Raw genomic sequence first — 136,769 nt, forward strand, 5'->3', positions numbered from 1 at the left:
AGAACACAGCTCTAAGCGGAGTTGTGGGGGCCCATGAAGGCGACACAGATCATATTCAAGGTAAATGTGTTCAACTCAGAAATGTCATTATACTGGTCGTACAATAGGCTGCTCACATTACACATGCTCGTGCGTTAAGTTGCCAGGATATAAACACATTGACTCATGTTTGATTACTTCATTTTTTTATTATTATTTCTCAATAGACGATGAGACAGGAGAGGGCTCCTCCCTCTGCACCGTGCGCCCTGACGTCTCCACTGGCTCATCCAGCACCACGCGCCCCGGCGACTCCACGCCAGCTGCTGACGTCCGCCCGACTGACCGTGTCCTTTCACAAGCTGTGCTAGAATCACAGGAGGAAATAGTGAGAGCAATCCGTGGCGTCAGTGATCATCTAGATCAATGGTCAATGCACTGGGAGATATTTGTCACGCAATAAATGCACTTACAAAGTAAATTGTGTCCTTGCCTCTTTACATCGTTGAAATCAGACGCTGCCTGGCCCGTACCGCTTCGCGGGGTGGGTTGAGGTTGACGGGTCTGGCACCCGGTTTCTCTGGTGGGGGGGTGCTCTGGCAGTGGTATGCCATGGCGGTGTGCCAAGTTGTGCAGGACACCATAGGCCAGCACGATGGGGCACACCTTCTCATGTGTGTACAGCAGCACCCCGCCCCTTCAATTTCTAAAGATATATATTATCACACTACTGTTCGTGGGAAAACAAACAGGACAAAACAACTTCATTACAAGGATTGACAAGACTGATCACACTTAATTAATTAATGACTGCAGAGGTGTTGCCCATAGGTGTGAATGGTTGTCTGTCTCTGTACGTCTCTATGTGCCCTGTGATAGACTGGCGTCCTGTCCAGGGTGTACCCCGCCTCACGCCCGATGTCAGCTGGGATCGGCTCCAGCACCCCCGCGACCCCGACCCCGGGATAAGCGGTTGAAGATGAATGAATGAATGAATGAATGAATGAATGAGGTGCGCCGTGGCTACTGAATTGTGACATTTCCAACTTTACGCAAGCGTTTATTGAGACAAATACTGAACACAAGGAGACTAGATAACTCTGCCATTCTTTTTTCACCAAGGAAAAAAACAAATACACATATTTGAATGCGCGTGTCCAAACGGGCATTGTGCTGGTTTAAATTCGGGGCGCATTAAACGGATACATTATTTACTCACCGAGAAGCCACCCATCGCGCACCGTGCCAGCCTCCAATCTGTTACCAACCATGCTATTGTTTAGATTGAACGAGTCATGCGTTGCCAGAAACCCCAGAGTGGTCAGCACCTGTGTGGGAACGGACGCCCCCTGGCTCCTGGCTATGTGTCGTTCTAGGGCTGGCCGCAGCTCCGCGCACAGCTCCAGTAACACTGGTCTCGGCAACCCGAAACGACTCATGAGCCAGTTGTCGTCATTTGCAAACAGATCTTCCCGCTCTCTAAACACCCTCTCACGTCTGATATAACCATTTGCGATGTCTTCTAACAAGGCCAAGGCTGCCATTGTTAATGCCATTTTTCATTAAATTGCGCATGCTTTTATATCCTTATCCTTATGATTGCAAACACGTGTGTGTTAATTGTCCATTAATGTGCACATTACACTGAGGATGAATTGTTTTCACATAATTAACAGTTTCCCAGCATCACCTCTAAGTGTCGCCAACGAAACAATAGCTGTAGAAACGTGCGTACGACAGCCATGAAGTTTGCGTGGCGCACCGCACATTTCCACGGTCATTTCACTTTTGATACATCTGAACGTTGGCGTGGAAAATGGCGTACAAAAACGTAAGCAACATTGATACATGAGGCCCCTGGTCATTGATTTTGGGAGGTCCAGACCAAGACCGTGACCAGTCCTGCTAGAGGGAGCTGAGGTGGAGGCTGTGGACTCATACACATACCTCGGGCTGTGGTTGGACAATAAACTGGACTGGACAACACACACCAGCCGCCTGTACAGGAAGTCAAAAAGCAGGTTGTGCTTCTCTAATTTTGATCCCCACTGTATAGCATGTCAAATTGTACGTGATTACACTTGATCAGCTCGCCAGTGTACCTACCGTGTTGTGCTTTGTCCGATGATAAATACTGGTTGTGTGCAAAAATTGACGGTACTTGGGAAGAATACTTGGGAGACTGGGCTGGGCTCAAGATTCAATAGCTGATTTAGGCCTCCATACTGAGTTATTCTGTGTTTAGACACACTATCAGGGGTGCTGTTCTACTTTTCTGTTTGGTTGTAAAGTTGGTCTGATTCGATCGTGAGATTCTGTTTCTGATTTTTGTTTAACTAGTTTATTGAAATTAGCTCTTATTTTAAAGAATCCTGTTTTGGTTATATGTGTTTCCTTGTTTTAAGCAGCACCCACAGGCAGGTCCTTTTTTCCTTTGTAGTTTCTGTACCTAATTTTGTTAAATCCCTTTAAACTCTTTGTTAATAAATAACTTTACTTTAACCAGAAACACCTGGTTTTATGTTGCTTCCCTTTACCCCCACGGACTGGGTCTTAACAGGGCTTAGTTCCTCTTTGAGAACGCAACTACATCAGTGAAGTGGCCTAACTGAAATTACCTCAAGGCAGTAGTTAAAATTTCGGAAATATGGTTATTTGTTTGCTTGCTTGCTTGCTTGCTTACTTGCTGAGAGTTTGATGTAAAGATCCATATTATTCTTTTATCTGTCCACTAAATAAGAGGCTTCAAACAGAGAGAGAGAGAAATTGCTGCTGATACATTGATGATCCAACTGGATACACTATGCAGTGCACCATGGCAGTATGTGAATGTACAGTAAGTTATTACACTTAAGTCCCCAACAGATTGTATAGCTTTAATCTGTCCAAAAGTACAAATTCCAACCCACAGAGGGAAACCACCACTAATTGTCAGAAGTTGCTTTCAGTTATAGTTTAGGATTTTATTATTTTTTTCTGAGTGTAATGTTATAATTATACTTACAAGATTGAATCCAACATTCAAATGGGCCCTAATGAACTAAAAGCCTAAAGTACACAAAACCCAAATGATAAAATCAGCAGGTCAGGTTTTTGACTCATCACTGTAAGGAAAGAATGTTTTGTGGTGCCAGATATAAGACAAAATGCCAGAATCCTGTATGTCTGATACTAAAGGAGTTTAATTACTTGACCAAGGAGAACAGAAGAGTCGTCAACACAAAGTAGTGTGTGAAACCACCTCAATTCTAAGGCTCAACAGCAAAGATCAGATTCTTAAAGCAAGAGAAGATGTGCTAACATCTCATTGGCTATAATGCATAAACATGAAATTAAGGATTCTCCCCAGCTAAGAAATTCAGAATGTTATAGAGTGACAGTGAATGCTATCTTCTAAGACTGCAGCTTTGTCTGGGACCTGCAAAGAATAAGATAGAAGACGCCAAGAAAAATATGACCTAGGCAGGCTCTAGAAAGTTTTCAGGCCAGAGTACATGACCCAAGAAGTAATCTAAGTCCTGTGATTAGGAGCTGTCCACTATACTACAGAAGGATTGAACATTAACACAAACTGTCTAGGGAAATGAATTAAATTCAATCACAGCACTAATGCAAAGTGATTGGAAATCTGTTAATGCTTGCCAAAAGTTGATTCTATCCGCCTATCACAGTTATTAATACATACATGTTATGGCCAAATGTAGGTGGACACTTGAATATCACATTTTAATGCCATGGGCAATAATGTGCCGTTATAACAGCCTCCACTCTTTTGGTTTCCAGCTATCCACCAGATGTTGAAATACTAGCATTAGTGAGGTCCAACACTGATGTTGGATGATAAGGCTTGGCTCACAGTCAGTGTTCATGTTCATCCCAAGCTAGAATGTCTTAGCTGTGGCTCAAGAGGTAGAGCGGTCGGTATGTGACAGCTCTGTCCATATGCTTTTGGCCACAGTGCATGTTAAGTCTTGTATTTTGCAAAACAATTAGCCGTAAATTAGGTTTTCAAAACATGAATAGCACACAACAAGAATTGTTCTCACGTGCAAAGAAGCTGTGTTAAGTTTAGAGACCTTGCTTTCATTACATGATTTATTCTGCTTTTTTATGCTCCTCATTACAAACCGACTGTGTTCTGTGGTGGGAACAGGTGGTGGGCCGCGCTGTGAAATGAAGTGATGAAATACTTAAATGAAGTGGTGAGTATGAGAGGAAATCAGGGGAGTTTATCCAAACAATGAGCTATTTGACGTGTGGACATTTTGCTGGGGTTAAAGAGAGAACGCTTCCCCAGGCCTTTTATATTCACTGACCAAATATTTAATCTTCACCTCTCCAGACAGCGACCCTTCTTCACTTTGTTTGCTTATAAGTGATTGATGTCTGATCTCTCAGGGGATATTTACATCCTTGTTGAGTCAGTCCCAGTATTCAGTGACACATGGTCATTTTTATAGTGCCTAAACACGGTGTATTGTTCTCAGCCAATAACTGGTGAAGGAGTTTAGTTTTTTTTTAAAGAGTTTTTCAGCTTGTCAAAGTCACAAAGTAAGAAAGTTATTTATGAAGCCTCATTAAGCCCCATTTGCCCATTTTCATATCAACCATAGTTCTCCCACATGTTTGGCACACAGCAGAAGGATCCAAATCTGAAAGATGATTAGATGTCTACATTACACATATTTCACATATTAACATAGTTATTAATAGCTCTGACACAGAATCAGGGTTATTAAAGGAATGTATTTTAAAGATGAAAAACTAGACGTCAGATAGACTCTCACTTTAACCAAATGAACCCAGGTCTGGATGTCGTTGACCTCTAAATTACCAAATGAAGGCTTACTGACAATTATTCTTTATGGATATGTTGCATGATTATTGTCTGGGACTGAGTTTCTTATTGTACAGCCCACCTCTAAACTACATTTAAGGTTCTTTACAGCCAAGTCAAATCCAACAAGACTTTAGATTATTCCAGGAATCACAATCACACAGAAGACAGAAAAAGGAGAGTCACTGTGAAACAAACACATCTTAGCCCATAGAATGGACTTTTTGTTTCATTCCTAGTTCATTTATATGGACTATTCCATACTGAAGTTGACTTGATACTGCCCAGGTATAATAATAAACAAAAACAATGTCCCTGATGTAATATACACAAAGAGGAAGTTGAATCTCAGTAAAGATGTTTAAATTGAACTACTTAAAGGTAGGTTATTATATTCAAGATTTCAACATTAAAATGTCTAAAAATGAATAGAGAGTAGAATTGATCAGATCCTGACTGAATTTGATGCACATTAATGCATCAATAATTATAAACATGTAATATGATATTATTTATTCTGAAATGGGCCATTCTGCACATATCAAGTTTAGACACTTAAGTTTATTTAGGTTCTAATACTTCTGTACTTTTACTGAAGTAAAGTTTTGAATACAGGGCGTTTACCTTTAAAAGAGTATTTCTACTTGTGGTACAACATCTTCCATCACTTATCAACTATCAAGTTCAGAATTGACTGGAACAACTTTGAAAACTATCCTTCCAGTTAGTCACTTAGACCTTGGATCCTTTATTTAGTAGAAGAAGAAACTACAGTTTGCTGGTGCTGATAAACTAGTCTTTTTGGACAAAAATGATAAAAGGTACCTTAAATTATTCATCAAATTCTATTGTTGGCGAACAGCAGCTACACTTACTGTGTGAATTAGGCAGGGATTCAGCTTTCAGATTTACAAGTTAGTAATCTTGTAAATCAACTCTTGAACACCTCTGTGGACTTTTAACTGTTTTAAACAGTTTTATTGACTTTTTTTACTGTTGTCATTAGGCTTTTCATCGTGTTGCTATCAACCTATATTGTGCTCAACAACCACAGTATACTGTACATGCTGTACCCTCTATTCATGTGTAGACACACATTTGCACCCATGCATGTGAAAGAATGGCCTGCTTTATAAACTGAACAAAATCAGAAATGCAACGCTTTTGTTTTTGCCCCAATTTTTCCTGAGCTGAAATTAAAGATCTAAGTACAAGTGAAAACCACCATTCCTCCGTGAAGAGGACACTTTTTCCAAAGGGCCAGACACCATCGATGGTGAGCATTTGCCCACTCAAGTCAATTAAGAGGACGAACTGCAGTTAAGTCAAGACCCCAGGGGAGGACAATGAGTATGCAAATGAGTTTTCACGAGACGGTTTCTGACAGTTCATGCAGCAATTCTTTGGTTATGCAAACCAATTGTTGCATCAGCTGTCCAGGTGGTCCGGGCTGGTCCCAGAGGATCTTGCAGGTGAAGATGCTGGGTGTGAATGTCCTGTCATTGTGTGATTTCAACGTGGTGTGCGGTTGTGAGGCCTTTAGACATTCTGCCAAATTCTTGAAAACGACTTTGTTGCCGGCTTACGGTAGATAAATTACCATTCAATTCACGGGCAACATCTCAGGTGGACATTCCTGCAGTCAGCATGCCAACTGCACACTCCCTTAACACTCACTGTAATGAAACTGCACATTTTAGAGTGGCCTTTTATTTTCTCCACATCTGTGCAAGTCAGCAAATGCCACACCTGTCAGGTGGATGGATTATCTCAGCAAAGGAGAAGTGCTCATTAACAAAGATTTAAACGTATGTGAGAACAGAATTTGAGAGAAAAAGGCTTTTTGTGTACATATGAAAAGTCTAAGATCTTTGATTCAGCTCAGGGAAAATTGGAGCAAAAACAGGTGCTGCATTTATTCTATACATCTATATTCCAATGATTGGCCCAGGTTTGGGCAAGGTAACCTGATTTGCTTATTACATTCTGTTCTGGTGAAATGTTTGTGAAGGTTATTACATTTTACTGTGTAAAAACTTAGTGGAATACATTATACTGTTGAAGAATTTGACTGTTAAGGTAATCCATTTCTTTACAGGTAACTAGTGATTTCCAAATGAAGCTTCATGAAGCATTAGTTGTTGAGTCCACTAGATGGAGCTCTTGGTTTAAAGAAAAGGGCTCAATGAATGGTGATTCAGTGTGTTTTCAACCCTTTGTACATATTTGGACACTAATATGTCAGCTGCTTCTCTTTTCACTCCAATATGAGCTAATTTTAAATGAACTGGAAAAGAAAAATCAGTAAAATAATACTAAATTTAATTTAATTAGCTTCTGGTTTTATGTTGTTGTCAACTCCACTTTGAGCTCGACCTTTGAAAAGATGTCAAATATTGTTTGTACTTGTAGGTCTGACTTAATTCAAAACAAGAAAGAAAAGAATGAGTTGCTCATGTTTATTAGAAAGTCTAATCTGTGTTTATTTCCCCTATACCCAGATGAAACACACATTTCAGTAAAACCAAATGAAACATAACTAAAAACAGCTTGACAAGTACATTCCATTTCTCAACAGCTGACACTTGTGTGTTTGAGGCAGTGGATCCAGAAGTGCACTTAACATTACATTAATGTTTGGTCACTGTCATTTAAATACACACCATAAGACTTGTGTAAACATTGCTGTGGATTGTGTGACTGTAAAATAGTGAAGTAAGGATTCCACAGGGATCAAGTGAGTTTTAAAATAATATAAATCAATAAAAGCCAACGTTGCTGTGTGAATGTGGAATGTAAAAAACACAAATAAAAAAAAAGATTACTGAATTGGATAATGCCAGTCCTGCATGTACTGATTTATTGCTAATCTCTGTCCAAGATATTCATATATGTTTCTTGCTTAATTATAAAACTGCATTTTAAAAAATATGAAAACTCAGATGATGCCATTGTTCCAGAAAACGTGACTTTACAAAACTGAATGCACTTAACAACTCCATTGATACAACAAACATACTATGTAGCACCAGTAGGTTGAATCATGCAGCAAATTGTGTTGCTTTCTTTCTTGTTGTAAAAATAACTACTTCAAGAATGTTGGGGATGAAGTCCATTATTGTGAAATCCAGTGCAGCCACCATTGCTTTGGTATTGCATCCCTTACAGTATGGCCATTTTGGATGGTTCTCCTCACAATCCCCTAAACATAGGGGAAGCTGGCCATGTTTTGTCCTATGTTCTTATTGCAGCGACGACTCCTTGGTTGAGGGGAGCTGGTGATGAATGAAACAGGAAAACATGTTTAGCCATTTAAAATAAAAAGAGACTTCTCTACATACTAATATCATGTCTCCAAAACTTTTGAATGACCTCAACAATGTTTTTGGTAGATAGTGTAATCTACTTGTGTATGCACCAAATTATAACTGTAAATTAAAGTGGTATATTTACACCACATGATTGGCAGGCAAATCCAGAAGTGCATTGTTTTCCCAGAAAGAAATATTGACCTTACCTCGTCATTATAACTGCTTTGTTTTAACATTACAACATCTTTATATTGTAATTATGAGATCTTTATTATTTATTGTCTTTTATTGCAAAGCATTTTGTGACATCTGATCTGGAAAGGTGCTGTATAAATACATTTGACCTACTAACTACATTTATCTTTATCATTCTGTATCTTCTGTAACATATTCTCATTGATGGGCTCATATGATATCTTACAAAATTTTATGCACAACAATTTGTATGATATCTTACAAAATATAACATTGTATTTAAATCAACTGGTACATGAATGTGATGGTAAATTTTAGGCAACAAAACAATGTGGTAAAGATTAGAAAAAAGGTTGGGGTTTGGGCGCACTCACACAGTCCATCCGTACCGTGCCCCGGGCTTTAGGGTACTTGACCCCCACTCCCTCTCCCCCCACGGGCCAGGCCCGTTTGTACTCACACTGCCTGGGCCTCGCGCGAATGCTTCTTGCTGCCTATACGTCATCACACCGTAACACGTCACATGCATTGATCAACGTCATCGCGATGCGTCGCTTTGTTTACAAATCTTTCCATAGACCTCTGAGTTTTTGTGCGTCTTGTCCGACTGTTTTTGAATATTTTCATCCGACCAAATCTGGAGTAAACACTCCACCCCCGCATCACACCAACGTGAACCTTTCACCGCCATTTTTTTAAATGTCCGCGCATGGTCCTTCCTTCTTTTTTCTATGTCCAAACAGGCGCACATAAAATGACGTCAGAACCGCCGTAGGCCTCGTGCTCGTGCTCGTAAACGTGCTTTACAAAAGCCCACCTCTCCCAAGTGGTCCGTGGCCGGCAAGCGGGCCGCAGCTAGGCGCGGTGCGGTTGCACTCACACTGGTCAAACGAACTAGGCTTTACCCGTAAAACCTGTTTGGGCACGGTACGGATGGACAGTGTGAGTGCGACCTAAGTCAGCGTTTGTATGTATCTAATTTGTATGTATTAGAGCAAAAAGTACTTTAAAATTGTACCCAAGTACAGTATTTGAGTAACTGTACTGAAACCACAAACAGACTAATAAGAGACCATGATGATGTTCCATGTTTGTAACGATGGATTATGTAGAAAAATAATCAGCAAATGTCTGAGATAGGTCAAAATTATGAGACATTGGACTTATCAGGAGAGGTTATTAGGAATACTAAAATTATAACATGGAAATGTGAAAAACAAAACAAAAAGAGTTGAGGAATGCAATGTGCTTCAGGTGTAACCCTTCATTCGTCAGTTACGTGAGCATTGACACTAACTGATCAGTGATAATGGAAGATTATTGATTCGAACAAGTCATGTACCTGGTTTTCCACAAGCCTTCACACACTGCTGATGTGTATCAAAGCGATTCTGGTTTCCATCGCAGCCTCCATACCAGAAGCGTGTGCAGCTCTTGCTGGGGGCATCAAAGTGCCACTTAAGAACAAATTTGGCACAAGTACCCTCCTCTTTGGGAAGCTGGCAAATGTCCACAGCTGTAGAGGCTGCTGTGAGGGGAAGTGAGGAAGAATAACAATCAGGGAAAGTCTGAGAACACATGGAACTAGAAGAGCACATACCTCTGGCAAGACTACATGCCTTAATGAACTGTTCACTTAAGTTGACTTTTAATAGGAACAACAATGAGTGGTGCAGCAGTAAATGTATTATTATCATTATACATAATGACAAGTAGGGAGGATTTGTGTTGTGAAATGGAAAGATATCATGCTTAAAATGGAATCAAGGAAAGAACAAAAGTACTTCCACCAGCAGACTTTTATTCTTCCATAATCATGAGATATAGCACATTTGGTTTGGAGTTCACTTTGTATTACTGTTAGTATCTTGTGCCAATTTCCTCCAACACTGACGCAGTACTGACAAATTGAACTTGCTTTGTATAAGGGCTGCTGCCAAAAACACAATGAACCACTGAACAAGGCTTTCCATTCATTTTCTCTGTGGTTATAATTTGGCTTGCTCCTGTGACAAAAGCATAACCTTCTCAGATTTCCATGCTTGGCTTTTAAATTGTTCCGTCAGTCATTTAGACCATCTGAGGGGCAGTGGCGGAGGTGGGAGGTTTTTCAAAAGTGAGCACAGTTTGTGAAAATGTAATCATATAGCAGTGATATAAGATGCATAACTGTCGACTTGATCTCCAGATATATGCCCAACATTAGGGGTGGTCTGAAAAGGTTCCATTCAGATCATGTTTTAAGAATGTGGATATGTTTGTTTAAAACCAGACCAGGAAGGAAGTGCTTTTTCTTTCCTATTGTGTGGCCAGTATGGCAGTTTTGGCCAGTATTTACACAGCATACACGTGCATCCACATCAAAGACAATTACGTCTTCAAAAACAAGTTAGAAGGGAAGGAATATCACCATGATGGCCTAGTATAGGACTACATGTGGAGGCAACTATTCATGTTATTTAGTGAGTGTTTATCAGATCTCACCAGGAGCTGGGAGGATCTCCACCTGTTCACTCTGCTGCGCTTTTGGCTGAGGCTCAGGCACTGTGGAAACATAACAAGTATACATATATAATTTCAGCTTAAAGAAATAGACTTTCACCAGCTGCTAGAAAACTTTCAGGATGATTTTTAACATAGTGCAATGTGGATATAAATGACCACAGATACAATCATTATAACCTCTCTGCACACTTGTATTGTATCATACCTCTATATGAAGATATTTATATGGGTAGTGGCAGTACATCCCTAACCCTAAAGCCATGTTGGCCTATCAGGGAAAAATAGGTATTACTGGAAGGCTACCTGACTCCAATGGTGCATTGATTGCTCTGAAGCGCATTCTGATGCCTCTGTTCCTCAACATAGTGGAAGAGTAACTGTACATTTATGCGTAAACATTTAAAAAGCATTGTTAGTCACATCTACCATTGTATGAAATGTTGTCCCATTTGGGACACCAGTTTCCCCTGTTGACATGACAACACTGAAAGTCTCATATCTTTCCAAAAGATCTGTTTTCATTGACCTAAAACACAGTTATTTGTGTTGACAAAAGGCCAAAACGCATAGAAAGATCTGTTTACAAAAACACAGATGTACGTACAACTGGAGCAGGCCTATACAAGGCTAACATATGAAGGATCTCAAAAATGCACATGACGGCTACATACAGTGCATGATATTGGGCTAAAAGTCTGAAGCTAAAGCAACATGTTCCAGCTCGTGATCAACATAGATGATATGAGAATAAACAATTTGTTTACAATGTCCAGCTAGTATAAGTGTTCTAACTAAAGACATTATTGAAATGGTATTTTTTCCTAACATACGTGGACAGTCTCAAAGCTTATACAGTGGATAGATTTATGCTTTAAAGTTTGTATTAATAAACACCATGATTCCCTTCTACAACAGATGGCGCTTTGAGGGTGAGAAAAAATGATTTGTTTGAAAAATGTAACACGTTTGTCTGGAGTGACTGGACTGTAAACATCGTCAAGAGCAAAACAGAGCTGCTAACATTACAAGCAACTTGATATACTAGCAGCTTGGCTCGCACACAGTGTATGGTCCAGCCCCAAACAGATATTTTTTCCAAATAAACCTGTACATTCAAGAGTTTGCAGCTTACGTTGGAGCAGATAAACAAACTATTTCATTCATTGTTTATGTGTTTTTATGAATCTAACTTTGCAAAACACACCCTGTGTAGCATCCAGGTGCTAGGATCAGCTAGGCATCCATGCTAGCATGTTCCTATCCACTGAACAATGAGGACCTAACCACTCAAGGTCAATGCCTAACCTCAACTATCTGCCTAACCATACAGCTGCTACGTAGTGCAGGTTTTGCTATAAAAAGTAGTGGGATTCATAATTCATGCTTTCTTTACACTTATCCTCTTTTTGCCATTTTCTTCCTATAAAGACTTCTACTATTTTTTTCCTCCAACTACTATTGCTCTTATTAGAGACTAATGCATACCATTTCAGCATATAGACAAATCCATCTTGACAGGCCTAGTTAAATTTGCTGTGCTATGATATGATAATCGCTGTTCTGAAGCGAGGTTTAGCTGTTTTATATCTTAACGCTCATAAAATGCTGCATTGTGTTATGCCATGTCACTAGGGGGTGGCACATTCCTTCAGAGGGCCTAACACTGACAACCACTTACCTGACCTCATGCAGTTTTTCAAGCAGAGGGCCTCTGTGTTGAACCTATTGTCATTGCCTCCACAACCTCCATACCAGAACTGTGTACAGATCCCGTTCTTTCTGTCAAAGAACCACTTAGCCTGATAGTCTTTGCACGGCATTCCAGGGTCATAGTCAAGTGAGCATGGATCTGCAAACTCATTAACTAGAACATGCAAAAAAAGAACAACAGCAGTAACAGACGACAGAAAGAGAAGATGAGTCTGTGATTAAATTTACAACCATATGAGGCATACAGCAGTCACTGTGTGATGTTAAAAAGATGCTTGTTATGTACATTCATAGAAGCTTAGGGGTGTGTAAAAGGGTCTAATGGGGTCAAATGAATCTTAGTGCGGATATGGTTCATTCTCATGGGGCAAGAACATGGCATTCAATATGGCATAACATTCTTGAGAGAGTCAGTAGAAAGAAAGAAGTTTCAGTGTAGGTTTTCATTGTTGGATTGGAAAGTTAGTTTTCACTACAGCTACTGTTTTGTTAGTTGATTTTAGTCATCTAGGATCTGCATGGTTGTGTAGTCCAGGTGACCAATCCCAGAAAACTTCACAGGTTATTATGACAAAACTCCACCAGAATCTTGGCTCCATTGTCTGTTAAGTCCTCTCTGGGACACCATTGTGTGAACTGCAGGGTGCTAGCAAAAACATGTTGCTCACACTGAGTTATCAAAGCACTCACTGAATTTTTTAAATGAAGACAGCATTACTATTCTATAATTATAGGTGAATGATAGGATGGCCTGCAGATACTACCTCATAGTAAGACCCTCCTGACTTTACAGCCAGTAAAAATGTTCTCATGTCTCAGTTATGCATTAGGTTCAGTGTCTTCAAAGAGCAGCAGCTGTAAGGCTTCACTCCTAAAACAAATATGCACTCTGTAAATCTAATTCATTGCCTCTATTCTCCCACTAACAAGAGACATTTTTCTCCAAAGTGACACAGACCTCAACTATTTAGTTTTTGGCATGCACTAGTGAGGTGATTAATAGCACATGTTTGTATTATTTAGATGAAAAAACTGCTACATTACAGCATAGAACTTTATGTCCACTGAGTGATACATCAGGTTTTATTTATATGAATAACATTCTTCCTAGGACACACAGCCAAATACAAAGCAGAAAAAAATTAAAACTTGCACACACAAACATAGTCACTCACCAGTTTCTGGTTTGTCCAGTGGTGTGGTATTTACAGTACTGGTGCCTTGGCTGGCCGGCTTATGCTCAGGCTTAGGCTCTGCTGCTTCTGTAAAAGTGAAACCATCAGTCAAAAAACTATAATAATAATAATAATAATAACAATAATAATGATAATAATAATAATAATATTAATAAAAAATAAAAATAATAATGATGATAATAATGACAATAAGGACCCCGGTATCTTGCTAAAAAGTGGATTAAAAACAGAGGCTGCAAAGCAAATTTAAAAAAATATATATATTATTATCTGGTATAATTGGTTGTGGGATAAAACGGAAAAATATTTATGTAGATGTGTTTACGGACTTACTGGTAGTCATGATGCCCTTGCGGGTGGAGACGGTTTGACCCTCTGCAGTGTGAGCGGTGACCACAGCATGATATGTTTGAGCGCTCTCTAAGTTAGCCACGGAAAGCTCTGTGCCTGTCACGTTGGTCTTCAGCACCAGGGCATGGTCGTGCAGCCGTGTCACCACTACCTCAAAGTAGACAAAGAGCTTGGAGTCTGGGCTGGTCCAACGCAATTTCAAGCTGCTGGAGGTGACGTTAGAGATGTGGAGCTCATCTGCATCTGAAGGAGTAAGATGAAGTGGTGTCAAGGCAGGACAGTTTACAAGGACATGTTTAATCACATGTTGACACTTGACACTGTGACTGAGATCATGTTACTTCCCCTATCCCTTCATAATTTCATAGGTCTTTTTTAACTCACTTTGAAGAAAACAGTAAACAGTCCAAATTAATTGTCAATGTCAGCTGAATTACTTTAAGTTCATTTTAGTACATCTACACTTACCTTTGTGCTTTCTTTGATGAACTGCTTGGTGGTTTTCATGATGTTTCTGATTTGTCCTATAAATGTACCAATACATAGTGAATAAAGCCATTAACATTTCCAACACATGAACATAAGCAGTGATAGGACATAAAGATCTCACAATACTTACTCCTGTTGGTATGATGATGTAAAGGGGTTTTTAAGTGGCTGGTCACTCTGGAACCACTTGCAGTGTTTGGAGACTTCAGGCGACATATAGAATGCATTTTCAACTAAAACGAAAAATGACATTGTATGTTACTCACAGGGACTTGCTTTAACCGATTCATTACTGTCACCAAGCCTAAAATAGTCAATTAAGAAAAAGGCTGCAAAAAGGCAATGTAATAGATTGATTGACAGATATCTATCTTGAACTTACTGCTGATATACTTTGGCAGCAGCTGGCCAAAGGTCTGGATGTGTTTGTCGTAAAAGTGTGAGATGCTGTCCAGACGCTTAAAGAAGACATCGGATGGTTCACTGGCCATGCGCGACAAGACACGAGCATCTCCTGCACTCAGCTTCTCACCCACACCCAGGATGACCAGGAAGTAGCCTCTGCACTTAACCTCAATTGCAATGCGCAGCAGCTGCTCCTCTTCTTCTTCCACACTTCCTGTAACAAAGAGCATCAGTACTTTCCTTTGACGGTGGAGCGGTGCCATCTCAAACACCTGCTCCACTGTCGACTCGATAGCTGCTGCCAGTGCCCGGCCTCCCTCTAACTGCGGTGTCTTCTCCAGCAGAAATTTAACAATTTCCTGAGCTGAGTTGTGCTCAGTCAAACCGATATCCACATGGATGGGAGTGCCAGTTTTGTTGTTGATGAACCCGTAAGGTGCTTGCTGGATCACAGATACTCTGGCATGGTGAACAGAGGATGCAGGATTTGAAGAAACTTGTAGCTGCTCCACTATGTGCGCTATGTAACGCTTAATCTCTGTAAAGACGACTGGGTAGGTTGACTCAGAGCTGTCCATGACGAAAGCCATGTCGATGTCCACGTCCGTGGCAGAAGACCTCCTATCTCGGCTGGCCGATGGGGGCTCATAGTCACAGACTTGGTCTGGAGAACAGATGTCTGCAAAAGGAAAACACAATGTAATGTTACTTTCATTGCTACATGTCTGTCTAATCATCATTCTGCTTAAGCCAGTGTACTGTCTGTTGTAAAATGGTTAAAGTATACTGTGATTATGGCTAATCTTTCTTATTTTTCCAGAAAGACAAATCTGGCATTGTATATGTGCTTCTTCCTAAAATACAGTGCTTTGTATTATTTGAAAATTATATACAAATAAAAATCAGAAAAGTGTTGAGTGCATATGCATTCATCCGCTGTTAACAGAGATCTGGTGCAACCAATTGCCTTTAGAATTGCCCTCTGTCTGCAATTTAATCTCAGTATAAATACACCTGTTCTGTGAAGGCCTCAGAGTTTGTTAGAGAATATTACTGAACATACAGCATCAGTGTGTAACTCTACAAAATGAGAAAAAGTCTAAGGGGGTAAATGAATACTACAAAAAGTTTAACTATTGGACTTGTGAGGCAGCACAGTTTTAAGGGTATTCTGAAAATGTGGAGAAAAAAACATGACTATCTGAAAATTTTCACCAGTTTACTGATAGCAGTAGCTGATGTTTATGTTGTTGTTTTGTGGTCTGACCCAGACAACAGTCTGCTAACATATGCTGCTACTACAGCTGCAGAGAAGAGGCCAGGGACAACTGAAGCTAAAGGGAATTCTAACAAGGTGATGGAGTTCATCACATTAGATGAGCAGCCTTTCACCACATCCTGGAGTTTGGATTATGATTATATATTAATTTACAATTTTCACAAAATGTTTTTGCTGGGCTGTGTGAGTACTGAAAAATGATGTCATTGAGGAGGTAATGTTAGTTGTATCGGCGCATACAGGGGTTTTGTAGCAGTTATTTTTTTTAACGTAAAAGAAGGATATATTATTTTTTTATATAAATTTGTATGATTGAATCAGTGCTTAATCTAAGTGTGTGTGTGTGTGTGTGTGTGTGTGTGTGTGTGTGTGTGTGTGTGTGTGTGTGTGTGTGTGTGTGTGTGTGTGTGTGTGTGTGTGTGTGTGTGTGTGTGTGTGTGTGTGTGTGTGTGTGTATAAAATGACAATTTGGCCTGTGATCATCATTATCAATGCAATGCAGTGTAACACAGAGCTCTTACCTAGGCAGACATGGCAGTTCATCACCTTTTGGATCACTGAATTGTACTGTGCACTTCCAGGGCTTGGAATGACTATTACCTGGCCCAGGGCTGTGTTATTAACCTGGTATACAAGAAGAGGCAAACATAATGAAAACACAATGTACACTGTAATTAAATATACCTAACATAATTACTGCAGAGTTCTTGTTTGAGGTTTCTGTTTTGTTTTTGCTTTATTGTACCTGCAGTGCTCTGCTGAGGTCTCTGTCTTCACGGTTAACCAAGAACAGAGAGGCAATTCCAGCATCATGGAGGCGAAGAGCTGCATTAGTAACTGCTTGTATCTTGCTGGCGGTCCCACCGACAAAGAAGACAGCCACCTTCCTCATGAGGAAGCCACTGCGCACTCTCTTGAACGTATTCTGGGCCACAAAGTTCATGGCCGTCTCCAAGCTTCTGTCCTTGCGGGTTTGAAGGGTCTGCAATCCCTCTATGCGCTGCACCAGGGCACGTTTTTTCATTGCATCAGCAAACCGGACCTCAGTGGTCACTTCGTCGTTGTACAGGGCTATAGCAACACGAGCTCCTCTTGGACAGTTACTCTCAGAGATGGTGATGTCTCTGACTAGACGGAGAACTGTGTCACGCATATTATTGAAGGCTGCGCGCCCAACGGTTTTAGAGGCATCCAGGGCAAAGGCCAGCTCAGTGGGGTAGAGCGGGCATTCCTGCTGACCTAATGGTGTACACAAAGGATTTTATCTCATAGTTGTGCGTACAGTACATCATCACACTGTTATAATCAAGTCTAATTAATACTGTTTTTTGTACTTACCATAACAGCAAGCTGGTAGGAAAAAGGGAAGAAAAAACATGGTGAGACATTTTTGAAGTACACCACGCATGTACATCATTGCTTATAACTGTTATCATTGAATGGCATTATTGGTTAGTTATGTATACTTACGACAGTTTTCTCTGATCTTCTTAACCAGGTCACATTGCTGAGGACAAAGAAACATTTGGAGAAATATTTGTGTCACAGGCACTAGTAAATGAATATTGTTTTGTTCAATCAATACAATTTTAAAATGTTTTAAATGTTAGAGCACATACCACAACACCTGGTCCTCTCGGTCCTTTCTCCCCCTATGAGAACAAAACCACGTGTGTAAACAATACGATAAAACGATAAAAAGCACTTTAAGTTTTTTAATGTTGATATAACGCGATTATATTCAATAAAAGGGACCGTTCATGTTAATTTTCAGTACTAGTATTTTTTGTTTCTAATACAACCTGTTTACATGCTTTAATGTAAAAAAAAACAAAAAACTCTCTGTTGTAGCGCCTGTTTCTTTAAGCCCAGTCTGCTCTGATTGGTCAGCATTTCCGAGTCTTAAGGAAAAGCATAATGGGTCCCCTTTAAATCATGTTAATAACTTCACAATATTACATTATGCAGTAATACTATGTGTCATAAGTTTGAGTGATGTGAATCCACAATAACACACAATCAAAAACACCACTCAAAATGGCGTATATTGTAAATCATAACTTCACATATTTTTCTATGGTGGTATTGTGTGATTCATACAGAGTTTACACAGCTTAAAAGCAAAGTGTATAATTGTATGTTGCTTACATATGGCCCAGGATATCCAACTTCTCCCTTCTGTCCAGGTGTACCAATATTCCCAGAGACTCCCTGAAAGAATAAAGAGAAATATATTCACTTTTAAAGGCTATTCAACTATCGATAGTTCAAAAAAAGAGCTGCTCTCCAAAACATTAATAATGCACACTTCATATCATAAACTTCAAAACCAGTTCCCTACCAGACTACACCTGTGTCCAGTGAGGCTGAGTGTTTGAGGAATTTGCTAAGTGATACCATACATAATGTAACATTTAGAATACATGACCATTTCCACCTAATCTAAGTGGGGGTCTGACATACCCTCTGTCCACGATTTCCTCTGGGTCCAGGTCCACCCTTGGTGCCAGGGTCACCAGCAGCTCCCTAAGATGATGGAAATGAAGAAAATAAAAATGACAAACATCAAAAGGAAGGCCCACTGGCCAGAGTGTACAGCGTAACACTATAATCTGAAACCTCTGGTGAACGTTTCCCATTACCTTTGGTCCAGGGAATCCTGGGAATCCCTCATCACCCTGTAGAGGAAAATGAATATACACTTTAAATATTATTTGTATCATTATTGTCCCATTGAGTTAATGTATAATGGTCTCAAGAATGACAATAGTGGTTCACTAATATCTTTAAATGGGCTAGAGCCATGGAATTCTGTATAATGCCTTTCAGCATCACAGGATGGATGTACTGTACAGTATGTGTTTAGAAAAGGACTCCAGATATCTTAAATGGCAATAGTAGTGACAGTTACAGTTAAAGACAGTTCTATAACACCCTATCATCCTTCTTTTCATTTCTGTTTTAACATTATCTTTATTCAATATCTAAAATATCACTGGATATTTAAGACATACCATGTGATTAACATACATACAGTGTCTGAAGCAGTTTTTTGTCACTGAGAAGTTTCATATGCCACTACTATGGAAAACAAATGTGTAATTTAATGGTTGAAATATTTCCACAAAAAATAAACATTACATGCATGGTAATTAGGGCTTTACAACAACAGTTTGAGTTTCTCAGAGTTTATGAGGCGCCCCTGAAAGCACCATGAAGTCTTGTTGGTTACATAACACACAAGTAAAGCGTAAGGTAACATGTTGCCTGGTGTCTTCAGGAAAGCCGGAGAATTTGACAGTTCTGTTGTTTCTCTGTCATCTGGCGGTAGCTATGGTATCTGGAAAATTGCAGCTGTAGGCTACCGGTAAGCTAACGTTACGTTCAGGGTTTAGCTGCACGCTGCCGCCTGTATGTGTGTTGTTTTTTTCTTCAGACATGCGTGTGTAGGTGAGGGTGTTGCAAGCAACTTTTAAATGAGTAGCTTTATCAAATCATATGCAAACAAGTGTTTTACCTCTCTGCCAAAGTGGATTTTACACACCACTGCCAATAATTTACCCACATTTGGTTGTTGGTGGGTGCTTATATCTGACTCTGCATACATACCTATATTTTACAAGATAAAACAAACAAACATTTCACTTGCCTTTCTTCCTTTAGGCCCTGCGACACCAAACCCATCTCTGCCATCTTCACCCTGTAAAACAAACAAGAAAGTGCTGTATTGCTTATGCTTGGCAGTTAAAGCCTGTTTGTCAACATAACAACGTTTGTTACATTATACTACATTAAGCAATGGTATGGTACTCATTCAAAACAGAACACATGGAATAAGATTCTTAAAAGTGAAAACACCCGTTCCTTAATTAAAAACACAAGACACATACATTCTCAGATATAAAGGACAGCAACATAAATCTAGCTTTAAACCACACATGGCAGTGATGCTTCAACTTGCAGCCTTGGGGCAGAACTTTTCCTGCCAAGGCATTCTCTTTCACAATTACAATTATTGAGACTATTATCTAATAACCATCAACTCTATTATAAAGTATAGACATTTGGTTTCATAAACAATATGACAAACCATGTAAGTCTGATATTTAAGTGGAAAGTTCTTATTTTGCTCATTTTTCACCAGTTTTACATTATGGTACGTGCAAAGATGTGGTTTCATTCTTACAGGCTCTCCAAGAGGTCCAACAGGTCCAATAACACCCTTAGGTCCTGGCTCGCCTGGCTCTCCCTACAAACACACAGAGATAGCCAGACACAGAGAATAAGACAGAGACAGAAATACTTAAAGATTAAAAGAGAACATCCAGGCTTCATATTCAGAGAGAAATATTTATTGAAGTTGTCAGGTCAGGTTCTATAGATTTAATTGAGTTATTTTGATTTTTTATGCAGTAGATTGCATGCAGATTGATGTTTTTATTATAGTGCTTTCGTATTTGTTCAAATAGACTACACATGTGTGTCTAGTAATGTGAGAGAGCTACGCTTAGGCCAGTGTGTTTATAAATTAAACAAGGCTGTTATAGATGTATATAAGATACACCAAATTATGTTCCACTCAATACCTTGCGACCAAGAGCTCCTCTTCTACCCTTATCTCCAGCGGGACCTGGGCTACCTCCGGGACCCTAGAAATCAAAACATTACGACATAAGGAGATAAACCTATTCTCAAAATGAAGAATATAGTGTACATGATTTTCAGTCTATTAAACTAGTGAGCCATTGCACTTACAATGTGTGGTAGACAAGTTATTGCTTGTTTGTAAAATGAGATTTGTCTGCATGTTACCATTTAAACATGACAATTGTTATGACATCCATAAATATATATGACTTTATTTTAATTGATATTTGACATTAAACACATATCATTAAATGGCCCAAACATGTTCACTCACTCTAGGTCCAGGGTTTCCATCTTCTCCTTTGGATCCAACTAGACCAATAGGTCCAGGTTTACCCTTAAAAAAAGACAAACCAGACATCAATGATGCTCCACATTCTTTAATATAAGAGCTGTACCTCCAACTCACAAGTAAAGAATTAACTCATATTTCTAGACATATAAATACCGGTCACAGTCCAGTCAAAACAATCTGTCACATTGCTAGTGCAGCCAAGAAAAGTATAAAAAAGTAATGACAACATCCACTGTAGTTGTTGGCAAGTGCATTTGTACAGTTTATAATCTGCAAAATAGGGTGAATAAAGTCAAACTTACTCTAGATCCTCCAATACCAGGCTCTCCCTGAACACCATCAGCTCCTGGCTTTCCGGGAATTCCCTTGAATGAGATGTCAGTAGCAAAATGGTAAAATTACTGCCATCACAAGACTATCTGCAATAAGTATTAAACAATGTGCAGGTATGTTATCACCAAAAATAAACTTACAGCCTGTCCAGGTGGGCCTCTTCTGCCATTAGCTCCCTAATGAAGTGGGAGTAGAAAGAAGTCTTGATTAACACAAAACAGTGGTATGTCAGTACTGAGCAAAGATAATGAAGGCAAGATTGTTTACCCCTCTGCCAACTTCACCGGGGCCTCCCTTCCTTCCATCTTCACCAGGCTCTCCCTGTCATTTCATAGATATCAGAAATCCCAATAAAACAAATGCATGCAAATACAAGCAACCATGCAATTTTGAAAATGCATTGGCAGGATTTTTTCTATAACAATCAATGAGTGAAGGGGCACATTACCGCTGGTCCAGCATCACCAGGGTCTCCTTTAGGTCCTGCGATGTTGTTATCTTGTCCACTTGTACCCTATGAGATAAATATCACTTTTTAAATTTCAGCTACATTCGAACACCCTAAACACTGAATAAGAACACATGTTATTTACATTTTCCTAAACTGCCAGGGAGAGCAATGGCAAAGTATATAATTGCATACTAAATGATCAGACAACGCAATGTTTCACCACCGGACACTGTTAGAAAAGTGGCCATCCAAGGAATGGATGACTCAATGTCCCAAGCTGGTCTGGGAATTCATAATAAGTAATCAGGAACTTTCACCCTCTTATCGACTGTCAAACACTCGACAAGGAATGTACATAACATTCCTCTATGATTAGACTAAATCATTTCAGGTGTCCATGTCCACAATACAGATCCATGACAAGTTTCCATCATACTCACAGGGTCTCCTCTGATTCCCACTTCTCCTATGTCTCCTGCCTGTCCTTTGGCACCTTTGGGACCCTGAAAGCATTACATGTTGTTAGTGAGCATTTATCAACACTAACCACTTGAGATTTTTTTTAGGAAAGGGGTAGAAAACATGTGAATCATGTGAAATTGCATCCAGTCACTCACTCTTCTTCCAGAGTTTCCGCTATCTCCTGGGGGTCCAGCCACTCCACTTTTGCCCTGAAAACATAAAGCAGATAACAATTAAATCCCACAATCATGCATAAACCAAAGCACATTCACATGTTTTTGCCTCATGAACAAATTGGTGTGACTCACCAGGCAGCTTAACATGAGAAACGACTGTGTATGATTGTGTATGATGTATTACATAGAAAACAAATGGACTAAATGGTACAATCCAATATAACACACACTAACCTCTTCTCCATTGATACCATCAAGCCCAATTTCTCCAAATTCACCCTGCAACACAGTAGCAGTTTGGTAGATTATCAGTGCATTAGCCTTTTTCTCGCAGATTTATCTAATAAATAATAATATCTAATCTCACCTTTTCTCCTGAGTACCCACGTGAACCCTGAACAAAAGTGAAAAAAAGTGTTATACCATTAATATATTCATCTGTACAAACGACAACTTAAAGTAACAAATATGTTTAAGTTGAATGTTAAAATGAATATGAAAACCTTTACCTTGACACCTCTTTGTCCAGGACATCCCTGGAAACCCTGAGTTCCATTGACACCAGGAGGACCTCTCTCTCCCTGCCGTTACAGAAAAAAGACAATAAAATACAATGACAAATATAGGAGGGATGCTATATGAAGGAACATGAATTGGTGGAAAGCAAAAGGAACACTGGAAGTTGTCACAGAAATTCTTGAAAACAAAAAACTTGGTTAAACCTGGGTATAGCTCAGGTATGGATCAGGACAGTTTACAGCAGTCTTTCATGGAAATGCCAAACTGTGGCTATATACTTAAACAAAGGCACTCAAACGTACCGGTCCACCCTCATCTCCAGGATGTCCTTGGCTTCCTGCTACTCCCGGACCACCCTGAAAGAAAAATAACAAAGTAATTAGCCTGTGATAAACAATTTCTTTCTTGTGTAATTAAAGGCAAGGTTTAAAAAAAAATCTCAAAAATATATATGTATATTTTTTTGACATTGGATACCTTAGATCCTGAAAGTCCAACTGCTCCACGGTCTCCTCTGGTTCCAGTACATTTGCATGGCACTGCACAACACTCCCTCTCTGCAATATTGTCCTATACAGACAAACAAATTACATATTAAGTAATTCAAAGGGGGGGGGGGGGATAAAAGGGGAATAAAGCTCATGAAAGTCATTTGTCTGACTGATTCGTACTCACTAGTTCTTCCATTAGCTCATAGTCCAAGTCCATGATATTGAGTCGCAAGGGTCTGGTGTACCTAAATCCGCGACCAAATTCCAGCAGCAAAGCCTCCTCAAATTTGGGCACCCGCTCCAGCCCAATAAGGATGAAACTGTTCACTCCTGTTTTGAACATACAAAAGTTTCAGAAACATTAATTACTTCTGAAGATTCTATAACTTAACAGATGTTTAAGGACAGGTAGCACGAAAGGCATCATCTTTTTACCTGAGAGCTGAAGTTCTTCTACTCGCTTTTTCATTTCAGCATATGGGGCATCAATACCATCAGTCAGATGAACAACAACCTTCAGGGGGGAAAAGACAATACCGTTTCACACACTACATTTTCCATGAGTCTTTTCATTAGTAGGTTAACACAAGGGGTGTCCACTTTTTTGGCCCTGATCCTGATCCAGGTACTTTAATATTTTGGATGTGACAATACAGAGTTCTATCCTATACTTTTATTTATCTAAATTTTGATCAAATGTTTATCTGACACATTAAAAGAATGGCTGTAGGCTGAAGTTATTCAGATTTGTCGTATTTGTCATGAGCTACTTCATTCATGCCCTTACGCCTGAAATGTGTTTTGAGAGACTAGTCTCACAGCACATCATAACCTGTCTACCTCCCACTCTTGACCCCATCAGGACAAATCGCTACACTGAAGACGCTATCAGTATAGCATTTCTTGTTTTTTATATTTTCTTATTTCTTATTTTTTTTCCATGTCTCCCTTAACATAAGAAAATGGGAAATGGACAAAAAAATGGGCATTTTGCCAAAATCCAAAGAAGCCTGGTGGCCCTGTGGTCTGGACCAGTCATTAGGTGGTCGGGATCAACCATTTGGTGGTTGAGACCTGCCGTCCAGTGATCAGGACCAGGGGTATAGTGGAATTACACTTTGCTTATAGTTTAAGGTCGGAGATTAGAGAGGCCATGTGTATATTTCCCATTTTTATTTTGGTACAGGACATCTCTAGTTTAAACTGTTTCAGTAACCAACCTTGATGAAGTCATCCTGTCTGGTTTTGAATCTATTGGTGTAAGCTGAGATGGTCTTGCCATTGAGGACAAAAGGGCCACGACTCCGTAGGGCTTTGAATTTTTCAAATAGCTCATCAGCATTGTCTGTGAAGTCTAGCTGGACAGGCTCAGAAGCAGAATCCATGGTCAGCATGCCGACTTGCACAGAGGGAATCTGCCCAGATGAGCAACTGATAGCTGCCATTTTAGAAATCCTCTTCAGAATGGCACCCATCTTGCTCTGGAGGTTGGTCTGAGCACTGAAGATGTTCTGGGCAGAAACATCAAAGCCCACCAACACCTCTATGTTGCAGGCTGTAAAACATGTTAAGCCATTAAGACTTTCCGTGAACCAATGGAAACATCTGGAAACTGAAACTTTTAATGATAAATTAAAACTTATACTTTTAACAGCTCAGCAATAAAATCCATTAGCAAGAAAAAAATAATAATACTACTAATATAGTTATTAAACAGAGGGAATTAGAAATATAGATTTGACTGTGATAGAAAAAATAAAGGCCTGGTACCCTCTGCAGTTGAGCTAAATAAAGACACCAGTCTCTATTTGAGAAAATACGATATGTCTCTTACTTTTAGGAGAATCTTGCACACCAACACACAGCTTTCCTTTTACTTCGTCATCCAAAGTTGCAAGGATTTGCTCACTGAGCTCTGAAAGTTCCTGAAAGGTATGTCCTCTTGCCACAGTGGAGGACTCGCTGGCCAGGTCTTCCAACTCATTCTCAATGTCGCCCACTCCTACAGCAAAGATTCTCACACCTTTCTTCTTCAGACCAAGGGCTGCTGTTTTGCCATCATCAGCTGAGCGCCCTCCAGTGAGAACCATAAGGATCTGAGGAGTACCCTCATCCATCCTGCTCCCTTTTTCTTTGGTAAAGTGAACATCTTGAACGTGGCGAATGGCTGCACCAGTGAAGATTCGACGTCCACCTTTGTACTCTGCTCGGTGGAGGGCATTTATAATGTCTTGCTTGTTCTTGTGTGTATTGAGGTAGAAGGTGTCAGTCACATCTGTGGCATAATGTGCCAGACCGATCTGCAGGTTGTCTCTCTCAGTGAAGAACAGATCAGTAAGGTTGCTGATGAACATCATCATTTTATGGAAGTTGTCCCGGCCCAAGTTAATGGAGCCATCCACCAAAAACACTATATCAGCCTTTTTGGGGGGAGGCAGGCCTGATGTTATGAGAAGGGAGATGAGATATTGATGAGGACAAGGTTAAGAAAAGTGGAAACAGTACAAGAAATGGAGATTTTGACTTATTTGACTTAGCATTGTTAGACCATATTTAGATAAAACATATGTTATCTAAGTATCTAAGATATTTGTAATTGTTTTCAGAACTTACTAGGACCGTCATAGTCTGTGGGTGGTTCCTCTGGGATGGTCCCACTCAACCTGTCAATAACCCCCTGCCGGACTGCTGGCAGGCCAGGGAAGTCAGGAACCTGGAGGACATCAGCTGGGGTGGTGGCAATTTGGGTAAGTTGGTTTTTGTCAGCACCAGAAGTTCCAACACCAATGCAGTTGACCCGGGCGCCCTTAAGCAGAGGCCCAAAACTGGAAACATCTTGAGGGGAACGTCCACCTGTGAGAACCACAAGGTGCTGGGAGGCCTCAGCTTGACGAACACCAGCAGCAGGTGTTAACTCATTCTTTGTAACATACTTAATGGCATCAGCCAGAGCTGATGAACGGCCACCCATCTGACGAAGTCTTTTGATAGCAGAGACAACAGCTGGCTTATTGTTGTGAGAGTTAAGTGAGAACTCTGTTTTAGCTCTGTCTGCATACTGGACAACACCCACACGCACTTGATCAGGCTGCACGTCGAGTTGTTGGACAATGTTTAAGATGAAGTCACGGATATGAGCAATGCCAGCTGCACCTGTTTTATCTGAGCCATCAATAAGGAAGATAATGTCCTTTCTCCCAAGATTTACGTTACCTGCAAAATAAGCACAACAATGAGAAATATTTTTGAAATAATTTGGAAAAAGACTGATTCATGCTCCATAGCTTCATAATATAATCCAGCTCTACATGAAAGCGCCAATATGAGGAGTATAACATAACGCTAAAAAGTAAATCATGAATCAGTCAGTTATTCCTTTGAGCACTTGGAACTTAAAGTATGAGATAGTACTTCTTACCTAAATCCACTAAGGTAGGAACATAATTATTAACAATATCAGTGGTGGATATTGTTTTGACTGAGTCAATGAGCTGTGACTCCACTCTTGGGAGCTGCTGGAAACTGTCAACTGTATATACAAGTTCAGGCTTCAGGGAAATTTGTCTCAGTTCATCAGGGTCTGCATTTCTAGAACCAATGGCAAGAGGTGCAACCCGGTTTCTCTTAAGCTGGTCAGCTGCAGTTGATACATCATCTGAAGACTTGCCACCTGTAACTAGAATGAGGAACTGAGGCACACCATCCTCAATGCGGCTTCCAGCTGACCTCTGGTAGATGTTTCTGTAGACCCACTCAAGAGCTTGACCTGTGTTAAGACGGTTCCCTCCTTTACTCCGAAGCTTAGTCACAGCCTGGCGTACCTCATCTTTGGTGGAGAATTCATTGAGAAGGAATTCAACCTTCGCTTGTTCACTGTACTGGACCACTGAAATTCGGACCTTATCCAATCCTACATCCAACTTCTCCACAACTCTTCTTATCATTTCACGGATGGCAGGGAACTCACTACGCACCGCTGTTGTGCCATCAATTAGAAACACAACATCCCTCTTTTCTCCTCCCGTGGGGGTGATTACTGTTCAAAAAGAATGCAAGCACAGGAACAATAGTAATTACTAACTACATAGTTTCTAATACAGTAGATATAGAGGGCGGAGAGTCTAAGAAAATCAACTGTCATGTAAAGTAGAACAACATACACTGTAGTAAAGTAAGTGAGGTTAACTGTTTAGTGAATGTGCTTAAATTGTAAAAATTACCATCAATGGTTGGGAATACTGGACGCATCCTGGCAATGTCATCATCTGAAAGCTCAGTGAGAGTGGTGATGAGGTTTTCTTGGACAGTATATAGGCCAGGGAGGTCATCTATAGTGAAGGCAAAATTAGGCACATATGACACCACCTGGAGCTCTGTAGGAGTAACATCCCTGGTCCCAATGCTGAAGGGAAGAACTCTAGATTGTTTGAGGGAAGATGCTGCACTTCTAACGTCATCTGTTGAAGACCCACTGGAGACAACAATTACAAACTGTGGTACACCCTCTTGCTTCCTGCCACCACGTGCTCCTGTCAGAACATCCTGATTGACAAACTGCAAGGCCTGACCCAAGTTACGTTGTCTTCCTCCTCGCTGCCTTATTCCTTTGACGGCATTCAAAACACCTTCTTTGGTTGTATGTGTGTTCAGAAACATGTCAGCCTGAGCAAAGTCACCATACTGGACCACACTAATCCGGATCTTATTCTCGCCCACATTGAGACTCTCCACGACTCTGCGGATAAACTCCTGAATGATAGGAAATTCCCGACCAACACCATCAGATCCATCAACAAGGAAAACGACATCCTTCCGGGGGCCCTGCGTCTCAGCTGAAAGAGAGAAAAGGTATTATTATAATGTGCTACAAAAATTCTGAAGAAAAATCGATGAAAAGGTCAAGTGGATATTAGAGCAACAATTATACACCAATGTATAATAGCCTTCTAACAGATGTATGGACTACTTCTGGACTTAATAACATGAATAATAGTTTAGCCCATAAAGTGTTCCAAAACCATAGTATATGGACAGTATATTATGTTGCCAAATGTGTGGTAATCTAGTGCATATTCAAAAGGCCATTGACACTTTTTCCCAACTTTTCCTCGTCTTCTTCCAGCATAACATTTTGGTGAAAATGAGTGCTACAGTCCTGGCCACATAAGTGTTGTTCATCACTGTTATACCTATAATGAATATAGTAAATATTATTTTTATTATTATTATTTAAATATAAATATTATAAAATATAAATAATGTTATACTTATTGTACCTACAATGATGGTAAAGCTTACTCTCTCATGGTATATTGTGCTGTTATAGAGAACCGAGAAAGTTGGTGATGGTTTTAATTTTTTAAGTTGTCCTCCATAAGAATTGGATTATGTTGTTTCTAGCGGCCTCTTTGGCAGGAAGATGTTATTGCAGGTAAGCCTGTTCTTAGAAAAGACACTGCCTACATCAACTTTAAACAAAAAGAAAGCACACTACTACCTATATTTACATGCTAACATGAGGATAACTTACTTTCAGTGCAGATAAAACAAGTAAGGTAGCCTCTAAGGCAAGGAAAAAGCCATGTTTTTTTTAACATACCATTCTAGCGGCCTCTTTGGCAGTAAGGTGTTTTGGCAGACGAGCCTTTTCTTTCAGAGCCCTTCATGGTCACTATGTTTTTTTTGCTCTATTGTGAACTTTATAGGAACACATTCATCTTTCAATGATGAATGTGTTTCCCTCTTAAATCCATACACACACACGTACCTATTATACTTCTGCCCAAGAGTGCCCGAAGACTCTTTGGCCTGATTCAGAAGTTGGAAGTAACCAGTTTCAGATTACAAGTGAACGCAGCACAACCGTGACACAACAGTGAAGATCTGGGCCGGCAGTCCAACAACAGTGTCACTAACATGGCGGCCTATTTACATCTAGCCTGGAAATGTCGCCACAGACACAGATATTGGAATACTCAGCAAAAAGGCAACACATGCTTTTATTACTGGGTCATATGATCAATAACCATTGATTTTAACTCACTCTTTGATAGGTAGTAATTTATAATACAATTCAATAGATGGAAAGCTTTTAGAGTACAACTTTAAGCTGTATAAAAACCTGTCCACCCATTAGCAATAAAAGGCCGTTAATACATGTGAAACATTACACCTTTAAGTATAAAAACCGTATTCATATCATTTCTTGTGTTGTGCTGCCGTGTTATGGATATAATATTCCTCAGATTTGCTACCAGACATGGAAAGAATAGTAAAATTGCTCTTATCTATTTAAACTCAGTAGAAAAATATTTTGCTGTGACATACTGACATAGATTATATTCATTGGATATAAATACAACTAAAAGAGAGAATGTGAATAGGATTAAAAAGAACATTAAGAATATGAATGAGATGGAAAAAAGAAAACGTGGTTGCTGGTAATGGGTACAAGGCAGTTCAAAAAGATCCTGGTATATGTCTTTGAGATGAATGCGTGCAGATTTTATAATAAAATTTACTCCACTTTTTCTTGATCATGAGATTATACTTTTTTCTGTGTCAAAACATTTCGATAAATAATGAGTTCTCACTTTTGAAAATCACACACAAGTAGAATACAGATTGCTATAATATCAAACAATCAAGAAGCCTGTGCCTTGCTCAAGATGGGAGGACTGCCACTACATAACTGAGGCACATAATTTAATTCATTAACAGTACGTGAAAAAAATATGTTTATAACAGAGGTGCCGAACAAGTCAAGGAGTCGTTCTTGTCATGATACCAGGTGATTCTCCGGCTGATGACATTGAGAGCACTGAGGAATGAACTTATTGTTGGATACTGGAAAGGTCAATAACTTAAGACACATGAAGTTCAAAACTGTAATTGTAGAATCATTGCCTAATGTAATTTTAAAAAGATTGAAAGCAAATCACTGGATATATTTTAAAGCAAATATGGAGATAACCGAAGATTGCACTTCATTTATTACTTTTAGTGCAGGAAACACAAGTTAGGTAGTCATTCAAGCAAGAAAGAAGCCATATATTTTTTAACATACCAAGTACAGTTGGTGATTCTAGGGTGACGTCAATAACCACAGCCTCCACGGAGGACTGAAGTTGCTCTTGGATACTGGGAAGTTCAGTGAAGTCAGACACAGAGAGAGCATGACTGGCATCTTGGGATATTATCTGCAGTTCTCTGCTATCAGAGCTTCTGGTTCCAATTGCAAATATCAAGACACCCAGCTGTTTGAGAGCAGAAGCTGGCGCATCAACACTGTCAGAAGACCTTCCACCACTTAGCAATATCAGGACCTGTGGAACTCCTTCCAGGCGCCTGCTTCCAGCAGAGGCTTTGAAGACATTATCCCTCAAGTACTGGAGAGCTGCTCCAGTGTTGAGGGGTCTCCCGCCTTTGTGCCTCAAATTTCTGACAGTTTCAAGGATCTCGCCTTTTGTTGTGTATGTGTTCAGATAGAACTGGACTGCTGGATCTCTGCTGTACTGAACCACTGAGACACGGTCTTTGTTGTCATCCACACTGAGTTTCTCTACTACTCTTTGGACAAAGTCTTGCATAGCTGGGAATCCAGTTCTAGTACCATCAGATCCATCCAATAAGATTACAACATCCCTTCCTTGTGGCTGTCTCTCCACTAGGAAACATGGAATTGAAACATATTTAGGTCATTTTGTAAAACATTTCCAGTAGAAAGGTCATATGATGCAAGCTACCCTCAAAATGTATTTCATACACTCTTGAAATGCTGCCACAAATATTTTGGCAAGAAAGAAGCCATGTATTTTTTAACATACCAGGTACAGTTGGTGATTCTGTGGTGACGTTAATAACCACAGCCTCCACGGAGGACTGAAGTTGCTCTTGGATACTGGGAAGTTCAGTGAAGTCAGACACAGAGAGAGCATGGCTGGCATCTTGGGATATTGTCTGCAGTTCTCTGCTATCAGAGCTTCTGGTTCCAATAGCAAATATCAAGACACCCAGCTGTTTGAGAGCAGAAGCTGGCGCATCAACACTGTCAGAAGACCTTCCACCACTTAGCAATATCAGGACCTGTGGAACTCCTTCCAGGCGCCTGCTTCCAGCAGAGGCTGTGAAGACATTATCCCTCAAGTACTGGAGAGCTGCTCCAGTGTTGAGGGGTCTCCCGCCTTTGTGCCTCAAACTTCTGACAGTTTCAAGGATCTCGCCTTTTGTTGTGTATGTGTTCAGATAGAACTGGACTGCTGGATCTCTGCTGTACTGAACCACTGAGACACGGTCTTTGTTGTCATCCACACTGAGTTTCTCTACTACTCTTTGGACAAAGTCTTGCATAGCTGGGAATCCAGTTCTAGTACCATCAGATCCATCCAATAAGATTACAACATCCCTTCCTTGTGGCTGTCTCTCCACTACGGAACATAGAATTTGAAACATATTTAGGGACTTGAAATGTGGGCACAACTATTTTTTTCGTAATGACAGCGGCTGATCTGAACTTTCTGAAATTTAATTGAATACAGTTCAATTTGCATCATACCATAGTCTTGAAATGTCAAATAAGTCACTTTCTTACCAGTTACTGTTGGTGTCATGGCCGTGGCCCTCACTACCACTGTACTCATTACAGAAGCGAGTTGTTCTTGGACACTGGGGAGGTCAGTAAACTCAGACACTGATAGAGTGTAATTACGGTCAAATGATATCCTCTGTAGCTCTCCACTGTCAGAGCTTCTTGTTCCAATGCCAATCACAATGACGCCCTGCTGTTTCAGATTCGAGGCTGGGATATCTACATTGTCAAAAGACCTTCCACCATTAAGAAGGATCAACATCTGTGGTACTCCTTCCAGGCGCCTGCTTCCAGCAGAAACCGTAAAGACATTATCCTTCAAGTACTGGAGAGCTGCTCCAGTGTTGAGGGGTCTCCCACCTTTGTGCCTCAAACTTCTGACAGTGTCAAGAATCTCGCCTTTTGTTCTGTACGTGTTCAGGTAGAACTGGACAGCTGGATCTCTGCTGTACTGAACCAGTGAGACACGGTCTTTGTTCTCTCCCACAGTGAGTTTCTCCACCACTCTCTCAACAAAATCACGCATGGCAGGGAAGCCGTTCCGTGTACTATCAGAACCATCCAGAAGGAAAACGATATCCTTTTTGGCAGTGTCAACTTAGAAAAGACAGGAATACAAACATTAAAACCTATACAAAAATAACGTTTACGGACACATCATCAAATGCTTGACTACTTTTTGAAAGCACCTAGCACTGCCTACTTCAACTTTAAACAGAAAGAAAGCACACCACTACCAATTTTTACATGCAAACATGAGGTTAACCCAGTATTGCACTAAATGAATTACTTTCAGTGCAGGTAAAACAAGTTAAGTAGCCTCTCAGGCAAGAAAGAAGCCATGTATTTTTTTAACATACCAGGTAAAGTTGGTGATTTTGGAGTGACGTCAATAACCACAGCCTCCACGGAGGACTGAAGTTGCTCTTGGATACTGGGAAGTTCAGTGAAGTCAGACACAGAGAGAGCATAACTGGCATCTTGGGATATTGTGTGCAGTTCTCTGCTATCAGAGCTTCTGGTTCCAATTGCAAATATCAAGACACCCAGCTGTTTGAGAGCAGAAGCTGGCGCATCAACACTGTCAGAAGACCTTCCACCACTTAGCAATATCAGGACCTGTGGAACTCCTTCCAGGCGCCTGCTTCCAGCAGAGGCTGTGAAGACATTATCCCTCAAGTACTGGAGAGCTGCTCCAGTGTTGAGGGGTCTCCCGCCTTTGTGCCTCAAACTTCTGACAGTTTCAAGGATCTCGCCTTTTGTTGTGTATGTGTTCAGATAGAACTGAACTGCTGGATCTCTGCTGTACTGAACCACTGAGACACGGTCTTTGTTGTCATCCACACTGAGTTTCTCTACTACTCTTTGGACAAAGTCTTGCATAGCTGGGAATCCAGTTCTAGTACCATCAGATCCATCCAATAAGATCACAACATCCCTTCCTTGTGGCTGTCTCTCCACTAGGAAACATGGAATTGAAACATATTTAGGTCATTTTGTAAAACATTTCCAGTAGAAAGGTCATATGATGCAAGCTACCCTCAAAATGTATTTCATACACTCTTGAAATGCTGCCACAAATATTTTGGCAAGAAAGAAGCCATGTAATTTTAAACATACCAGGTACAGTTGGGGGTTCTGTGGTGACGTCAATAACCACAGCCTCCACGGAGGACTGAAGTTGCTCTTGGATACTGGGAAGTTCAGTGAAGTCAGACACAGAGAGAGCATGGCTGGCATCTTGGGATATTGTCTGCAGTTCTCTGCTATCAGAGCTTCTGGTTCCAATTGCAAATATCAAGACACCCAGCTGTTTGAGAGCAGAAGCTGGGGCATCAACACTGTCAGAAGACTTTCCACCACTTAGCAGTATAAGGACCTGTGAAACTCCTTCCAGGCGCCTGCTTCCAGCAGAGGCTGTGAAGACATTATCCCTCAAGTACTGGAGAGCTGCTCCAGTGTTGAGGGGTCTTCCGCCTTTGTGCCTCAAACTTCTGACAGTGTCAAGGATCTCGCCTTTTGTTGTGTATGTGTTCAGATAGAACTGGACAGCTGGATCTCTGCTGTACTGAACCACTGAGACACGGTCTTTGTTGTCATCCACACTGAGTTTCTCTACTACTCTTTGGACAAAGTCTCGCATAGCTGGGAATCCAGTTCTAGTACCATCAGATCCATCCAATAAGATTACAAGATCCCTTCCTTGTGGCTTTCTCTCCACTAGGGAACATAGAATTTGAAACATATTTAGGTACTTGAAATGTGGGCACAACTATTTTGTCGTAATGACAGCGGCTGATCTGAACTTTCTGAAATTTAATTGAATACAGTTCAATTTGCATCATACCATAGTCTTGAAATGTAAAATAAGTCACTTTCTTACCAGTTACTGTTGGTGTCATGGCCGTGGCCCTCACTACCACTGTACTAATTAAAGAAGCGAGCTGTTCTTGGACAGTGGGGAGGTCAGTAAACTCAGACACTGATAGAGTGTAATTACGGTCAAATGATATCCTCTGTAGCTCTCCACTGTCAGAGCTTCTTGTTCCAATGCCAATCACAATGACGCCCTGCTGTTTCAGATTCGAGGCTGGGATATCTACATTGTCAAAAGACCTTCCACCATTAAGAAGGATCAACATCTGTGGTACTCCTTCCAGGCGCCTGCTTCCAGCAGAAACCGTAAAGACATTATCCTTCAAGTACTGGAGAGCTGCTCCAGTGTTGAGGGGTCTCCCACCTTTGTGCCTCAAACTTCTGACAGTGTCAAGAATCTCGCCTTTTGTTCTGTACGTGTTCAGGTAGAACTGGACAGCTGGATCTCTGCTGTACTGAACCAGTGAGACACGGTCTTTGTTTTCTCCCACATTGAGTTTCTCCACCACTCTCTCAACAAAATCACGCATGGCAGGGAAGCCATTCCGTGTACTATCAGAACCATCCAGAAGGAAAACAATATCCTTTTTGGCAGTGTCAACTTAGAAAAGACAGAAAGACAAACATTAAAACCTATACAAAAATAACGCGAGGGGACTAATCATCAAATGCTCAACTACTTTTTGAAAGCACCTAGCACTGCGTACTTTAACTTTAAATAAAAAGAAAGCACACCACTACCAATTTTTACATGCAAACATGAGGTTAACCCAGTATTGCACTTAATGAATTACTTTCAGTGCAGGTACAACAAGTTAAGTAGCCTCTCAGGCAAGAAAGAAGCCATGTATTTTTTAACATACCAGGTAAAGATGGTGATTTTGGAGTGACGTCAATAACCACAGCCTCCACAGAGGACTGAAGTTGCTCTTGGATACTGGGAAGTTCAGTGAAGTCAGACACAGAGAGAGCATGACTGGCATCTTGGGATATTGTCTGCAGTTCTCTGCTATCAGAGCTTCTGGTTCCAATTGCAAATATCAAGACACCCAGCTGTTTGAGAGCAGAAGCTGGCGCATCAACACTGTCAGAAGACCTTCCACCACATAGCAATATCAGGACCTGTGGAACTCCTTCCAGGCGCCTGCTTCCAGCAGAGGCTGTGAAGACATTATCCCTCAAGTACTGGAGAGCTGCTCCAGTGTTGAGGGGTCTCCCGCCTTTGTGCCTCAAACTTCTGACAGTTTCAAGGATCTCGTCTTTTGTTGTGTATGTGTTCAGATAGAACTGGACTGCTGGATCTCTGCTGTACTGAACCACTGAGACACGGTCTTTGCTGTCATCCACACTGAGTTTCTCTACTACTCTTTGGACAAGGTCTTGCATAGCTGGGAATCCAGTTCTAGTACCATCAGATCCATCCAATAGGATTACAACATCCCTTCCTTGTGGCTGTCTCTCCACTAGGAAACATGGAATTGAAACATATTTAGGTCATTTTGTAAAACATTTCCAGTAGAAAGGTCATATGATGCAAGCTACCCTCAAAATGTATTTCATACACTCTTGAAATGCTGCCACAAATATTTTGGCAAGAAAGAAGCCGTGTATTTTTTAACATACCAGGTACAGTTGGTGATTCTGTGGTGACATCAATAACAACAGCCTCCACAGAGGACTGAAGTTGCTCTTGGATACTGGGAAGTTCAGTGAAGTCAGACACAGAGAGAGCATGGCTGGCATCTTGGGATATTGTCTGCAGTTCTCTGCTATCAGAGCTTCTGGTTCCAATTGCAAATATCAAGACACCCAGCTGTTTGAGAGCAGAAGCTGGTGCATCAACACTGTCAGAAGACTTTCCACCACTTAGCAGTATAAGGACCTGTGAAACTCCTTCCAGGCGCCTGCTTCCAGCAGAGGCTGTGAAGACATTTTCCCTCAAGTACTGGAGAGCTGCTCCAGTGTTGAGGGGTCTCCCGCCTTTGTGCCTCAAACTTCTGACAGTTTCAAGGATCTCGCCTTTTGTTGTGTATGTGTTCAGATAGAACTGGACAGCTGGATCTCTGCTGTACTGAACCACTGAGACACGGTCTTTGTTGTCATCCACACTGAGTTTCTCTACTACTCTTTGGACAAAGTCTCGCATAGCTGGGAATCCAGTTCTAGTACCATCAGATCCATCCAATAAGATTACAAGATCCCTTCCTTGTGGCTTTCTCTCCACTAGGGAACATAGAATTTGAAACATATTTAGGTACTTGAAATGTGGGCACAACTATTTTGTCGTAATGACACCAGCTGATCTGAACTTTCTGAAATTTAATTGAATACAGTTTAACTTGCATCATACCAAAGTCTTGAAATGTAAAATAAGTCACTTTCTTACCAGTTACTGTTGGTGTCATGGCCGTGGCCCTCACTACCACTGTACTCATTAAAGAAGCGAGCTGTTCTTGGACAGTGGGGAGGTCAGTAAACTCAGACACTGATAGAGTGTAATTACGGTCAAATGATATCCTCTGTAGCTCTCCACTGTCAGAGCTTCTTGTTCCAATGCCAATCACAATGACGCCCTGCTGTTTCAGATTCGAGGCTGGGATATCTACATTGTCAAAAGACCTTCCACCATTAAGAAGGATCAACATCTGTGGTACTCCTTCCAGGCGCCTGCTTCCAGCAGAAACCGTAAAGACATTATCCTTCAAGTACTGGAGAGCTGCTCCAGTGTTGAGGGGTCTCCCACCTTTGTGCCTCAAACTTCTGACAGTGTCAAGAATCTCGCCTCTTGTTCTGTACGTGTTCAGGTAGAACTGGACAGCTGGATCTCTGCTGTACTGAACCAGTGAGACACGGTCTTTGTTTTCTCCCACATTGAGTTTCTCCACCACTCTCTCAACAAAATCACGCATGGCAGGGAAGCCATTCCGTGTACTATCAGAACCATCCAGAAGGAAAACGATATCCTTTTTGGCAGTGTCAACTTAGAAAAGACAGGAAGACAAACATTAAAACCTATACAAAAATAACGCTCACGGACTCATCATCAAATGCTCGACTACTTTTTGAAAGCACCTAGCACTGCCTACTTCAACTTTAAACAAAAAGAAAGCACACCACTACCAATATTTACATGCAAACATGACGTTAACCCAGTATTGCACTTAATTAATTACTTTCAGCGCAGGTAAAACAAGTTAAGTAGCCTCTCAGGCAAGAAAGAAGCCATGTATTTTTTTAACATACCAGGTAAAGTTGGTGATTTTGGATTGACGTCAAAAACCACAGCCTCCACGGAGGACTGAAGTTGCTCTTGGATACTGGGAAGTTCAGTGAAGTCAGACACAGAGAGAGCATGACTGGCATCTTGGGATATTGTCTGCAGTTCTCTGCTATCAGAGCTTCTGGTTCCAATTGCAAATATCAAGACACCCAGCTGTTTGAGAGCAGAAGCTGGTGCATCAACACTGTCAGAAGACCTTCCACCACTTAGCAATATCAGGACCTGTGGAACTCCTTCCAGGCGCCTGCTTCCAGCAGAGGCTGTGAAGACATTATCCCTCAAGTACTGGAGAGCTGCTCCAGTGTTGAGGGGTCTCCCGCCTTTGTGCCTCAATCTTCTGACAGTTTCAAGGATCTCGCCTTTTGTTGTGTATGTGTTCAGATAGAATTGGACTGCTGGATCTCTGCTGTACTGAACCACTGAGACACGGTCTTTGTTGTCATCCACACTGAGTTTCTCTACTACTCTTTGGACAAAGTCTTGCATAGCTGGGAATCCAGTTCTAGTACCATCAGATCCATCCAATAAGATTACAACATCCCTTCCTTGTGGCTGTCTCTCCACTAGGAAACATGGAATTGAAACATATATAGGTCATTTTGTAAAACATTTCCAGTAGAAAGGTCATATGATGCAAGCTACCCTCAAAATGTATTTCATACACTCTTGAAATGCTGCCACAAATATTTTGGCAAGAAAGAAGCCATGTATTTTTTAACATACCAGGTACAGTTGGTGATTCTGTGGTGACGTCAATAACAACAGCCTCCACGGAGGACTGAAGTTGCTCTTGGATACTGGGAAGTTCAGTGAAGTCAGACACAGAGAGAGCATGGCTGGCATCTTGGGATATTGTCTGCAGTTCTCTGCTATCAGAGCTTCTGGTTCCAATTGCAAATATCAAGACACCCAGCTGTTTGAGAGCAGAAGCTGGTGCATCAACACTGTCAGAAGACTTTCCGCCACTTAGCAGTATAAGGACCTGTGAAACTCCTTCCAGGCGCCTGCTTCCAGCAGAGGCTGTGAAGACATTATCCCTCAAGTATTGGAGAGCTGCTCCAGTGTTGAGGGGTCTCCCGCCTTTGTGCCTCAAACTTCTGACAGTGTCAAGGATCTCGCCTTTTGTTGTGTATGTGTTCAGATAGAACTGGACAGCTGGATCTCTGCTGTACTGAACCACTGAGACACGGTCTTTGTTGTCATCCACACTGAGTTTCTCTACTACTCTTTGGACAAAGTCTCGCATAGCTGGGAATCCAGTTCTAGTACCATCAGATCCATCCAATAAGATTACAAGATCCCTTCCTTGTGGCTTTCTCTCCACTAGGGAACATAGAATTTGAAACATATATAGGTCATTTTGTAAAACATTTCCAGTAGAAAGGTCATATGATGCAAGCTACCCTCAAAATGTATTTCATACACTCTTGAAATGCTGCCACAAATATTTTGGCAAGAAAGAAGCCATGTATTTTTTAACATACCAGGTACAGTTGGTGATTCTGTGGTGACATCAATAACAACAGCCTCCACGGAGGACTGAAGTTGCTCTTGGATACTGGGAAGTTCAGTGAAGTCAGACACAGAGAGAGCATGGCTGGCATCTTGGGATATTGTCTGCAGTTCTCTGCTATCAGAGCTTCTGGTTCCAATTGCAAATATCAAGACACCCAGCTGTTTGAGAGCAGAAGCTGGTGCATCAACACTGTCAGAAGACTTTCCACCACTTAGCAGTATAAGGACCTGTGAAACTCCTTCCAGGCGCCTGCTTCCAGCAGAGGCTGTGAAGACATTATCCCTCAAGTATTGGAGAGCTGCTCCAGTGTTGAGGGGTCTCCCGCCTTTGTGCCTCAAACTTCTGACAGTGTCAAGGATCTCGCCTTTTGTTGTGTATGTGTTCAGATAGAACTGGACAGCTGGATCTCTGCTGTACTGAACCACTGAGACACGGTCTTTGTTGTCATCCACACTGAGTTTCTCTACTACTCTTTGGACAAAGTCTCGCATAGCTGGGAATCCAGTTCTAGTACCATCAGATCCATCCAATAAGATTACAAGATCCCTTCCTTGTGGCTTTCTCTCCACTAGGGAACATAGAATTTGAAACATATTTAGGTACTTGAAATGTGGGCACAACTATTTTGTCGTAATGACACCAGCTGATCTGAACTTTCTGAAATTTAATTGAATACAGTTTAACTTGCATCATACCAAAGTCTTGAAATGTAAAATAAGTCACTTTCTTACCAGTTACTGTTGGTGTCATGGCCGTGGCCCTCACTACCACTGTACTCATTACAGAAGCGAGCTGTTCTTGGACAGTGGGGAGGTCAGTAAACTCAGACACTGATAGAGTGTAATTACGGTCAAATGATATCCTCTGTAGCTCTCCACTGTCAGAGCTTCTTGTTCCAATGCCAATCACAATGACGCCCTGCTGTTTCAGATTCGAGGCTGGGATATCTACATTGTCAAAAGACCTTCCACCATTAAGAAGGATCAACATCTGTGGTACTCCTTCCAGGCGCCTGCTTCCAGCAGAAACCGTAAAGACATTATCCTTCAAGTACTGGAGAGCTGCTCCAGTGTTGAGGGGTCTCCCACCTTTGTGCCTCAAACTTCTGACAGTGTCAAGAATCTCGCCTCTTGTTCTGTACGTGTTCAGGTAGAACTGGACAGCTGGATCTCTGCTGTACTGAACCAGTGAGACACGGTCTTTGTTTTCTCCCACATTGAGTTTCTCCACCACTCTCTCAACAAAATCACGCATGGCAGGGAAGCCATTCCGTGTACTATCAGAACCATCCAGAAGGAAAACAATATCCTTTTTGGCAGTGTCAACTTAGAAAAGACAGGAAGACAAACATTAAAACCTATACAAAAATAACGCTCACGGACTCATCATCAAATGCTCGACTACTTTTTGAAAGCACCTAGCACTGCCTACTTCAACTTTAAACAAAAAGAAAGCACACCACTACCAATATTTACATGCAAACATGACGTTAACCCAGTATTGCACTTAATGAATTACTTTCAGCGCAGGTAAAACAAGTTAAGTAGCCTCTCAGGCAAGAAAGGAGCCATGTATTTTTTTAACATACCAGGTAAAGTTGGTGATTTTGGATTGACGTCAAAAACCACAGCCTCCACGGAGGACTGAAGTTGCTCTTGGATACTGGGAAGATCAGTGAAGTCAGACACAGAGAGAGCATGACTGGCATCTTGGGATATTGTCTGCAGTTCTCTGCTATCAGAGCTTCTGGTTCCAATTGCAAATATCAAGACACCCAGCTGTTTGAGAGCAGAAGCTGGTGCATCAACACTGTCAGAAGACCTTCCACCACTTAGCAATATCAGGACCTGTGGAACTCCTTCCAGGCGCCTGCTTCCAGCAGAGGCTGTGAAGACATTATCCCTCAAGTACTGGAGAGCTGCTCCAGTGTTGAGGGGTCTCCCGCCTTTGTGCCTCAAACTTCTGACAGTTTCAAGGATCTCGCCTTTTGTTGTGTATGTGTTCAGATAGAATTGGACTGCTGGATCTCTGCTGTACTGAACCACTGAGACACGGTCTTTGTTGTCATCCACACTGAGTTTCTCTACTACTCTTTGGACAAAGTCTTGCATAGCTGGGAATCCAGTTCTAGTACCATCAGATCCATCCAATAAGATTACAACATCCCTTCCTTGTGGCTGTCTCTCCACTAGGAAACATGGAATTGAAACATATATAGGTCATTTTGTAAAACATTTCCAGTAGAAAGGTCATATGATGCAAGCTACCCTCAAAATGTATTTCATACACTCTTGAAATGCTGCCACAAATATTTTGGCAAGAAAGAAGCCATGTATTTTTTAACATACCAGGTACAGTTGGTGATTCTGTGGTGACGTCAATAACCACAGCCTCCACGGAGGACTGAAGTTGCTCTTGGATACTGGGAAGTTCAGTGAAGTCAGACACAGAGAGAGCATGGCTGGCATCTTGGGATATTGTCTGCAGTTCTCTGCTATCAGAGCTTCTGGTTCCAATTGCAAATATCAAGACACCCAGCTGTTTGAGAGCAGAAGCTGGTGCATCAACACTGTCAGAAGACTTTCCACCACTTAGCAGTATAAGGACCTGTGAAACTCCTTCCAGGCGCCTGCTTCCAGCAGAGGCTGTGAAGACATTATCCCTCAAGTATTGGAGAGCTGCTCCAGTGTTGAGGGGTCTCCCGCCTTTGTGCCTCAAACTTCTGACAGTGTCAAGGATCTCGCCTTTTGTTGTGTATGTGTTCAGATAGAACTGGACTGCTTGATCTCTGCTGTACTGAACCACTGAGACACGGTCTTTGTTGTCATCCACACTGAGTTTCTCTACTACTCTTTGGACAAAGTCTCGCATAGCTGGGAATCCAGTTCTAGTACCATCAGATCCATCCAATAAGATTACAAGATCCCTTCCTTGTGGCTTTCTCTCCACTAGGGAACATACAATTTGAAACCTATTTAGGTCATTTTGTAAAACATTTCCAGTAGAAAGGTCATATGATGCAAGCTACCCTCAAAATGTATTTCATACACTCTTGAAATGCTGCCACAAATATTTTGGCAAGAAAGAAGCCATGTATTTTTTAACATACCAGGTACAGTTGGTGATTCTGTGGTGATGTCAATAACCACAGCCTCCACGGAGGACTGAAGTTGCTCTTGGATACTGGGAAGTTCAGTGAAGTCAGACACAGAGAGAGCATGGCTGGCATCTTGGGATATTGTCTGCAGTTCTCTGCTATCAGAGCTTCTGGTTCCAATTGCAAATATCAAGACACCCAGCTGTTTGAGAGCAGAAGCTGGTGCATCAACACTGTCAGAAGACTTTCCACCACTTAGCAGTATAAGGACCTGTGAAACTCCTTCCAGGCGCCTGCTTCCAGCAGAGGCTGTGAAGACATTATCCCTCATGTACTGGAGAGCTGCTCCAGTGTTGAGGGGTCTCCCGCCTTTGTGCCTCAAACTTCTGACAGTGTCAAGGATCTCGCCTTTTGTTGTGTATGTGTTCAGATAGAACTGGACAGCTGGATCTCTGCTGTACTGAACCACTGAGACACGGTCTTTGTTGTCATCCACACTGAGTTTCTCTACTACTCTTTGGACAAAGTCTCGCATAGCTGGGAATCCAGTTCTAGTACCATCAGATCCATCCAATAAGATTACAAGATCCCTTCCTTGTGGCTTTCTCTCCACTAGGGAACATAGAATTTGAAACATATTTAGGTACTTGAAATGTGGGCACAACTATTTTGTCGTAATGACACCAGCTGATCTGAACTTTCTGAAATTTAATTGAATACAGTTTAACTTGCATCATACCAAAGTCTTGAAATGTAAAATAAGTCACTTTCTTACCAGTTACTGTTGGTGTCATGGCCGTGGCCCTCACTACCACTGTACTCATTAAAGAAGCGAGCTGTTCTTGGACAGTGGGGAGGTCAGTAAACTCAGACACTGATAGAGTGTAATTACGGTCAAATGATATCCTCTGTAGCTCTCCACTGTCAGAGCTTCTTGTTCCAATGCCAATCACAATGACGCCCTGCTGTTTCAGATTCGAGGCTGGGATATCTACATTGTCAAAAGACCTTCCACCATTAAGAAGGATCAACATCTGTGGTACTCCTTCCAGGCGCCTGCTTCCAGCAGAAACCGTAAAGACATTATCCTTCAAGTACTGGAGAGCTGCTCCAGTGTTGAGGGGTCTCCCACCTTTGTGCCTCAAACTTCTGACAGTGTCAAGAATCTCGCCTCTTGTTCTGTACGTGTTCAGGTAGAACTGGACAGCTGGATCTCTGCTGTACTGAACCAGTGAGACACGGTCTTTGTTTTCTCCCACATTGAGTTTCTCCACCACTCTCTCAACAAAATCACGCATGGCAGGGAAGCCATTCCGTGTACTATCAGAACCATCCAGAAGGAAAACGATATCCTTTTTGGCAGTGTCAACTTAGAAAAGACAGGAAGACAAACATTAAAACCTATACAAAAATAACGCTCACGGACTCATCATCAAATGCTCGACTACTTTTTGAAAGCACCTAGCACTGCCTACTTCAACTTTAAACAAAAAGAAAGCACACCACTACCAATATTTACATGCAAACATGACGTTAACCCAGTATTGCACTTAATGAATTACTTTCAGCGCAGGTAAAACAAGTTAAGTAGCCTCTCAGGCAAGAAAGAAGCCATGTATTTTTTTAACATACCAGGTAAAGTTGGTGATTTTGGATTGACGTCAAAAACCACAGCCTCCACGGAGGACTGAAGTTGCTCTTGGATACTGGGAAGTTCAGTGAAGTCAGACACAGAGAGAGCATGACTGGCATCTTGGGATATTGTCTGCAGTTCTCTGCTATCAGAGCTTCTGGTTCCAATTGCAAATATCAAGACACCCAGCTGTTTGAGAGCAGAAGCTGGTGCATCAACACTGTCAGAAGACCTTCCACCACTTAGCAATATCAGGACCTGTGGAACTCCTTCCAGGCGCCTGCTTCCAGCAGAGGCTGTGAAGACATTATCCCTCAAGTACTGGAGAGCTGCTCCAGTGTTGAGGGGTCTCCCGCCTTTGTGCCTCAATCTTCTGACAGTTTCAAGGATCTCGCCTTTTGTTGTGTATGTGTTCAGATAGAATTGGACTGCTGGATCTCTGCTGTACTGAACCACTGAGACACGGTCTTTGTTGTCATCCACACTGAGTTTCTCTACTACTCTTTGGACAAAGTCTTGCATAGCTGGGAATCCAGTTCTAGTACCATCAGATCCATCCAATAAGATTACAACATCCCTTCCTTGTGGCTGTCTCTCCACTAGGAAACATGGAATTGAAACATATATAGGTCATTTTGTAAAACATTTCCAGTAGAAAGGTCATATGATGCAAGCTACCCTCAAAATGTATTTCATACACTCTTGAAATGCTGCCACAAATATTTTGGCAAGAAAGAAGCCATGTATTTTTTAACATACCAGGTACAGTTGGTGATTCTGTGGTGACGTCAATAACAACAGCCTCCACGGAGGACTGAAGTTGCTCTTGGATACTGGGAAGTTCAGTGAAGTCAGACACAGAGAGAGCATGGCTGGCATCTTGGGATATTGTCTGCAGTTCTCTGCTATCAGAGCTTCTGGTTCCAATTGCAAATATCAAGACACCCAGCTGTTTGAGAGCAGAAGCTGGTGCATCAACACTGTCAGAAGACTTTCCGCCACTTAGCAGTATAAGGACCTGTGAAACTCCTTCCAGGCGCCTGCTTCCAGCAGAGGCTGTGAAGACATTATCCCTCAAGTATTGGAGAGCTGCTCCAGTGTTGAGGGGTCTCCCGCCTTTGTGCCTCAAACTTCTGACAGTGTCAAGGATCTCGCCTTTTGTTGTGTATGTGTTCAGATAGAACTGGACAGCTGGATCTCTGCTGTACTGAACCACTGAGACACGGTCTTTGTTGTCATCCACACTGAGTTTCTCTACTACTCTTTGGACAAAGTCTCGCATAGCTGGGAATCCAGTTCTAGTACCATCAGATCCATCCAATAAGATTACAAGATCCCTTCCTTGTGGCTTTCTCTCCACTAGGGAACATAGAATTTGAAACATATATAGGTCATTTTGTAAAACATTTCCAGTAGAAAGGTCATATGATGCAAGCTACCCTCAAAATGTATTTCATACACTCTTGTAATGCTGCCACAAATATTTTGGCAAGAAAGAAGCCATGTATTTTTTAACATACCAGGTACAGTTGGTGATTCTGTGGTGACGTCAATAACAACAGCCTCCACGGAGGACTGAAGTTGCTCTTGGATACTGGGAAGTTCAGTGAAGTCAGACACAGAGAGAGCATGGCTGGCATCTTGGGATATTGTCTGCAGTTCTCTGCTATCAGAGCTTCTGGTTCCAATTGCAAATATCAAGACACCCAGCTGTTTGAGAGCAGAAGCTGGTGCATCAACACTGTCAGAAGACTTTCCACCACTTAGCAGTATAAGGACCTGTGAAACTCCTTCCAGGCGCCTGCTTCCAGCAGAGGCTGTGAAGACATTATCCCTCAAGTATTGGAGAGCTGCTCCAGTGTTGAGGGGTCTCCCGCCTTTGTGCCTCAAACTTCTGACAGTGTCAAGGATCTCGCCTTTTGTTGTGTATGTGTTCAGATAGAACTGGACAGCTGGATCTCTGCTGTACTGAACCACTGAGACACGGTCTTTGTTGTCATCCACACTGAGTTTCTCTACTACTCTTTGGACAAAGTCTCGCATAGCTGGGAATCCAGTTCTAGTACCATCAGATCCATCCAATAAGATTACAAGATCCCTTCCTTGTGGCTTTCTCTCCACTAGGGAACATAGAATTTGAAACATATTTAGGTACTTGAAATGTGGGCACAACTATTTTGTCGTAATGACACCAGCTGATCTGAACTTTCTGAAATTTAATTGAATACAGTTTAACTTGCATCATACCAAAGTCTTGAAATGTAAAATAAGTCACTTTCTTACCAGTTACTGTTGGTGTCATGGCCGTGGCCCTCACTACCACTGTACTCATTACAGAAGCGAGCTGTTCTTGGACAGTGGGGAGGTCAGTAAACTCAGACACTGATAGAGTGTAATTACGGTCAAATGATATCCTCTGTAGCTCTCCACTGTCAGAGCTTCTTGTTCCAATGCCAATCACAATGACGCCCTGCTGTTTCAGATTCGAGGCTGGGATATCTACATTGTCAAAAGACCTTCCACCATTAAGAAGGATCAACATCTGTGGTACTCCTTCCAGGCGCCTGCTTCCAGCAGAAACCGTAAAGACATTATCCTTCAAGTACTGGAGAGCTGCTCCAGTGTTGAGGGGTCTCCCACCTTTGTGCCTCAAACTTCTGACAGTGTCAAGAATCTCGCCTCTTGTTCTGTACGTGTTCAGGTAGAACTGGACAGCTGGATCTCTGCTGTACTGAACCAGTGAGACACGGTCTTTGTTTTCTCCCACATTGAGTTTCTCCACCACTCTCTCAACAAAATCACGCATGGCAGGGAAGCCATTCCGTGTACTATCAGAACCATCCAGAAGGAAAACGATATCCTTTTTGGCAGTGTCAACTTAGAAAAGACAGGAAGACAAACATTAAAACCTATACAAAAATAACGCTCACGGACTCATCATCAAATGCTCGACTACTTTTTGAAAGCACCTAGCACTGCCTACTTCAACTTTAAACAAAAAGAAAGCATACCACTACCAATATTTACATGCAAACATGACGTTAACCCAGTATTGCACTTAATGAATTACTTTCAGCGCAGGTAAAAGGAGTTAAGTAGCCTCTCAGGCAAGAAAGAAGCCATGTATTTTTTTAACATACCAGGTAAAGTTGGTGATTTTGGATTGACGTCAAAAACCACAGCCTCCACGGAGGACTGAAGTTGCTCTTGGATACTGGGAAGTTCAGTGAAGTCAGACACAGAGAGAGCATGACTGGCATCTTGGGATATTGTCTGCAGTTCTCTGCTATCAGAGCTTCTGGTTCCAATTGCAAATATCAAGACACCCAGCTGTTTGAGAGCAGAAGCTGGTGCATCAACACTGTCAGAAGACCTTCCACCACTTAGCAATATCAGGACCTGTGGAACTCCTTCCAGGCGCCTGCTTCCAGCAGAGGCTGTGAAGACATTATCCCTCAAGTACTGGAGAGCTGCTCCAGTGTTCAGGGGTCTCCCGCCTTTGTGCCTCAAACTTCTGACAGTTTCAAGGATCTCGCCTTTTGTTGTGTATGTGTTCAGATAGAATTGGACTGCTGGATCTCTGCTGTACTGAACCACTGAGACACGGTCTTTGTTGTCATCCACACTGAGTTTCTCTACTACTCTTTGGACAAAGTCTCGCATAGCTGGGAATCCAGTTCTAGTACCATCAGATCCATCCAATAAGATTACAAGATCCCTTCCTTGTGGCTTTCTCTCCACTAGGGAACATAGAATTTGAAACATATTTAGGTACTTGAAATGTGGGCACAACTATTTTGTCGTAATGACACCGGCTGATCTGAACTTTCTGACATTTAATTGAATACAGTTCAACTTGCATCATACCATAGTCTTGAAATGTAAAATAAGTCACTTTCTTACCAGTAACTGTTGGTGTCATGGCCGTGGCCCTCACTGCCACTGTACTCATTACAGAAGCGAGCTGTTCTTGGACAGTGGGGAGGTCAGTAAACTCAGACACTGATAGAGTGTAATTACGGTCAAATGATATCCTCTGTAGCTCTCCACTGTCAGAGCTTCTTGTTCCAATGCCAATCACAATGACGCCCTGCTGTTTCAGATTCGAGGCTGGGATATCTACATTGTCAAAAGACCTTCCACCATTAAGAAGGATCAACATCTGTGGTACTCCTTCCAGGCGCCTGCTTCCAGCAGAAACCGTAAAGACATTATCCTTCAAGTACTGGAGAGCTGCTCCAGTGTTGAGGGGTCTCCCACCTTTGTGCCTCAAACTTCTGACAGTGTCAAGAATCTCGCCTTTTGTTCTGTACGTGTTCAGGTAGAACTGGACAGCTGGATCTCTGCTGTACTGAACCAGTGAGACACGGTCTTTGTTTTCTCCCACATTGAGTTTCTCCACCACTCTCTCAACAAAATCACGCATGGCAGGGAAGCCATTCCGTGTACTATCAGAACCATCCAGAAGGAAAACAATATCCTTTTTGGTAGTGTCAACTTAGAAAAGACAGAAAGACAAACATTAAAACCTATACAAAAATAACGCTCAGGGACTAATCATCAAATGCTCGACTACTTTTTGAAAGCACCTAGCACTGCCTACTTCAACTTTAAATAATGAGAAAGCACACCACTACCAATTTTTACATGCAAACATGAGGTTAACCCAGTATTGCACTTAATGAATTACTTTCCGTGCAGGTAAAGCAAGTTAAGTAGCCTCTCAGGCAAGAAAGAAGCCATGTATTTTTTTAACATACCAGGTAAAGTTGATGATTCTGTGGTGACGTCAATAACCACGGCCTCCACGGAGGACTGAAGTTGCTCTTGGATACTGGGAAGTTCAGTGAAGTCAGACACAGAGAGAGCGTGACTGGCATCTTGGGATATTGTCTGCAGTTCTCTGCTATCAGAGCTTCTGGTTCCAATTGCAAATATCAAGACACCCAGCTGTTTGAGAGCAGAAGCTGGCGCATCAACACTGTCAGAAGACCTTCCACCACTTAGCAATATCAGGACCTGTGGAACTCCTTCCAGGCGCCTGCTTCCAGCAGAGGCTGTGAAGACATTATCCCTCAAGTACTGGAGAGCTGCTCCAGTGTTGAGGGGTCTCCCGCCTTTGTGCCTCAAACTTCTGACAGTTTCAAGGATCTCGCCTTTTGTTGTGTATGTGTTCAGATAGAACTGGACAGCTGGATCTCTGCTGTACTGAACCAGTGAGACACGGTCTTTGTTTTCTCCCACATTGAGTTTCTCCACCACTCTCTCAACAAAATCACGCATGGCAGGGAAGCCATTCCGTGTACTATCAGAACCATCCAGAAGGAAAACAATATCCTTTTTGGTAGTGTCAACTTAGAAAAGACAGAAAGACAAACATTAAAACCTATACAAAAATAACGCTCAGGGACTAATCATCAAATGCTCGACTACTTTTTGAAAGCACCTAGCACTGCCTACTTCAACTTTAAATAATGAGAAAGCACACCACTACCAATTTTTACATGCAAACATGAGGTTAACCCAGTATTGCACTTAATGAATTACTTTCCGTGCAGGTAAAGCAAGTTAAGTAGCCTCTCAGGCAAGAAAGAAGCCATGTATTTTTTTAACATACCAGGTAAAGTTGATGATTCTGTGGTGACGTCAATAACCACGGCCTCCACGGAGGACTGAAGTTGCTCTTGGATACTGGGAAGTTCAGTGAAGTCAGACACAGAGAGAGCGTGACTGGCATCTTGGGATATTGTCTGCAGTTCTCTGCTATCAGAGCTTCTGGTTCCAATTGCAAATATCAAGACACCCAGCTGTTTGAGAGCAGAAGCTGGCGCATCAACACTGTCAGAAGACCTTCCACCACTTAGCAATATCAGGACCTGTGGAACTCCTTCCAGGCGCCTGCTTCCAGCAGAGGCTGTGAAGACATTATCCCTCAAGTACTGGAGAGCTGCTCCAGTGTTGAGGGGTCTCCCGCCTTTGTGCCTCAAACTTCTGACAGTTTCAAGGATCTCGCCTTTTGTTGTGTATGTGTTCAGATAGAACTGGACTGCTGGATCTCTGCTGTACTGAACCACTGAGACACGGTCTTTGTTGTCATCCACACTGAGTTTCTCTACTACTCTTTGGACAAAGTCTTGCATAGCTGGGAATCCAGTTCTAGTACCATCAGATCCATCCAATAAGATTACAACATCCCTTCCTTGTGGCTGTCTCTCCACTAGGAAACATGGAATTGAAACATATTTAGGTCATTTTGTAAAACATTTCCAGTAGAAAGGTCATATGATGCAAGCTACCCTCAAAATGTATTTCATACACTATTGAAATGCTGCCACAAATATTTTGGCAAGAAAGAAGCCATGTATTTTTTAACATACCAGGTACAGTTGGTGATTCTGTGGTGACGTCAATAACCACAGCGTCCACGGAGGACTGAAGTTGCTCTTGGATACTGGGAAGTTCAGTGAAGTCAGACACAGAGAGAGCATGGCTGGCATCTTGGGATATTGTCTGCAGTTCTCTGCTATCAGAGCTTCTGGTTCCAATTGCAAATATCAAGACACCCAGCTGTTTGAGAGCAGAAGCTGGTGCATCAACACTGTCAGAAGACTTTCCACCACTTAGCAGTATAAGGACCTGTGAAACTCCTTCCAGGCGCCTGCTTCCAGCAGAGGCTGTGAAGACATTATCCCTCAAGTACTGGAGAGCTGCTCCAGTGTTGAGGGGTCTTCCGCCTTTGTGCCTCAAACTTCTGACAGTGTCAAGGATCTCGCCTTTTGTGGTGTATGTGTTCAGATAGAACAAGACAGCTGGATCTCTGCTGTACTGAACCACTGAGACACGGTCTTTGTTGTCATCCACACTGAGTTTCTCTACTACTCTTTGGACAAAGTCTCGCATAGCTGGGAATCCAGTTCTAGTACCATCAGATCCATCCAATAAGATTACAAGATCCCTTCCTTGTGGCTTTCTCTCCACTAGGGAACATAGAATTTGAAACATATTTATGTACTTGAAATGTGGGCACAACTATTTTGTCGTAATGAGACCGGCTGATCTGAACTTTCTGAAATTTAATTGAATACAGTTCAACTTGCATCATACCATAGTCTTGAAGTGTAAAATAGTCACTTTCTTACCAGTAACTGTTGGTGTCATGGCCGTGGCCCTCACTACCACTGTACTCATTACAGAAGCGAGCTGTTCTTGGACAGTGGGGAGGTCAGTAAACTCAGACACTGATAGAGTGTAATTACGGTCAAATGATATCCTCTGTAGCTCTCCACTGTCAGAGCTTCTTGTTCCAATGCCAATCACAATGATGCCCTGCTGTTTCAGATTCGAGGCTGGGATATCTACATTGTCAAAAGACCTTCCACCATTAAGAAGGATCAACATCTGTGGTACTCCTTCCAGGCGCCTGCTTCCAGCAGAAACCGTAAAGACATTATCCTTCAAGTACTGGAGAGCTGCTCCAGTGTTGAGGGGTCTCCCACCTTTGTGCCTCAAACTTCTGACAGTGTCAAGAATCTCGCCTTTTGTTCTGTACGTGTTCAGGTAGAACTGGACAGCTGGATCTCTGCTGTACTGAACCAGTGAGACACGGTCTTTGTTTTCTCGCACATTGAGTTTCTCCACCACTCTCTCAACAAAATCACGCATGGCAGGGAAGCCATTCCGTGTACTATCAGAACCATCCAGAAGGAAAACAATATCCTTTTTGGCAGTGTCAACTTAGAAAAGACAGAAAGACAAACATTACAACCTATACAAAAATAACGCTCAGGGACTAATCATCAAATGCTCGACTACTTTTTGAAAGCACCTAGCACTGCCTACTTCAACTTTAAATAATGAGAAAGCACACCACTACCAATTTTTACATGCAAACATGAGGTTAACCCAGTATTGCACTTAATGAATTACTTTCAGTGCAGGTAAAGCAAGTTAAGTAGCCTCTCAGGCAAGAAAGAAGCCATGTATTTTTTTAACATACCAGGTAAAGTTGATGATTCTGTGGTGACGTCAATAACCACAGCCTCCACGGAGGACTGAAGTTGCTCTTGGATACTGGGAAGATCAGTGAAGTCAGACACAGAGAGAGCATGACTGGCATCTTGGGATATTGTCTGCAGTTCTCTGCTATCAGAGCTTCTGGTTCCAATTGCAAATATCAAGACACCCAGCTGTTTGAGAGCAGAAGCTGGCGCATCAACACTGTCAGAAGATCTTCCACCACTTAGCAATATCAGGACCTGTGGAACTCCTTCCAGGCGCCTGCTTCCAGCAGAGGCTGTGAAGACATTATCCCTCAAGTACTGGAGAGCTGCTCCAGTGTTGAGGGGTCTCCCGCCTTTGTGCCTCAAACTTCTGACAGTTTCAAGGATCTCGCCTTTTGTTGTGTATGTGTTCAGATAGAACTGGACTGCTTGATCTCTGCTGTACTGAACCACTGAGACACGGTCTTTGTTGTCATCCACACTGAGTTTCTCTACTACTCTTTGGACAAAGTCTTGCATAGCTGGGAATCCAGTTCTAGTACCATCAGATCCATCCAATAAGATTACAACATCCCTTCCTTGTGGCTGTCTCTCCACTAGGAAACATGGAATTGAAACATATTTAGGTCATTTTGTAAAACATTTCCAGTAGAAAGTTCATATGATGCAAGCTACCCTCAAAATGTATTTCATACACTCTTGAAATGCTGCCACAAATATTTTGGCAAGAAAGAAGCCATGTATTTTTTAACATACCAGGTACAGTTGGTGATTCTGTGGTGACGTCAATAACCACAGCCTCCACGGAGGACTGAAGTTGCTCTTGGATACTGGGAAGTTCAGTGAAGTCAGACACAGAGAGAGCATGACTGGCATCTTGGGATATTGTCTGCAGTTCTCTGCTATCAGAGCTTCTGGTTCCAATTGCAAATATCAAGACACCCAGCTGTTTGAGAGCAGAAGCTGGCGCATCAACACTGTCAGAAGACCTTCCACCACTTAGCAATATCAGGACCTGTGGAACTCCTTCCAGGCGCCTGCTTCCAGCAGAGGCTGTGAAGACATTATCCCTCAAGTACTGGAGAGCTGCTCCAGTGTTGAGGGGTCTCCCGCCTTTGTGCCTCAAACTTCTGACAGTTTCAAGGATCTCGCCTTTTGTTGTGTATGTGTTCAGATAGAACTGGACTGCTGGATCTCTGCTGTACTGAACCACTGAGACACGGTCTTTGTTGTCATCCACACTGAGTTTCTCTACTACTCTTTGGACAAAGTCTCGCATAGCTGGGAATCCAGTTCTAGTACCATCAGATCCATCCAATAAGATTACAAGATCCCTTCCTTGTGGCTTTCTCTCCACTAGGGAACATAGAATTTGAAACATATTTAGGTACTTGAAATGTGGGCACAACTATTTTGTCGTAATGACACCAGCTGATCTGAACTTTCTGAAATTTAATTGAATACAGTTTAACTTGCATCATACCAAAGTCTTGAAATGTAAAATAAGTCACTTTCTTACCAGTTACTGTTGGTGTCATGGCCGTGGCCCTCACTACCACTGTACTCATTAAAGAAGCGAGCTGTTCTTGGACAGTGGGGAGGTCAGTAAACTCAGACACTGATAGAGTGTAATTACGGTCAAATGATATCCTCTGTAGCTCTCCACTGTCAGAGCTTCTTGTTCCAATGCCAATCACAATGACGCCCTGCTGTTTCAGATTCGAGGCTGGGATATCTACATTGTCAAAAGACCTTCCACCATTAAGAAGGATCAACATCTGTGGTACTCCTTCCAGGCGCCTGCTTCCAGCAGAAACCGTAAAGACATTATCCTTCAAGTACTGGAGAGCTGCTCCAGTGTTGAGGGGTCTCCCACCTTTGTGCCTCAAACTTCTGACAGTGTCAAGAATCTCGCCTTTTGTTCTGTACGTGTTCAGGTAGAACTGGACAGCTGGATCTCTGCTGTACTGAACCAGTGAGACACGGTCTTTGTTTTCTCCCACATTGAGTTTCTCCACCACTCTCTCAACAAAATCACGCATGGCAGGGAAGCCATTCCGTGTACTATCAGAACCATCCAGAAGGAAAACAATATCCTTTTTGGCAGTGTCAACTTAGAAAAGACAGGAAGACAAACATTAAAACCTATACAAAAATAACGCTCACGGACTCATCATCAAATGCTCGACTACTTTTTGAAAGCAACTAGCACTGCCTACTTCAACTTTAAACAAAAAGAAAGCACACCACTACCAATATTTACATGCAAACATGACGTTAACCCAGTATTGCACTTAATGAATTACTTTCAGCGCAGGTAAAACAAGTTAAGTAGCCTCTCAGGCAAGAAAGAAGCCATGTATTTTTTTAACATACCAGGTATAGTTGGTGATTTTGGAGTGACGTCAATAACCACAGCCTCCACGGAGGACTGAAGTTGCTCTTGGATACTGGGAAGTTCAGTGAAGTCAGACACAGAGAGAGCATGACTGGCATCTTGGGATATTGTCTGCAGTTCTCTGCTATCAGAGCTTCTGGTTCCAATTGCAAATATCAAGACACCCAGCTGTTTGAGTGCAGACGCTGGCGCATCAACACTGTCAGAAGACCTTCCACCACTTAGCAATATCAGGACCTGTGGAACTCCTTCCAGGCGCCTGCTTCCAGCAGAGGCTGTGAAGACATTATCCCTCAAGTACTGGAGAGCTGCTCCAGTGTTGAGGGGTCTCCCGCCTTTGTGCCTCAAACTTCTGACAGTTTCAAGGATCTCGCCTTTTGTTTTGTATGTGTTCAGATAGAATTGGACTGCCGGATCTCTGCTGTACTGAACCACTGAGACACGGTCTTTGTTGTCATCCACACTGAGTTTCTCTACTACTCTTTGGACAAAGTCTTGCATAGCTGGGAATCCAGTTCTAGTACCATCAGATCCATCCAATAAGATTACAAGATCCCTTCCTTGTGGCTGTCTCTCCACTAGGAAACATGGAATTGAAACATATATAGGTCATTTTGTAAAACATTTCCAGTAGAAAGGTCATATGATGCAAGCTACCCTCAAAATGTATTTCATACACTCTTGAAATGCTGCCACAAATATTTTGGCAAGAAAGAAGCCATGTATTTTTTAACATACCAGGTAAAGTTGGTGATTCTGTGGTGACGTCAATAACCACAGCCTCCACGGAGGACTGAAGTTGCTCTTGGATACTGGGAAGTTCAGTGAAGTCAGACACAGAGAGAGCATGGCTGGCATCTTGGGATATTGTCTGCAGTTCTCTGCTATCAGAGCTTCTGGTTCCAATTGCAAATATCAAGACACCCAGCTGTTTGAGAGCAGAAGCTGGTGCATCAACACTGTCAGAAGACTTTCCACCACTTAGCAGTATAAGGACCTGTGAAACTCCTTCCAGGCGCCTGCTTCCAGCAGAGGCTGTGAAGACATTATCCCTCAAGTACTGGAGAGCTGCTCCAGTGTTGAGGGGTCTTCCGCCTTTGTGCCTCAAACTTCTGACAGTGTCAAGGATCTCGCCTTTTGTTGTGTATGTGTTCAGATAGAACTGGACAGCTGGATCTCTGCTGTACTGAACCACTGAGACACGGTCTTTGTTGTCATCCACACTGAGTTTCTCTACTACTCTTTGGACAAAGTCTCGCATAGCTGGGAATCCAGTTCTAGTACCATCAGATCCATCCAATAAGATTACAAGATCCCTTCCTTGTGGCTTTCTCTCCACTAGGGAACATAGAATTTGAAACATATTTAGGTACTTGAAATGTGGGCACAACTATTTTGTCGTAATGACACCGGCTGATCTGAACTTTCTGAAATTTAATTGAATACAGTTCAACTTGCATCATACCATAGTCTTGAAGTGTAAAATAGTCACTTTCTTACCAGTAACTGTTGGTGTCATGGCCGTGGCCCTCACTACCACTGTACTCATTACAGAAGCGAGCTGTTCTTGGACAGTGGGGAGGTCAGTAAACTCAGACACTGATAGAGTGTAATTACGGTCAAATGATATCCTCTGTAGCTCTCCACTGTCAGAGCTTCTTGTTCCAATGCCAATCACAATGACGCCCTGCTGTTTCAGATTCGAGGCTGGGATATCTACATTGTCAAAAGACCTTCCACCATTAAGAAGGATCAACATCTGTGGTACTCCTTCCAGGCGCCTGCTTCCAGCAGAAACCGTAAAGACATTATCCTTCAAGTACTGGAGAGCTGCTCCAGTGTTGAGGGGTCTCCCACCTTTGTGCCTCAAACTTCTGACAGTGTCAAGAATCTCGCCTTTTGTTCTGTACGTGTTCAGGTAGAACTGGACAGCTGGATCTCTGCTGTACTGAACCAGTGAGACACGGTCTTTGTTTTCTCCCACATTGAGTTTCTCCACCACCCTCTCAACAAAATCACGCATGGCAGGGAAGCCATTCCGTGTACTATCAGAACCATCCAGAAGGAAAACAATATCCTTTTTGGCAGTGTCAACTTAGAAAAGACAGAAAGACAAACATTAAAACCTATACAAAAATAACGCTCAGGGACTAATCATCAAATGCTCGACTACTTTTTGAAAGCACCTAGCACTGCCTACTTCAACTTTAAATAATGAGAAAGCACACCACTACCAATGTTTACATGCAAACATGAGGTTAACCCAGTATTGCGCTTAATGAATTACTTTCAGTGCAGGTAAAGCAAGTTAAGTAGCCTCTCAGGCAAGAAAGAAGCCATGTATTTTTTTAACATACCAGGTAAAGTTGATGATTCTGTGGTGACGTCAATAACCACAGCCTCCACGGAGGACTGAAGTTGCTCTTGGATACTGGGAAGATCAGTGAAGTCAGACACAGAGAGAGCATGACTGGCATCTTGGGATATTGTCTGCAGTTCTCTGCTATCAGAGCTTCCGGTTCCAATTGCAAATATCAAGACACCCAGCTGTTTGAGAGCAGAAGCTGGCGCATCAACACTGTCAGAAGACCTTCCACCACTTAGCAATATCAGGACCTGTGGAACTCCTTCCAGGCGCCTGCTTCCAGCAGAGGCTGTGAAGACATTATCCCTCAAGTACTGGAGAGCTGCTCCAGTGTTGAGGGGTCTCCCGCCTTTGTGCCTCAAACTTCTGACAGTTTCAAGGATCTCGCCTTTTGTTGTGTATGTGTTCAGATAGAACTGGACTGCTTGATCTCTGCTGTACTGAACCACTGAGACACGGTCTTTGTTGTCATCCACACTGAGTTTCTCTACTACTCTTTGGACAAAGTCTTGCATAGCTGGGAATCCAGTTCTAGTACCATCAGATCCATCCAATAAGATTACAACATCCCTTCCTTGTGGCTGTCTCTCCACTAGGAAACATGGAATTGAAACATATTTAGGTCATTTTGTAAAACATTTCCAGTAGAAAGGTCATATGATGCAAGCTACCCTCAAAATGTATTTCATACACTCTTGAAATGCTGCCACAAATATTTTGGCAAGAAAGAAGCCATGTATTTTTTAACATACCAGGTACAGTTGGTGATTCTGTGGTGACGTCAATAACCACAGCCTCCACGGAGGACTGAAGTTGCTCTTGGATACTGGGAAGTTCAGTGAAGTCAGACACAGAGAGAGCATGACTGGCATCTTGGGATATTGTCTGCAGTTCTCTGCTATCAGAGCTTCTGGTTCCAATTGCAAATATCAAGACACCCAGCTGTTTGAGAGCAGAAGCTGGCGCATCAACACTGTCAGAAGACCTTCCACCACTTAGCAATATCAGGACCTGTGGAACTCCTTCCAGGCGCCTGCTTCCAGCAGAGGCTGTGAAGACATTATCCCTCAAGTACTGGAGAGCTGCTCCAGTGTTGAGGGGTCTCCCGCCTTTGTGCCTCAAACTTCTGACAGTTTCAAGGATCTCGCCTTTTGTTGTGTATGTGTTCAGATAGAACTGGACTGCTGGATCTCTGCTGTACTGAACCACTGAGACACGGTCTTTGTTGTCATCCACACTGAGTTTCTCTACTACTCTTTGGACAAAGTCTTGCATAGCTGGGAATCCAGTTCTAGTACCATCAGATCCATCCAATAAGATTACAACATCCCTTCCTTGTGGCTGTCTCTCCACTAGGAAACATGGAATTGAAACATATATAGGTCATTTTGTAAAACATTTCCAGTAGAAAGGTCATATGATGCAAGCTACCCTCAAAATGTATTTCATACACTCTTGAAATGCTGCCACAAATATTTTGGCAAGAAAGAAGCCATGTATTTTTTAACATACCAGGTACAGTTGGTGATTCTGTGGTGACGTCAATAACCACAGCCTCCACGGAGGACTGAAGTTGCTCTTGGATACTGGGAAGTTCAGTGAAGTCAGACACAGAGAGAGCATGGCTGGCATCTTGGGATATTGTCTGCAGTTCTCTGCTATCAGAGCTTCTGGTTCCAATTGCAAATATCAAGACACCCAGCTGTTTGAGAGCAGAAGCTGGTGCATATACACTGTCAGAAGACTTTCCACCACTTAGCAGTATAAGGACCTGTGAAACTCCTTCCAGGCGCCTGCTTCCAGCAGAGGCTGTGAAGACATTATCCCTCAAGTACTGGAGAGCTGCTCCAGTGTTGAGGGGTCTTCCGCCTTTGTGCCTCAAACTTCTGACAGTGTCAAGGATCTCGCCTTTTGTTGTGTATGTGTTCAGATAGAACTGGACAGCTGGATCTCTGCTGTACTGAACCACTGAGACACGGTCTTTGTTGTCATCCACACTGAGTTTCTCTACTACTCTTTGGACAAAGTCTCGCATAGCTGGGAATCCAGTTCTAGTACCATCAGATCCATCCAATAAGATTACAAGATCCCTTCCTTGTGGCTTTCTCTCCACTAGGGAACATAGAATTTGAAACATATTTAGGTACTTGAAATGTGGGCACAACTATTTTGTCGTAATGACACCGGCTGATCTGAACTTTCTGAAATTTAATTGAATACAGTTCAACTTGCATCATACCATAGTCTTGAAGTGTAAAATAGTCACTTTCTTACCAGTAACTGTTGGTGTCATGGCCGTGGCCCTCACTACCACTGTACTCATTACAGAAGCGAGCTGTTCTTGGACAGTGGGGAGGTCAGTAAACTCAGACACTGATAGAGTGTAATTACGGTCAAATGATATCCTCTGTAGCTCTCCACTGTCAGAGCTTCTTGTTCCAATGCCAATCACAATGACGCCCTGCTGTTTCAGATTCGAGGCTGGGATATCTACATTGTCAAAAGACCTTCCACCATTAAGAAGGATCAACATCTGTGGTACTCCTTCCAGGCGCCTGCTTCCAGCAGAAACCGTAAAGACATTATCCTTCAAGTACTGGAGAGCTGCTCCAGTGTTGAGGGGTCTCCCACCTTTGTGCCTCAAACTTCTGACAGTGTCAAGAATCTCGCCTTTTGTTCTGTACGTGTTCAGGTAGAACTGGACAGCTGGATCTCTGCTGTACTGAACCAGTGAGACACGGTCTTTGTTTTCTCCCACATTGAGTTTCTCCACCACCCTCTCAACAAAATCACGCATGGCAGGGAAGCCATTCCGTGTACTATCAGAACCATCCAGAAGGAAAACAATATCCTTTTTGGCAGTGTCAACTTAGAAAAGACAGAAAGACAAACATTAAAACCTATACAAAAATAACGCTCAGGGACTAATCATCAAATGCTCGACTACTTTTTGAAAGCACCTAGCACTGCCTACTTCAACTTTAAATAATGAGAAAGCACACCACTACCAATGTTTACATGCAAACATGAGGTTAACCCAGTATTGCGCTTAATGAATTACTTTCAGTGCAGGTAAAGCAAGTTAAGTAGCCTCTCAGGCAAGAAAGAAGCCATGTATTTTTTTAACATACCAGGTAAAGTTGATGATTCTGTGGTGACGTCAATAACCACAGCCTCCACGGAGGACTGAAGTTGCTCTTGGATACTGGGAAGATCAGTGAAGTCAGACACAGAGAGAGCATGACTGGCATCTTGGGATATTGTCTGCAGTTCTCTGCTATCAGAGCTTCCGGTTCCAATTGCAAATATCAAGACACCCAGCTGTTTGAGAGCAGAAGCTGGCGCATCAACACTGTCAGAAGACCTTCCACCACTTAGCAATATCAGGACCTGTGGAACTCCTTCCAGGCGCCTGCTTCCAGCAGAGGCTGTGAAGACATTATCCCTCAAGTACTGGAGAGCTGCTCCAGTGTTGAGGGGTCTCCCGCCTTTGTGCCTCAAACTTCTGACAGTTTCAAGGATCTCGCCTTTTGTTGTGTATGTGTTCAGATAGAACTGGACTGCTTGATCTCTGCTGTACTGAACCACTGAGACACGGTCTTTGTTGTCATCCACACTGAGTTTCTCTACTACTCTTTGGACAAAGTCTTGCATAGCTGGGAATCCAGTTCTAGTACCATCAGATCCATCCAATAAGATTACAACATCCCTTCCTTGTGGCTGTCTCTCCACTAGGAAACATGGAATTGAAACATATTTAGGTCATTTTGTAAAACATTTCCAGTAGAAAGGTCATATGATGCAAGCTACCCTCAAAATGTATTTCATACACTCTTGAAATGCTGCCACAAATATTTTGGCAAGAAAGAAGCCATGTATTTTTTAACATACCAGGTACAGTTGGTGATTCTGTGGTGACGTCAATAACCACAGCCTCCACGGAGGACTGAAGTTGCTCTTGGATACTGGGAAGTTCAGTGAAGTCAGACACAGAGAGAGCATGACTGGCATCTTGGGATATTGTCTGCAGTTCTCTGCTATCAGAGCTTCTGGTTCCAATTGCAAATATCAAGACACCCAGCTGTTTGAGAGCAGAAGCTGGCGCATCAACACTGTCAGAAGACCTTCCACCACTTAGCAATATCAGGACCTGTGGAACTCCTTCCAGGCGCCTGCTTCCAGCAGAGGCTGTGAAGACATTATCCCTCAAGTACTGGAGAGCTGCTCCAGTGTTGAGGGGTCTCCCGCCTTTGTGCCTCAAACTTCTGACAGTTTCAAGGATCTCGCCTTTTGTTGTGTATGTGTTCAGATAGAACTGGACTGCTGGATCTCTGCTGTACTGAACCACTGAGACACGGTCTTTGTTGTCATCCACACTGAGTTTCTCTACTACTCTTTGGACAAAGTCTCGCATAGCTGGGAATCCAGTTCTAGTACCATCAGATCCATCCAATAAGATTACAACATCCCTTCCTTGTGGCTGTCTCTCCACTAGGAAACATGGAATTGAAACATATTTAGGTCATTTTGTAAAACATTTCCAGTAGAAAGGTCATATGATGCAAGCTACCCTCAAAATGTATTTCATACACTCTTGAAATGCTGCCACAAATATTTTGGCAAGAAAGAAGCCATGTATTTTTTAACATACCAGGTACAGTTGGTGATTCTGTGGTGACGTCAATAACCACAGCCTCCACGGAGGACTGAAGTTGCTCTTGGATACTGGGAAGTTCAGTGAAGTCAGACACAGAGAGAGCATGGCTGGCATCTTGGGATATTGTCTGCAGTTCTCTGCTATCAGAGCTTCTGGTTCCAATTGCAAATATCAAGACACCCAGCTGTTTGAGAGCAGAAGCTGGTGCATCAACACTGTCAGAAGACTTTCCACCACTTAGCAGTATAAGGACCTGTGAAACTCCTTCCAGGCGCCTGCTTCCAGCAGAGGCTGTGAAGACATTATCCCTCAAGTACTGGAGAGCTGCTCCAGTGTTGAGGGGTCTTCCGCCTTTGTGCCTCAAACTTCTGACAGTGTCAAGGATCTCGCCTTTTGTTGTGTATGTGTTCAGATAGAACTGGACAGCTGGATCTCTGCTGTACTGAACCACTGAGACACGGTCTTTGTTGTCATCCACACTGAGTTTCTCTACTACTCTTTGGACAAAGTCTCGCATAGCTGGGAATCCAGTTCTAGTACCATCAGATCCATCCAATAAGATTACAAGATCCCTTCCTTGTGGCTTTCTCTCCACTAGGGAACATAGAATTTGAAACATATTTAGGTACTTGAAATGTGGGCACAACTATTTTGTCGTAATGACACCGGCTGATCTGAACTTTCTGAAATTTAATTGAATACAGTTCAACTTGCATCATACCATAGTCTTGAAGTGTAAAATAGTCACTTTCTTACCAGTAACTGTTGGTGTCATGGCCGTGGCCCTCACTACCACTTTACTCATTACAGAAGCGAGCTGTTCTTGGACAGTGGGGAGGTCAGTAAACTCAGACACTGATAGAGTGTAATTACGGTCAAATGATATCCTCTGTAGCTCTCCACTGTCAGAGCTTCTTGTTCCAATGCCAATCACAATGACGCCCTGCTGTTTCAGATTCGAGGCTGGGATATCTACATTGTCAAAAGACCTTCCACCATTAAGAAGGATCAACATCTGTGGTACTCCTTCCAGGCGCCTGCTTCCAGCAGAAACCGTAAAGACATTATCCTTCAAGTACTGGAGAGCTGCTCCAGTGTTGAGGGGTCTCCCACCTTTGTGCCTCAAACTTCTGACAGTGTCAAGAATCTCGCCTTTTGTTCTGTACGTGTTCAGGTAGAACTGGACAGCTGGATCTCTGCTGTACTGAACCAGTGAGACACGGTCTTTGTTTTCTCCCACATTGAGTTTCTCCACCACCCTCTCAACAAAATCACGCATGGCAGGGAAGCCATTCCGTGTACTATCAGAACCATCCAGAAGGAAAACAATATCCTTTTTGGCAGTGTCAACTTAGAAAAGACAGAAAGACAAACATTAAAACCTATACAAAAATAACGCTCAGGGACTAATCATCAAATGCTCGACTACTTTTTGAAAGCACCTAGCACTGCCTACTTCAACTTTAAATAATGAGAAAGCACACCACTACCAATGTTTACATGCAAACATGAGGTTAACCCAGTATTGCGCTTAATGAATTACTTTCAGTGCAGGTAAAGCAAGTTAAGTAGCCTCTCAGGCAAGAAAGAAGCCATGTATTTTTTTAACATACCAGGTAAAGTTGATGATTCTGTGGTGACGTCAATAACCACAGCCTCCACGGAGGACTGAAGTTGCTCTTGGATACTGGGAAGATCAGTGAAGTCAGACACAGAGAGAGCATGACTGGCATCTTGGGATATTGTCTGCAGTTCTCTGCTATCAGAGCTTCCGGTTCCAATTGCAAATATCAAGACACCCAGCTGTTTGAGAGCAGAAGCTGGCGCATCAACACTGTCAGAAGACCTTCCACCACTTAGCAATATCAGGACCTGTGGAACTCCTTCCAGGCGCCTGCTTCCAGCAGAGGCTGTGAAGACATTATCCCTCAAGTACTGGAGAGCTGCTCCAGTGTTGAGGGGTCTCCCGCCTTTGTGCCTCAAACTTCTGACAGTTTCAAGGATCTCGCCTTTTGTTGTGTATGTGTTCAGATAGAACTGGACTGCTTGATCTCTGCTGTACTGAACCACTGAGACACGGTCTTTGTTGTCATCCACACTGAGTTTCTCTACTACTCTTTGGACAAAGTCTTGCATAGCTGGGAATCCAGTTCTAGTACCATCAGATCCATCCAATAAGATTACAACATCCCTTCCTTGTGGCTGTCTCTCCACTAGGAAACATGGAATTGAAACATATTTAGGTCATTTTGTAAAACATTTCCAGTAGAAAGGTCATATGATGCAAGCTACCCTCAAAATGTATTTCATACACTCTTGAAATGCTGCCACAAATATTTTGGCAAGGAAGAAGCCATGTATTTTTTAACATACCAGGTACAGTTGGTGATTCTGTGGTGACGTCAATAACCACAGCCTCCACGGAGGACTGAAGTTGCTCTTGGATACTGGGAAGTTCAGTGAAGTCAGACACAGAGAGAGCATGACTGGCATCTTGGGATATTGTCTGCAGTTCTCTGCTATCAGAGCTTCTGGTTCCAATTGCAAATATCAAGGCACCCAGCTGTTTGAGAGCAGAAGCTGGCGCATCAACACTGTCAGAAGACCTTCCACCACTTAGCAATATCAGGACCTGTGGAACTCCTTCCAGGCGCCTGCTTCCAGCAGAGGCTGTGAAGACATTATCCCTCAAGTACTGGAGAGCTGCTCCAGTGTTGAGGGGTCTCCCGCCTTTGTGCCTCAAACTTCTGACAGTTTCAAGGATCTCGCCTTTTGTTGTGTATGTGTTCAGATAGAACTGGACTGCTGGATCTCTGCTGTACTGAACCACTGAGACACGGTCTTTGTTGTCATCCACACTGAGTTTCTCTACTACTCTTTGGACAAAGTCTCGCATAGCTGGGAATCCAGTTCTAGTACCATCAGATCCATCCAATAAGATTACAACATCCCTTCCTTGTGGCTGTCTCTCCACTAGGAAACATGGAATTGAAACATATTTAGGTCATTTTGTAAAACATTTCCAGTAGAAAGGTCATATGATGCAAGCTACCCTCAAAATGTATTTCATACACTCTTGAAATGCTGCCACAAATATTTTGGCAAGAAAGAAGCCATGTATTTTTTAACATACCAGGTACAGTTGGTGATTCTGTGGTGACGCCAATAACCACAGCCTCCACGGAGGACTGAAGTTGCTCTTGGATACTGGGAAGTTCAGTGAAGTCAGACACAGAGAGAGCATGGCTGGCATCTTGGGATATTGTCTGCAGTTCTCTGCTATCAGAGCTTCTGGTTCCAATTGCAAATATCAAGACACCCAGCTGTTTGAGAGCAGAAGCTGGTGCATCAACACTGTCAGAAGACTTTCCACCACTTAGCAGTATAAGGACCTGTGAAACTCCTTCCAGGCGCCTGCTTCCAGCAGAGGCTGTGAAGACATTATCCCTCAAGTACTGGAGAGCTGCTCCAGTGTTGAGGGGTCTTCCGCCTTTGTGCCTCAAACTTCTGACAGTGTCAAGGATCTCGCCTTTTGTGGTGTATGTGTTCAGATAGAACTGGACAGCTGGATCTCTGCTGTACTGAACCACTGAGACACGGTCTTTGTTGTCATCCACACTGAGTTTCTCTACTACTCTTTGGACAAAGTCTTGCATAGCTGGGAATCCAGTTCTAGTACCATCAGATCCATCCAATAAGATTACAAGATCCCTTCCTTGTGGCTTTCTCTCCACTAGGGAACATAGAATTTGAAACATATTTAGGTACTTGAAATGTGGGCACAACTATTTTGTCATAATGACACCGGCTGATCTGAACTTTCTGAAATTTAATTGAATACAGTTCAACTTGCATCATACCATAGTCTTGAAGTGTAAAATAGTCACTTTCTTACCAGTAACTGTTGGTGTCATGGCCGTGGCCCTCACTACCACTGTACTCATTACAGAAGCGAGCTGTTCTTGGACAGTGGGGAGGTCAGTAAACTCAGACACTGATAGAGTGTAATTACGGTCAAATGATATCCTCTGTAGCTCTCCACTGTCAGAGCTTCTTGTTCCAATGCCAATCACAATGACGCCCTGCTGTTTCAGATTCGAGGCTGGGATATCTACATTGTCAAAAGACCTTCCACCATTAAGAAGGATCAACATCTGTGGTACTCCTTCCAGGCGCCTGCTTCCAGCAGAAACCGTAAAGACATTATCCTTCAAGTACTGGAGAGCTGCTCCAGTGTTGAGGGGTCTCCCACCTTTGTGCCTCAAACTTCTGACAGTGTCAAGAATCTCGCCTTTTGTTCTGTACGTGTTCAGGTAGAACTGGACAGCTGGATCTCTGCTGTACTGAACCAGTGAGACACGGTCTTTGTTTTCTCCCACATTGAGTTTCTCTACCACCCTCTCAACAAAATCACGCATGGCAGGGAAGCCATTCCGTGTACTATCAGAACCATCCAGAAGGAAAACAATATCCTTTTTGGCAGTGTCAACTTAGAAAAGACAGAAAGACAAACATTAAAACCTATACAAAAATAACGCTCAGGGACTAATCATCAAATGCTCGACTACTTTTTGAAAGCACCTAGCACTGCCTACTTCAACTTTAAATAATGAGAAAGCACACCACTACCAATGTTTACATGCAAACATGAGGTTAACCCAGTATTGCACTTAATGAATTACTTTCAGTGCAGGTAAAGCAAGTTAAGTAGCCTCTCAGGCAAGAAAGAAGCCATGTATTTTTTAACATACCAGGTAAAGTTGATGATTCTGTGGTGACGTCAATAACCACAGCCTCCACGGAGGACTGAAGTTGCTCTTGGATACTGGGAAGATCAGTGAAGTCAGACACAGAGAGAGCATGACTGGCATCTTGGGATATTGTCTGCAGTTCTCTGCTATCAGAGCTTCTGGTTCCAATTGCAAATATCAAGACACCCAGCTGTTTGAGAGCAGAAGCTGGCGCATCAACACTGTCAGAAGACCTTCCACCACTTAGCAATATCAGGACCTGTGGAACTCCTTCCAGGCGCCTGCTTCCAGCAGAGGCTGTGAAGACATTATCCCTCAAGTACTGGAGAGCTGCTCCAGTGTTGAGGGGTCTCCCGCCTTTGTGCCTCAAACTTCTGACAGTTTCAAGGATCTCGCCTTTTGTTGTGTATGTGTTCAGATAGAACTGGACTGCTGGATCTCTGCTGTACTGAACCACTGAGACACGGTCTTTGTTGTCATCCACACTGAGTTTCGCTACTACTCTTTGGACAAAGTCTTGCATAGCTGGGAATCCAGTTCTAGTACCATCAGATCCATCCAATAAGATTACAACATCCCTTCCTTGTGGCTGTCTCTCCACTAGGAAACATGGAATTGAAACATATTTAGGTCATTTTGTAAAACATTTCCAGTAGAAAGGTCATATGATGCAAGCTACCCTCAAAATGTATTTCATACACTATTGAAATGCTGCCACAAATATTTTGGCAAGAAAGAAGCCATGTATTTTTTAACATACCAGGTACAGTTGGTGATTCTGTGGTGACGCCAATAACCACAGCCTCCACGGAGGACTGAAGTTGCTCTTGGATACTGGGAAGTTCAGTGAAGTCAGACACAGAGAGAGCATGGCTGGCATCTTGGGATATTGTCTGCAGTTCTCTGCTATCAGAGCTTCTGGTTCCAATTGCAAATATCAAGACACCCAGCTGTTTGAGAGCAGAAGCTGGTGCATCAACACTGTCAGAAGACTTTCCACCACTTAGCAGTATAAGGACCTGTGAAACTCCTTCCAGGCGCCTGCTTCCAGCAGAGGCTGTGAAGACATTATCCCTCAAGTACTGGAGAGCTGCTCCAGTGTTGAGGGGTCTTCCGCCTTTGTGCCTCAAACTTCTGACAGTGTCAAGGATCTCGCCTTTTGTGGTGTATGTGTTCAGATAGAACTGGACAGCTGGATCTCTGCTGTACTGAACCACTGAGACACGGTCTTTGTTGTCATCCACACTGAGTTTCTCTACTACTCTTTGGACAAAGTCTCGCATAGCTGGGAATCCAGTTCTAGTACCATCAGATCCATCCAATAAGATTACAAGATCCCTTCCTTGTGGCTTTCTCTCCACTAGGGAACATAGAATTTGAAACATATTTAGGTACTTGAAATGTGGGCACAACTATTTTGTCATAATGACACCGGCTGATCTGAACTTTCTGAAATTTAATTGAATACAGTTCAACTTGCATCATACCATAGTCTTGAAGTGTAAAATAGTCACTTTCTTACCAGTAACTGTTGGTGTCATGGCCGTGGCCCTCACTACCACTGTACTCATTACAGAAGCGAGCTGTTCTTGGACAGTGGGGAGGTCAGTAAACTCAGACACTGATAGAGTGTAATTACGGTCAAATGATATCCTCTGTAGCTCTCCACTGTCAGAGCTTCTTGTTCCAATGCCAATCACAATGACGCCCTGCTGTTTCAGATTCGAGGCTGGGATATCTACATTGTCAAAAGACCTTCCACCATTAAGAAGGATCAACATCTGTGGTACTCCTTCCAGGCGCCTGCTTCCAGCAGAAACCGTAAAGACATTATCCTTCAAGTACTGGAGAGCTGCTCCAGTGTTGAGGGGTCTCCCACCTTTGTGCCTCAAACTTCTGACAGTGTCAAGAATCTCGCCTTTTGTTCTGTACGTGTTCAGGTAGAACTGGACAGCTGGATCTCTGCTGTACTGAACCAGTGAGACACGGTCTTTGTTTTCTCCCACATTGAGTTTCTCCACCACTCTCTCAACAAAATCACGCATGGCAGGGAAGCCATTCCGTGTACTATCAGAACCATCCAGAAGGAAAACAATATCCTTTTTGGCAGTGTCAACTTAGAAAAGACAGAAAGACAAACATTAAAACCTATACAAAAATAACGCTCAGGGACTAATCATCAAATGCTCGACTACTTTTTGAAATCACCTAGCACTGCCTACTTCAACTTTAAATAATGAGAAAGCACACCACTACCAATTTTTACATGCAAACCTGAGGTTAACCCAGTATTGCACTTAATGAATTACTTTCAGTGCAGGTAAAGCAAGTTAAGTAGCCTCTCAGGCAAGAAAGAAGCCATGTATTTTTTTAACATACCAGGTAAAGTTGATGATTCTGTGGTGACGTCAATAACCACAGCCTCCACGAAGGACTGAAGTTGCTCTTGGATACTGGGAAGATCAGTGAAGTCAGACACAGAGAGAGCATGACTGGCATCTTGGGATATTGTCTGCAGTTCTCTGCTATCAGAGCTTCTGGTTCCAATTGCAAATATCAAGACACCCAGCTGTTTGAGAGCAGAAGCTGGCGCATCAACACTGTCAGAAGACCTTCCACCACTTAGCAATATCAGGACCTGTGGAACTCCTTCCAGGCGCCTGCTTCCAGCAGAGGCTGTGAAGACATTATCCCTCAAGTACTGGAGAGCTGCTCCAGTGTTGAGGGGTCTCCCGCCTTTGTGCCTCAAACTTCTGACAGTTTCAAGGATCTCGCCTTTTGTTGTGTATGTGTTCAGATAGAACTGGACTGCTTGATCTCTGCTGTACTGAACCACTGAGACACGGTCTTTGTTGTCATCCACACTGAGTTTCTCTACTACTCTTTGGACAAAGTCTCGCATAGCTGGGAATCCAGTTCTAGTACCATCAGATCCATCCAATAAGATTACAACATCCCTTCCTTGTGGCTGTCTCTCCACTAGGAAACATGGAATTGAAACATATTTAGGTCATTTTGTAAAACATTTCCAGTAGAAAGGTCATATGATGCAAGCTACCCTCAAAATGTATTTCATACACTCTTGAAATGCTGCCACAAATATTTTGGCAAGAAAGAAGCCATGTATTTTTTAACATACCAGGTACAGTTGGTGATTCTGTGGAGACGTCAATAACCACAGCCTCCACGGAGGACTGAAGTTGCTCTTGGATACTGGGAAGTTCAGTGAAGTCAGACACAGAGAGAGCATGGCTGGCATCTTGGGATATTGTCTGCAGTTCTCTGCTATCAGAGCTTCTGGTTCCAATTGCAAATATCAAGACACCCAGCTGTTTGAGAGCAGAAGCTGGTGCATCAACACTGTCAGAAGACTTTCCACCACTTAGCAGTATAAGGACCTGTGAAACTCCTTCCAGGCGCCTGCTTCCAGCAGAGGCTGTGAAGACATTATCCCTCAAGTACTGGAGAGCTGCTCCAGTGTTGAGGGGTCTTCCGCCTTTGTGCCTCAAACTTCTGACAGTGTCAAGGATCTCGCCTTTTGTTGTGTATGTGTTCAGATAGAACTGGACAGCTGGATCTCTGCTGTACTGAACCACTGAGACACGGTCTTTGTTGTCATCCACACTGAGTTTCTCTACTACTCTTTGGACAAAGTCTCGCATAGCTGGGAATCCAGTTCTAGTACCATCAGATCCATCCAATAAGATTACGAGATCCCTTCCTTGTGGCTTTCTCTCCACTAGGGAACATAGAATTTGAAACATATTTAGGTACTTGAAATGTGGGCACAACTATTTTGTCGTAATGACACCGGCTGATCTGAACTTTCTGAAATTTAATTGAATACAGTTCAACTTGCATCATACCATAGTCTTGAAGTGTAAAATAGTCACTTTCTTACCAGTAACTGTTGGTGTCATGGCCGTGGCCCTCACTACCACTGTACTCATTACAGAAGTGAGCTGTTCTTGGACAGTGGGGAGGTCAGTAAACTCAGACACTGATAGAGTGTAATTACGGTCAAATGATATCCTCTGTAGCTCTCCACTGTCAGAGCTTCTTGTTCCAATGCCAATCACAATGACGCCCTGCTGTTTCAGATTTGAGGCTGGGATATCTACATTGTCAAAAGACCTTCCACCATTAAGAAGGATCAACATCTGTGGTACTCCTTCCAGGCGCCTGCTTCCAGCAGAAACCATAAAGACATTATCCTTCAAGTACTGGAGAGCTGCTCCAGTGTTGAGGGGTCTCCCACCTTTGTGCCTCAAACTTCTGACAGTGTCAAGAATCTCGCCTTTTGTTCTGTACGTGTTCAGGTAGAACTGGACAGCTGGATCTCTGCTGTACTGAACCAGTGAGACCCGGTCTTTGTTTTCTCCCACATTGAGTTTCTCCACCACCCTCTCAACAAAATCACGCATGGCAGGGAAGCCATTCCGTGTACTATCAGAACCATCCAGAAGGAAAACAATATCCTTTTTGGCAGTGTCAACTTAGAAAAGACAGAAAGACAAACATTAAAACCTATACAAAAATAACGCTCAGGGACTAATCATCAAATGCTCGACTACTTTTTGAAAGCACCTAGCACTGCCTACTTCAACTTTAAATAATGAGAAAGCACACCACTACCAATGTTTACATGCAAACATGAGGTTAACCCAGTATTGCACTTAATGAATTACTTTCAGTGCAGGTAAAGCAAGTTAAGTAGCCTCTCAGGCAAGAAAGAAGCCATGTATTTTCTTAACATACCAGGTAAAGTTGATGATTCTGTGGTGACGTCAATAACCACAGCCTCCACGGAGGACTGAAGTTGCTCTTGGATACTGGGAAGATCAGTGAAGTCAGACACAGAGAGAGCATGACTGGCATCTTGGGATATTGTCTGCAGTTCTCTGCTATCAGAGCTTCTGGTTCCAATTGCAAATATCAAGACACCCAGCTGTTTGAGAGCAGAAGCTGGCGCATCAACACTGTCAGAAGACCTTCCACCACTTAGCAATATCAGGACCTGTGGAACTCCTTCCAGGCGCCTGCTTCCAGCAGAGGCTGTGAAGACATTATCCCTCAAGTACTGGAGAGCTGCTCCAGTGTTGAGGGGTCTCCCGCCTTTGTGCCTCAAACTTCTGACAGTTTCAAGGATCTCGCCTTTTGTTGTGTATGTGTTCAGATAGAACTGGACTGCTTGATCTCTGCTGTACTGAACCACTGAGACACGGTCTTTGTTGTCATCCACACTGAGTTTCTCTACTACTCTTTGGACAAAGTCTTGCATAGCTGGGAATCCAGTTCTAGTACCATCAGATCCATCCAATAAGATTACAACATCCCTTCCTTGTGGCTGTCTCTCCACTAGGAAACATGGAATTGAAACATATTTAGGTCATTTTGTAAAACATTTCCAGTAGAAAGGTCATATGATGCAAGCTACCCTCAAAATGTATTTCATACACTCTTGAAATGCTGCCACAAATATTTTGGCAAGAAAGAAGCCATGTATTTTTTAACATACCAGGTACAGTTGGTGATTCTGTGGTGACGTCAATAACCACAGCCTCCACGGAGGACTGAAGTTGCTCTTGGATACTGGGAAGTTCAGTGAAGTCAGACACAGAGAGAGCATGGCTGGTATCTTGGGATATTGTCTGCAGTTCTCTGCTATCAGAGCTTCTGGTTCCAATTGCAAATATCAAGACACCCAGCTGTTTGAGAGCAGAAGCTGGCGCATCAACACTGTCAGAAGACCTTCCACCACTTAGCAATATCAGGACCTGTGGAACTCCTTCCAGGCGCCTGCTTCCAGCAGAGGCTGTGAAGACATTATCCCTCAAGTACTGGAGAGCTGCTCCAGTGTTGAGGGGTCTCCCGCCTTTGTGCCTCAAACTTCTGACAGTTTCAATGATCTCGCCTTTTGTTGTGTATGTGTTCAGATAGAACTGGACAGCTGGATCTCTGCTGTACTGAACCACTGAGACACGGTCTTTGTTGTCATCCACACTGAGTTTCTCTACTACTCTTTGGACAAAGTCTCGCATAGCTGGGAATCCAGTTCTAGTACCATCAGATCCATCCAATAAGATTACAACATCCCTTCCTTGTGGCTGTCTCTCCACTAGGAAACATGGAATTGAAACATATTTAGGTCATTTTGTAAAACATTTCCAGTAGAAAGGTCATATGATGCAAGCTACCCTCAAAATGTATTTCATACACTCTTGAAATGCTGCCACAAATATTTTGGCAAGAAAGAAGCCATGTATTTTTTAACATACCAGGTACAGTTGGTGATTCTGTGGTGACGTCAATAACCACAGCCTCCACGGAGGACTGAAGTTGCTCTTGGATACTGGGAAGTTCAGTGAAGTCAGACACGGAGAGAGCATGGCTGGCATCTTGGGATATTGTCTGCAGTTCTCTGCTATCAGAGCTTATGGTTCCAATTGCAAATATCAAGACACCCAGCTGTTTGAGAGCAGAAGCTGGTGCATCAACACTGTCAGAAGACTTTCCACCACTTAGCAGTATAAGGACCTGTGAAACTCCTTCCAGGCGCCTGCTTCCAGCAGAGGCTGTGAAGACATTATCCCTCAAGTACTGGAGAGCTGATCCAGTGTTGAGGGGTCTTCCGCCTTTGTGCCTCAAACTTCTGACAGTGTCAAGGATCTCGCCTTTTGTGGTGTATGTGTTCAGATAGAACTGGACTGCTGGATCTCTGCTGTACTGAACCACTGAGACACGGTCTTTGTTGTCATCCACACTGAGTTTCTCTACTACTCTTTGGACAAAGTCTCGCATAGCTGGGAATCCAGTTCTAGTACCATCAGATCCATCCAATAAGATTACAAGATCCCTTCCTTGTGGCTTTCTCTCCACTAGGGAACATAGAATTTGAAACATATTTAGGTACTTGAAATGTGGGCACAACTATTTTGTCGTAATCACACCGGCTGATCTGAACTTTCTGACATTTAATTGAATACAGTTCAACTTGCATCATACCATAGTCTTGAAATGTAAAATAAGTCACTTTCTTACCAGTTACTGTTGGTGTCATGGCCGTGGCCCTCACTACCACTGTACTCATTACAGAAGCGAGCTGTTCTTGGACAGTGGGGAGGTCAGTAAACTCAGACACTGATAGAGTGTAATTACGGTCAAATGATATCCTCTGTAGCTCTCCACTGTCAGAGCTTCTTGTTCCAATGCCAATCACAATGACGCCCTGCTGTTTCAGATTTGAGGCTGGGATATCTACATTGTCAAAAGACCTTCCACCATTAAGAAGGATCAACATCTGTGGTACTCCTTCCAGGCGCCTGCTTCCAGCAGAAACCGTAAAGACATTATCCTTCAAGTACTGGAGAGCTGCTCCAGTGTTGAGGGGTCTCCCACCTTTGTGCCTCAAACTTCTGACAGTGTCAAGAATCTCGCCTTTTGTTCTGTACGTGTTCAGGTAGAACTGGACAGCTGGATCTCTGCTGTACTGAACCAGTGAGACACGGTCTTTGTTTTCTCCCACATTGAGTTTCTCCACCACTCTCTCAACAAAATCACGCATGGCAGGGAAGCCATTCCGTGTACTATCAGAACCATCCAGAAGGAAAACGATATCCTTTTTGGCAGTGTCAACTTAGAAAAGACAGGAAGACAAACATTAAAACCTATAAAAAAAAAAAACGCTCACGGGCTCATCATCAAATGCTCGATTACTTTTTGAAAGCACCTAGCACTGCCTACTTCAACTTTAAACAAAAAGAAAGCACACCACTACCAATATTTACATGCAAACATGAGGTTAACCCAGTATTGCACTTAATGAATTACTTTCAGCGCAGGTAAAACAAGTTAAGTAGCCTCTCAGGCAAGAAAGAAGCCACTTATTTTTTTAACATACCAGGTAAAGTTGGTGATTTTGGAGTGACGTCAATAACCACAGCCTCCACGGAGGACTGAAGTTGCTCTTGGATACTGGGAAGTTCAGTGAAGTCAGACACAGAGAGAGCATTACTGGCATCTTGGGATATTGTCTGCAGTTCTCTGCTATCAGAGCTTCTGGTTCCAATTGCAAATATTAAGACACCCAGCTGTTTGAGAGCAGAAGCTGGCGCATCAACACTGTCAGAAGACCTTCCACCACTTAGCAATATCAGGACCTGTGGAACTCCTTCCAGGCGCCTGCTTCCAGCAGAGGCTGTGAAGACATTATCCCTCAAGTACTGGAGAGCTGCTCCAGTGTTGAGGGGTCTCCCGCCTTTGTGCCTCAAACTTCTGACAGTTTCAAGGATCTCGCCTTTTGTTGTGTATGTGTTCAGATAGAACTGGACTGCTGGATCTCTGCTGTACTGAACCACTGAGACACGGTCTTTGTTGTCATCCACACTGAGTTTCTCTACTACTCTTTGGACAAAGTCTTGCATAGCTGGGAATCCAGTTCTAGTACCATCAGATCCATCCAATAAGATTACAACATCCCTTCCTTGTGGCTGTCTCTCCACTAGGAAACATGGAATTGAAACATATTTAGGTCATTTTGTAAAACATTTCCAGTAGAAAGGTCATATGATGTAAGCTACCCTCAAAATGTATTTCATACACTCTTGAAATGCTGCCACAAATATTTTGGCAAGAAAGAAGCCATGTATTTTTTAACATACCAGGTAAAGTTGGTGATTCTGTGGTGACGCCAATAACCACAGCCTCCACGGAGGACTGAAGTTGCTCTTGGATACTGGGAAGTTCAGTGAAGTCAGACACAGAGAGAGCATGGCTGGCATCTTGGGATATGGTCTGCAGTTCTCTGCTATCAGAGCTTATGGTTCCAATTGCAAATATCAAGACACCCAGCTGTTTGAGAGCAGAAGCTGGTGCATCAACACTGTCAGAAGACTTTCCACCACTTAGCAGTATAAGGACCTGGGAAACTCCTTCCAGGCGCCTGCTTCCAGCAGAGGCTGTGAAGACATTATCCCTCAAGTACTGGAGAGCTGCTCCAGTGTTGAGGGGTCTTCCGCCTTTGTGCCTCAAACTTCTGACAGTGACAAGGATCTCGCCTTTTGTTGTGTATGTGTTCAGATAGAACTGGACAGCTGGATCTCTGCTGTACTGAACCACTGAGACACGGTCTTTGTTGTCATCCAAACTGAGTTTCTCTACTACTCTCTCAACAAAATCACGCATGGCAGGGAAGCCGTTCTGTGTACTATCAGAGTCATCCAGCAGGAATACAACATCCTTTTTTGCAGTGTCAACTGAGAAATGACAGGGAGACAAAAATAAAATCCTTTGCGAAAAAAACACAGGGAACTAATTTTTTAAAGCATGTTATGCTGTGTACTTAAACTTGAAACAGAAGGTGAGTACATGACCACCCATTCTTAAATGCACACATGGAGCTAAATAGATATTACACAAATGTTGTTTCTTAGGTTGCTTTTGAGGCAGGAAGCAGGACTTGTTTTTAATACACCAAGTACATGACATTATTAACAGTTAATAATTGCTCTATTAATGCTGGCACAACTATTTCAAAGTGTCCAATACACAAAGACTGAAATACACTATAAGACCATTCAATTTACAATCTTCATGAATATATAGGAGTAACACCTAGATGTTTTATTAAAATAATTACTCAAATATGAACTGAATTCTTACCTGCTTTTCTTTGTTCCTCAACCCCCATCTGAGTAAGATGACTCATCAAACTTTGTTGAATACGAGGAAGATTTGCAAAGTCAGGGACTGAGTAAGCATAATTTGGGTCAGAAGACATGACTTGCATCTCAGCTGAATTTGACATTCTTGATCCAATTGCAAATGTGACAACCCCTGCAGCCTTGAGCATACTTGCTGGGCCTCGTGGAGAATCTCTAGATCTTCCACCAGCCAATATGACAAGTATCTGCTTGGCACCTTCATGATGTCGGCCTCCAGCATTTGAAACAAAGACATTATTCCTCACAAACTGCAGTGCTGCTCCAATATAGTGAGGCCTTCCGCCTTTTGGTTTTAAGCTTGCAACATGCTTAAGAACATCGTCTTTTGTGCTGTAAGTATTCAGATTGAAATTGAGTTCAGCATTGTTGCTATACTGTACAACAGCTACTTTATCTTTCCCTTGGGTCAGGTCAAAGCTGTCAACAATTTTTGCAACAAATTCCCGTACGGCAGGGAATCGATTCCTGACATCATCAGATCCATCAATAAGAAAGACAATATCTCTATTGATACTAGAAGATGAACCTAGAAAAGTGCACAATCAAACTTTTTAGTTTACAATTCATCAGAAATTGGATTCCCATTTTTTTTGTTAATTTTTTTTAAATAAAGAATAAATACATAAAGTAAATGTACATATTATGTTTAAGTCCGACACAAACTCATCCCATGGTCTTTTTATTTCATACATCAAATAAGCTATCGAGACAGTTTTTTGTGTAACAACTTTTAACAGAGAAATCCCGGAGAGTCGCTAACAGCCGAACGTGGCTGACCTGAACACTGATTAGCTCCGGGCAGTACGGTGAAGACATTAAAACAGCTTTTTAACCACTAATACTGCTCAAATTAACGCCAAATTTCTGCAGTGACATGATAATATAACCAACAACGTGGTTAGGAAACTTTATTTAAAGAGTGTTTTAAATGCTCCTTCCTTTTGAATTGCATTTGGTAATCGACTTGAATGGACTTTACTACGAGAGGAGCTGGTACCAGGGCCAGTTGGTAAGTCTTTCAAAACAATTTCTTAACAAACCCTGGGTTTGCTAACTACGTTGTTGGTGCTTCATTTTATATCTAGGGATACTTATCATGCTACTGCAAAGTTTTGGTGTTATTTTGAGTAACATTAGTGGTTAAAAAAAACGTTCTAATGCCTTCAACGTACCGCCTCAAGTAAATTAGTGTCAGCCACGTCCAGCTGTTTGCGACTCTCCAGGGTTTCTCTGTTAATAGTTGTTACATGACATATACTGTCTCAATGGCCTATTTGATGTATATAATTGCAGAAAAAGGCTTTGGGATTATTTTGAGCTGGAATTACACTTTAATGAGGGATTTATTAAAAATAAAGTAAAAATAAATTAATACTTGTTTTCACTCACCTACAACAGGGCTGACACTGCCTTTGTGAGATGAAATGTCTGAGAGCAATTGTTCTCTCACAAGAGGAAAGTCAGAAATCTCGTTGATAAAATACCCCACTCTAGGATTGTGTGCTAATTGTTTCATCTCCAGCCTATCTGCATCATTCACTCCAACACTTAAAATGACCACTCCAGCATTCCTCAATCGGTCCACTGGACCCAAGACATCATCTTCTGACTTTCTCCCACTTAAGAGAATCAATATCTGTGGAACTCCCTGCTGGGCTCTGCTTCCAGATGAAGCAGTAAACACATTGTTCTTAACATAATCAAGGGCTACACCTGTGTTCACGGTGAACCCTCCTTTCAGTTTTACATTGCTCAAATGACTCAAGACATCCCCTTTCAGTGAGTGCATGTTGAGTAGAAAATCAGTAGTGGGCCCTGTGCTGTACTGAATCAAAGCAATTTGTACTTTGTTTGGCCCAATTTCCATTTCTTTGACAAGCTCTTTGACAAAATCTAAAATTTGTCTTTCACTTGCTCGCATTTCATCAGATCCATCAAGGAGAAAAACAACATCGGCACTCAGGATTTCTAATTCTGCAACTGTTGAAGTGTCTGAAATTAATACAAACATTTTACAAAACCGACATCTTTGCTGTAGACAGAACCATTTTAATATACGTGGTATACAATCATACAACTATTGTATCAATGTAGAATATTATAATTATTTTTCAACATCTTACCAGTAACAGTTGGAAATGTTGTTGTTTCTTGAGCACTGCTCAATGCTGCTTCCACAGATGGATGGATGCTTTGCAGATTGTTAAAGTTTGTGACATGAAAATAATGTGCTGGCGTCAAAGGGATGGTTTGCATTTCCAATGTATCAGCATTCTCTGTTCCAATAGCAAAAGTCGTTATCCCATTTTCTTTGAGTGACTGTGCTGGTCCTCTAACATCATCCCCTGATCTCCCTCCACTGAATACATACAGATATTGAGGGACTGATTCTGTACGTCTGCCTCCAACTGATGCAGCAAAGACATTGTCTCTGACAAACTCAAGTGCTTTGCCAATGTTGAGGGGTCTCCCCAACTTATGCCTTATTGTTCTAATGGAATTGAGCACATCGTTCTTGGATGAATAGGAATTCAGGTAGAAATTGACTGTGGCATCACGGCTGTATTGAACAACAGCCACTTGGTCTCTGTTCTCATCTAGATTTAAACTTTCAACAATTCTTTTAACAAAGCCTCGTATCTCTTCAAAGCCATTTCGTGAGTCATATGATCCATCGATAAGAAATACTACATCATGTTTCTCAGAATCTGCAACAAAGACAAAAGATATAGAAACAAAGGTGATTTTCTGCAGGTAACGAGTAAGCAGCTATAGTGACAGCCTCTATGATTCATCAATGGAAATCATCTGTCCATTTTGAACCCATTCGCCTTTTCTCTTTACTAAAAATAAACTTTATATCTTACCAAAACCCCTTTGGTAAGCTCCTGTAGCAGTGGTACGCTCTACCTGGTGGGAAGCATCGCTTAACAATGACAACACATCCTGCTTAGCAGAAGAAAGCTCCTCATAGTCAGTAATAGAGACTGCATATTTGGGTTCATGAGATATTGTCTGAAGCTCTAGACTGTCAGCGTCAGTTGTTCCAATGACAATTGAAATGACACCAGTCTCTTTCAACAATCTGACAGGGGTTCTTATGTCATCTCCAGATCTTCCACCACTCAGTAGTATGAGTATCTGTGGAACTCCCTCAAGGAGTCTACTTCCTGAGTCAGAAGTAAATACATGGTTCCTCACATACAGCAGAGCTGATCCAATGTTGTGAGGAAAACCTCCTTTGTGACTGAGACCTCTTACTGCATTAAGAACATCATCTTCTGTTGAGTAACGTCTGAAGTTAAAATCAATTTCTGCTGTGTTGCTGTACTGGACCACAGCCACACGATCTTTGTCTGCATCAATGTTTAGTTCAGTCACTATTCTCTGCACAAAATCTTTAATATCTGGGAATCTTCGCTGAGAATCATCAGAACCATCAATCAAGAAAACAACATCTCTTCTTTTGTGATCTGTAATGACACAGGCATTTAAACAATTTGTTTGATGATGAGATGATCTATGATAAAACATGTTTTATTCCTGCAAATGTTAAGTAACCCCATGTGCACAACTTGCTCTGCTATTTTAGTTGACTGTTTTTGTTGACACAATCCCCATCACTGGAGCAGCGCAGCAGAGCTCTTTTTTCACAAAATTGGACGGAAATGCCGAAACAACATGAAGGAAAGCCAGGAACAGTGACTGTTCTCAGTTAATCCCTCACCCTCAGTTGAGACCCTCATGACTTGAGGTCTACATCATTGCATGAAGTTGTGCACACGGCCTACAATGTGAAGTCATTACAGTCATTAGTCTTACCATGCAGTGTTGGTTTGATAGCAGGGCTCTCACCCTTCTTGATGACAGAAAATATTTGTTGTTCAATGCCTGACAGTTCACTGGAGTCTGCTGCAAAGAAAACATGACTGGCTTCCTGTGAAACAGACTGAATCTCAAGGGTATCTGCATTCCTTATACCAACCACATATATCATCACACCAATTCCTCTCAAGTTTTCTACAGAATTTCTGACATCGTCACTGGACCGTCCACCAGTTACAAGAACCAAAATCTGTGAGACACCCTTTTGGTGCCTACTTCCGGAAGAGGCTGTGAAAACATTATCCTTTACATACTGAAGGGCTGCACCAGTATTGACGGGTCTGCCGCCTTTATGCCTCACAATTTTCACTTTGTCAGCAACATTCTGCTGGGTTTTGTATGTGTTGAGAAAGAATTCAACAGAGGGTTCTCTGCTGTACTGCACCACTGAAACACGATCTTTGGTCTCATCCACATTGAATTTGTCCACCATTCTCTCAACAAAGCCAAGCACTGACTTAAAGTCAATTTGCATTTCATCAGAGGAATCCAGTAAAAATACAATATCGCGTTGAATGGATTTAGTCGGATCTGCAGAAACTGTGACGGACACAAGGATGATGCTCAGTTACACATGAATTTGTTTATTGTTATCCGTTTATTTAAAGATTGACTAAGATAGATAGATAGATAGATAGATAGATAGATAGATAGATAGATAGATAGATAGATAGATAGATAGATGGATAGTCTGTCTTACCTAATGCATTGTGTGGTTTTAATCTTGGCTGCTGTCGAGGTACCCTTTTCACAAATGACACAAGTTGTTGGTGGATTCCCCCGATATCATCAAACCGGGGCACAGAGAAAGCATAGGACGGGTTATGTGCAATCATTTGGAGCTCGAGTATGTTTGCATTTCTTGTTCCTACACAGAATGGAACAACTTTGTCTTGTTTAAGAGCCACAGCAGCACTTGCAACATCATCTTGAGATCTTCCCCCATTCAACAAAATCAATATTTGAGGGACTCCATTTTGATGACGACTTCCAGAGGATTCAGTGAAAGCATTTTTCCTCACAAAGTCGAGGGCTGCCCCAGTGTTGAGGGGTCTGCCCCCTTTATGGTTCAACTGCTGGACAGCAGTTAGAACATTTTGTTTTTCTTTGTAGGTGTTCAAACTAAAATGTGTCTGTGGCTCTCTGCTATACTGGACCACAGAGACGCGGTCTTTGTGCTCACCAACACTGAGTGTTTCTACCACTCTTTGGACAAAACTTTTCATTGCTGGAAAGCCACTCCGTGTGTCATCTGATCCATCCAACAGAAAAACAATGTCTCTTTGAGGAGACTCTAATTCAACTAGAAAAGAACAGGAAAACCTTGCTTAACAATCAGACATAACACATAAGCTAAAATGTACTGTGGTGTGATCATTACACATTAGATGGTTGGAAAAGACACAAGAACTGTTAATCAAAACTGAAACTAAATACCGTGATAAACAAGGTGTTAGATGCCAGAAAATTTAAGAAAAACAGTAGATGAAGAAATTATTGAGAAACTTGGAAATAACTACAATGATCATATTCCTCTTTCACAAATGAAAAGAGAAACGACAGAGAAAACTGAAAAAATATTTAAATATACTTTACCCTTAATACTCAGTCAATGATGTGATTATCATTGGCTCAAGAAAGAGCTTGAGAATAGAAAGAAAGATTATTTTCTGATGCGGGGCTGTCAAGAAAAGACTCTCCAAGGTACAGGAATAAAAGGGATGAGAGCCAAACAAGAAACGGCATAACAAGGAAGTTGCCTCTAGCAATTGGAGACAGTTTGAGAAACATGAAACTGATCGACTGACATTCTTCAGAAGATGATGCAGTTTCATTGCTATTCAAACTATGAAAGACCAATCATACTAAACCGTAAGTGTGAAGTCTGTTTTATTCTCAAATGCGAAACTGTGACACTTCTTACCTACAGCATTGGAAGGCTCAATTTGTATTTCAGCCTGGACAAAAGCAGCTATCTCCGGCTGAATGGACAAAAGTTCCCCAAAGACGGGAAGGTTGAAAAGAAATCTGGAGGAGGAGGCAATTTTTTTAAGCTCCTCTTGTTTAGTGTTTTTCATTCCGATGGCAAAAGATACCACACCGAACTGTTTTAGGTCTAATGCTGCTCCTAAAACATCATCATTGGATTTGCCACCACTTAGTAAAAACAGAATCTGAGGGACTCCCTCAAGATGTCTACTCCCAGATGAAGCCGTGAAAACATGGTCTCGCACAAACTGTAGAGCAGCTCCAGTGTTCCGAAGTGTTCCTCCTTTATGGCGGAGATTTCTTACAGCATAGATGATGGCCTTTTTCGATCTATGAGTTTTTAGGTTGAAGTAAAATGTGGTGTCATCACTATACTGTACAACGGCCACTCGAACCTTATCTTCCCCAATGTCCAGCTCTTCCGCCATTCTTCTGATGAACTCACGAATAGCTGGTAGTCCATTTCTGGAGTCATCCGACCCATCAAGGAGAAACACTATGTCCCTCTTATTTTTCCCTGTGTCAACAAGTTGATACATGGATAGACAGAAAAAGAATTCACGAACTGTGCATTCAGGACTTTGCTACGCTCATGCATACTGTTTAGCATGAGTAAGTTAGAAGCTCAGAGGAGTAAACTGAGCATAGAAAGAAAGATGAGCCAATGCTCTAAAAGTGTTATTTCAAGCGGAAATAAAGAACCATCTTTTCATCAGAAAGATGTATGAAAGGATTTGTTGACTAATTTTCAAAGAAACATTGAGGTGGACAATTGGGAATAGGTATGAAAGAGTCTCGTAGGCAAATACAGAACACCTTTTTAAACAGAATCAATTTTCTAGCGAGTGTAATCATATACAGTATGTCATGCAACAGCAGTGTATCAAAACAACGCATAATTGTTTATAATTAGACTAGATGTATTGTCAGAAAATGTATGTTAAATATTCTTGAGAGACGTAGTATTGGAGTAGTAAATAGTAGGAGAGAGTAAATCATTTAATTCAAAAGACAAATAATGTAATGTTGTACTCCTTACTGATATTTAATGTGGAATTCTTACCTACTAAATCAGAGATTCCAGTCATGGTTTCCTCAGTGACTTTGTTTATATTCAGTGTAGAAACAAGTTGTGATTGGATTGAGGGCAACTTGGAGAAATCAGTGACCTTGTATGTGAAACCAGGTTTGAAGGCAATCATTTCCAGCTCTGAAAGATTGGCATCTCCCACTCCAACCCCCACTGACACAATGTCATGCTCTTTAAGAGCAAAGGCTGGGCTTCTCACATTATCAGTGGATGGTTTAGTACTTAAAATAATTAAAATCTGGGGCACTCCTTCTAGTCGTCTGCTGCCCGTGGAGGAGGTGAAGACTCTGTGCCTTACAAACTGGAGAGCTTCCCCAATATTAAGGCGCCGCCCGCCCTTGTGCCTTAAATGATCTATGGTATTTATAATGTCATTCTTTGCCTTGTAAGAATTCAGATAAAAATTGACCTCTGGGTTATCAGCAAACTGAACCACAGACACTCTGTCTTGGCTCTCACTGACAGAGAGGCTCTCCACTATGCTTTTAACAAAGAGTTGTATCTCTGGGAATCCTTTTCTTGTGTTATCAGAGCCATCCAGTAGGAACACAATATCTCTTTTTGCAGCATTGTTTGGTACTAAGACACAACAAATAAGATTCCGTTATAGCACCAAAAAACATCAGTGAAAGCGTTGTTTTGTTTTACAACAAGTTTACCCTTACAAAAAGTTTTATCTTACCTTGCTGTAGCACGATGGTCAGCTCTTCCTTTGGAAGGCTAACGTAGTTATTGAGCCTTTGTGGTACGGTGCTAAGCTCACTGAATTCCCTCACATTGAAGGCAAAGGAAGGGTTGTGTGAAATGGCCTCAATCTGCTTTGGGTCTGCATCCTTGACACCAACACCAAACGGTACGACTCCCTCTGTCTTCAGTGCACCAGCAGGATCCTTCACATTATCTCTGGACTTGCCTCCAGTCAAAACGATCAGAAACTGAGGGACATTTTGTGCAACACGGCTACCATGCCTTTCAGACAAGATGGTGTCCTTCATGAATCTTAGAGCAGCTCCTGTATTTAGACTACGTCCACCAGCCAGTGACATTCCATTGACAGCTCTTATCACCTCATCTTTGTTTTGATAAGTGTTAAGATAGAAAGATGCAGTTGGCCTCTCACTGTGTTGAACCACTGCAACTCGCACCCTGTCAGTCCCTATGTCAAGTGGTTCAATGACTTTAAGGATAAAATCACGGATGTAGGAAAAATCTGCTCGAACATTATCTGTGCCATCAATGAGAAATGCAACATCCCTTTCAGCTCCAGCAACAACTGCAGGAAAAGAAAAACAAAACAATGGTTACCAATGAAATTTTAACATGTTTACATTCATTGGTATATACAGAAAGAAACAAGACTCACTAGTTTCTTCCGGGAACGAAACATCTGTATCGCCCACCACTGTTATCAACTTTGGCATTATCAGTTCAGCCATAGCTGGTAAATTAGAGAATCTTGGGTCATGATAAGCCAAATCTGGAACGAAGGCAACTGTTCTCATTAAGGATTCCTCTGCTTGCCCAGAACTGACTGTAAAGGTCAAAACACCAGCCAGAGCCAATTTATCAGCTGCAGATTTAGCCTGATCCTGGGCCGGACCACCTGTGATCAGAACCAACACCTGCTGGACTCCTTGCCTCCTGCGTGACCCAGTTGATGGCTGGAACATGTTGACAAGGGCATAATTCATGGCAGCTCCTGTATTCAAAACTGAACCTCCAGTCAGCCTGAGTTGAGAGATTTTATCCACAACATCTTGCCTGCTGCTGTAGCTGTTCAGATAAAATTCAATTTTGGGATTTTCAGCAAACTGCAGGAGACCAATCCTGACCCTGTCAGGACGTACATCAAGCTGGTTGACCACGTTGATAATGAAGTCTCTCGTATAGGGAAAGTTACTGCTGCCAATGTAGTTTGAGCCATCCACAAGGAAGACAATGTCTCGGACCACTTTTTGAGTCTGCACGGTTGTTATCTCCACCACTAGGGAAAAGCACAAAAACAAAACAACTCATTCTTATGTGTACTATCACACACACATATTTTCAGGCTCTGGATGGTGTAACACTATAAGCAACACATAGCATATGTATATGCTATGAAAATGATTATTTGCTTGCGGCACTTCCAGAGCAGTACCTGTCACTACAAACTGAAAGTTGGGGAAGATGCCACACATTCAGCATTTCCACGGCCCAAAATGGTGATTTTGTTGTCTCTCAGCAATAAAAAAAGAGAAATGACTTTGGATATGCTGAAGGCTATAGGCAATACAGTTATAATTGAATTTGCCCAGGAAATATACAGTATGTTGCTAAGTATCAATTTGTTACATTAACATTATTTATCTTTTTATTTATTACTATCAAAAATAGACAAAACTAAGCAAACTGGCAGCTGAACTAGTGTCATTTAGCTACAGCATAGACATATAAATATCTGGGGTGGACAACTGCGTGCAATGTTTCTGTAAAATATTAATAAATAAGGCTCCTTGGAACACTGGCTCCATGTGACCCACAACAGTTGCAATGCAGGCTGTCAACAGATGTTGGTTCGGCTCTCTTACAGCTCTGTGACCACTTAGCTTAAACACAGAGCAGCTCTGCTCCCTCATTCTGTGTTTGTAACTTTTATACAGTGTGGTAGAATAAGGTGAGACAGTCCTACCTTGAACTGAAGGCTGTGTGAAAGCGCCTTTTTTGTCGTTATCTTGTCAGATAAGTATATTTTTATTGAAAAATACCAGAGATTAATTTCTGCAAATTGCATCATATTTCTGTCAATAGCTTCACAATAAAGGTCTCTGGGGCTAATTTGCGAGGGGTAAAATACACCCAAGAAAACTGTGCTATTTGAACATATTTAAATGAGGAAATATGCATACATCTGACACTTAATTGGCCTAAATCTATGAAAATAAGCCTATTTGCCAAAATGAAATCAGCACTAACAGCCACACACATTTACAGTGAAATTATTAGTATCTTCAGAGAGTTGGTGGTGAAAATACATATATAAGGGGTGTCATCTGTTCCAAATCGTGCCATCTTATTTTACAGTCTGAAGGTGTACATCTAAAAATACCAACAGAACTCGGCTATAAATCCCAAATACAGCTTCTCTGTGTCACATTTAAATTCTATACCTTAAATTTTGAGGAAGCCTTCTGCACCTTGTCACTCAAATGGGTTTGGTGGGTCTGAGTAAGTTAAGCTATTAATAACCTACAGAAACACTGTGTGCAATAGTCCATATTCTGCCAGAAAGTTTTTGGACGTGCCAAAACCAAGCCCTGCCCACCAACCAATCGTCCTGACAAACTTTCTCATTATATAGCTAAAAGGTAAATGAAGATATGTTTCTAAAAACAATTTATTTATTTTATTTATTTTATGTATTTATGCAAGAAATATGCTAAATCAGCACTGCCTAATTTCACAGTTTAATCGAAGTTCAGAGCGGTTATTGACACTGCTGAAGATTCAGTGGAATCTAGCATATGCCATTAGGAGCAGAAAGAGGTAAAGATACATGACTTCACAGATCATCTGTCTAATTGTGCTGTGTGGATATAGTGACAGTTTCAGCAGATATGAAAGAAAAAACTTTTTTTTTTACAGAAAGTTAACGGCTTCAGCTTTAAATGCCTCATGTTTCATGGGACAATATTCTCCCAAAAGACATTTCCTTTTTGAGAGGTTTAATGAAAGTGGCGGAAAGTGCTTTCTAACACATCAATTTAAACTTTCAGATATATGATCAGTTGGGCTATTCAAAAAGTATGTAGTATTTTAATCGTAACACGTTGTTTTCTGCGGAAGCCCTAAAGGGTCATACGTTACATACATTTTATTTCCTCTGTTTTCCCAAGATAATGAGATCATTTTGATCCATTTTCTCATTATAAGAAGATCGGTTTCCTTCACTTTCCTGAGCTAACGAGATAATTAATTTAACAGATGATGAAGGAATCTGATAGGACTGAGATTTTCATCACACCTGAGGTCATGCCTTGTAAAGACGTATCTTGAAGAACACAACAACCCTGACGGATTATTTTAGTGGGTTATTTACTGTTATTAACTTAATATGTATATTATGTGCACATTGTTAAACTCCTTCCTTTACTGGTATTTATGTTGTTGTAATATAATGTAAAGTTTGTTAAAAAAAACAAAATGACATTGCTACACTGAATATAGACTAGACTATCATTTTCTTTTCTCTAGATCTCAAATGAATTATCTCGTTAGCATGAGAAAACACAAGAAACTGTAGGTATTATTTCATTATCATGGGAAGACAGGAAATAAAATGTATGTAATGTATGACCCTTTAGGGCTTCTGTAGTTTTCCACACATTTTTCACTCATCTGTATATTTCCATTTCGTTAGTTATTTTATGTAGTGAATTGTTATCAGAATGTATTGAATGCATGTAGAAGACAAAATATCACCTGGCTCGGTTGGTACTTCAGTCACCACCACCCCAGCTAGAGTGGAGAGCGCATCAACAATTGCCTTTGGGTTGCGAATCAGTGCACGGAAGTCCTTCATATAGAACGCAACACTGTCAGCAAAGGCAATCTGCCGCAGCTCCTGCTCCTCAGCAGTCTTGGAACCTGCAGCTAGAGTCAATACCCCCAGTCGCTGCAGAGCCATAGCAGGTGCTTCCACACTGTCACTGGACTTTTTACTGGTCATCAACAGTAAAAGCTGGGGCACCCCCTGTTGAATACGACTGCCCTTTTCAGGTCGCAGCATATTTGTCCGCACAAAGTCTAAGGCTGCTCCAATGTTGATTGACTGTCCGGGTCTTGGTTTGATAGAGCCCAAAGCAGCAATTACTTCCTCTTTGGTTCCATGGGAGTTGAGATTCATTTCAAGTCGAGGGATATTGCTGAACTGGGCCACACCCACTTGAACTTGGTCCGGACCAATTGGCATGATGTCAACAAACCGCTTAATGAATTCGCGTACAGAGTTGATGATCGTTGCACCCATTGTACTGTCGATTAGGAAGATGATGTCTCGTTTTCCAACTGCCAAGACTGAAAAGAAAAGAAAATACTTTAATATGAGAGTAAAGGCTGGTTTTAAGAAATGTTACAATAATAAATGTACTAAAGGCTAGCAAAGCCCACCAAGAATATTCTAATAATTTGATTTATATTTTATATTTATATAAGATTATTTGGGATGTGTCAACAAATATTGACATAAGAGAAAAAACTTGGATTCCTTCTGAAAGTTATATCTTAAATATGTATTCTCATAAGGTATGAGTTAAGATTTTGCAATCAAGATCAAAACATTTTTTGATTGCATATGGACAAGATCTATGGTAGCATACAAAGTATAAATTAAACTTGAATACAAATAGAAATGCTAAATAACATAAATTATTATGATCAATGAATAAATTCTTGCTAGCTGATAGCTGTTCTTTATCTCTTGGTGATACGGTCAATACAGTCATTTAATGTAATTTTACAAAGCCTATAAAGGTGGGTCATCTTCTGCAGTCTTTTTGTTCTCAAGATGGCAATGATTGCTGGTACTCTCTGGAACAAATAATGTACGTATGCACTGTATGTATGCAAGTATTTTGCATTCACACAAAACAATTCACTTTAATGCAGAAACTTAAATGACAAAACAATGTAAGCTCTATCAAGCAATACGTTTGAGCATGTGATTCATATGACATGGGCACATCCCATTCTGAAGTTCTACGCAGAATTTTTTTTACAAAAGTACAGAACATTAACAAAAGTTTGTATTTTTTTGTGTAATTCCCACCTCTGATAAAAGAGCACAATATCTTACCTTGTAATATATTACATTTATTACGAGCTCCTCAGGTCTTTTTATTTTTCAAGTTCCCTTCCACTACCACAATGTCTCGCTAACATTTGCAGAGAAGTTACATACCTTCTGTGAACTCATTCTGAACTATAATGGTGCGTTGGACCACCCCGTTAATGTATGGGAGCAGCTGGTCACCCATGCTCGCCGCTGCTCTGAAATCAGGGGCTGACAGGACAAAACTTTTATCTGTAGCAACTGCTTCCAGATCTGCAGTGGCCGTGTCACCAATCGTCACGCCGAATGTGATAACGCCAGCCCTCTTAAGGGCACGGTCACCGGCACCAGTATCATCAGTCGATGGCCCAGCACTGATAACCACCAACATCTGGGGAACACCCTCGTCTGCTCTGCCCCCAGCTGTTGGGCTCAAAAGGCTTTGGGCCACTTCCTCCAAGGCGAACCCCAGGTTAGATTCGTCGCCCCCTGAGTAGGCAAGGCCCTTCACCGCTTCCAGGACTGATGCTTTGCTGTCATAGCTATTTAGATAGAACTTTATCTGTGGATCGCCGTTGTACAGAGCCAAGGCCACCCGAACAGTGTCCCTGCCAACATCAAGGCTCTCAATGATTCTCAAAACCAAATCACGCACAAAGGGGAAGTTTGTTGCTCCAACGCTCTGTGATCCATCAATTAAGAGAACTAGGTCTGCTGAGTCTTGTGCTTTAAGGAGAGAGAGAGAAAACAAAACAAAATGGAACTTGTGAAAGCGTTAACATGGTGAGACATAGACAAAGAATCCAATCCAAGATTCGTGCTAGCTAGCATATCATTGCATGTGTGAAGTAATATTGAAAGTGAACGAATCAATCAAACATTGCAAAACACATCATACTACATGTAGGCTGAACCAAGGAGATTTTCTAAAGTTTATTTTTTTGGAAACAGTACGTATCCACTGGATAAGTACATTACAGTACTGTATTCTGATCTGAAAAACTAATGTTTTCCCACATAGAGTAAAGAGAAGAGTAAAACTCCACTGTGACATAAAGCAAATCACACAGCAATCATCATTTTACTTTGTAGAGAAAAGGAATTGTGATAAATAGCCAAAAGTGTTTAATATGACTGAGTGACTATAAATTAAATTGCTAGCATTTTAAAAAAAATAAAAATAAATGTATAACAATTTTGAGCCATAAAGGAGAAAAGTTGATGTATTTAAAATTTGTTAAAATTATTAAAAAAAGATTCTTTTTTTACAGTTAATATGATCATTAATTTTAACTACAATGAGTAATTCATACCTAATTATCATTTATTCACAAGTCAATCAAATTAATTTAAAACCAAAGGTACAGTTGGTCTACTCTTTCATGTGGCTATACTATGATGACAGCTGTACGTCAAAAGAAAAAACAATTCATGAAAAAATTAAAACAAAAACAAATGTCTTTTTTGTTAAATGTGTGTGACGTTTCCCTGGTATAAGCTCCGTTGAGTTCAGCCATCCCATGTAGACTCTTGTTACAGACCTCAGATAAAGTGACCAGTCATGACCCTGTGGCATATCCTTGGGGCCTATACATTTACAGTACTTGAGAATATTCCATGCGATTCCATGTAAAATTTATACAAATTTACAGTATATATTAATGATTTTTCCAATTAAGTTGAATTGTGTATGCTGGCAAAGTATGTAGTTTCATAGGAATGTATTTATTTTTATTCTATTAACTTATTGTAACATTTTGCATATAATTACTGGACATCTACATATAAAAATATTCTCAAAGTACTTATGTAAGTCAAGGAAGAGTCCAAGCCGGTTCATCACTGTTTCAAATACAGACTTCTGCACAAATTTTATTTTGTGACAAGTAGAGAAAAACATACAAAAGACAAGACACATAAGCAGTGGTGCATGGTTAGCTATTGTTAAAAGCTCATTGATTGATTTTGAGAAGTGATGCTTTGGGGGGTAAGGCATCCTCAAGTCCATTTTTTTCAAAGGTTCTCTGAACCAACTTCTTCAATCTATGGATTTTACAATTCTGTTGCTGTATTGTACTAATACAAACTGAATCATGACTGAGGTTGTTGCTGTATGTCACAACATGACATCCAAATCTAAAAGCCACGGGGGCAAAATATTCTTATTGCTTGGATAGCTTTTTCTCAATCCATACTCATTGTTTTTGTTCTGGCTTTACACAGGCATATACAGTATCTGTGCCATTTTTGCACCCTAATGTAAGATTCTGTAGGGATGTTGATCACATGCAGATCTCATTGTGATTTTTAAAGCATTAGGGACATATTAAGTGTGGTAAGACAACACAAGTGATGTTAATTTTGCAGGGGGGGGGGGGTAGTTAAAGGTTATTGTGGTTAAAAAACACTTGATTGTGTTAATAATAATATCCAGTCACTGCCACATATGCAGCAGCTTCATCCTGCACATATAGACACATTAGTAATGGTAGTTACACTGGTCCCATTTCATTACCTGTCCCTCTTCCAGCCACAGGAGCCTCGTTTGCCACTGGACCACCCCCTGACCAAGTCCCTGCGTCGCAAAGCCCAACTACTAAATCTTGGATTATATCCCGCAAAGTCAGGAAAGAGTCTACACTGAATACATGAGTGTCATGGGGCTTGCTAGCCATCTCCCTGAGCTCTGAGTCAACTGCATCCTGAACTCCAACTGTAAACACCTCCACGCCCACCAGCCACAGCACGTGAGCTGGCTCGGCCACGTCATCCTGGGAGCGCCCGTCTGTTAGCACCACCACCACTTGGGCAACACCATCAGCAGCACGGCTGCCCGAAGCAGCGGTCAAGTGCGTATGAATCAGGAAATGTAGGCCCAGGCCAGTCCGGGTGCCCCCACCACGGTAAGGCATAGCCTTGATGTGTGCCAGGACTCCCTGTGATGTTGGGTAGCTGTTGAGCTGGAACTCAGTATGAGGAATATTATTGTACTGCACAAGGGCAAATTTAAATCTGTCCCCTCCAATCTGGTGCAGGGATTGTATCAAGTTGTACAGAAATTGTCTGACATGCTCAAAGTTCTCTTCTCCCATACTCCAGGATGAATCCACTAGAAAGTATATATCAGCTGCCAACCCGTGTGCACAATCTTCAAAAGTGTTTGGAGGACAAAAGTAAAGACCAGTGAAAAGATTCTTGTACCAAAATGTTGTTTTGGTACTTAACAATAATACTGTACAATACAACTGGAATGTTTGAGTAATTCTAAATTCACAGCATTATTTTTGCTTTGTTCATGAAAAAAGAGCATCTGATTGGAATTGGTATTATTGGTATTTTAAAAAAAATAAATAATTGAAAATAGCCAGTTTACCAACAATGCTCATTATCAGTTTAATATTGTGTTATTACTGTATCTACATGAATATATTTTGTTTTTCCTATAAGCAAAATGACATCAAATATAAATTATGATAATAATAATAATAGTAATAATAATAATAATAATAATAAAATCCCTTTTTTTCATTGCAATATTTGATCAGGTGCAGATGTAAATTAGATATTTTATATCCCACTGAGCATTGCTGAAAACTGGAAGAAGTGTTACAGGCAGAGACATAGTCTACAAAATGAGCACACCAGCTGACTGCAGCTGAGATGGATTTAGTTTCGACCTACCTTCCTGAGCCTCAAGGTTAGGGAGGAATCCTGCAAGCAGGACGCCCAGGAGGGCACACAGCGGTAACAACCGATGCCTCCTCATCTTCTATCACCAAAACAGCAAAGGGGAAACCTGTGAAGCCAGAAGCAAATATGATATGAATATGAACCAGCAGACAAACACGTCTCAGTTTATTATTTATTTGTAATATGAACATTATAATTTGGTTCTTACTGTGTGTCTATTAGGGGTGGAACGGTTCACAAAATCCACTGTTTGGTTCATATCACGGTTTTGGGGTCACGGTTTTTCGGTTCGGTTGTTTTTTTCTATTTCTTTTAGATTCTAAAAATACTATGTATCCGATCTGTAGCCTAATAATTAAAAAAAATGACATGTCATGCAATCATGCAAAAACTGAAATAATGAGGCAGCTTGCTTAGGGATTACTGTAACAATCTTAAATGAAAGTGAAGTGAGATTTTGAAACAGTAGGAGAGACATTCCTGCATTTACTCGTTTATATATTTAGTTGGCAAAAAGGTAAACAATTGTTTGCCTTCTAGGTAAGAATATAAACACTTTTACATTATCAAATCTTAGAAAAAATGAAGAAAATAGGTTTTCTTTCACTAAAATACGCACAAACAGCAATCACTGAACTGACTGAAGTAGGCTACATCAGGGCTATTCAAGTAATTTGGAATTAGGGCGGTTGAAGTAAAGTTTGAGGCTCTTCGTCCTTTACTTGAGTATTTTATTTAAATGCTACTTTATTCTTCTGCTCCACTACAAATCAGTGGAAATATTCTACTTTTTACTCCACTACATTTATCTGATTACTTCAATTACTAGTTACTTTACCAGGCTGACAAGCACATATGAAATATTAGTTTATTCATCAAAAAATGAACGTAGCATAAATGCAGAGTAGCAGGATTTTTATCAACTTCTCCTCTCTACACTCAGATATGGCTGCAGAGTAAACACAGTCTTCACAGAGACAGAAACTAAAACTTCTCTGTCCGTTCTCTGGTGAACTAGCGGTTGACATCCTTTCTTTTTTCAGAGTAGAAAGTGACGTTGATTTGGGGATTTAACCAGACTGAAACGATTGAGAACAAGAACAGAGCGGAGCTTAGCGAACTGCTGCCAAGCGGATTCAAAAACCCACGAAGAAGAGCGGAGCGGGAGCGTGCGGAGCGTTGACGCGCTGAGACTTAGCGCTGAGATTAAAGGACAGCGGTCATGAAGGCTTACGCTACGTTGCACCTCATAAACCGAACGGTACACACGTGTACCCAACCGTGACATGCGTACCGAACGGGACGGAATTTTTCAATAAACCGTTCCACCCCTAGTGTCTATCCAACATACATTTTACATGAACATGCTCCAGTACAAACTAGGCCTGATTCTCTTAATATAACACACAATGAGATTCCCTACTGCTACTACTCCTAAAGTCTCACTATGTCCCAGTTGCTTAACACAGCGATGAGCTTTTTTTCACATTAACATGAGACAGTGGTAAAACTTGTACATCCTGCCCAAGCTTTAAAACAGACAGTGTATCTGTCATTAAATGCTGCTATGTGTGATTCTCCTCTGGTCACAGATCTTTCTAACCTTTTGGTTTTGCTTTGTAAGTGAGGGTGCTGCAGGATGTGTTGGTGTTTCGGTAGCAGCCCTGATCAAAACCACCTGTTAAAATGACCAGCCAAAAGTGCTTTAGTAATTAACTGCTTGGCATGGGCTAAATTTTCCAACTCACAAAATAAAGTGTTCTTAAGAGGGGTGTTGGACTGGAAAAGTCCAGTTTCACAGCAGGGGTGTGTGTTTTCTATTTAGTCAGACTTTCCCCCATTGTGATGTTAGGTAATGTCACAGGAAATAAGAGAAAGGTCAAACATAGCTCACTGCTGAAAAGTGTGTAAAGTTCAGCGCAGATAGAAATAATGTGCATGTTTTTTTTAACTTATTTCACCTATAGTACAGGAAATATTTTAAACATTATATCTAACAAAAATATGAATGTTTGTAGTTAATTTAAATGATTCTGATTAAATACTGTAGATTTCCTTTTTTTTTTTCAATTACAGGTTACAGACTCAAATCTTCTGAATGAATAATGCCTGAACGACACACGCGCGCACACACACACACTCGATTATTCAGTAGCCACAGCCAGACCGGGGATTATTACATCAAAATGTACTCGTTATTAAATCATCCCTCACAAAGATATATGTACAGATACAAACACACACACACACACACACACACACACACACGCTGTGCTTTAATACCTGTGAAGACACTGTAAACAAGATTCCTCAAGTTAACCATCACTGCTACATGGCCAGCCCTTAACCAGCACCTTAGAGTGCCCTTTGAGAAGTGAGGATTTCCTTTACTTTCCTAACTCTATAGGCCCTTACAAAGATAATGACCAAGAACACACAAACACACATAACCTATTAAATTTCACATGACCCTAAGGTGATAATACCAGTCCAAAAAGAGCACCAAGAGCAATTACATTTTAATTACACTGAGGCAAACTTAAAACATTCAAACGCTGATCCAGAGGAAAAACTAATTTTACCCAAACTTCCAACTGTGAGTTGGCAGACCCACCACTCCGCTCTGCAATTAGGAAGGATTTTCACACCAGTTTATAAAGAAAGGGCCTGAAATGGTGCCTATGGCCAAAGACCAATAAAGGCTTCACCATTAGACTTATGATGGAAGAGTGAAGGTAAACAACTCGCAGGGCCCCAGAGGAGCAGCCTTTGTGCCTGCTGGTGGTGACACTATAAAGAGAAGAGGTATTTCGGTAATTAGAGATTTACTGTGTGTCAAATGTATTTTAAAAAAAAAAAAGGCATGCATTTATGATGATGTAAGAGGTATCATGGTACACTTAATACTACCAATGCCCTCTAGCAGGAAATACAGGTACAACACAGTTTAATAGAATCTTGAACCACATAAAACCTTTTTACTCATCATCTGTCTTTTATTATGGGCCTATTTCATAAAATATGAATACACATATGTCTTTTTATGCAAGAAGAAAAAATCCCTCCATCCTAATTTGTGCTTTCTCTGATTAACCCCAAAAAATTCCAGGGGATTTGTCGACCGAGGAGTTAGGTGTTCAGTCTGGACTAAGGGCAGCTCCCCACCCATATTTATCCTGCAGGTCCGGAGATTTGACTGGCAACCCTCCAGTCATAAGACTGGCTGCTTCCCTAAACTTTAGTCTAATTGCACCAGTGCCCCAGGGAAAGCCAGGAAAAACCTTATCAGTAATATATACAAAAAAAATGGCACTAAGACTGCTACACTTGAAGTGCAAATTGAGCTTATCATTGCAGCAATTTAAAATGAAAACTAAGTTTTAAGCAATACAAATAACACAGGCAGAATTAACACAAGACAGGCTGCACGTCTCTGACGGAATTGCAAAATAGTTAATTCTAAGCCTTGGTCAACAACACATGCAAAAATGAATGTGGAAAATGTCCCAGTCTACAGTGGATTCTGTTACCCTCTGATCTTACCAAATGTGCACTTCAATCCTATTTAGGTTCAAGGATTTTTTTGCTGTGGAGTAAAAGAGAGTCTTTCACTAGGATTGGAAAACATGGGTCAGCTATGCTTGACTCAAAGCCATCCACAATACAGAGCAATAATGAATTATAAACACATGGCTGTTTTATTTAATGCAAACACTGCAGGCGTCAAGTTCGATGGAGTCACCGTGTTGATACTTTGCTGTGTCTGCTGTTTATGCAGACTGCACTTTGCAGTTGAAAATCAAACTCTGAGGTGGTGGTGAAAAAACACTAACATTTGTACTTACGTTTTAGACAAGCCCAACAGTGTAATCATCAAAATGCACTGACCAAACAAAACTCAACAAACCACTTTGGTCATTCAGATGAAGACTGAGGAAAGTTACTGAACTGAACATATTAAAAGGCAGCTGCAGAGTTGTCTCACACACAAAATATCAGTGTACAGCAAACACATTCACCCACCTTTAACTGGGTGGGGTCATTCTACAGTGCCTGACAAGATCGTGATGACTGCATATAAAAACCTTTTGTTATAATCTTTTCTTTATATAACAAACATGTAAAATGCTTGGAAAATATATTACAGCCAAGTTCAAACAGACTTCACGCTTGCAGTGAGAGATATGCAACCCTGTAGTCACCCCATTCTGTCACTATCCAGATATAGGACCTAAATCACCAAGTTTCTCCATCTCAAGGAAATCTGAGCTCTCTTGGACATTGCAACAGATGTTTGTGTTCTCCACTCATGCTCATGTGATTCCAGGTCACTCAAAAGCCACTGCAGAGTTTGCCAGGCCTGGCCAATGTGTCAACACTATGGCTTCCCCTCCTTGCCACAGAGGAAAACACAGCAGCACAGTGGACTCCTGTTTTCTCTGACATGAGCAGCCAAAACAATGGCAGCATGGGGAATTACAAAAAAAGTAAAAAAAATATCCTGTCTACAAATTACTTCAAATGACAATGTCCTTACTGATGTATTTGATTATGACGTATATTCTCTGATATAAATCTCAATCTCTGCCAGTAACTTCATCAGTCCATTGGTTGCAGGAAGAAAAAAAACATTTGGAGCCATATCTTGTTAAAATTAAGTGAAAATCTATGTGACAGGCAGCTAGTATAGGGCCTAAAAGGCTGGAGGTCTTTTAATTTGAAGGGCCAGATACAGGAAGTTGTGAAACTAAATCACTTTCAGTGTTTTTTAAACATGGCAGGTCCCTTGGCCGTACATCTCAGTTTGACAGTTAATAATTAATAGCCAATCATGTCGGGAAAGACGTCTAAAATATGGAGACCTTCTTGGGTTCAAGGATGAACCCAAGAAGGACTCCATATTTTAGTCACATTTCACAGTCATATTTTAGTCACATGCAAACTTTGAAAGAAAAACTTCACCTATCTCTCATCCATGATGAACATGACATGTTAGTAACGTTAGCCTAGCTACCTGTTCCCCCAGTTAAGATCCATGTTAAGCTGATATTATATGTTGTATAGTGTGTTAGTGACTTTTTGTTACTACCACTAGGAGTCCCCAAAGTCTGACATCTTTAAATCTTACATTTAACAGATATCCATGGCACATTTATCATGTTGAATGCCTGGGCCTGTTAGTATAGCTGAGACAGCCATATATGTATACTTTAGCATCATTAGGGTCTAAACGTAAAGATGAGGAGTTACCATCTGTTAGCATGTTAGTGTTATTTTTCTCCTGCTGAGCTCCACTTGTGTGTGCCTCTGTGATATGCTCAACACTTTAAAATCTTTACGCGTAAGTGGTGAGTAGTTTATGTTAAACAGTGAGCAGAACATGCTGCCCTGTACACTATATAATAGAATCGCTTGCTCAGTAGTATTATTTACAGTTAACACTGTCAGTTTGCATTTACAGAGCAAGATAGACACTGCAATATGTCAATGAACTCTCTGAAGCACATGTGCAGCTGGACCTCACACACTCATTTATAGCAAAGACCACACACACACACACACACACACAGACACACACACACACACACACACAAACCCACACACACACACACACACACACACACATGTGCATACATAAACACAAGCTTACAGTGCAGCGCAGCACAAAATTCCAGATACCAGTGTAATCAACACACAAACACTATGTGTGTATGTTTCAATGATGCACCAGTGCCTCACCAATGTGTATTAGTTATCTAGGATAATTCATATTTGAAATTTTGAAAATCCTGTCCAGTTCATGTTATCACATCATGTGACTTTAACTAGCTCTAAAAACCAAACCGTACGCTATCTGTCCAGCACAAGATAGCAGACTGACAAAGAAGGCAGCTAGCAGGTGAACATAGCTGAGTACTTAGCTGCTACATACATATATTTCCCTCAGGAGTTAGTGAAGAATAAACCAGAGCTAACAGAAGAGTGAAAATTGGATTCTAAAGAAATACTACTTTAGCTCTGAATATGTAAATACAAGTTTGTTTCCACTGCCCCCAAGTGGCCAACAATTCAGGTTTAACTCTAGGGTTCAATTAATATTAAATTCAAATCCATTCAGTTCAATTAAAACACTTGCCTTGCCAGAATAAAGTAATACCATACGCACAAGAAGGTGCATTAATCCCCCCTAAATATATTTTCCAACACCAAAAAAGTTGCATGTTAGTATAACTGGCATTCCTTCCATAGTGTCACAGCTGCATTTATTTTGGAAACCCACTCCTCAACACAGTGAAGCATAACGTTCTTTATTAAAGATGGTAAATATGATATCTCCTTGCTCCTTCTTGCAGCTTATTACTGCACTTTTGTTCGGATTGTGACATAAATTATGAATGATGTTGCAAATTAAGCTCACATACACATATGCAAATGACTGTCTCGCAGTGTTTACATGAAGGAATTTGTTAAGATAATATGCATCTAATCATCATCATGGATTATATTGTCAAATTGACTCAACTGTAGGAGCTCCTTTAACACATAATACCAGACTGAAAACAAGTACATAACAATTATACTGTCAACAACAGTTATTGATGCCAAGTATAAATCAGTCCTAAAGAAGTGGGTTTTTTTTGCATGCACGACATCTCTTCACAAACCACTGACAAATTTGAAGCTAAGAGATCAGTAAAGTGAAGTCACAAGGGATGTGAGTCATTTAACGCAGCTTCTGAGTGTGAGACAACTCTACACTGCCACTCACTGGCATCATGCTGGGAAATATCACTTGTACATACGGTATGTGTGACTTTTTAGTGTACTATTTAGTGCGTGGATCTGCACATCCAGTCCACGCTTCAACTCGTAGGATGTGACGTGACATGTGTGGTACAGATGAGAGGAGGATCAATGATAAAGTTAAAAGATGGAGGGCGAGGCAGGCTGAGCATGCAGTTCCACACAGCTGGTGTGCATTAGTCTGTCTGACACCTTGCAGATGTGTTTTCCAGCATCATGGCCAATCTAAGTCTGCAGGCTGACTTCACGTATTAAACATGACACTTGTGCACTATTTGTTAGGATGGGAGATAAGCATATGGAGATGGCTTTTAGCAAAGACTTAATGTTCATTGTTAACAGCTGGGTGAGATCATTAGTTAGGTAAGTTCATTTCTGAGACTTTTTTTGTGCCTGACACACCTTTAAGCTAATTGGGGGATCATGTGGCCTTAATTAATAAACCCATCAACACCTCAAAATGACCACAACAAAGATGACGAAAATGTTATCATTACCCACAGACCTGGTGCTCTCACTAAACAATGCCTAGCAGTGTGAATGGTTACAACCCTTGTAATTATATAGATGGGCTGTAACTTTAAAAAAGAACAGTGGTGCAGTAGTTCACTGAGACAAGACCTTTCTGAAAAATGTTCCAACCTTCCAGACATCTGTGGTGCATCATGGAAGAGAGAGACAAAAAGCTGGAGAGAGTACAGTAGTCATAAAACATGCTAATCCATACAGAATATCCAAAAATCACTTGATTCAGCTCTGCCAATAATCAATTAGATACTAGCTTTCAATGGGAGCTGTTGCATCTGCATAAGGCCGATAGTAAATTATGTGAAAATATTTCAAACACATAAAGCCAAATCTGGAGCACACACCAAGTTTCCTCCTTCCTTTTGAACAATTCCCAAGTCATTCCTGTCTGTATCATAGCGGGTTACATGCAAACATAAAAATATGTGAAAGTAGTAGCTCATGAGAAGAATTTCCAATGTAATTTCATTGTGTTGTGATATGAAATAACTTAATTTGCGCATCAAATCCCTCACGCACACAACGAAACACTTAAATGACGACGCAGCTGTATTCCTCTGGCCCTACTTGGACAGCCTTGTAGGAGAAGTGGAAGATTAATGGCTCACACCTGGTTCACTACATAGTGCAGCCCACTACCAACACTAACCACCCCACCTCTTCTGTCAAATGGAAGAAAAAGCTCTACTAGTTCTCCTGGTTCTTCTGGCCAGTAGTGTGGAAAACACTTTGTTCACACTTTTCGACCCCTGTACTTTCATAGAGGGTGTGGTTTTGTGCTGCAGTGGAAACATCTAGCCATCAAACTACTCTTCTTTAGAGCTCATATGTGAGTGTGGAGATTTTAAACATTTGGATGTGACTCTACCATTATCAGCAGATCACCTATTTAGATTTAATTAGATGACCAAAATGTCATCCCAGAATATTAATATATAGTGCACAATAATTTGCATTAAATTATGCATTTATTACAAAACAATCAATCTACCATAAAAAGTGCATCACAAATGGACATGGACATTACTCAGATCCATGCAGGTTCAGGGCACAAACACTGAACCGGGATCACAGCTTCAGACTTTAAATGTAGAATCTCAGGGCTGTTTTACTCTCTCACCACAATAACTTCACACCTATGCAGTAAATTGAACTTTGGGCGAACCAATAATGTCAACCAGAAGAATAGGAGACTTTTGAAGAGAAAAAGAGAGAGACACACACCCCTCTACACTTACATGCATCATACATAACATTACTGAGGTATCTTCCTTCCCCGTAACTGCGGCTCACCTCTTGCCCTTGCAGCACTCTCACCACTAAAGTATAGGTTTCACTCAAGCTGCTAAACACATGCTGTCTGATATTTATGACCTATAAGCCAAAGGTTCTGTGTGACCCAATGGGTATGACACTTATCATAAACTCACGTTATGACTAGAATCTATGCTATGGTCAATTTCTAATAAACATACAGTGCAATCGAGGTTAATCCTTAAAGAAGTCAAAGTAAAGAAATCAAGCGATCATGCATTCATAAAAAAAAAGGAAAAACCTCTTTCTGCAAGATCTATCACTTTGAGAACACACAAGTTTAAAACTTACCCTGAGATGATGTATTCCACTGTATTTGTTTTTGAAGAAAAAATAATATCAGTTATGTAAGATGACTGCAAGCTGGACTTTTGGTCATTATCCTCCTGGTAAATTGCCCTTGCTGGCTTTTCCAGCACCTCCCAGAGGAAGGCGGCTGAGCAAAGCTGTGATAAGGTCACTGACAAGAGATGTGCAGAGAGAGGGGTCCTGAGTAAAGGGAGGAAATGGTTGAGACAGAAAGAGATAGACACCCTCCCAGTCTCAAACCAGAAGAGCAGTGGTGCTCAGTTCAAGGCTGGGATGGGACAAACTTCCAAACTTCTGGAGTTCTGCCACCTCTCTCTTCCTCCTCCCACTTTGTCTAAAGAGAGGAAAAAAGAAAAAGGGAGGAAAGGAGAGGGTGAGCGGGGGGGAGAAAAGAAGTAAATGAAAACCAGACACATAGCCCTGTTTGGTCTGGTTGTGAGCAGTGGGGAGGATGATGTCACAAATCTTGAGCAGGATTTTCTTCTTACCTTTTCCTACAGTTTGCCATTTCTCCCTCCACCTCTGTGGAACCCTTTCTCTTACAATTCAGCTATTTGGACATTCATTGTAACATTAAAATGACACTTGGTGATTAATGAGCGGATACATATGGTGTCAAATTACATCCCATTGTCTCAACAGCTGATCAATGTGGTGTATTGTCTGTGGGAAATCCTGGAAAGAGGTGTCACAAAATCAAACAACAACAAAAATCAGCATATGCAATCTATTATGAGTTTCATTTTTATTTCTAACACCCTCACAGAGCCAGACACTGCAGACTATGTAGTGCTACTAGATGTAGCAAATGGAATTAGCACATATTATTTTACATGCTTATAGGAGTTTAAAACTGTAGCTTTGTCTGCTATAAATTAATCTTGTTTTTTTAATTATAGTTTTTAAATTATAGTGTGTTCACACACTGTTAAAATTCCATCATGTATACTAAAATAAATCCAGTCAACAGAAAAAAACATTGGTGGGGCATCCAGTAGCCTGTCCCACTACTCAAACTGTGAGATTTTGCTGCATGTTAGATATTTCTCAGAAGAGTTGGTGGAGACCCATTCAGAGTTAAAAGGAAACTGAATACACTTGGTTGTAGTGATGAACCCACAGAGAACTATCATTCGCCTCTTCAGTACTCCTCAGTTTAACAAAGTCTTTCAGCCTCTTTCAGCGCATTGTTTCGGCTTTCCAGCCTGCTGTTTTGCCCCCATAACAACTACAGTAGCAGGTGAACATGGTGTACCGTTTAGCAGCTAAAAAGTCAGACATAGTGGATTGAGACCCATAATAGTTTAAAGAATAAGAAAGGTATAAACATTATTTTCAGGTGTACTGTAACACAACCCAAAATGATTGCTAATGTTGCACTGTGTCTGCTGCTATGTGTATGTAGATGTTGTGTTTCAAAAGTAATGTATGTCAGTGTTCCAAAGTCACAAATTGAATGCTATATTTGTGTGAATAACTTGTACATATAATATCCACCACTATAAACACAAGCATGGCCATCACATGGTCATCCCTGGGCTTACGAGTTGAAATCTTTGTTTCTATAGATATTCAGGAGCTCAGGAACATTACCATTAGTTCGGGAGGAGCAGGAGGCGGCTACTCCCACTGCTACAGCTGAGGCAGAAGACCTGCCTGCCTCTGCCAAGAAGCCCGGGCTGGCCCAAGGTGCATTATGGGAGTTGTTGTCTTCAATGCACAAGTGCCATAAAAAGTCACTGCCTTATCTCGGTCAAGAAGGCACCAAATTAGAAATTTACATTTGACAACATATATGACCTACTTTCTTTCTTTTTTTTACAATTATATGTTTTGGGGCTTTTTATTGCCTTTAATCGACAGTACAGTGGTGAGAGATACAGGAAATGGGGAGGCAGAGAGGGGGAATGGCATGCAGGAAAGGGCTGCCCGAATCGGGATTCGAGACAGGCCGCCTGCAGAGAAGGACTGTAGCCTCAACATGGGGCGGCAGCTCTACCAAAGTGAGCTAAACGCCGCCCCATATATGACCCACTTTCAAGACGGATTAATGTTTTCACTGGGGAACTGTCCCTTCTTCAACGTTTTTTAGGCCGAGGACCCCTTAGCTGATAGAGAGACGAAGCAGGGACCCACTACTACAAATATTGTATTGAAATGAGTTGCATATTAAATTGGTAAAATTTTAAATAAAATACACACAGCATTTTATGGTGCATACAATACTAAGATATTACAATAAATCTTATTATTAACATATTCATATATTTAATAGTGCTGTCAGCCGATTAAAATATTAAATCACGATTAATCGCATCAATGTCATAGTTAACTCACAATTAATCGAAATTAATCAAACATTTTTATCTATTCTAATTGTACAATGATTTCTTCTTGTCCCATTATTTTTTCTCATTTTATTGCTCTTATCAACACAGAAAAGTGGATAGGCTTGCTTTATGCAAATGTTCTTTTTTTATTGAAAGACAACTTTAGCAAACAGGGCGATACAAATAATTAAATTATAAAGTGCACATCAGGTAAACCAAGCCATGGCTTAATACTTTCTTTTTCTCAAGTTTGCTTTGAACATAGCAGTCAGGCTACTGCTCATTATTAACCAGAGGCTCATGAACCCAGCCTCTTATTTCAAAAAGAATGAACGGTAACATTTAGGTTACCAATAAAAGATAAGCCTACTACTTCTTTGCTTTAAGCCAGTTACTCAACCAGACAAGCCTGTTGACATTTTCAGACAACAGGGAAGCTCTCTTCTTTTGCACAACCCGCCCAGACACTGAAAACAACCTTTCAGAAGGTTACTGATGTTGCTGGTGCTGCTAAGTAATGCGTGCAAGGCGGGCCATTTCCCTGTGTGCCCCTTCATGTGTGGACCACCATTCCTGGGGACAGTCATCCATGCCAGTAAGAGGCTCTGACTTGTAGCGCTCTAGACATTGCTCAATACTGTCCTCCTCTTCATCAGACGAAGTATCGTGTGTAAGCATGAGAGTTGGTTTCTTCGTAGGAGGCTCAGGCGTGGCTTGGTTATCCGGCTGTGCAGGCCTCTCCCTCTCCATCTCCTGGAGCAAGGCACAGATCGTACCCCACACCTCAGCCCTGTCATGTTTACCTTGAAATAAAGTGAATTCAACTTTAACACAATTACAGGTACAGGTCTAAAAAGTTTGCGAAAATACCCGTATATCTACAGTGCTAAATTAAAAAATACAAAGTAAAGTAGCAAGCAAGCAACCTAACAAAACAAATACACTGAGAGAAACACAATGTTGATAATGGGGATGAGTGTAAGAATGAAGCATGGCAATCTGACCTTGGTTCAAGTGCTGGTGCAACTCTCAGCCATGTGATGTTGGTCTTCTCCTTACGACCCTCCATGTCTGCTGCAAAGATTCCCTTGAACTTGAGCATGTATGCTGGGTCATCCTCCGTGACCTCCATCACTCGCGACAGATGACAGAATGCTGGCAGCACCGCTGAGCAAGACACAAACTTCTCTCCTCTCAGAAGTTCAGACACATACCTGCAATAATATACAGAATCACTTTAGTGGGGAACTATTAAGGCCTGCTGTAATTTCACACAGTTATTTCACTCACTACAGTCACATGCATAGCCTACCCACGCACACATAAACACACAACCAATCATTCACATTACTGTTCTGACACAGATCTACTTTGATTATTAAACAAACAATAAATGACCTGCAGTGCTTCAGCACAGCTTCGAGCTTCTTCAGTTTCTCCAGCTCAGCAGCTGTTGGCATTGTGACATTGGTTGTGTGCAGGGCCAGTGTATATCTCAGAGGTTCAACATTCCGCTGCACACACTTGATCATTTCCAGGGTACTATTCCATCTGGTTGACACTTCATGTGCAAGTGACTCTTTCTTCTGATGATGTGCAACTTGTTGCTGCTCGAGCTCCGCTTGGTTTGCTGGGCTATGCTTAAAATGTCCAACAACTTTTCTGCATTTTGCCAATGAGCTGTCAAACGGGCTGTTGCTTAGGGAAACCGTTACAGCTCAGTTCACACTGTGTGTGATGCACGGCATGTGCTCAAACGGGAGCTGCCTGGTCGCTGCAATCATATTACGTGCACTATCTCTTGTCAGTGAGACAACTTTGTGTTCGATGTCCCTCTGTCTAGCTACTTTCATAAAGTGCTCTGCAACTGCCTCAGCAGAGTGTCTATCTTCTAACTTCACAACAGTCAAAGCATTTGACTGAAGTTTCCATTGTGGATCAAAGAAATGGGCTGTGACCCCGAGGTAGTTGTGATTACGGAGGGACGTCCAGTAATTAATAGTGAGCGTGACTGCTTTAGTCTTCTCCAATGCCTGCTGTACCTTAGCCTTCTCCGTTTCATGCAATTTCTGTACGTGGCTTGTTATGGTGGCTCTCGAAGGCAATTCATAGGTCCAGTCGTGGGATGCTATGCGAATTAGATCAGCTAGACCCTCGTCCTACACAACGTTAACACATACATACAGTAGCTACCCATTTAGCTATAGCTATAGCAGTAAGTTTGTTCTTAGTTGTGGTATCCAAGTGCTTCTGTCTGAAGTCATCTATTGTCACCTGGTTTCGACGAGGGAGTGGAGAATTTGCATCAGCTGTGTGCTTTGCCATCGAGTGATATTTCAGATTGGACTAGCTACGATGATAGCTCAGTTCGCAACGTCAAAAGTCTTGTCAATGGAACCATTAGGCAACTGTTGAAAAGTACACTTTCCATTCAGGATCGTATCAGCATCCATTTCTGCGTCTCGCACTCCTACTCTTTGGCCGGTGTGTCTGTTGTTTTGCTTCTGGTCTAGCTAGATCCGGTTTGGTGTTGTAGTTTTTTTTAACGTTACCAGCTGTCGCAACAGCATTTGAAGAAACTACACAGTTTGCAAGGCCAAAAAGAAGTTAAACTTGCTATAAAAAAAGTTGACGTTGTTTAAACGGGTTTGCGTTAACACCGTTAATAACGTGTTTAACTGACAGCTGTCATATTTATACATCATTATGTTAAAAAATACATTTGGAAGGCACATTGAATCCTTCCACTCAATTTTATCTATGCATGGATACCTTAGTGACTACCTTACCTATACGCCAGTAAGCCTATCATCAAGGCTGTGTAAATGTATTTATTATTTTTATAAAATCTTATCTTTGCTAAAAATACATTGCATTAATGTCAAAGTCATAATGAGCACATCCGTAAGAATTGAGAGATCTTGTTTCTAGCCGCCTCTTTGGCAGTAAGATGTAACTGCAGGTGATCCTGTGCTTTCTGAGCCTCCATCTTGTCACATTTGCCGACTTTTTTTTGCTCTTTTGTCAACTTTATTGAAACACATTCACCTCTCTACTTCCGGTCAATCCCCTATATGTTACCCTCTTAATTCCATACACACACACATGTTCCTATTACACTTCTGCCCTTACTACAAGCATGACTCAGAAGTTGGAACTTCAAGATTTCCGAGTACAAATAAACGCAGCATAACCAGCAGTGATGAGTTTTATCCGGCAGACCAACCGCTGTCAGTAGCTATACTAACATGGCGGTGCATTTGCATTTAGAGAGGGAATGTCTCCACAGACACACAGATAAGATATTAGAATACTCGGTAAAGAGGCAAGTGCTTTTATTAGTGATTTTAACTCACTCTTTGAGTGATAGGAACTTAAAAGACAATTAAACAGATGAAAATATTATGGATTACATGTTTAATGTATATTTAAAAAAGAAATTGGAAACATTTTCAAACAATTTGGCAGACCCTCTGCAGTCACTCTGATAACCCACTGTTGAAGATTTCTGCTTTACAGCATTAGTACAGAATTAATGAATAGTTTGGAATGCTTTATAATATAAACAGTGGAATACACAATACACTAAATGACAGCATGAAAGAACCATCAGCGGCACTTTGAGGCCAAATAACGGGAGGGTTGCCTCTGCAGTTTACTGTCACTGAGCTGAAACAGACCTTTTTGCCAGAGGTCAGTATCCTGTATTCCCTCACATCTGTGTAAATAAAAGTTCAGCTCTAACTGCAGTTTACTTTCAGGCAAGTTGACCTCAGTTACCCAACTGATCTAGCTCTACAGTTCTACAGTATTTCTTTAATGCAAAAGGCTCCAAAGTCCACCATATGGATACCATATGGAAGTGTTTATAACACTGGCCCACTATATCCATGTTCTGTTGTCTGTAGGTCATTACCCCCCCCCCCCCCCCCCCCACAATATTTCCTTCAAAGCACAGCACTGTTATAGCGATGCTAGGCAACCACTGTTGCTTTATGTTCTGAGAGAAAATGTTAAAAGCAGCTTGATTTTCCAATTATACAGAGTGGTTAAAATGCTTCTTTAATGATGATTGGTGACTTAATTTCTCCTTTTCTATCAAGGCTAAGGATCAATTCTTAACCAATACATTCATCTGTGATGTGGGTAAAGATCAAAGCAAGAAGAGGAATTTCAACTAAATCCAAATATTCCGTCATCACTTATGAAACATGTCTTACATATATTCCCTTGTGAGTGAGCACTAACCCAACACAGAGCATTCGCTTCAAAATCAAAACCTTTCACAGTCACAGTGTGACAAGGACTAATAATTATATTTGCTAGGTGATGTTAATGTCACGCTCACAGCTTTTGACAATTGCCTCAGATGTCAAGGTGAGGTAGCGCTGACATCTGTGGCCAAAGGATTATTTGATGCATGCCACCAAGGTGACTTCATGTGGGTGGATGAAAGTGTAGATTGTTTTCTGTGATATTTTTAAAAACTCCCCTGACTCTTGTTCCTCCCATTAATAACTGCCAGCTTTCATTACATAGACAGGTATGTGACTTTGAACGGTTGACAGTCACTCAACTGTTTATCACTTTAAAGACAAAAACTAGGAGAAACTGACATTTTCTTAAGCATACACTTGAAGTTTTGGGTGTGGCTGTAGTGTCAAAAGGTTCCTACAGTATGTGGAAATTATGAAAAGCACAGGAAATGTGTCCTTATTTTATTCTGAAATAAAAGCATGACACTCCACATGAATGGAGTATTCAGTCTGGTCTCTGGAAGTTGCTTTCCTTGCCTGTGAAGACTTTACCATTAGGAACAAACTGTTCACTAGCCAGTTTAAGGAAAATGCATGTGTTGATTCCACCAACACACTTATTTCCATCCCAGCATAAGCAAATAAATGGGTGGAGATGGATTGGCCTTACGTCACCCCAAACGTGTCTGATGAGGACAGTATTAATACTCACAGTTACGGTAGATGCTCAACAGAACAAGGGCAAACTGGAGAATAAATCGACGGCCATAAATATTAAAATCATTTTACCTTTAGAACGTCTGTAATACAAATGACCTATTTGCAGGGAATTAAGAAATCCCTTTATTCTACCAGGAGTGGGAGGGGTTAGACGATTTACGTACTACGTCACCCCCCGTCACCATGTGTGTGCTACGTAGCTTCCTGATATCACAAAATTAAGTAAACACGAAACTAAAGGACAAAATTGATCATCTAAAAAAGGGTTCAGAGTGCTTCTTCAAGAACCTCCATGCTCATAGATATGTGGAAACGATGTGTTGACGGGATATGACGGAATATCAATATGTTTACAGAGGGTCATATTCAGACGGGATTGGGATTAACTGGCATATTTTTCCGCACCGTTTTACAGAAGGTGAAAAATAGCCGTAACTTTTATTGACATTCTCTGGAATAATTACTGACATGGTGCATTCGGACAGGACTAAAACCTCTGGTATATTCCACTTGAGGAGTTGCCTCAACCAGCTGCAAAATAGGCAGTTTCCCTCTTTAGCATTTAACTTACCGCAATGTCATTGAAACTACAGTACTTGCTTAGTTCCCCTCCCTAGCCCGGCCATTGTGTCCAAATACGGTCATGTCAGGTTTCAAACAACCAAAATGCAATCCCCTGACTTCAAAATAGTAGTCCACAAACCAATGGAGGACATCACCATAGCTATGTCCATCTTTAGTATAAGGCCTATGGCCATAACCCAACAAAAGCCTAGATATGTTTTACATTAGAAATGTATAGTGCATATAAGGATAATTGACATATAAACATTCACTGTATTGTCTATTTTTCTTTTCTCAGCTAATTCTAGTTGTAGCTCTTGATTGTAAGATTTCTGCATTTTCACAATCGTCTTTTAAGTTTATGCTTAATAATGCCCCCCCCCCCCCCCCCCCAAAAAAAAAAAAACTAAACAACAACAAAACAAAAAAAACAAAAAAACCAACCCTATAGGTCTTTTGTACAAGCATTTGTCTGCAGCAACCTCTAATTTAGGGTTGCCAACTCCCTGAAATGGACATGGGGACAGGGGTTGGGGAGTGCTGGCAGTTGCGCAAAAAAAAGAAACAGCGTAAAATGTGTTTTACACCTGCATGACTGCATTATTATTACACCTACTGTATTTACATATATAATATACTTGGTTGGAAGAAGTCCTATTCATACCATATATCTAGCTAGGCAAGACATTTGTCCTTGTTCCTTATTGTGCAAAAAATAGTTTGTACTCGTGCCTCAAAAGCCACAGGCAAATAGACACACTACTCTAGACGCTCTAGAATAGGGTAGACTAGAATTTGATTGAACCAAACGAGTTGGGTGTCAAACACAAATTTTAACAGCAGGCAACACACACATTCTTCTAACCAACTTCTTAAATAGGCTTTTTTTTAAAAACAGAATTTCTGATTCAGGATGTGTTTATGTTAAATGTTTGGTGTGTAATTTTACAGGTATTCGTCTTTTTTCTTATTGCAAATGGGCAAACATGTTGTTATGTAACTTTCTCTGTTGCCTATAATAGCCTGTGGACTGACTTTTATGTAGAGGTTTCAGGATGGATTTTCGGGGAAACTCCAGAGGATATGAGGTTTTGCACCCTCCTGAGTCCCTTGCCTCTCTTTAACTCACCTACAGTCAACAGTGATCAGTGTTTCCCCTAGGATGAAGCTGTAGCAGTGGAGGTGAAGTGCGCATGCAGGAAAAAAAAAGTCTGCAAAGCACACCCTGCTAGGAAGGGCTCTTTGGACCCGAGTACATACAGTACTTTTGTGCACAGTTACTCATCTTGAAATTAAAACATGTGATCTGAGAAACATTATGAGTTATTATGAGTAACCCGTATCACCCAGTGTTTATGTTGACAGTCATTTTAAATTAGGTCATAGTCTTAGTCTTTTTGATGAAAATGCAAATGACAAGTCATTAAACACAATCTTATTTTAGTCTGGTTCTGGTCAACATTAGTACAAAAATGTCACACCGCTGTGAGAGGTGTCCTGTCTTGTTTTTTTTGTCTTGTGAAATCCAGTTACTAGTGTTCTAGAAAAAGACCAGTAACTGTGAAGTCACACTCGAATCTCTTTTGTAGTTTTCATATTTCTGCATTGTATAATATTGACTGGTAAATGTGCTGTACTTTCCACTTTGTAAATGACTTTGACTCAGAACCACCCAATGACTCATGAAAATATGAAGCTTGTTTCTATTAAAGGAGACTCTATTTTTTGTTATTTTACAAAGATGTATGGCCTCTTTTATCATGAAATATAGGAGGGATACTACCACGGTATGGTAACATACTGATATGTTTAGCAATAATAAATAAAGACAATGAAAGAGTACAAAATCTCATGTGATTTCCAGTGTCTTAGAGGTGACTTAGCAGTAGAATCAGCACTAGAAGCAAGCAAAGAAGGTGGGTGAGTTCCTTTTTTGTGCCCAGCAGGTTGCCTGATACAAAACCCAAGCTACTGTAAATTTCCTGAGGTAGGATTTAGCTGTCCCATCTGGAAATTCAAGCCAAAGCATTAGTCTAAATATGGAACTTATCTAAAGACAATTCTTTTGAGCCCTGACTTGAATAAGTGGCTAGATTAAAGGCTTCATTGGTCCAGAGTAAAATGCTGAGTAATCGCCCCAAGTTTGCTTGGCAGGGTAATGGAGGCCAATCTAATGCAAAGGAAGCTTTTTGTCGTTTGAGCGTGGTGTGAAAACAGTAATTTCCCCTCACAGAGTTTATGTATGTTATTTCTATAAATATTAGCATATTATTCCATCCAAGTCCATACACTGAAAGGTCTTTCACAAAGATAGAATTAAGAGTACCATCATGCACAATGGTGCCAAGTGACAACAGAATAACCCTTAATTTAAGTACATGCACTTACACCAAGTGTAACTTCACCCCCTGGTCTGAATCTAACTCCATGCACTGCATAATTTTGAAAAATGCAATTAAGTGTGCAAGGGGCTAAAAGGGTTGTAAAGAGAGGGCATGGGGAGGGGCAAAACAGTTTAAGGCGTGTTGAGCCATTCTCAACCAATGAAACGCTGTTTTTCCGCTCGCTGTTTCACGGAGGGGAACTCCTGTTTTTGTTTGCCTATGGTGCCAACCAGGCGATATAATACAGCTATATAATAATTGACTTACAAGTAAATTCACAAAGAGTCACAGCTGGAGACCGCTAACAAAGTTAGAGACAAGAGAGACAATGAAAGCAGCAAACCGCATGAAAAATATAACAATGAAATCGAAGTGAAGTGATGTGCGGTCAGTTTGTGATAATATTCAAAGTTATTATTATTATTGTTTCACAAAAACAAACACACAGCAAGTATAACGGTACTGTGCTCTTTTCTTCGTGCTTTAGCAATATTGTTGTTGTGGCAACAACACAACCGCTCCGCTGTGAGGGATTTTGCATGCATAGTCAGTATTATTAGTGGGTGTCTGTGGTTTATTACGTTTGCTGACATTGGCTGGCGTCACAGCGCTTTTAGAAAAAAAAGACAGGACCTATATACATGCAACCAATGGAGAGATGTTAGAGCGAGGGGGCTGCCAGTAACCGGCGCCCCGAGCAGTTGGGGGTTAGGTGCCTTGCTCAACAGCACCTGGGCAGTGCCCAGGAGATGAACTGGCACCTCTCCAACCACCAGTCCACTCTCCATCCATGGTCCACACAGGGACTCGAACCAGCAACCCTCAGGTTCCCAGCCCAGTCACCTATGGGCTGAGCTACTACGCTAAATGACAGCAGCAAATCTATGAGTGATTTGGCTAGCCGACCTCCGTATAGCGTGTACATATTTTCAGATGTGCGCTCTCTGTCAGCTGGTGGGAGTGAGCATGTGTGTGTGCGCGTGTGTGCGCGCATCAGGAGGAATTGTGAACGCGTGACCATGTAGAGACAGAAATGACATGCCATTGTGAAAATAAGATTAAAAAAAACATTAGGTTATTTAGTTTGTTTAATAAAGGGACAAGGTATAGACCTGTTCACCAGAAGAGGTATTCTTAAATTAGGGGTGAATCCGATTGCTAATTTTGTAAAGTCTAACCTGCCAATACCAATATTTTCTGATTCCAATTTTTCTCCCCTCTTAAGCTGCATTCACACCGGTGGGCAACAGATGCGACAAATCACTAGAAATGCAAGTTATGTGTCGCATGATCAAATTTCAAAATTTCATTCATCGCTCCAAATGCGTGAATGACGATGATGGCACAAACGCGCTTTTACCCGGCGGACAGCATACAGCAGCTGGGAGTGCCATGCCGAGACCAGCTGTTCTCGCTAGAGGCGGCAGCTAGCAGCCCCTCTAGGGAGGCCTCGGTCTTGCTAAAGTCTGCAGCTGGCAGCCCCTGTCTCGCCTCGGTAGACCGAGCTGCTGTTACCTTGCTGCCAGTTGTTCGTTGGTGGGTGGCGCTGTAACAAAACAACTAGGGTCCATGGGAGTCTTCAGGACAGCAGCTCCCTGTAGCTTACCTGTAGGAGCTGTAGTTCACCATTTGCAACTTGGGAGTTAACACCGACACCACACTGCTGGAGGCAGTGTTTCAGTTTAACTGATCCAGACTTTAAATTTAACATTGAACCTGAAACTCCTTCTTTTTTTTAACAACAAGATACTCATGTAAGCACGACCTATTAAAGGGGTCACCTACAGTTCCACACAGCATCCAATCACAACGATTAGTCAAGGTTCATATCCAATCACAGCACATTAGGGCAGGAGTAGGCAGAACATGGGTGGGGAAAAAATGATGCGCAGGACCATCGGATGTGGCTAAAACTGATTAGCTTCTGGCCCCAGTACCTGCACCCCTCATAGTAAAGTCAAGTAATTCAAGTCGATTACCAAATGCAATCCAAAAGGAAGGAGCTCATTGATGAGCTCAGCTCAGCTCATCTCATCTCATCTCATCTTCAACCGCTTATCCGGGGTCGGGTCGCGGGGGCAGAAGCTTTAGCAGTGGACCCCAAACTTCCCTTTCCCGGGTCACATTAACCAGCTCTAACTGGGGGATCCCGAGGCGTTCCCAGGCCAGGGTGGAGATATAATCTTTCCACCTAGTCCTGGGCCTCCCCCGAAGCCTCCTCCCAGCTGGACGTGCCTGGAACACCTCCCTAGGGAGGCGCCCAGGGGGCATCCTTACTAGATGCCCGAACCACCTTAACTGGCTCCTTTCAACGCAAAGGAGCAGCGGCTCTACTCCGAGTTCCTCACGGATGGCTGAACTTCTCACCCTATCTCTAAGGGAGACTCCAGCGACCCTCCTGAGAAAACCCATTTCTGCCGCTTGTACCCGCGACCTCGTTCTTTCAGTCATAACCCAGTTTTCATGACCATAGGTGAGGGTAGGAACGAAGATTGACCGGTAGATCGAGAGCCTTGCCTATCTGGCTCAGCTCTCTTTTCGTCACAAAGGTGCGGTAGAGCGACTGCAACACCGCCCCAGCTGCTCCGATTCTCCGGCCAAACTCACGCTCCATCGTCCCCTCACTCGTGAACATGATCCCGAAGGTACTTGAACTCCTTCACTTGGGGTAATTCAATTCAATCCAATTCAATTTTATTTATAGTGCCAAATCATAACAAAAGTTATCTTTACAGAGTAGGCATAGACCCAACAATTCCCCTGTAGAGTACGGTGGCAACGAAAACCTTCCCTATAACGGGCAGGAACGTCGAACAGACCCAGCTCTGTGGAGGACAGCCATCTGTCTTGACCGGTTGGAGAGGAAGAAAAGGAGAGAGAAAGATAGAAAGACAAAGACAGACAAAAGACAGAGAGACAGACACACTTCCTGAGATGCAAGCAGCCAAAGTATGACAAAAAAACAGTAACTATAACAAAATCTATAGTAATGTGAATATGACTTATATGTTATGGCAGTTAATACAGCAGAATAGTAGGAACAGGCACATCTAAGGTGATAGAATATGAAAATGATAATGATTATGACAAACATGATCAATGATGAGTAGGGGCAATAGCAGCTACGATACAGAAAGACATACCACTGATGGTGTTTTTATGGCTACAAATTTTGTAATTTATAAGACTAGTGACAGTATAAATGACATATAGTTATAGAAGTAGCAGGAAGCGTCATGCAGGACCACAGCAGCAGGCACCACCACCATCAGCAGAGACCTGCACACAGGACCACAGGACCACGGCAGCGGGCACCACCACCATCAGCCGAAACCTGCACACAGGACCAGGGCAGCAGGCACCACCAACATCAGCAGAGACCTGCACACAGGACCACAGGACCACGGCAGCAGGCACCGCCACCATCAGCCGAAACCTGCACACAGGACCAGGGCAGCAGGCACCACCAACATCAGCAGAGACCTGCACACAGGACCACGGTAGCAGGCACCACCACCATCAGCAGAGACCTGCACACAGGACCACGGTAGCAGGCACCACCACCATCAACAGAGACCTGCACACAGGCCCAAGGCAGCAGGCACCACCACTATTAGCAGAGACCTGCACACCATCAGCAGAGACCTGCACAAGGTCTCTAAGGACTCATTCCCTACCTGGAGTAAGCAATCCACTGGCTCCTGCTGAGAGCCATGGCCTCAGATTTAGAGGTGCTGATCCTCATCCCAGCCGTTTCCCACTCGGCTGCGAACCGGTCCAGTGAGTGCTGAAGGTCACTGACCGACGATGCCATCAGGACAACAACATCTGCAAAAAAGAGAGACGAGATCCTCAGCCCACAGACCTGCAACCCCTCCCCATCACGACTACACCTCAATATCCTGTCCATGAAAATCACACACAGGCTTGGTGACAAAGCGCACCCCTCGTGGAGGCCAACCCCCGCCGGGAACAAATCCGACTTACTGCCGAGGATCCGGACACAGCTCTTGCTTTGGGTGTATAGAAATTGGATGGCTCACAGAAGTGACCCCCTCACCCCATACTCCTGCCAGCACCTCCCACAGTACCTCCCTAGGAACTCGGTCATATGCCTTCTACTGATCGACAAAGCACATGTAGACTGGATGGGCATACTCCCAGGCCCCCTCCAGGATCCTTCCGAGAGTTGGTCCGTTGTTCCACGTCCAGGACGGAATGCGCATTGTTGTTGAGATATTGACAATGATTCCCCATCAGCCTCCAGCTCTGCCTCTACAAAAGAGGGCGTGTTAGTCGGATTAAGGTGTTCCTCAAAGTGCTCCTTCCACCGCCCGATTACCACATCGGCTGAGTTCACCAGCATCCCGGCCCCTGTAAACAGCTTGGACGGTTCCCCGTTTACCCTGCCTGAGATGTCGAATGGTGGAGCCCAAAAGTTCTTCTCCATGACTGCTTTGCCTCTGACACAGCAGAGGCTGCAGCCCTTCTGGCCTGTCGGTACCTTGCAACTGCCTCCGGAGTCTTCTGGGATAACATATCCCGGAAAGCTGCCCTGACCACCGGTGTCCACCACGGTGTTTGAGGGTTACCGCCCCTTGAGGCACCTAAGACCTTGAAGCCACAGCTCACCGCTACAGCTTCAGCAATGGAAGCTTTGAACATTGCCCACTCCGGTTCAATGCCCCCAACCTCCACAGGGATGCCAGAACAGCTCCACCGGAGGTGTGAGTTGAAGATCTCTCAGACAGGGGCCTCCTCCAGATGTTCCCAGCTCACCCGCACTACTCGTTTGGGCTTACCTGGTCTGTCCAGAATCTTCCCCCATCCTCTGACCCAACTCATCACGAGATGGTGATCAGTTGACAGCTCTTCCCCTCTCTTCACTCGAGTGTCCAAAACATATGGCCTCAGATCAGACGATACGATCACAAAATCAATCATCGACCTTTGGCCTAGGGTGCTCTGGTACCACCTACACTTATGAGCATCCTTATGTTCGAACATGGTGTTAGTTATAGACAATCTGTGACTAGTACAGAAGTCTAATAACCGACGACCGCTTGGATTTAGATCAGGGAGGCTCCCAATCACGCCTCTCCAGGTGTCTCCATCATTGGCGTTGAAGTTTCCCAGCAGAACTATGGAGTTCCCTACTGGAGTCCCATGCAGGACTCCATTCAGGGTCTCCAAGAAGGCCGAATACTCCCGACCGCAACAGAGTTTTCCCCCCTACCACCCGCAGGGGTAAGAAGGCGACCCTCTTGTCCACCGGGGTGAACTCCAACACCACGGCGCTCAGTCGGGGCTTTGTGAGTATCCCCACACCCGCCCGGCGCCTCACAACCTGGGCAACTCCAAAGAAGAATAGGGTCCAACCCCTATACAGGAGCATGGTGAGACTGTGTGTGGAGGTAAGCCCCACCAGATCTAACTGGTAGTGCTCCACCTCCCGCACAAGCTCCGGCTCCTTCCCTGCCAGAGAAATGACATTCCATGTCCCCAGAGCCAGCCTCTGCGGCCCCTCACCTTCACTGTCACCCATGCAGCAGCTCCGTGGCAAACCCGGCCACCAGGCGCTCGCCGGGCTTCCTCCGGGCAGGGTTTCTCTTCCTCTTCCTTGTTTGTCCATAGAGTCTTTGTGAACCATTCTTAGTCTGGCCCCTCGCCTGAGACCACTCTGCCATGGGAGTCCCTACCAGGAGCACTAGGCTCCAGACAACACAGCCCTCAGGTTCACAGGGACACACAAACCTCTCCACCACGATAAGGTGATGGTTCCTGGGGAGGTCATTGATGATCTATTCCAGCAAAACACATAAACTTTGTGGTTTGTGGCAGTTGAAATATAAGTTAATAATAGATGTAAAAGGTTTGGAAAAGTCCCAGACAGCAAATTTCCCTGCAGCACCGAAATGTCATGCGAGGGGGTGGAGGCGTCTGTTGCCAGAAGGGGGTACAGGTGAAGGTAGCATCAGACATAGCATCAGTCTCAGTGTGAGGGAATTTTTCAGGGTGTCTGTGGGTACTGTGAGCCCATGGGCACCGAAGAAGAATGTTTATGCTGCCAACAGAGTGACATTTTTCGCCGTGCCTGGAATCATTGAATACTGCAACACGCTGTGTGACTGCTATGGAGGATCCCCCATCGCTCATCAACCACACCGTACTGGACACTTTTGTGGCATGTCCCCAGAATAAATTGGAAGAGGCAACCAATTCCTAAATCAAGGAGGCGTTGGAGGCGTTGAATGCGAATATCGTTTTCATGTCTCATGTCTATTGCGTCGTGGACAACGGCAGTAAAGCGAGGAACGTGTCACCCACCTTGGAATCACGTCTGTAGAAATTGAATGCCTGCAGGATGAATCACCATAGACTTTCCACAGAGTTGTAGAGTGCTCTTACTAAGTTTACCTGAATGCAGTTACTTGGGGCTGCTATCCCCATTAGGCAGGAGATAGAATTGGATGTAGCTCATAACACCAGATGGGCATTTGTGTGTGTGTATGTGCACATGCCGGTTTGTGTCCAGGTGTTCAAGTAAAACTGCTTACAGATTACATTGATAGGGAGAGAAGGGAGGGGATTGAGCGCGGAAGGCAGTAGAGGGGTAACACACTGATCCTCCCTGAGTGAGGAAAACAGCTTTTATCACAGTGTCCACTGTTTCAATCATGTGCGCCAATGTGTTTGTTTGTGTATGGGCTATAGAGTGTATGACTGCTTTGCCACCATCCTGTAAACCACTTTGAGCATTTGAACATTGAAATAACAATGTTTGTCCTGTGAGCTCATCATTTTTTATTAAGGGTCAACAGTAGAACTGTCTCACTCACTCACTCTTACTTCTTTTTGGAGTTGAGTCATGGAGGCAGCAGCCCCAGGGGACCCCAAACTTCCCTTTCCTGGGAAACATGAACCAGCTCTAACTGGGAGATTCCGAGGCATTCCCAGGCCAGTGTGGAGTTATAGGGTACGTCCACATGATCAAAACTACCCCCCCACCCATCGTTCTTAAAAAGTTTTTAGTCCACACATCTTCGTCTTAAGAAATATTTGCATCCACAAAATATTGAAGAAAATCAAGTATGAACCTATTAATCAGCATAATATGGAACCTTTAAAACCTTTTAGAGCAGTTAAGGTTCTCGCAAGTAGAAATGTGTGTAAAACTGTCCATGTTGGTGCCTGGTTATGCATAGATTTTTGCATTCTACATGTATGTTTTTGTGTGTCTCTGTTTGTGAGGCGTTGCTAAGAGACCAGCGCAGAAACAAGGCCAACAACTTTTTATACAGACCATTTCCTCTACAGGGATGAACTCAGTCCCTTGAATCTGCCAAACAACTTGACATTCTCCTGTAGATGTACTCATCAAATTGCGCATCTGTTTAATCTTATATCCTCCAAAAAGTGTGCTTTATCTCCATTTGTATTACTTCAAATCAGCAGTGATGATCGTGGAGAGACAGAGAGAGACTTGTGGGTTGGACTTTTTTTTCTGCTTAGTCATCTTCAGTTTCAAAGCTCAGCATTTTACCATCTTAGGAAGTTACACACAAACACTGACTCAGGTGGGCGGAAGGCATAAAATACCCCCACGTACCTCTGTTTTTAGGCTTAAAGGTCTTTCATTTGGGCATTTTGTTTTGTTTGTGAAACAGCATAATTGTAAAAACATGGATGTTTTTGGATGGATGTCAATAATCCATTATCTGCAACTAAATAGGACAGTTTGAGTCATAAGGAGAGTATGATAAAAGGAAAACAATATAGGTTACCAATGAGAACTTAAATATTCAATACAGAACATTCTTTATGTGGTTTTATATTTAAACTTAGCCTGTGATTAACACAGACTAATGATCTTGACCATTATTTTTGACACCCTCTACAGTGACTAAGAAATAAAGGCATTTTGAAAGACAAAAGTTAAATAGGAAGCCGATAGGCCTAACAGCTGGCCAAGAGGGAAAAAAAGAAAGAAAAATGTTTTAGGCCCACAAGGAGTAATATAATGGAAATGTGTTGCACACATGAGGAGCACAGCTGCATACCATCCTTCAGTGATCCCATTTCCTTTGATTTCCCTAGCCTGACTCTTATCAGGATTAAACACTGATATTCTGGAATGGCACCAAGCAGTCCAGATGACCCACGCTGGTGGACACACTGACGTGGCCTTTCTGCACATACCTGGATCTTCAACTGGCCTGCCGCATTTGTGCAGACACAGACACTTCCAACACAAATGTACAGTGAAAAGGACAATGAGGAATTTGAGTAGAGTTGAGCACCGTCTCCTGTTCTACTTTTGCTTTTGTTATTATGCATTCAAACAAATTGTCCAAATGTCAATTAGGCATCACATTACTTTAAGAGACAGAGTCTGAGCTCTGACAATAACTCCACAAACACTATGGTCAGACATTGAATGAAAACATCAAAGTTCAGAGTTCTTAATACAGTATATACAGTATATAATATACAGTATATAGCTTTTTTTCTTCGTTTTGATATGTCTCAAAACACATAGTTTATACACATTAACCGAAGCACCAACAACGTAGTATGTGAACACAGTGTATTAAAAGATTGTTTCGAAAGACTTACCTACTGGCCCCGGTACCAGGATGCTTTTTTTCAAATCTGTCTCAGAGGCTCAACTGATTTTCAGAATGCAGACCATAGCTTTAAGTTCAGCTCAAAATGCACTTAGGACATTCCAAAAGAAAACAGTGTAATCAAACTGATTTTATCGCTGCTAAACACAACAGCATCAACGCTGAAAGTAGCCATTATCTAAAATAAAAGACTTAACTTTTATGTGTTTCTTGCTTGTGCATTTATTTGGATGAAAATGCAGTAGAAAAAGCTGTTAAATGTGAAGAAACTAGTGATCTCTGTCCAAGTGTCATTATTCAATTATTTATCTTTGAAATACATTTATATGGCTCCACACTAGTTTTTTTAACAGACCTCTTTGAGGAAAAGAGCCCACTAACATGGCCAGTCACATGATGCACACATATTTCCATACTCATTTTGGGTTTGGAAAGTCATTCTGGAATATTCCTCTCTTAGTTCTCCCATGGCAAACCTGCCATGTGTTACACCTCTTCTTACATGAAAACGATGGAGTAACTGACCACACCTACCCACACCACCCACTCAATCTCACTGGGAGGTAAGATCAGAATATAGAAACAGATACGACAATTTCATAAAACAAGAACAAATCCCTCTAAATTATCTTGTGGACTACTTATGTTCTGACTAGTCACTGTTATCAGTAGTTTTCATTTCGGGAAAATGAAACTTATGGTTCCGATTACTTAGAGGCATACATACTTTTTTATACAAGCTTTCTGCAAATGTCTATTCTGCAAAAAAGTAGCTGCAGTTTCTTTGGCTCCCAGTCATCCCCACAAAGAGGCAGGGACTGAATGTCTTTCCAACACTTAACTGTTGCTGTTACTTGCTTCTGGTGTATCACATCTCCCTCTTGCTCTGCCAAGTGCAGCCGCACAGTCCCCCGCCTCCGGTGCTTCTCTGACTCACCAATCCGACTGAACAATGCCCACCATTGAACTCTCAATGGGTGTCTTTAATTGACAGCTGGAATCTATTAATGCTGTAGCCAGTAGCCATGGCTACTCCACAATAAATTACATACGTACATATTCATGAATGAGAATACATTTTCTGGAGGATTCAAGATGGAAACATGGTTGGACTGTGTCTCATAGTCCTTAGTTGTCCTGAAAAGGCCCTTCAGAGTTGCACGTGTTTAAGGGCTGACTCACTATACCGTCGCCTTTTCCACCCGTGGTCCATGAGTGCTATTTACCTTGAAAAGTTGTAATTTCCATGATTTGGATAAACGAGTTGGCTTGGTTGACATCTGTAAATAATTTATGTTCATCGGGCTAACCGTTTTGTTCCCCCATCTTTCTAAAAGTCAGTTCTGATGGTGTTTCACATCATAGAGGGGGTGTAATGAGGCATTAGACAAGCCGACGTATGTGCTAACATGTTTAAAATGTATAGTTTTGCAAATCTGATGCATTACACACTTTAAACCTTCATGGGATTTTGTTAGCGTGCAAATATGCTGTGTGTTTTGACTTTTAAGCAATATGAATACAGAACCATCTGTTTGTAACTGGACATGATTTACAGCCAAACATGACTCATTTTAAAAGCACGTCCAACTCACTGTCATGACACAAACGGTATCTTACAGACTGTACCATGGGTAATCATGAAAAGCCTTAACTAAGTAGTGGGGTGTACAGCGTGGTAGGGGATGTAGCCAAGTGTCAAGGCAGAATGATGTTTAAGACTTTGAATGTTCTGCTTTACAGGTTCTCTTGGAGGAGCAGTTGTTACGTAATGGCAGAGGTACAACAAATTCTTCAACATGAAAATAAAGTGGACACCACTTTTGAAAGGATGGATAACTATATTCCAGACCTACTTTGCCTTTACACCCAGTGCTTATTTAACAAAGACCAGCCACTTCAGGGTGGTGGTGTGCTCTAGGTCAAAGGATCACTGTCCAATTTGGAGAGCTGGAGTCCATTTATTGAACTGTGGCCTCTAATATAAATGTTTTTTCCTCACGTGTGGTGCTTAAGTGCTTCACTACACATCCAGACAGTCAAACTTGGAGTACATTCTTTTTGTCTTCACTGCTTTCTTCCCTAATTCTAGATGCATTCCAGAATCACTATTAATTTGCTTCTTTGATCTATTTTTGCTCGCCTTCCCTCTCTTATGAGCTGAAGCTGACTTAAAGCTATGGTTTAAGAAGAAGAAGAATTACTTTATTTATCCCGCAACAGGGAAATAGAATTTTTTCACTCTTATTATTATACATGTTACACACACAGGCCCAGGCAATTAAGGAGAGATGTTAGAGCGAGGGGGCTGCCAGTGACCGGCGCTCTGAGCAGTTGGGGGATTCGGTGCCTTGCTCAACAGCACCTCGGCAGTGCCCAGGAGATGAACTGGCACCTCTCCAGCCACCAGTCGACGCTCCATACATGGTCCACACAGGGACTTGAACCAGCGACCCTACAGTTACCAGCCAAGCCACCTATGGACTGAGCTACTGCCGCCCCGATGGGACATTATTAACATTGCTTATACGGCGATTATGGTCCTATAGTCTGATCTACACAATATGAATAGCAAAATGAACCTCTCGTCATCCCGCCTCCATCCCTCCCACTCCCCCTCGCTCTCTGTAAACTCTGAGTGGCTAGAGATTAGCTTAGCAGTTCAGCTACCGAAGCTTCTGTTACCATGGAGAAGGAAAAGACAGATACCAGCAAGCAGCCTCTGCTCGCCCCCAAACAGCAAAGGTTAGAGAAAATGTAAGTCGACTGAGGAAAATGCAGAAATGTGATCTACATAGGAACCAAAAACATCGGGGATTGCTTTGAGCGGTGGATAAGGCTACGCCAGGATTTAGGACTAAAAATAGAAGCTGAGATAGCAGACTTTTCGTTGAGCTGGTCATTTTTGTGTTTTAGTGTGGTAGATGTAAATACCCCCCATTAGTCTGTTCCAATACTGACTTATGACTGTGAACGTCCCCGGTCTGATAAACGGCTATGTCAACACATGTTAGCATACGTTAGCCATGTGTTTTTAGCCGGCTTCTGGCTCTGCGTGTCATTAGGAGGCGAGGAAGGGCGATACGAGGTGTCTCAGAGGCTCAACTGATTTTCAGAATGTAGACCATAGCTTTAAGTGCTGCTGTTATGCCAGGTTGCCCAATAGGAAATGAACTAAGTGGTTTCAACGTCTCTCAAGGAAACGTTGTATTTCCTATTAACATACCCATTAACACCTGGTCTGCATGGCCATACTCTAAAACTGCTGGGACTGCAAATCTGATGATCTTAGGGCGCGCTCACACTATCCTCCCGGACCGAGACCCGGACTTTAGGGTACTTGTCCCCCCTCCCTCTCCCCCCCGCGCCCCAGCCCCGTTTGTACTCACACTACCAGGGCCTCGGCCAATGCTTCTTGCTGTCCATACGCCTTCAAGCCGTAACACGTCACACGCATTGATCGCGTGTGTGTGGCTTTGTTTACAAATCTTTCCACAGACCTCAGAGTTTTTGTACGTCTTGTCGACTGTTTTTGAATATTTTCATCCGACCAAATCTGCTGTAAACACTCCACCTCCGCACCACACCAGCGTGAACCTTTCACCACCATTGTTGTTGTTGTTAAATATCCGCGCATGGTCCGTCCTTCTATTTACTTGTCCGAACAGGCGCACATAGCGCTACTGCCGTAGGGCTCGTGCTCGTGCGCGTACACGTGCGCACGCTCGTGCTCGTACATGTGCAAACGGCTCCGCTAAAGCCCACCTATTTCAAGCGGGCCGTGGCGGCCCAGCTGGCCCCAGTTGAGCGCGGAGCGGGTGCGCTCACACTACTTAAAGGTACTAGACTTTAGCTGAAAAACCGGTTTTGGCCGCGGCCAAAAGGATAGTGTGATCACGCCCTTAGTGGGAATCAAGACTTTATAGTTTACAGGTACCCAGGTAATCTGAGTGAGTAGACCAAGATATTTTACTGAAGAGGTGTCAGACCATGAATATTGGACCTCTAAGATACACCCATGTTAATGTGTCTGCTAGAAGTGTAAGTATCTGGCTGTTTGTTAATTCATTATTCATAACAAATTAATATGAGTCATTGCTAAGAGGTTGTGTCTGAGACAGAAAAAGCATAATGCTGCTTTTAAGGAAAATATTCACACCAAAATCTAAAAATATTGTATATTTCCTTCCTGTTATTCTTATATTCTATACTTCCCTGTGTTTATATTGTTCATATTTTTCTACATTTATCTAGAATTTATTGTTTCTTATTGATGCTTCTTTTATGTTTGCTATCCACTTTGCTGCTGTAATATGGAAATGTCCCCTTTGTGGGACTAATAAAGGAACATCCTATCTCTTATCTTATCCAACAGCTATGGCTGCCAAATGTAAAATGCCACTTTATATTCTTTCTTATTCGTGCAGACAATACTCACCAATTGCACAGCCTAATTAGTATTATATCTTCCATCATTTAGCTTGATAATCGGAGAAGTAGCACTACTATTTGACCTAACTCTAAAAAGCCCTCTGGACAATGTTACAGGATAATTCTGGTTTATAACAACTTAGATCTTATTTTTGAAGTTTGGACCATAGTTTCTATCGTATGATTAACATTGTATTTACCAAAGTAATTGCTGAAATCTTTTATTTGGAGGCAAAACCGAAGTTATTGATAATGATAACACATAAAACCTGTGTGCACACGACTACCGCAAGTAAAGTTGAACCAGGAAGTCAGTCTGTAAACTGTGACAGATGTTCACAGTGGACCGTTTGGGAGATGATTTCACGGCTCGCATTTGTTTCAGAATCAAGGCTGTTTCTCACCAGTGCAATGTGAAAAAAGGGCTGTGGGAATACAGAAATCTGGAATATGCATGCAATTTTTTGACATGAGAACTGCTTAGTTGGAAAATGAGTGCGGGGTTCAGTGCGAATGATATGTGATGCCATGTTCCACTTTCCTAAAAAAAGAAAAAAAGAAAAAGAAAAGTGAGGCAACCATGGGTCTACCGAGGCCATGTCTGTTCGAGACACCCTTACCTGTAGGTAGTGTTCCCTGGCAGTATCCACAGGTGTGCCACACCTCATTCTTCAATATTAATGAAGAAAACTGACTGGATACCTGAAGGAAGGTTCAGCGCAGCTCCACATCATATAGTTGTATTTATGCTGTTAGTGAGGCTAGAATAAAGGACTATATATAACTTGCTGTCGCGCTGATTCAGATTTCAAACTTCGCTCTAGGTATCTCTGTTAAAACACGAGTGCAGACCACTTCTCTCCTTTCAAGACTTTAATGAGCTTGAGTAACAGTACAAATAAACATGGATGTGGGTGTGTGTGCAGTTTGTTCTCACGGACGCAGACAAATGATTGTCACTGATCTGAACAGCAGCTACTAGTCTCTCTTCACTCTTACGTGTGCCTGCGTAGGTGTCCAACGCGTATTCCCTGTAATCACATCATTGATGATCGATGGACTTTTGTACATGCTGTATGAATTACTGATATATTGGTAGGTTGATTCATGCTTGATTCATTGGCCAAACATATATTTCCGCGGGTGAAAATCCACTAGAATTGAGGTTCGTCTGAATGTTTTTTCCCACGCATGATTGTTCCATTGAAATGTGCTTCCTTTACTAAATCAGTTTGTACGCATTTCCTTGCTATTTTTTCTGTGCTTGGTGTGAGATAATCTGGTGGTTTGTTTAAAACCTTTCTTCTCACTGCTGGTGATTCTTGCCACATCTGACTTATTGTTAGTGATGTCACATTCCCAGATCTCAGTGATTAACCTGGGGCCTGTTTCACAAAGCAGGTTCAAAAAACTCTGAGTCTAACCCGGAACTCTGAGTTGATCTACTCTGAGATAGGAAACTCTGAGTTTTCGGTTCCAGAACAGCAGATTTGCGTTAGGTTGATCAACTCAGAGTAGTTTGACCTGGAGTTAAGCGCGTGCACCACAAGTAAAAAAAGACAGCATCAATGGAGCCCTGATTCGACGAGTCACCATGGCAACGGGGAAGCGAAGGGCTACGCTACAACTGGAAATGGAAATATTAATGCGCTCATACGGTGAGTTTGAGCAGGTTTACACCGCTGCAGCAGCAAAAGAGAGGGAGACGGTGCGGGAGAACATTGCGGCTCGGGTCAGTGCATAAGTTTAAATGTAGTCCAGTTGCAATCACAGTAATATCACAGGGGGAACTGCATGAGTGGGAACCTATTAATTTATTTCATTTAAGTGCAACCCCGCGGGGGAGAAGCGCAGCTTAAGATGAAACATAAAAACATTTTTCAAACAGGTAAAACCTCAGCACAGTCTCATGGTGACGCCTCATTTTGAGCATGTTTTACATGGTAAAGTAAATATTACCGTAAGTGGCTGTTTTTTATACAACATATCAATGTTGTATAAAAAACTCCCATTTGCAAAAAAAACGCAGCGCAACACACAATATCTGCTGTGATATGAAAGCATTACTGGTTGTTAATGTTGGAAATGTAAGGAGGGGTGAGATGGACTGTGACATGAAACGGTGTTGTGCCGTATTCAGCCCCCTCGCATTATAGGTGATATTCTGGATCAGAAGGCTATATAGGAGTAGTTTATATACCGGTAACCCAACTAAAAGCACACACTTTTGAACCTATGAATTGCAAGAAAAGCTGGAATTATATTTAGAAACGCTGAGTCAAATACATTCAACTTGCTCAAAAGATCCATTTCATTCATTTTGTAATTATGGCTGCAGTATATTAAGGACGTCTATGCGCGGTCTGATAATCATCTCCCGACGAATATTTAATTCTCTTTGCGAAATGCGTCACCTTCATTCACGGGATCGTTATCAAAATGACACGCCATGGTAGTGTAAATATTCACCACCTAATATAACTTCTAATATAGGCCTACTGAATGACTTTTATACGTTGTATACAAAAACTCCCGTTTGCAAAAAAACGCAGCGCAACACAGAATATCTGCTGGGATATGAAACGGTACCGCTCAAAAAGAGAATTGCCTGGAAATGCAAGAACATCTATAATCAATAGTTTGATAATCATCTCCCGACGAATATTTAATTCTCTGCGCAGTAATGCTGCAGCTTCATCCACGGGATTGTTATCAGAAGGACACGCCATGGTAGTGAAATAGTCACCACCTAATATTACTTCTAATGACTGATATCTGCAGTGATTTTCTGAAAAAACAGACGGAACTATAGCAGAACTATACTTCGCCAAAACTCGCCCGCTGACTGAATGAATGAGGAAATGAAACACCGTGTGTGGCTGAAAGAGGGCGGAGACAGAGAGAAACTCAAGGTTTTCTGAGAAAAACCTGGTCCCGACCAGGTTAGTTTCAGAGAGCATGTTACCATGGTAACTGACCGAGAGTTTAACTTACCTCCCTTTGTGAAACAGGCTAGAGTTACCCCTCTCTCTCTGGTTTGAGTTACCTCCCTTTGTGAAACGGAAAACTCAGAGTTTCCCTCATTTCAGGGTTAACTACATACTTTAGTTTTCACTAAACCTGCTTTGTGAAACAGGCCCCTGGTGAGTCGGTGATAACATAATCATGATGATGGAAAGTTATGGCCTACTTACTAAAATTAAATCTTGCAAAATAATGTAATCATCCAACAAGTCATAGGTCCTTAATGTTGGTGTGATATTTAGACCTAGCATGTTTTTTCAGCTAAGGTTATCAGAAAGATTAGGAGTTATTATTCGCAGACATGGAAAAATTTACTCATTTATCTCCATGCTCTATTAATGTACAGTGCCTTGCAAAAGTATTCACCCCGTTGGCATTTTTCATGTTTTGTTGCCTTACAACCTGGAATTAACATGGATTGTTGGAGGATTTGCATCATTTTATTTACTGAACATGCCAACAACTTAAGATTTTTTTTTTTTAATTGCGACGCAAACAAAAAATAGGACAAAATAACAGAAAAAAGGAAATGTGCATAACTATTCCCCCCCTTAAAGTCAATACTTTGTAGAGCCCCCTTTTGCGGCAATCACAGCTGCAAGTTGCTTTGGATAAGTTTCTATGAGCTTTCCTCATCTTAATACTGGGATTTTTTGCCCATTCTTCCTTGCAAAACTACTCCAGCTCCTTCAAGTTGCACGGCTTGCGCTGAACAGCAATCTTTAAGTCTGACCACAGATTTTCTATGTGATTGAGGTCTGGGCTTTGACTAGGCCATTACAACACATTAACATGTTTCCCCCTAGACCACTCAAAAGTTGCCTTAGCAGTGTGTTTGGGATCATTGTCCTGTTGGAGGGTGAACCTTTGTTCTAGCCTTAAATCACGCCCTGTATTTAGCACCATCAATCTTTCCCTCAACACTGACCAGTTTCCCAGACTGCTGAAGAACATGCTCACAGCATGATGCTGCCACCACCATGTTTCACTGTGGGCATGGTGTTCTTTGGGTGATGTGACGTGTTGGGTTTGTGAAAGACGTTTTCTTTGATGGCCGAAAAGTTCAATTTTAGTCTCATCAGACCAGAGCACCTTCCTCCATACATTGGAGTATGCCACGTGCCTTTTCGCAAACTCAAAACGTGCCATTTTGTTTTTTGTTGAAAGTAATGGCTTTCTTCTGGCCACTCTGCCATAAAGCCCAACTCTATGGAGCGTACGGCTTATTGTTGTCCTATGTACAGATAGTCTCTGCTGTGGTACTCTGCAGCTCCTCCAGGGTTACCTAAGGTCTCTGTGCTACCTCTCTGATTAGTGCCCTCCGGTCTGTGAGTTTTGCTGGGTGGCCGTCTCTTGGCAGGTTTGCTGCTGTGCCATGTTCTTTCCATTTGGTTATGATAGATTTGGTGGTGCTCCTGGGGATTATTTTCTTATAACCTAGCCCTGACTTGTACTTCTCAACAATATTGTCCCTTACTTGTTTGGAGAGTCCCTTGGTCTTCATGGCAGAGTTTGGTGCTTCTTGCTTAGGTGTTGCAGCCTTTGGGGCCTTTCAAAAAAGGTGTGTATATGCACAGACAGATCATGTGACACTTACTATTTCACTAATTGTGTGACTTCTGAAGGTAATTGGTTGCACCAGAGCTTTTTATGGGCTTCATAACAAAGGGGGTGAATAAATATGCACATGCCAATTTTCTGTTTTTTATTTCTAATAATTAGTTTTATGTATATACTTTTCTCATTTCACTTCACCAACTTAGAAATTCTGATTTAAAAAACATCAAATGAAAGGCTGTAATGTAACAAAATAGGTCAAAAGCCAAGGGGGGTGAATACTTTTGCAAGGCACTGTAACTCTATTCATGACTCAGCAAGAAAAAGTGCAGCTCGTCCCCAGAGATAAGACCTTATTACTGAAATCCTTGCTACTCTTCACTGGTCACTCGCCAAGTTAGATTTAAAAACACACACACACACACACACAGCCTGATCACTGCAAGAGATCCTATCGCCGGGCCCTTTATCCAGACAACTTTGGAAAGAACACAATGATGCACACAGCTGTTGCCCCCAGTAACCTGTTTTTTTGGGGGGAGAAAGCTTCTGTGGGAACAGCAGACCGTGAGGAGTGTAGAGGAAGCTTTTAATTGATTCAATTAAACTGCGTTCCCAGAATCTCCCTTTCCCACATCACACCATAACACATAACTAGTACAATACTGTGATATCTCTCACTATTTTCATACCTACAAAAGTTTATGTGGTTATTTGAAGCATCTGGTTCGATAGCAACGGTAGATCTTTGGACATAATGGTGCTGTAAATTGGCTCGACATTTCAACACATCTGTCGCTACTGCCTGCAGATGGCTATAGGGATTTAATCAGCTGAAGTGGAGGGGTTTCATAAAGTCTAAGTAAGGTTTGGAATCACCCATTACTCTTTATTTCAGTCTAGACCACATTTTGCCTGTTTTACAGGCAAAGAAAAGGTCAATCGACATGCGAGCGGTTCGAATGAGGAAAGACAAGTGAGCAAACGAAACCTTGAACATTTATACCTGAGGGAAAGCCCACCCCTTGAATGTGTATTACATCCTTTGTCTACTGTGGGGTTGATCAGCCCAGACATCCTGCCGTATAATTAACAAGTCTGATCAACACAGTTCAGAATACACAAGGGTTGAATACATCATGAGACAGTAAGCGGTTGACTGTCTCTGAAACGTGAAATGCAATTACAAGGTCTAGACATTAAAATACACAAATGGGTAGAAAAGAAAAAAGGGATCTGATATCTTGGGGGGAAAACCTTCTGTTCTGCTGTCTGAAAGGCTTCTCAAGGAAAAAGGAATATTCAAATTTACCATTACAGCAGTGTTACATAAAGAAGCCGTGCACTTAGTGTTGTGCAGTGTGTCTGTGTTCCACTCATAGACGGTTACATAGTTGGATGTATGAAATTTGAAGTTTGAAGTTTATTTCAAGCTGACTTTCAACAACAAAAACATAGTAACAAATCACATCACATCAACAACCTGAAACAGGTGTAGACTGAAGCATGTAGGCCTAGTTAGTAATGCAGAAAAACTGAGCAAAAATACGATGTGCTGTGCTATCAGCAGGGTTGTAGCTACGCTCAACTCATTGCTCAATATGTTCGTGAAGTTTCTAAGCTTTTTGCCCACTCAAGCTATCAAAGAAGAATTTTATAGTGTTTCACCTCAAAGAAAATCTCTCGTTCTATGAGACAGTGGTAGAGTGGAAGCAGGGCGTCTGTCTTGTAACTCTGCGTGCGGGGTTCGTCTCCCATCCGATGTCCATTCATGTGTAATGTGTGTAATAATATTCTTATTCTTATGTCACATGGAAAGCGTATTCACTAAAGGTTATGGAATTCTGGCCAGTGTAGTTTATTACACCGTTGCATTCCCTGAAATATAAGATATAGCAGGTTGGACATTTTTTGCTTTTTTAAATCATCATCATCACTCTATTGAGATTAATGGAGATTAATTCTGCATTTGGCATAGTTATTTTTAGACAATATTCAGAAACTTTTCACTAACTAATTTACATGATCTGTTGTTTTTTATGCCAGCATGCATGTATACTAAAGCTGTATCTTTTAGTACTTAAGCATGGGTCATTCAACAGGACATCAAACAAAATACATATTTTGCAATTGTCCTCCAGGTGAACAGTCATTTGTCTGCAAAAAAAAAAAAATGTTTTGAGTTCTGCTTAAGGTTTTATTAGCTTTAGGCACAAGACAGCTTGGTTAGGGTTAAGCAACAGTTGTGGTCATGGTTAAAAGAAACCAATATTGACTGCTCGTAGAAAACTGAAATCAATCTGTGGTCTCCGATCTCAAAGTGTCACACTTTTGCAACAGATACAGGTTTTGAATGACCAATCCCATTGAATTGAATGATACCTCCTGCTGAAGAGAATTGGCACTAGTTTTGTTTATGTATTTCTCTTCCTACACAAGAACTGTCCCACCAAAAAGAGAAAGAGTGAGTTTTAGTTTTTCCTCTATTTTAGGGAACATGTGACACTTTAAAAGACCTATGTGTGCTGCCACACTGTCTTCACAATAAGCCTTTGTCATTTGGTCCAAACAGCTTTCACATAAGAAAAAAAATGCATTGATGTCCAGCAGTGCCCAGCTGGATGTGTCAAAGGAAACTTATCCAGCATAAAGCTGCCAACGTTTTAAAATAGGGGATTCCCATGAAACTGTTCTGACTTTATAATCCCCATTAGAGAACACACAAAGAACCTTTGAATATAAAATTGATATTACTTTCTACAGACTTACTTCACTTTTACGTACGATTCAAGTCGATGAACCATTCAAAAAGTCATAGACCACAACACTACCACAAATGAATGATTAAATCAGTCTCCACCTTCCATGTAATGAGAGATCTTGGAAACAGTCAGTTTTACGACAAAACCAAAAACTTTTCAGGCACTCAGTATTGAAAAAAAAGTACTCTGGGATAGTGTTTCACTGCCTACAGTAAAACCTGGCTCGGGGGGAATGTGACCATATCCTGTTGTTTTGGCTTCATCACAGCACTCTACAGAAAATAGGCCTACTTCCTGCTTTCCAGTGATTACTGGGGAGGAGGGCCAAAACTCCAGTAAGAGGTAAGCATGTCCATATCAAAGCAAATGGGGGCGGGGTCAGGCAAGAGAGGCAGACTCCGAAACCACTTAATAACAAAAAAATGTTGATACAATCTGTGGTTGACTTGCATTTTTTCACCCCTTTCCAGTTGTTTGGTTCCACATTTGTAACAGAGATCTAGTTAAAACACATTACAAATACATTAATACAACTCAAAAAAGTTTCCTAATTAATTGTGACAGTTTTTAACTGAAGGGAGCCAATGTCAGTGCCTTGTGTGTGTTCCGTGTGTTGAGGTCAGTGCAGTGTGTACACCAACAAAGAGTTTAAAACCAGATGGCCAAAGGTTTCCTGTACACATGGCCCCCTACACACAGTAGCCCCCCGAAGGGTCGTGGAGGGAATTTATGTTCTGAACTTCCTTTTTTTCTCTTGTTTTGCTTTTTTTCAAGAAAGACCTGTGTACAAAATAAACATTAACAGTTTAAATATAGACAGACACATATATAATTTACAGACACAATCAGGTATTTTCACAATAAATAAAAGCATTTCCAAGTGTGATGCAGCATAGTATTAGACCATACTTTGCCAAGTGCAGTTCATTTGCTCTGAGGCTTTTGTTGCACGGAACCATCTGAGAAGTCTTACTGTTTCAGAACATACCTGGAAGGTAATTGGATGAACCACCTGTTCATCAAACTCTCGTCAAAGTCAATCAGGAGGAGAGCAAAAACACATTTTCCATCCTTGCTGTTCTCTTCTGTCAATGAAGAAAAACTCTCCAGTTCTGATAAAGCTGATGCTATTGCAGCATCTAAGCTAACCTCTTTAGGAGCAGCCATTATTGTTTTGAACAAATGGTCACTTCTCATGTGTCACCGTGATACTACTGGGTTTTTTTTGTTAAGAAGTAGACAAACACTGCACTGGAGTGCACATTTAACAATGTACGGTAGGTTTGTTGAGTTTACTCTGGATTTCCATACCAACAACAGCATTCAGTAGTTTCTGAATATAATCATAATTACAGTGCCCTAGGCTCTCATGCCATGTCTGCACATAACGCCCCATACATTGGTCATCACAATCATCATTTACTGTGTGTAAGTACTTTGTAGTGTCTGTTATCCTCAAGAATGTTACATTTTCCTGTGTTGTAGGGCATCTTTCCCTTGCTTGCTTCCCTTGTACTTTATTCCAGACGCAAAGTTCCATATACAAGACATAAGGACCTTACAAATGCAAGGAGAACATAGATAAAAAAATACATGCAATCATGCAGTTTAGTGTCAGCAAGTGCAATTGTTCATTTGTTTTGTGACTCTAGAAGTTGACACATAAACATGTACATAAAATTCCTCAACACAGCATGGAAGGTGGGGGCATTACTAGTCACAAACAAAGAGCTTGCACTTGTCAATCTCTGAAGATAAAGGAGGATCCTGAACGCACCACTATATGCTACCTGTAGCTTCTTCAGTTTTGCTGTGATATATTTACACCATAGGTGAGATGTGTAAAATGGAGAACTGTAGGCTCAAAAGAGACTTACTCTGACATCATCTGTGCACGTATGAAATGTGCGTGCCAACATATTGGCCTGTGCATAAAAACAGCTCCAACGCTGGACATCATCATCATCACACAGATCATCAGCGATGATATGACCCAATACTGTACTTTCTTATCTACATCTAGAGCGAGGTCAGACAGTAAGAAAATTTTGCTTCTGATCCTCCTTAATTTTAGCAATCATAATAACGCTTTTCTTAGGATTGATCTTAATTGCATGTTGGAATTCCCACATACTCACTAAGCCTATCTAAAATAATTATTTCCAAAACTTTGGAAAGTATGCTAGCCAGAGCAATTGGCCTACAGTTTCTATGCTGAAGATTTCCCCAGTTTTGTCTTTTACCACGGGCACTAAATCGACAGACAACATAGAGAAGAAACCAGTGAGACACAAAGCAAGCAAGACAGGTATTCTACCGCTAGCATGTATTAGATGTTCTGCTGTTATCTGGTCAAGACCACGTGCTTTGTTCATAGACAGTTTCTCAGCGCCATAGCACACCTCATCAGGTCTAAAAATCACACCATTGTTAATACAAACATTTCCAGCATTAAGGTGAGATTTCAGTAAGCATCATCAAGTTCTCCGAGGGTCACCAAAGCTGCCATTGTTGCAGTCCTCGACTGTATCAGGGAAACCGTATTGTTCCTATGGATATAATAAAATAATGGATATAACTCTCACCTGTGGATGGCAGCAACGTGCCTTAAGCATCTGGTCTCCCAAATATCCAGAAGAAGAAGAAGAAATCCGTCACTACAGAGTGAAGCGTATCCCGATCTGATCTACCAGAGACCCAGGGCAGCACCTGTACAGCTTTGGAGGGTAAATCACTGACGGACTGTTCTCACTAAAACACAACAGCTCTTTATAGAGCCACACACTTCATCTGAGTGCTCATTCATGTTCTTTTAGAAGCATTCAGACCTGGTTAGCACTAGCATAACTACTCATTTAGCACAACATGGACCAGCTTAAGGCGGCTACTCGCTAACTGCCTGTCTGTCGACTCTCAAAATTCAACATCAATGAGACGGGTATGTGATCAGCTGTAGCCCTCCCATAGATTATCTCAATTCATGTCATGAGCATCAGCTGTACACACAGCAATCCAGCCAGGATGTTGTATGCCATGCTTCACTTTTGTATGTGTAGCTATTAACAGGCAAGAGTACTTTGCTTGAGAGAACCAGCTTGCTGTCATGAAAACTGCATGCGATGGCCAAACAGGGATTTCTTGTCGGAGATATTAGCATTCATGTCACCCACAATAAATATACATGTATATCGAATTTCCTTAATAACCAAGCTTATAAAACCAAGCCTGTTAATATATTCATCTGCTCATGTGGTAGTTGCTCCGGCGGGTATGAAGGATGTACAATGCTTTTCCGGCATTGCGTTGACAGATTTGAAAAAAGTACACCCCTTTCTTTACAGGCTGATAGACTCAATGGATTTTGGGGTTTTTTTTTGCTAGTCATATTGTGTAGATTGGACTACAAGACCATAATCGACGTATAAACTATGTTACTAATAATTATCAATATTCCAAATCGAACAGTGATGCACATGTATATTAGCACTCTACTTGAATGTGATGCATCAATATTCTGCAGGACAGCAAAGTGAGAGTAAAAATCAAACACACAAACCTGTTGATCGCATGCTGTCCAGGATTTTTATACACACTAACTTGTTTGCATTGGGTGCTGTCCAAGATGAAATGGGAGGAATTAATGCTAACCCAGACTGAAAGATAACTGCAGGAACTGACTGTGCTGTAGCCAAATCTTTGTTGTAGTTTTTTTTCTCATGGAATTCAGAGACTGTTTGAAGTTCTTGTTGCTTTAGGGGGGGTTCCACTCATTATTTATATGCTCTTATATCAAGACATATGTCTACTAAAATTCAAAAACCTGTTTTCCAAGTTTTGACTAATATTTATTTCTGAGGTAAACATTGTAAGGATTGTATCTTGAACCACTCATCAGCATAAAAGCCTAAAATGCAAAAACTTTATGAGAGGTACAAACTAAGGCAACATATTGTCTTACATATGATTAATCTGTATTTCATATTCATTATTTTTAAATTTGAATTAAGTTGTATATAGTGACTGATTTATGTGTGACAAAAAGGGAAAAAAAGGTTTTATTAAGAAAAGTTATTGTGCATTTATTATTTTCAACAGTTCACCATATGACACATACACGTTACTTATAAATTGCATGAGTTACACAACAAATATGACAATTGTGTACATAGGTTTAAAATATTACCCATACAATATTTTTATTTCAATGCACCTCCATAACCAGTACATTCCCACCCCAGAAACGAATCACATAAGGAAACTTAGCCAGGTTATTCGTAAGGTAAGTTAAAATGAGTCAACTTAAGTCAGTAAAGTACTTTGTTTCCTCCTAGGTGTGAGCCCTGTGTTTGTTTGACCCATCCACCCACCTCATCCTTTGGCGATCTCTATACTCTGCCATCTCACTCTGTTCAGTCCAACAGTTTAAAGCCGGATGTGTTTCTCATCAAAATGCATTGTGGGAGTCCATGAGGTCTAAAAAAATACATCAAATGCATTTTCTTCCACATAAAAAGTTTTCAAAGACATTTTCATTTTATGTGTATTTGCTTAAAGTTTGTACATATACATTGCTATGCTTCATTGAGCTCTACTGCCTTGTGAAAGCATTGTTTGACAGCACTACTAGTGGCCAAAACTCTACAGGGTACCTTCAAATGTGTGTGTACCAGGGGGAACATTTTC

General features: G+C 41.8%; 9 protein-coding genes across 9 annotated transcripts; all 9 read right to left on the reverse strand.

Annotated features, from left to right (window-relative positions):
- Positions 1-7,273: 7,273 nt before the first annotated feature.
- LOC310952847 (collagen alpha-3(VI) chain-like) lies at positions 7,274-101,661 on the reverse strand. The gene is made up of 46 exons (XM_083921611.1): positions 101,414-101,661; positions 92,468-92,582; positions 91,302-91,934; positions 88,916-89,512; positions 87,439-88,032; positions 84,341-84,961; positions 83,660-84,250; positions 27,852-28,463; positions 27,050-27,667; positions 26,245-26,844; positions 25,466-26,071; positions 24,852-25,186; positions 24,067-24,145; positions 23,816-23,961; positions 23,618-23,710; positions 23,443-23,496; positions 23,131-23,202; positions 22,989-23,015; positions 22,856-22,900; positions 22,601-22,654; positions 22,424-22,486; positions 21,981-22,046; positions 21,800-21,853; positions 21,673-21,708; positions 21,502-21,564; positions 21,179-21,241; positions 20,844-20,906; positions 20,444-20,506; positions 19,907-19,957; positions 18,900-18,935; positions 18,721-18,783; positions 18,406-18,468; positions 17,877-17,909; positions 17,728-17,764; positions 17,596-17,607; positions 17,003-17,496; positions 16,779-16,881; positions 14,956-15,657; positions 14,704-14,806; positions 14,553-14,608; positions 14,067-14,327; positions 13,713-13,799; positions 12,506-12,691; positions 10,807-10,866; positions 9,665-9,850; positions 7,274-8,091 (listed from the first exon to the last, which is right to left on the reverse strand). Exons 2-46 carry the CDS (start codon positions 92,550-92,552, stop codon positions 8,051-8,053), a joined length of 9,507 nt encoding a protein of 3,168 aa, XP_083777737.1. The 5' UTR covers positions 92,553-92,582; positions 101,414-101,661; the 3' UTR covers positions 7,274-8,050.
- LOC310952999 (collagen alpha-3(VI) chain-like) lies at positions 30,410-32,082 on the reverse strand (the record flags this gene model as incomplete). The annotated part of the gene is made up of 3 exons (XM_083921891.1): positions 30,410-30,477; positions 30,698-31,297; positions 31,458-32,082. 3 exons carry the CDS (start codon positions 32,080-32,082, stop codon positions 30,410-30,412), a joined length of 1,293 nt encoding a protein of 430 aa, XP_083778017.1.
- Positions 32,085-36,740, reverse strand: LOC310953002 (collagen alpha-3(VI) chain-like; the record flags this gene model as incomplete). Its single annotated transcript, XM_083921894.1, has 6 exons — positions 32,085-32,815; positions 33,079-33,678; positions 33,839-34,438; positions 34,602-35,195; positions 35,458-36,057; positions 36,218-36,740. The coding sequence occupies 6 exons, from the start codon at positions 36,738-36,740 to the stop codon at positions 32,085-32,087; spliced, it is 3,648 nt and encodes a 1,215-aa protein (XP_083778020.1).
- LOC310953004 (collagen alpha-3(VI) chain-like) lies at positions 37,893-40,644 on the reverse strand (the record flags this gene model as incomplete). The annotated part of the gene is made up of 4 exons (XM_083921896.1): positions 37,893-38,437; positions 38,598-39,197; positions 39,359-39,958; positions 40,122-40,644. Coding segments are annotated over 4 exons (2,268 nt in total), but the record flags the coding sequence as incomplete, so codon positions are not given.
- On the reverse strand, positions 40,911-43,022 carry LOC310953006 (collagen alpha-3(VI) chain-like; the record flags this gene model as incomplete). The annotated part of the gene is made up of 3 exons (XM_083921898.1): positions 40,911-41,578; positions 41,739-42,338; positions 42,500-43,022. 3 exons carry the CDS (start codon positions 43,020-43,022, stop codon positions 40,911-40,913), a joined length of 1,791 nt encoding a protein of 596 aa, XP_083778024.1.
- LOC310953007 (collagen alpha-3(VI) chain-like) lies at positions 44,175-46,265 on the reverse strand (the record flags this gene model as incomplete). Its single annotated transcript, XM_083921899.1, has 3 exons — positions 44,175-44,719; positions 44,880-45,479; positions 45,641-46,265. Coding segments are annotated over 3 exons (1,770 nt in total), but the record flags the coding sequence as incomplete, so codon positions are not given.
- Positions 47,316-55,779, reverse strand: LOC310953008 (collagen alpha-3(VI) chain-like; the record flags this gene model as incomplete). The annotated part of the gene is made up of 11 exons (XM_083921900.1): positions 47,316-47,860; positions 48,024-48,617; positions 48,881-49,474; positions 49,738-50,337; positions 50,498-51,097; positions 51,260-51,853; positions 52,117-52,716; positions 52,877-53,476; positions 53,640-54,233; positions 54,497-55,096; positions 55,257-55,779. Coding segments are annotated over 11 exons (6,444 nt in total), but the record flags the coding sequence as incomplete, so codon positions are not given.
- Positions 55,978-75,979, reverse strand: LOC310953009 (uncharacterized protein; the record flags this gene model as incomplete). The annotated part of the gene is made up of 26 exons (XM_083921901.1): positions 55,978-56,612; positions 56,876-57,475; positions 57,636-58,235; positions 58,396-58,995; positions 59,158-59,751; positions 60,015-60,614; positions 60,775-61,374; positions 61,535-62,134; positions 62,297-62,890; positions 63,154-63,753; positions 63,914-64,513; positions 64,674-65,273; positions 65,436-66,029; positions 66,292-66,891; positions 67,052-67,651; positions 67,814-68,407; positions 68,671-69,270; positions 69,431-70,030; positions 70,193-70,786; positions 71,050-71,649; positions 71,810-72,409; positions 72,570-73,169; positions 73,333-73,926; positions 74,192-74,791; positions 74,952-75,545; positions 75,952-75,979. 26 exons carry the CDS (start codon positions 75,977-75,979, stop codon positions 55,978-55,980), a joined length of 15,021 nt encoding a protein of 5,006 aa, XP_083778027.1.
- On the reverse strand, positions 79,211-82,315 carry LOC310953010 (collagen alpha-3(VI) chain-like; the record flags this gene model as incomplete). Its single annotated transcript, XM_083921902.1, has 6 exons — positions 79,211-79,225; positions 79,275-79,486; positions 79,836-80,438; positions 80,599-81,201; positions 81,823-81,880; positions 82,193-82,315. 6 exons carry the CDS (start codon positions 82,313-82,315, stop codon positions 79,211-79,213), a joined length of 1,614 nt encoding a protein of 537 aa, XP_083778028.1.
- Positions 101,662-136,769: the final 35,108 nt, after the last annotated feature.

This window comes from Echiichthys vipera (assembly GCF_963691815.1).
Source record: "Echiichthys vipera genome assembly, chromosome: 10".
In the NCBI taxonomy this organism is placed as follows: Eukaryota; Metazoa; Chordata; class Actinopteri; order Perciformes; family Trachinidae; genus Echiichthys; species Echiichthys vipera.

Bases quoted from the DNA above. Each gene is read 5' to 3' on its own strand.
- LOC310952847 (XM_083921611.1), bottom strand. From the start codon at position 92,552: ATGAGGAGGCATCGGTTGTTACCGCTGTGTGCCCTCCTGGGCGTCCTG. The intron at 89,513-91,301 runs GTAATGAAATGG...CTCTCCTTAAAG, and splicing joins TGTGGCTGGAAGAGGGACAG to CACAAGACTCAGCAGACCTA. The intron at 21,565-21,672 runs GTAAGTTTATTT...ATCTCATTCAAG, and splicing joins GAGGCCCACCTGGACAGGCT to GGAATTCCCGGAAAGCCAGG.